This window comes from Python bivittatus, unplaced genomic scaffold, assembly GCF_059951505.1.
Source record: "Python bivittatus isolate LINGU-HERP-01145 unplaced genomic scaffold, Pbiv_v1 ctg000020_np1212, whole genome shotgun sequence".
Lineage (NCBI taxonomy): Eukaryota > Metazoa > Chordata > Lepidosauria > Squamata > Pythonidae > Python > Python bivittatus.
In genome coordinates this window covers 124,381,747-124,525,925 of record NW_028277030.1, presented here as the reverse complement: position 1 = coordinate 124,525,925, position 144,179 = coordinate 124,381,747, and the positions used below count along the sequence as shown (strand labels likewise).

General features: G+C 39.6%; 1 protein-coding gene across 1 annotated transcript; it reads left to right on the top strand.

Annotated features, from left to right (window-relative positions):
* The first annotated feature begins 50,541 nt into the window (after nt 1-50,541).
* FSHR (follicle stimulating hormone receptor) lies at nt 50,542-141,215 on the top strand. The gene is made up of 10 exons (XM_088151484.1): nt 50,542-50,708; nt 87,520-87,591; nt 103,619-103,693; nt 104,660-104,734; nt 115,567-115,638; nt 116,674-116,751; nt 121,758-121,826; nt 122,980-123,054; nt 131,575-131,760; nt 138,260-141,215. Exons 1-10 carry the CDS (start codon nt 50,554-50,556, stop codon nt 139,419-139,421), a joined length of 2,019 nt encoding a protein of 672 aa, XP_088007610.1. The 5' UTR covers nt 50,542-50,553; the 3' UTR covers nt 139,422-141,215.
* Nucleotides 141,216-144,179: the final 2,964 nt, after the last annotated feature.

Sequence of the window (144,179 nt, the reverse complement as noted above, 5' to 3'; positions counted from 1 at the left end):
CTCACAGCCATACATTACTACTGGGAAAACCATAGCTTGGATTATGCGGATCTTTATCGGCAAGGTGACATCTCTGCTTTTTAATATGCTATCTAGGTTTGCCATAGCTTTTCTCCCAAGGAGCAAGTGTCTTTTAATTTCATGGCTGCAGTGAAGACTGATGTAGCCATCTAACTACTGGAAATTAGATATGCCTATTGTAGCTCTATAAATATTAATTACATATTTTTGTAGAGGAGCAACCATACAAAGAAACAAACCTAGTAATTGAGCTGAAAATGACACTTTATTTCAGGGTCTTGTTCATAGTACAAAAAAATCAGAAGGAATCTGGTAGCACTTTTTCCAGCTAACACATTTTTATTTAACAGCATAAGTTTTTGTGAGCTATAGCTCATGTCCTCAGATGCACAGTATTGGGATGAGGCCCATGAGGTGGGCCCCTTCATGGATCACTGCCTTGTCATGGCAAAGGGGCTTGTGTAACTCAGTGAAGCCATGAGCTATACCGTGCAGGGCCACCCAAGACGGACAGGTCATGACAGAGAGTTCTGACAAAATGTGGTCCACTGGAGAAGGAAATGGCAACCCACTCCAGTATCCTTGCCAAGAAAACCCCATGGACAATGTCAAAAGGCTAAAAGATATGACGCCGGAAGATGAGCCCCTCAGGTCGGAAGGTGTCCAATATGCTACTGGGGAAGAGCAGAGGGCAATTCCAAGTAACTCCAGAAAGAGTGAAGCGGCTGGGCCAAAGCCGAAAGGACGTTCAGCTGTGGATGTATCTGGAAGCGAAAAGAAGGTCCGATGCTGTAAAGAACAATATTGTATAGGTACCTGGAATGTAAGATCTATGAACCAAGGCAAGCTGGGTGTGGTCAAACATGAGATGACAAGATTGAACATCGACATCTTGGGAATCAGCGAACTGAAATGGAATGGGTGAATTTAATTCAGGTGACCATTATATCTACTACTGTGGGCAAGAAACCCTTAGAAGAAATGGAGTTGCACTCATAGTCAATAAGAGAGTGGGAAAGGCAGTAATGGGGTACAACCTCAAAAACGACAGAATGATCTCAGTGCGTATCCAAGGCAAACCATTCAATATCACAGTCATCCAAGTCTATGCCCCAACCACTGATGCTGAAGAAGCTGAAGTTGACCGCTTCTATGAAGACCTACAACACCTTCTAGAACTAGCACCAAAAAGATGTCCTTTTCATCATCGGGGATTGGAATGCTAAAGTAGGAAGTCAAGGAGTAATCAGAATAACAGGCAAGCTTGGCCTTGGAGTACAAAATGAAGCAGGGCAAAGGCTAATAAAGTTCTTTCAAGAGAACAAGCTAGTCATAGCAAACACTCTTTTCCAACAACACAAGAGACGACTCTACACATGGACATCACCAGATGGTCAATACCGAAACCAGATTGATTATATACTTTGCAGCCAAAGATGGAGAAGCTCTATACAGACAGCAAAAACAAGACCAGGAGCTGACTGTGGCTCAGATCATGAGCTTCTTACTGCAAAATTTAGGCTTAAATTGAAGAATGTAGGGAAAACCACTAGACCACTCAGGTATGACTTAGATCATATTCCTTGTGAGTACACAGTGAAGGTGATGAATAGATTTAGAGGATTAAATTTGGTAGACAGAGTGCCTGAAGAACTATGGACGGAGGTCCGTAACATTGTACAGGAGGCAGCAACTAAAACCATCCCAAAGAAAAAGAAATGCAAGAAAGCAAAATGGCTGTCTGATGAGGCTTTACAAATAGCTGTGGAAAGAAGGAATGCGAAAAGCAAGGGTGAAAGGGAAAGATATAAGCAACTGAATGCAGATTTCCAGAGAATAGCAAGGAGAGATAAGAAGACCTTCTTAAATGAACAATGCAAAGAAATCGAGGAAAACAAAAGAATGGGGAAGACTAGAGATCTCTTCAAGAAAATTGGAGATATCAAAGGAACGTTTAGTGCAAAGATGGGCATGATAAAGGACAAAAAAGGCAGGGACCTAACAGAAGCAGAAGAGATTAAGAAGAGGTGGCAAGAATACACAGAAGAACTATACAAGAAAGATCTTAATGTCCCTGATGTCCATGCTGGTGTGGTCACTGACCTTGAGCCAGACATCCTAGACAGTGAAGTCAAGTGGGCCGTAGGAAGCATTGCTAACAACAAAGCTAGTGGAGATGATAGTATTCCAGCTGAGTTATTTAAAATACTAAAAGACGATGCTGTTAAAGTGCTGCACTCAATATGCCAGCAAGTTTGGAAAACGCAACAGTGGCCACAGGATTGGAAAAGGTCAGTTTACGTTCCAATTCCAAAGAATGCTCAAACTATCGCACAATTGCACTCATTTCACATGCTAGAAGGTTATGCTCAAAATCCTACAAGCTAGGCTTCAGCAGTACGTGAACCGAGAACTATCGGATGTACAAGCTGGGTTTCGAAGAGGCAGAGGAACTAGAGATCAAATTGCCAACATTCACTGGATCATGGAGAAAGCACAAGAGTTCCAGAAAAACATCTACTTCTGCTTCATTGCCTATGCAAAAGCCTTTGATTGTGTGGATCACAACAAACTGTGGCAAATTCTTAAAGAGATGGGGGTACCAGACCACCTTACCTGTCTCCTGAGAAATCTGTATGCGGGCCAAGAAGCAACAGTTAGAACCGGTCATGGAACAACCGATTGGTTCAAAATAGGGAAAGGAGTACGATAAGGCTGTATACTGTCACCCTGCTTATTTAACCTATATGCAGAGTACATCATGAGAAATGCCAGGCTGGAAGAATCACAAGCAGATTAATTAAGATTGCAGGGAGAAACATCAACAACCTCAGATATGCAGATGATACCACCCTAATGGCAGAAAGTGAAGAAGAACTAAAGAGCCTCTTGATAAGGTGAAAGAGGAGAGTGCAAAAGCTGGCTTGAAACTCAACTTTAAAAAAACTAAGATCATGGCATCTGGACCCATCAATTCCTGGAAAATAGAAGGGGTAGAAATGGAAGCAGTAACAGACTTCATTTATTTGGGCTCCAAGATCACCACAGATGGAGACTGCAGCCATGAAATTAAAAGACGCTTGCTCCTTGGGAGGAAAGCTATGGCAAACCTAGATAGCATATTAAAAAGCAGAGACGTCACCTTGCCGACAAAGATCCGCATAGTCAAAGCTATGGTTTTTCCAGTAGTAATATATGGCTGTGAGAGCTGGACCATAAAGAAGGCTGAGCACCAAAGAATTGATGCCTTTGAACTGTGGTGCTGGAGAAGACTCTTAAGAGTCCCCTGGACTGCTAGGAGGTCAAACCAGTCAATCTTAAAGGAAATCAACCCTGACTGCTCATTGGAAAGATTGATAATGAAGCTCAAGCTCAGATACTTTGGTCACCTAATGCAAAGAGAGGACTCTTTGGAAAAGACCCTGATGCTGAGAAAGATTGAAGGCAAAAGAAGAAGGGGACGGCAGGGGATGAGATGGTTAGATAGCATCACTGAAGCAATGAGCATGAAACTGAGCAAACTGAGGGAGGCAGTGAAGGACAGGAAGGCCTGGCGCAATATGGTTCATGGGGTCACGAAGAGTTGGACACGACTTAACGACTGAACAACAACATGGGGTGGGGGGCAGAGGTAAGGAAGATAGGTTGGTTATGCAGATATAGGTTATGTGTGAGACACATTACAAGTATTTATTAACTGCAATGTGTTAAAACCCCATTGTGTTTGTTGAGACCTTTTGAGATAGCCTGAAACCTTCTGATACAAAGTTTAGCATTCTCTTGCTCAATGATGCTGTTAAAGTCTTGTTCTTCCAAAATAGTCATTTTGAGATCTGAAATAGAGTGCCTTGGGACGTTGAAATGCTCTGATATTTGCCCTTGTTCTAAGTCCTGATGTCAAACTTGTGTCCATTAATTTGTTGGCACAAAGTTTGTCCATTAGTCCTATGTAGAATGCAGAGGGGCATTGCTGGCATATATCACATTAGAGGAAGAGCACATGAAGGCACCTCTAATCCTGTTTGTTTGCTTGTTGGGGCCGTGATGTTGATTTTGGTGAAGATGTGCAAAATAGACATCTGGGTTTGTTGCAGGAACTCATTCGCATGTTAGCGCCATATTTCTGTTGTTTTTTGTTATTTATGAGACCCTGCTTCAGGTTGGGTGATTTTTTATATGCATGTTTGGGCCTGCTACCCAATATCTGAAACATGCAGTATCATTGTCCAGTTTGAGCTCTTTTGCGCCTTCAAATCAGTTTTGACTCCTGGCAACTGCGTGGACAAGTCCCTACAGTTTTTTGGTAACATTTTCAGAAGCAGTTTGCCAGTTCCTTCTTTCTTGGGCTGAGAGAAAGGAACTGGCCCAAAGTTAACCAGCTGGGTACGTGCCTAAGGCAGGACTAGAACTCATAATTTCTGGTTTTTAGCCTGATGGTTTCTAGTTTATTAATAATGTAAGTGGCTTGATCTGTGAGCTATAAGTGACAACCAGTGATGTTCTGTCATTCTATTTCTGTAGTCTTTCTTTTAACAGGTCCTCCCTAGGAATCAATCTGGCTCTATTAATTTGTCTACTGATGGACTTGGGTGAGTAATTCAGTGGATCATAACAAATGCAGTTGTAGTGGAGAGCCTGTCTATACATAATAGAGTTGGCAATGTGTTCTGGGCAGAAGCTGGAAGCATGTAGGTATGTATGGTGCACTGAAGCTTTCCTGTATAATATGGTGTCTATGTGTCCATTATGCGGTTTTACCATGACATCAAGGAAGTAGAATTGTTCTCTAGATAGATTGAGGGTAAAGTTAATGGTGGGGTACAAATTGTTGAAATAATGATAGGATTTGATGAGAGATTGATTTCCATGGGTCCAGATTATGACAATGTCATCAATGAATCTCAAATAAAGGATGGGGTTTCAAGAGGAAGAGTTGAAAGCATTCTAGGTCAGCCATGAAGTTGTTGGCATATTGTGGAGCCATGCATGTACCTGTGACTATGCCATTGATTTGCTGGTACATATTATTGCCAAAGGTGAAGTTATTATCAGTAAGTACAATGTCACACAGACTGGTGGCAAGGCATGCTGTTTGGGCATCAGTGATGATGCTTTGGTGGCTTGAAGTCTATGTTTGTGAGGGCTATTATTTATTATATCTGTAATAGCTGCCTTACTCCAAAAGACTCTGGACAGCTTACAACATCCAGAATTCAATTTAAAACAATTAAAAACATAACTACATAGCATAAAAGCCCAGACAAAAACAGCCATAACAGTAAAAAAGAAAAAAAAACTGCACACACCACAGAGGCTTCATTAATACATTAACTCCAGACCTGGGAACAGAGCCAGGTCTTAAGAGCCTTCCAGAACTCTAAGAGAGTAGATGCCATCCTTATCTCTGGGGTGATGCTATTCCAGGGGACAGGGGGCTGCAACAGAGGGGCATGCTTCCTTGGTCCCACAAGATGACAATGGGGGGATTTGGAGTACACCCACTTTGCCTGAATATACCTGGCAGGCAGAAATGATTGGAGAAAGGTGGTCCTGCAGATAACCAGGCCCTATGCCAGGATGTTGGTGTACAGTGCCTCAACATTCATGCTGGCTAAATTGGTGTTGTTAGGGAGATTGCCCATGGTGTTCAGTCCTTTTAGGAAGTCTGTGGTGTCCCTTATGTACATAGCTGGGAATTCTGGTAGCACAAGGTCTGAGTACAGAGTACAGAGTTCATGAAACCATGAAACTAGATTCTGATAGTTCTAGTGCTTGAGATTGTTGGATTGTCTGGGTTGCCTGGTTTGTGTATTTTGGGAAGTAGATAAAAGATGCTTAGTAGGGGTTCCTGGGCTGTCTTCATGTAGATATGGTCTTGTATGTTCTTAGGATATTCTTCCATCACATTGCATAGTTCTCTCTGATATACAGCTGTGAGATCTGAAAAGTTGGTAGAACACAGTGTTAGAAAGTTGCTTCACAGCTTCCTTGACATATTCCACCTTTTTCGCAATGATAATTGCCCCTCCTTGTTTGATTATGTCATCACTGTTACTGTATTTTTGAGGCCTTGGATGGCATTGACTACACCAGAAGGCATCTGAATGATTTACATAGGGAACAGAAAAGAATAATTCCCTAAAAATTAAGGGAAACTTAATTAAGTGATATCAGATTTTCAGAATCCCACTCTGCCATGTTAATCCAGCCATCATGCATAAGAATTAGGTAATTTTGATTAGATTTGATTAGGGGATGGTGTTGCTGATTAGCTCAGAGGAAACACACATGTAGTGTGTCTCTTTTGGTGAACTGCTATTGGGCATTACTAAATTATTTGTGGAATAATTTGTTGTTGTTTAGTCGTTAAGTCGTGTCCGACTCTTCGTGACCCCATGAACCATATTGCGCCAGGCCTTCCTGTCCTTCACTGCCTCCCTCAGTTTGTTCAGTTTCATGCTCATTGCTTCAGTGATGCTATCTAACCATCTCATCCTCTGCCGTCCTCTTCTCCTTGTGCCTTCAATCTTTCCCAGCATCAGGGTCTTTTCCAAAGAGTCCTCTCTTCGCATTAGGTGACCAAAGTATCTGAACTTGAGCTTCATTATCAATCCTTCCAATGAACAGTCAGGGTTGATTTCCTTTAAGATTGACTGGTTTGACCTCCTAGCAGTCCAGGGGACTCTTAAGAGTCTTCTCCAGCACCACAGTTCAAAGGCATCAATTCTTCGGCGCTCAGCCTTCTTTATGGTCCAGCTCTCACAGCCATACGTTACTACTGGAAAAACCATAGCTTTGACTATGCGGATCTTTGTCGGCAAGGTGACGTCTCTGCTTTTTAATATGCTATCTAGGCTTGCCATAGCTTTTCTCCCAAGGAGCAAGTGTCTTTTAATTTCATGGCTGCAGTCTCCATCTGCGGTGATCTTGGAGCCCAAATAAATGAAGTCTGTTACTGCTTCCATTTCTACCCCTTCTATTTGCTAGGAAAACCATTAATACTTTAGGATTATTAGGGAATTAGGGAAGGTCCACAAATAAATGATCATCTTACCTGTATTTCTTCAGAATCTACCAGTGGTTTATAGAAAAAGCACCTTTGTTGCCTTTTTTTAAAGTCAAGAGTTGTGATGGTGATTTAAAATCAAGAATTGTGATAAGTGGCCAATGCATGGAGAAAAAACTGCCCCAACTCTCCTCAGAAATATTAAATAAACTTTAAAACAAACGGTATGGCAGTAGCAAACTGTGGAGGGGCTCCAGTGGGTGCAAATGGGTACTGCAGGGTTGAGCATGACTTGCAAACTTGATTTATACCAATGTAGAAGGACAAGGAAGGAGACCCTGTTGCACTGCACCTTTGCCCTTTCAGAACCATCAGCAACAGTGGATGAATTGAGATACAGAATGTCTCCAAATTAGGTTCTCTGAGTTTGTTCAATTAAAGTAGAGATCAGAAGACAGAAAGCAATAATTACCACAGAATGTGGTACCAAGAACAGCAAATCTAAGACTGTATATATGCCAGTCCTGACATTGCTATAATCCCATAGTATTGCATTTTATTCAAGCACCTGGAAGTAGTGCTGGATTTTGTTGTGATGTCCCAGAGTTATTGGCAAATTAGGGCTCTTTAGACAACATATAAATTCAAAATGTGTGTTGGGGAAGAAGACATGGGTTTCACTGGAGGCCTAAAGAGAATCTTCAAAGCAGACTTTCCCAATGTGGTTACCCTCCAGATGTGAAGACCTCAGCTCCCTAATAACTCCAAGAATTCTCAGCAATGGCCAAGCTAACTGAGGAATTTCACAGGTCAAGGTCCATATATCTTTAAATCTTAGAAGTATTGGGAGATAGTTTATACCTCTTTGATAAAGCATCTACTCTGCATGCAGCCCCTAAACAGTAGTTAATATTAGGCAAAATAGGACCTAGAAAGTAGCCTTTTGTATCTCCATCTCACTGAGAACCCTGCTTTTTCAGGATTTTGCAGGGAGTGACTCTTGTCTGCATTCAATTGTGCACATAAGGGTTCTCATCAGGTCTTAAGCTAAAAGACATGTAAATTTGGGATGAAGCCTGTCACCAGGATTCCTCTCTCCTCACCTCCCTAATGCATATTCATTGAATGCTTGAAAGGGACTATTAAAAATGTGAGCAAAATTTGCATCCAAGAGACATCCTGTTTGTTCAGCCTTAAGGCTGTAGAATCCACATGGAATGCAATTATAAATGAAGTACACAGAAGTAAAACTATCCAGGGCCTCTTACATAGCAATACTAGTGAAGCCAGTTGTATTTTTAAAATCAGAAAGATTTTCTGCAGAAATCCATTGCTGCGACAGATTCATCCTCAAACACAGGGGAACTCATCCTATATGCAGGGCATTACATACCTCAATTCCCATAAAACTCTATGGTGCTACTCCTGTGTAAAAACAGCTTAGGAGGTTATTATATGTCCTGTCTTGGTGTCTGGAAGATGTGGAGGTTTGGATGGAGAACAATGGAGTTTGGCTCAACCCTGACAAGACTGAGTGGCTTTGAGTCTTGGGGCCCTCAAGTTCTAGAAACTTATCAGCTTTGATGCTGGATGGAGTGGCACTGCCCCAGACAGACCCTGTGTGCAACTTGGGGGTCCTTCTGGACTCACAATTCCTTCTTGATGAATAGGTGACAGTCTCGGCTAGGAGGGCCTTTGCACAAATTCAGGTTGTGCACCTGTTGCACCCATTCCTGAATCAAGAGGCTCTACTCTCGGTCACTCATGCCCTGGTCACTTCCCAAATGGATTTCTGTAATGCACTTTACATGGGTCTGCCCTTGAAGAGCATCTGGAAGCTGAACTGGGGCAAAATGTGGTGGTATAGGCAGTTCTGTATGTTCCTAGATCAGTGCACATTATAGCTCTACTCTGTGAGCTGCACTGGTTGCCAGATTGCTTCCAGATTCAATCCAAGATGCTGGTAATGACCTATAAAGCCCTACATGGCATGGGGCCAAGTTATTTGAGGGACCACCTCTCCTCAGTTACATCTACCTGACCATCAGGTCTGGCAGAAGAGGCGCGTTATGGGTCCTCTCTATTAAAGAATGTCATCTGATGGGAGCCAGGAGGACAGCTTTTTTTGCAATGGTACCCACTCTCTGGAACATCATCCCCACTGAGGTTACATTGGTCCCAACCCTACTGGTCTTTCAGAAGGCCTGGGGATCCCGTGAAGGTATGGAGCCTGCAAGATGGTTGCATCGTTTGTAATGTATGGACTGCATTCTCCCACAGGATCATGTTTTATGGTTTCAATTGTTTTATGTTTAATGGTTTTACTTGTTTTGTTTATTTATATTTGTTTATAGTTTTTTGTTATTCTGACTGTGTGAGCCATCCAGAGTCATGTATGTGAAACAGGTGTCTATAGAAATTGAATAAATTGAATGGGGTGGCACTACCCCAGACAGACCCAGTGCACAATCTGGGGGCTCTGATCACAGTCACTCATGCCCTAGTCACTTCCAGATTAGACTACTGTCTGCAAGCCCCAGATTGCGTGTCAGGTCTGTCTGGGGCAGTGCGACCCCATTCAGTACCAAAGATGGCATAACTCTAGCACCAGAAGGCCCCAAAACCCACAGCCACTCAGTCTTGCCAGGGTTCAGTTGAAGCCTGTTGTTCCCCATCCAGACCTTCACAGCCTCCAGGCACCGGGATAAAACATTCACAGCATCGCTTAATTCGCCAGGGGCAGAGATGTATAATTGGGTATTATCAGCATACTGATGATACCTCACCCCATGGCAACAGATGAGCTCACCTAGCAGCCTCATGTTAAATAGGAGGAGAGAGACAACCGGACCATGTGGCACCCCACATAACAGGGGCCAAGGGTGGGATCTCTCCTCCCCAACCACCACAGACTGGAATCAGCCCTGGAGGAACCAGCACAACACAGTACCACCCACCCCCAATCCTCTGAGCCAATCCAGAAGGATACCATGGTCGATGATACTGAAAGCTGCTGAGAGGTCAAATAGGGCAAGGATGGATGCACAACCTCCATCCTGCCCTTGCCAGAGATCATCCAAAAGATGACCAATGCTGTTTCTGTCCCATACACAGGCCTGAATCCCAACTGAAAGGGATCCAGATAATCCGCTTCATCCAAGGTCTTCTGAAGCTGTTGTGCAACCATCTTCTCAATCACTTTCCCCAAAAAGTGGAGGTTAGATACTGGACAAAAATTGTCCAGTACAGTGGGGTCCAGCGATGGCCTCTTGAGGAGGGGGCGAACCAAGTCCTCCTTAAGAGGTGAGGGAACAACCCCCTCACTCAAAGATGCATTAACCATCGCTAGAACCCACTCGCACGACACCCCCCAGGCTGCTTTCACAAGTCAGGAGGGGCATGGATCTAAAGAGCAGGTAGCTGAGCTCACAGCTCCAAGGACCCTGTCCACTTCCTCAGGTCCAACAGGTTCAAACCGTTCCCAGATAACAGGGCAAGACTCCTCCTTAGGCACCTCCACTGGACCTGCAGTAAAGTCAGTGTCCAACTTAGAACGAATCCGACTGATTTTATCCGACAGATGCTGAGAAAATTCCTCCATATGTCTCTGCAGAAGGTACTCTGAGCCATCCTTATCCAGGAGGGCTCATGTCACCTGAAACAGCTGCAGATGCAATAAGAGCAGAGGAGTAATTTATTTCATTTATTTATTTATTATTAAATTTGTATGCCACCCATCTCCCCCAATCGCCACTAAGTAGGCATGAATAGCCACTCTAACCCATGTTCAGTCGAGTTCGTCCCTCGCCAAGCACCAGCGACGCTCTAGACATCTCTTCTCTCGCTTCCTCTCCCTTAGCTCTTCCATAAACTGTGGAGAGTGCCGGGATCCCCAAGAGGAGGGAGGTCACATGGGACCAATCTGATCCAAAGCCTTAGCTGCCCCTTTATTCCAAGCAGCTACCAAGGCTTCAGATGGACCATGCAGCAGACCAACAGGAACAACCCTCAGCTCCCTCTGGAACCCATCCGGGTCCATTAGTCGCCAAGGGTGGACTGACTAATAGGTCCAGCCTCCCTGCAGTGGATAGTGGTGCTAGGGAATCCCATTGTGATCAGGGCGTGATCTGACCATGACAAGGAGACACCAAACGCTCCCCCAATTTCAGATCACATAGCCACTGCTCCAATAGGAACACCAGATCTGGTGTATGACCACTGTTCCGTGTCGGGCTCTGGATGATTTGGGATAGGCCCATGGCCGTCATGGTGGCCATGAACTCCTGAGCCTCCTCAGACCCCATCCCTAGAGAAGGCAAATTAAAATCCCCCAAGACCATAAGAACTCCACTGCCAACCCAGAAATGGCATCAAGGAGCTCAGGCAGGGAAGTTGCTGTGCAGCAGGGAGGCTGGTACAACAGCAGCAATCCCAACTGATCCCTAGAGCCCAACTTGATGAACAGGGTCTCACATCTGGTGACCTGTGGTGCAGCACCCCTGAAAGCTGTAAGAGATTCCCAGATAACAATTGCCACACCTCCACCCCTGCCCCAAACTCTTGGCTGATGCCACACTGGAAACCCAGCTGGGCATAACTCTGCAAGGGCTCCCCCCCACCGAATCCAGCCAGGTCTCTGTGATTAAATCACTGGTGAGGGATGCCTTATTACAGACTGACCTGGCATTTAGAAGCAGCAGCCGGAGACCAGAGCCTCTGAAGTTCTGCTGACAGGGTTCCAGGGCTCAGACTGAGGGGCTGGAACACGAAACCGGCCATAAACAATGGTCCCTCAATCTCCAGGAATGGCCTGCTCCCCATCTCCCACCATATCTTCCCATGCCTGTCACCACCATAATATTTTGGTCCCCCCAACAGCAGCCTCATCCCTATATTGACACCCCTCAATTCCCAAAACCAGGGAGTATCCCCTGTCCTCACCAGCCATACCTGGGAGGGGAACTGGGCACTCTGAGGCTCTTTAGTTTACTAGCTCTCTGAGCCATCAGAGTCCAGCAACCACCTCCCCCACTTCATTACCACCACCTCACATACACAGGGATCCCTCCTGTGGGCACCCTACCCATTCACCCTTCATCAATTTCCTCCTCCAACTCTCACTCAGAGAGAGGATCAACACATTCAAACCCACTCACGCTCACACACACCCCACTCAGCATCCAGGACCTCCTACTCCACTGCTTCCACCAGCTGTTAAAGGCTCCAACCATTCACCCTCCCACCAAGCCCACCTCTGGCTCTCACCCAGAGAAAGGCAAAGAGGATATTGAATAGCATTCAAAATCCAATGGGAAGCCCACAGTTCAACTCCCAGGCACTTCACCATTAAATGGGAGTGGTGGTGTTTTCTTCTTCTTCTTGAGGCTACCAGAGGGAAACAGAAAGGCCTCTGCAGGGGAGGGGGGTCTACAACTGTCTGCCTCCCCACTGCTACCCCTCCCACCCTGCCTAGCACCTGCCCACACCTCCAGAGCCCCAGCATCCAGATAACGAGCCAGTGATAGCCAGATAGTAAAAGGCTGCAGCACCCCAGAGCTCCAAGACACAGTTGGAGCAGCTCCCCAGTCCACTCCCCAAAGAAACAGCTTGGGCCATTCTCCAAAGCAGCGTGAAGCAGTCCCTCCAGCAGCAGCAGACTCCTCCAGCCAAGCCAGTCCAAGAACGCTGCTCCCAAATTCAAAAAAGGCACAAATGCGGCAAACGCTGCAAGCATAGCAACTCCAGCAGCAACCACGACAGCAGCAGCTGAGCCAGTCCCCAAAAGTATGTGACATACTGTATATAAAGATAATTATGTGTATGTATTTTGATATTATAATGTACTGATTGTGTGATGTGATCAGAATCTTTGTGTGGTGTTCCCTGTGACACTCTATGGAAGCAAAAGTCAGACTTTGAAGAAGCAGGATAGGAAGAGCACTGACACTTTTGAACTTTGGTTTTGGAGAAGACTCCTGAGAATAACATGAATAGCCAAGAAAACAAATCAACCCAGAGTTCTCACTTGAGTCACAAATGTCTGGGCTCAAATTATCTTACTTTGGACACATCATGTGAAGACCTAGCTCCCTAGAGAAGTCTCTAATGCTGGGAAAGGTGGAAGGAAAGAGAAGAGGGCAACCAGCAACAAGGTGGATGGAGTCAGTTACAATGGCAATGGGTACACTGTTTGAAGACCTGAAGGACCAGGTTGGGAACAGATTGCCATGGAGAAAAATCTATCTATGTGGTTGCTAAGAGTCGACAATGATTTGATGGTGCATAATAAATCAATAATCAAATATACTAATTTCTGCATTTATTTATTCATACATATATAGATATATGCACATTTTTTATACTCAAGGGGGTTTGCAATCTCACAAAAGAAAAAGAATCCATATAAATATTCAGCTGACAGAAAAACCAGTGTGAACGAAGAAGCCATATTTTCTGCACGTGGCTCCTTTTTAAGGCTAAATTGTGATTCATGTAAATTCATATGATTTACAGGAGTGCCATTGGCTGTGCTCACAATCTCAGAGCAGATCTGGGGTGACACGTGTTCAAGTCACCTTTCAGACTTGAAGCTCGCTGCCTATCTCCTGAGGGCCAATCTCTTCTTCTCATCCATTAGTAGTCTTCCACTGATAAAATGAGAGGGGAGGTCCACATATGCCAACATGAACTCAGTGAAGGAAAGGTGAGATATAAATAATTACATTAAAGAAATGTAGATTTTTAATTGAAACAACAACATTTTTAGCTTTAATGATTGCACTAATGCTCAGAGTACTGTGATTGTAAAAGGGAGACAGAAACCCTGTCTGTAGTTCTGGTGGAAGAATGTTATAAATTGGGTCTGTCCTCTGAATTTCTCACGCCTCCATCCATCTCACAATATGAACAGATTAAATAAGCAAATGAGTACAAGCTGATTTGCTCTCCCCATGCCAGATGCAGCATTTTTCCTAATTATATACATTTTAGGGAAATTGTCAAAGAGGGAGTTAAATATTAAATAGTTCCCTCAATGCCTGAAGGATAATCCCAGCATAGTTAATGCTAAAATATGATGTGAGGTTTGCTATTTAATATGCAGGATTTAGTGTATATCAATTGCCACTCAATCAGATATCTCTATTCCAGGAAAGGAATCCCAGCAAATCTTAAATGAAGAGCTCATCTGAAACAAATGCTAACCTGACATCACAGGATAACTTTCATTATGGGTTTTTTTTTTAACAGAGAGAGAGAAAAGATGTATTGCAACCAGGCAAGCTAATGGAATTAAGTGATGGGATGAGATTAACAGTAGTAAAAATCAGTCACAAGTGGGATGTTACAATAAAAAGTTCTGCAATCTATTCATCACCATTAATAAGAGAAATTCAAATAAAAAAGAAAGAACCCCATTTGCAGAATCAGTGTGAATATTTATTTGCTCACAAAGTGACCTTCTGATCCATCCATCATTAATTTGATAACAAAGAGCACGATTGCCACCATGTGGTTGCTGCTCAAAATTATACTTTTTATACTTAATGTGAGATCACTTTTAATAATTAAAATGTAATTAACTCTATGTGTTATCAGACATGAGCTCCAATCTACTTGTGGAGAAGAGCGAACTTCTCAATTCGATGTCACTGCCACTGTGTCCAATCTATCACCCTTGGTCCCATTTTCTGCTGCTGCAATCACAAGTTTTGGAAAGATTTTTGCAAGTAGGAAATGTCTATTTATAGCTCTGAATGGCATTGCAGTTGTGGCATAAAGGAAAAGTAGCATTGCTGAATAAAGGCCCCAAAATAGAAGCAAGAAGGCAGATGGAAAATCAACAGCCTCAACTGAGTTGAGCACAGTATAATTCCTGATGACTGCACAGACATATCCATGTTGTTTTCTTGACATAACTAAGGAGTTTGCCATTTTCTTCCAGGATTTTTTTATTATTATTTATTTTCCAGATTAGCCTACAACCTTGGGATTTCCTGATGGTCTAGCATTTAAGTACGAACTTGATCCCACCCTGCCTAGTGTTTTGAGGCCGGTCAAGATCAGTTTAGTACTACCACCTAGCTACACATGGACAGATGAGATACTTCACATTTACTGCTTTTACTGCTTTGCGGAGGGGAGTGGTGGATTTGTTTTTTTGTGCACAAGAAAGGGTCCAGCTAAGCTTCTCAGTCACTGGCCAATATTACTGAACTGATGCGGACTTTGAAATTGTGGGGACATGGAGGTAGATACTATTTCAATGTCTATATTAGTTCAGTAAGCCTCTTCATGATGGTGATGAAATATCACATTTTGGGAAGTACCTAGTCAAGCCTAGGGTCAAGCTTTCAACTTTCAGATGGGGAGAAGGTAACTTCTAGGCTTGTCACCTTTTCCATATTTCAAGGAACTGTTTCTTATTTAGGATTAAAACCTAACATTCCTTGTTAAGTTAACAAAGAAATATTAGTTTGTTCTTTTGGGGGGCCTTGGGAGAGATATATTATAAGTAGAAAGAACAACTTTAATTCACCTGTCATATTTATTTTGCGATAGTATTTCATCTAAGTGAAGCATAAGAAGCACCACTGAAATCAATGAGACTATTTGTTATCGTGACTACCATTAATTCCAATGCGAATTAGTTATGGCTGACTTGTTCTGAATGCCATGAATTCTTGAAACAACTTGCAATATATAATTATATGAAAGGAATACATTTATTACATTGCTGCATTTTCTAATAAAGTAGTATTCATGCTTGGATGCATGTAATATAGCATTTTATTAAAGTCTACCATGGCTTTCTTATTGGGAACTCTTCAGATGGCAGGCCTGTATATTTATGTTGTACATCAAGTGACAAACACATATAAAGTCTTCTGAAAACTGCAAAGGTAAAGCCCAAAATAATCTTTCATTTTCCTCTGCATAGAAAACTTAGAGGAGGGGGCTCTAGCCTAACTTTCTTTGTGATTCAATAATGTCTTGGTTGGAGGAATATATTTTGTTTATAATTTCGGTAGGTGTAAAATTCATCAAGGAAGTCTGTAAGTGAAAGGCTGGCTGGCTGGCTGGCTGGCTGGCTGGCTGGCTGGCTGGCTGGCTGGCTGGCTGGCTGGCTGGCCTGCCAGCCGACCTGCCAGCCAGCCTGCCTGCCTTCCTTCCTTACCATGTAACATTGCATAAGTACATGCTAGGTCAATGGAGAAAAAGGAAGGAGACAAAAGGAACCCCTAGCTCTCTTCTTCTCCAGTCCATCTGTTGTGGTAGCAATATGGCTCCAACCAGTCTTTCACAACTGTGTACTGTCCAGATATGCTGGACTTCAACAGTAGAAATTCTTTAGTAATCACCCACAGCTGGACAGTATGGAATTTGAAGTCCAATCACTCTACATGTTGTAGAGCATGTTGAGTTGTGGAAGGATATCCCAGAAATTGGGTTCCACCCTCCATGAAAATGCCCTAATTTTCCTAGTCATACTCTGACAAATTCTGAAAATGCCACACCAGAATATGGGTTTGTGTGAATGGTGTAAGCTTCCTACTTGGAGGGAAAGCAGGGCATGGCAAGGTAGGGCAGTGGAGGAAGCCACAATGAACCAGCTGGTATTCCTGGAGAAAGGATGATTTTGAACTCAGGAGCTGTGAAGGAAGGAGAATGCCTTTAATCTGCCAATCCCTTAACCTGCTGCTCATGGAAGCTTCTTTGGGCTGCTACAACTTTCCTGCCAGGAACTTCAGATCAGATGTTTGGCTGCATCTTTATAAGATTTTTCCATCATGCCATACCATTCTGCAAAGGACAAGAATAAATGTAACCAGTCACCTCTGAATCCAGATGTGAAGGGAAGACATATAACTGCAGCAGAGTGTTGCCATGGCAACAAAGGCTCTAAAATGACTCTAATTTCCTTATGAATTCCACCTTTGAGATGAACAAAATCAACATTAGAGCAAAGAGAAACTGTTTTTCAAAGACCAGCATATTCTAGGAGCATTTATTCAGTATCTCTAGTTTATAAGGGTAACCAGACAGCAGCTTTGGACATTCTGGAGAGTTGGCAGATAACCTATTAACTGCCTTCACAAAGGGGTTTACTTGTACTCAGTTTCAGTTCACAAATACCATACTTAGTTTTCATTCATCTGATAATAAGGGCTTCTGGTTATGTAAAGTGCATTTGCAGAGGCCCCTCCTTTCAAAGGCAAGGTGGAATAGTCACACCACAAAGCCTCTCTCCTCCCTGTCAAGGCAGAGCAACACATCTCCACAAGGTGAAGTGTCTGGCTGAGATGGTGCCACTGGGATCTGCACACAGGGCTAATAATGAATGAAATCTTCAGAAGCGTGTGTTCTTTTGTGATAAACAAAAGTAAGGGTAAGGAAGGCAGGCAATAGCAGATTCAGATCAATGAGGCCATACAAGAAGAGACAGGGTCTATTTTAGTGGGGCTTGCAAACCCACCAGAATCTATAGTAAATATCTTGTATAACCTTAGGAAAGAGCTTCTCTTTGGGTGATTTAGGTGTCATTAGCTGTGATGACACTCAGAAACTTCTCATTCCAAAATCCTTTCCTATTTCTCAACTAGGGCATTACTAAGGCTACCATATCTGGGCTTCAAAAATCCAGGCAACAGCTAGATACAGAAAACTCCAAGTCTAGTGCTTGCCTGGATTTTTACAGCTCAGATATGGTAACCTTACTGTTGCCTCTAAGTAGTTTGTCAAAGTGGCAAGCTTAAATTGCATCTTGGAGGAACAACATTCCTTTAGAAAGCACCTAGATGTTCTCTGAAATGATGCTTTCTTTCGTTATTGAAGCAGAACGTCCAATGTGACACGTGATAGACTGCAAAAGCTATTTAAAGTTGCAGAACATAAGCCAGAGCTTTTGCTGTGAGCCTGATTCCCATCTCAAACTGTTGCAATCAATTGCAAAAATCCACTGAGATAGAATTCCTCTCTGGGTCAGTTACATACACATCAAAACAGCATAGAGGACTAGCAGACTCTGTGTCTATAAATACTGGATTCATGTAAATAGATACAGGTGGGTGAGCCGATGCAGGGAAATACTGACAAGCCAACAGGTATTAGAAAAAAGATAACCCCCAAAAGTTGTCAGACAAATAATCACAGAAATATAATGGGAGGAAGGAATAACCATGAGGAACAGGAGGAAGAGCTGCAACCAAGACAACGGTGGTCAGATAAAAGAAATTTGACTTCAGGCCAGATCTGTAACCCGAGTAAGCATCTCAGACAAGCCGCTCCCTAGTTCTCACAAAGATAAAGCTAGGGAGGGAGAGGGGAAGCACATTCAGATTTGCAAGATTCTGGTGTGGGTCTTCCGGGCTGTGTGGCCGTGGTCTTGAAGTTTTGTTTCCTAACGTTTCGCCAGCACCTGTGACCGGCATCTTCAGAGTGCAGGAGCACAGATAGGAGCAGACAGGGCACAGAGAGAACTGCTCTTGTCGGTGCTCCTGCACTCTGAAGATGCCGGTCACAGGTGCTGGCGAAACGTTAGGAAACAAAACTTCCAGAACACGGCCACACAGCCCGGAAGACCCACACCAGCCATCGTATGCCGGCTGTGAAAGCCTTCGACAATACATTGCAAGATTCTGTTACTATAACCTTACAATAAAAGTAATATTAGCATGTGTGACTTTGGCTTCCTAATCTGGTCTACCACGGAGGACTGACAAGAAATTACATGGTACAGCATTCCATAAATGCTTGCTTGCTCTTCTTTTCTTTTCTTTTCTTTTCTTTTCTTTTCTTTTCCTTTTTTCTTTTCTTTTTCCTTCCCTCCTTCCCTCCTTCCTTCCTTGGAAATCAAGAGAAGCTTTTTAAAAAATATTAATTTAAAATAAAGATTCCAGCATCTCATTACTAAGGAGAGAATCAATGTAATATTGAACTCCTCTTCATGTCAAGAATTAGGGAAGTTCAAGCACCCCTTCACAGTAAGACAGAGAGCAGCAAAGAGAGAGTGCTTTTTTTGTGTGATCATCTTCCTCTTCTCCTGCCCCCAGCTTTGAATACTTGCCTGAGAGAATCCTGGTAATTTTCTAGCTAATACATCCCTGCACTTTTACACATTTTAAGTAGTCCAAGCATTTCCATTTTCATATTTGGGATAATTTAAGGCTCAAATATTTTTAGTCTCTGCAACATAGATTGGGTGATTGTAAAATTTGTGATCTGAAACTATTTTGCTCCTCTGCTATGTACTTGGGTTTTGGCTATGCTAGATTTATATTGGTTTGTTTGAAGCTTACGGCATTTTACTTGGAGATCAACAATGATCCGGTGTTGTAGATTGTATTATGAAACAGTGATTAGGCCCAAGTCACCCACTGAGTTTTTGGAGCTAAGGATGGACTTGAACCTGGATCCTTCCAGTCCTAGATCAACACCTTAACCATTATGCCACACTGGATTTTTTTTAAAATTTTAACTTATTCATTACAATCTATTGTATTTTTGCAGCTCTAGTTATATTTTAAAGTTTTAATTGGACAATGGCTAACAAATCCATTTATAGATGTGTAACAGAAATTAAAAATAAATAGAAACAATGTACCTGAAAAAATAATCCAGCTGTCTTGGAGGTTTGCATCTTGTTCCTAAGCTTGCAAGACAGACTTTTGTTATTTCGGTACTTGGTAAATGACATTCTGCTTATCGGTAGATTTTTCTTTTTCTTTTTCCTTATAATTTATTATCCTAGGGCTTGGTTCTATGACTAAAGCCAGATTCTTCAGTGTTCTGGAAGAAATATCCATACTGGGCAGGAGATTGGGTTAATGACTTCAATGCCTTCTTTTTCTTAGTTTCTCTAATGTTATGATTCTAAAGTGAAGATTTTAATTTGAATTAGTAGTTTGAACAGTGACGATTTCTTAACTGAGTCCTGAAACAAAGTATGTCCTGATCTTGGGATGGGGAATCAAAAGTCTAAGACAGTGTTGTCCAAACTTGGCCACTTTAAGATGAGTAGACTTCAACTCCCAGAATTCTCCAGCCAGCTGGCTGGAGAATTCTGGGAGTTGAAGTCCGCTCATCTTAAAGTGGCCAAGTTTGGACAACACTGGTCTAAGATGTTTGGGTGGGAGACATATCAGACATGTTTTTATTAGTTTTATTTTAATTACTTATGGAATATTTCTAGGGGGGACGCGGTGGCGCAGCGGCTTAATGACGCCGAAAGTTGCCGGCCAGAAATGGTCGACACTTCAGTGGTTCGAGCCCAGCTTTGCGCAGCAGAGTGAGCTCCTGCTTCCTCCCCAACTCCTGCCAACCCAGCAGCTCGAAAACTTACGTGAGTAGATAAATGGGGACTCTCACCCCAGTGGGAGGAAAAAAGCTGGTGGCACTTGCATGGGAGACGGGAGCAGTTGCCAGTAACATGGTTAACCCTCTCTTCATGAAATTAGAGCAGCCGTCAATATGTAAAACACACAGTGACAAACAGCATTTTACATATCAAAGAGTAAAGTAGCACAGCTGTTGATAGCATCTAAGAGTCAGCCAAGAAGGAAAAGCCAGTCCCTACTTTTGAGAAGAGAAGGCTACCCTAGAAATCAGGCCATAGTATAATTGCGCAGACCAAATATGATTGCAGTCACTACAAACAATCGCAGTATTCAAACCCTTTTGTAGTTCTCATCCCAGCCCTACCTAACAACTAACTAACTTTTTTCATTTGTTTGTTTTGCATAGGAGGGTCATTTTCCACTTGTCTCTTGTTTTTGTCATAGTCAGATTGGCTATCACTGTTTTTCACAGCCTATGTAACCAATAGTTCTCCTATGGTGCTCCATAACCACTGAGCATGTTTAGTCTCATTGGTCATTTAGAGTTTTCTCCCTTAGTAGGATGTTACAGTTTTTGATATGGCTGTTGTTTGTCTATGGATGTTTTTTTTACAGGTGTTACTACTAAGCTTAGAATTCTACATCCTATACTATGTATTTGATTTTTGCTTTGAAGTTTGTCTTTTTCTCTGCCAAATTTCTTTCTGTTATTTTCAGCCTATTTCTCTAACCAGTTTAGATAATTTTGAATTTTATTTCTGTCTTCTGGAGTATATGGTATTTCACCCAGTTCTGTGTCATCTGCAGATCTGATCATCTGATTTCTCCACTTCTTCATCCAAGGTATTAATAAAAAGATAGGAAAAGTAGGAAGTGTAAGACTGAACTTTGTGACACCCTGCTCAAGATTTCTCTCCAGTTTAACCAGGAACCATTAATTAAGTTTTTGGGGATTTTTTCCCCTAAAATTCTGTGAGAGTTGCATACCTCTTTGAGTATGACTTTCATGCTATCTATGTAGATATTTAATTGTCATGCCATCTAGAACCACACTTAATTAAACTCTGTAGTTATAAGCCCATAACTTATAACTGTTGTCTAACAGTTGTCTAACATAGCCATGTCAAGTTAGGATTGTTTGAGAAGGGGGCACATCACCTTTTTCAAGAGAGGAGGCAAATGTTCCTCCTTCAAGAATGTATTCACCAGCACTTGTGCCCAGCCTCCTGGCACCTCCCTGACAGCTTTTGCTGATCATATGCAGAATTCTATTCACTTTTCACTTCCTTTTATTTTGAACATATCTCACAAAGCACTTTTTGTTATTTTTGGCAACCTTTGTCAGCTATAAAACTGGCAATGCTCTATTTCACATAAGTCTTCCTCATAGACCATCTATGGCAGTCTAAAGTATATGAGAAGAAACATAACTGAGTCCATCCATCTACACATTAATGGAATCATATGTGAACATCATTCATGTAAAATAAAATATTTGCAAATAGGTTAGAGCTTGGCTGCTCCTGGAAAACAAAGCTCCTTGATGGATTCTTCAAGATGAGCTACGTCTATAAACTCACCTGACTCTGAATGAGATTATGGGCAGCAATTATCAGTTATCTGTCAAATACCCATTGTGGATATTTGTATAATATAATCACTACGTAAGTTCCCAGTTACTGTCTATAAACTAATTTGTCCATCTGTTCCTGGTGCTCCTTCCACTTTGTGTGAATACACATCAATGAATTTTGACTGAATTCATACATTAAACTAAGCCATACTGCATTTTGTTTGTTTCTGGTTTAGTGCAGTATGCTTACCCAGCCATTGTGATCACTAAAACATGGTTTGAGGCTTGGCATTCTATATCTTGTTCAATCTCCTATAGTTAGTCAAGCCAGAGTTTATCACAAGCTGTTGTTTTGTTATTCCTAGGGATCAATTTCAGGTTTCTGTAAGTGTCCTACAATTGGTCACCCAATCTGGGAACTGGACTATGTGCAAATGACCTTAGATGAAATGATCCTCACCACACTCCAGTTACAATCTTTAAAAATATAAACCTGCCTTTATTCCAAGGATATGAAGCTTAGTAGTGAGCTAGGTGTACCATATTGCAATAATGGTAATCAGTCAATCAATCACTGTTGTGTCTTTTAATTATTTCTATTTTATTTATTACACTTTGAAATTGTCCATCAGCCATAGTGCTCTGGGCATGGGGCATACATATTAAAAAAAAAAACACCAATAAAATACAGAATGAAAATACTGTATCTAAAAGCACAATATTAACTCCGGTATGTAATAAAAAAGCAGCATTACACCAAGCAATAAGAAGCACTGTAATAGCTGTCCTGATGAAATAGCAGAGAAGAGCTCACTAAACCCTGAGCCAGCCCTTGGCCTCTCTGGGCTTGAGGAAGAGCATCAGCCCTTTGGAATAGACCAGATCAGGAGACAGACGCCACCAGAAGAACTGAACTAGCCATTATTGAGACAAGCTAAAATCACTGAATTTTGCAAGTCTGATTGTGCTTTACCTCCCCTCCTTCTTAGAACCCAGTGAGTCAGGAAGGAGCCTGTTTGAATACTAGGAATGTTTCAGCCCTCTTTGCTTATGTAACTGGTTTTGCCTATTTCCCTCAAAGTCATCTCCTTGATTCTCTATAGCAATGTTTTTTAACCTTGGCAACTTTAAGATGCGTGGACTTCAATTCCCAGAATTCCCCAGCCAGCATGCTGACTGGGGAATTCTGGGTGTTGAAGTCCACGCATCTTAAAGTTGCCAAAGTTGAAAAACACTGCTCTACACGGAAGAAGGTTTGTTTTATCCTAAATTAATTGCCAAAGGATTACAAGCTGCCAGTCCACAAGCATCCTCATACGCCCAAAACAGTTCCTTCAGACATATGAGACCCTTTTTCTTTGGTTAAGCTAATTTCTATACAATGATTTTTTCAAAGAGGATGAAAAAAAAAATACGGTGAGACAAAAATGGTGGGAAGGAAAGTGGCAGAAATAGAAAGCCCTCCATGTTTATAACCTTGGGTGCTCAAAACCCTACCCAAACACTGGTGGGAGAGGTTACATCAATTACATGATGCTGGGCAGCAGGGCTATCTGCAGGCTGTGGTTAAAAAATGTCAAATTGGCATTCACAACAGTGTGATCGAAGCTCCATTTGTGTTTGATTTGTGTCGCACATAAAAACAAGCAGGGCTTCAATCTCATTGTCATGGCCACCATCTTGACATGCTGGCTGGGGAATTCTGGGAGTTGAAGTCCACCCATCTTAAAGGCTCTGAGATTGAGAAACACTGTTCTACATTCTCAGGGATTTGTTTGTAGGCCAGCCTTATGCGGATTTTCGGTTTGATAAACCCTCGCAGAACAAGCATTTGGTGATGACTGTCAAAAATCAAATGAAATATAGAGGATGTGGATAAACAAAAGGCCGCCGTGATGAATGATCTTCTCCACCATGGCACAACTGCTAAGTCATTTGAAGTGCTGATTAAATGTATTACTGTACAATAATCACCATCCATTACAGCTTATGTTGGGAACTGACAACGTAGCTAAGGCAGCTGATAATGCTGTCAGGAAAATGATTTGTTGGACTGGGTGTCCAATGGTGATAAATCACATCACTAAATCAATGCACAGTAGCAATAAAACAATACACTTTCAATTTTTAGTGACAGTGAATTAAAAAAACACATATACACTGACTTACTCATAAGTAGTGACCCTATTAAGGAGGGGTTCAGGACTGAACAGCAAGTATCTTTATTTTTTTTTAATCATTTAAGTCACTTGTTTCTTTCTTTCACTCCCTATTATTATATCTGCTTATTTTTAAATGTTATAATATTTCCAGAATAGTGACTGGAGATACTTGCTTCTTTCTGGGGAGTTATTTTCAGGAGCCATCATTAAGACAATTTATAAATAAGGAATATCAAATGTTATTCTTTTAAAATATTTTATCCCATTTTTTTTAAAGCCAAAATGGGCTTGCAAAGCATACACTTAATAGCAAATAATGCAATCCCTGCTTGTGGGTTTGGAAAAACACAAGTAGAGAGGAAAAAACCACGAGGGAAGAGGAAAACAAGAAAATGTAGGCACTCCTTCTTAAAGTTACACAGTAATATAACACATGACCTATCCATACTGTCCAGTTGCCATATTGCCAGAATGGGCCAGCAACCACTTTTGGAGGACAGGGACAAATGTCACTCTGTACTCCTTCCCCTTGCAAATGTAACCTTGGGACAAGTTCCTGTTGCAATTTTAAAATACCCTTTCGCCCTAGGTAGCGTTGAGCACTCTGTGATGGATTTTGGCTGGTGTATTTCTTATAGACTCATCCTGGCACTTCACTGGCTACCTTGCAGGAAGAGGCATGTCCTGGCAACTGAGGTTATTTTGAAGGTGAGTGGGGCCAGTCATTCAGACAACAGGGCAACCAGGCAATGCAACTAAGACTTCAGCCCAACAGAATTTTCTTAAGCCAGTTTAGAGTCCAGCTGGCAGGAGTAGCTTAAGGATGCAGTGCATATATGCCTTAAGTGGAGTCAAATGGATTGGGTTTGTGAACAGCCCAGTTCTGTATTTGTGAGCACAGTTCCAACAGAGCAATCCTATTTCCCCTCTCCAGCATCTATCGTTGGAGAGAGAATGTTTCTTTCTTTATTAATTATTTCAGCAGAACTGATTATTGGATCTGCCTCCCACCTCCACCTCCACTGCAACCAGATCAAGTGGAGCATGACGTTTCCATACTTAACCCCCCGCCCCCCCAAAAAACAAATGGTGGTAGAAGCAAAGGCAGCTGACTCAGCGCTCTGCTAGCACATGATTTCTGACATGTGAGTTGCCTCACGGATTGGCACAGGCTGGCTATTTCAACTAAAAAAGCTACTTATCAGCAAACACATTTGCTTGGTGCAAAGATGTTTCCCCTTTCTACCACTGTCCCAGTCAGTTCTAGCCAGGTCACAATCTCCTCCTTATGATTATCCACTGACAGTAGCAAACAGTTTTTGTGGCAAAACTTGTAACCAGCTGAGACTTAGGAAAATCTCTACTGATCCTATATGGTCGTCTTCTGCAAATCTAGCAAATCACAAGACACAGGTGGTCACTTTGGTACATCTTAGCTTTTATATATGATATAATGTCAATCAGTTATAGACAGTTTGACCTAATTCAGAAAAACAACACACCTTTGTATGAACTCAATTTTACACCCTAGAAGTTGTTACTTTAGAAAGAAAAGGAGGAAAAGACCATGGAGGCAAAGATCAAACCATATCTTTTCACTGAAACATTCTTCTTAGATGATGACAATGATTATGATGATGACGACAACAACTATATTAACTGAGTATATTTTTGCAAGCTGTCCAACTCCACTGAGTCTGGGCAGCATATAAATTTGCTAAATACATAAAGACAGACATTTATAAAATTATGAACGGTGTGGAGGAAAGAAAGTTTTCATTTCTGTTCCCTCATTTGTTTGTATGAGCGTGACAACAGATTTTTGCTAGAGTTCTATAATTCCATAATACCTGCTTTAAAATGGATCGGCAATGGGACCAAAAGAAATATTTCTTCACACAAGCAGTAATTAACTTATGAAATTCACTGCCAGAAGGTGTAGTGATAGCCATTAGCTAGATCAATATGTCCCAGTCTTGGATCCTATTGATGTTATTAGACTACAATTTCCACCCTTCAAAACAAAAGGCCGTGCTGGCTTGGAATAATAGGAGCAGGAATCTATCATCAGGTATTTCAAAATTAGGGTGACCTAGATCATATTCATAAATGACTGATGAGTAATCCTCCATTTGCAGAGGCAGTATACCTATAAAAGCTACCATGCTGGGGAGAATACCTAGGATGTTCATGCCCTGCTTATGAGCTCTCCCGTGCGTTTGGCTAGCTACCCTTAGAAAGAGAATACTGGAGGAGAATGCAGGATATCCAGCAGGAATATTCTAATGGAGTCAATTCCTGGGAAAAATTCTCATTCTGCTGCTGCATGTTGCTGCGCCTGTAGCTGTAGCTTTGGCAGCTCCCTGTTGGCAAGGAGATTACTTTGTACGGAATCGGCACCCAGATTAGTCCTATTCAAGAGTTTCTTAGCTTGTGATGGTCAATCAGAACAGGGAACAGCAGGGCCAATTATCGTCCCCCCACCCACTCATACACACACAGACATATTTCATCGACTGGGGGATAAATCAGCTGAAATGGACTTAGATTGGACATAGGTTTCTCTCTAACTGGAATTTTGATTGCACACAGTTCTTTATCGGTTGCCTTAAGCAGAAAGAGTCCATACCAAGTGGGATCTGTGGTGGGGCCTATGGGTTTCATGAGATTGTTAGTTGTAGGGAAGGGAATGTCTGAATATAGCTATTCTTTCTTCTTAGGAAGGCATTAGATAATTTGTTTAATGGGAGAATATTCTAACAATATTTTTAAGTCCTTCAAATAGCACAGTGATTATCTGCTTTTACAAAAGTTGCCCAGAAAATAAAGATTGATAGGAGCAAACGAATTGCTGCACAGGTTAGCCCTGCCAAAATCTGAACACAGCGCTCCAAATTATCAGTGGAAGTCCAGTGTGCAAACTAAGGTAACCAATCAGAGCCTAAAGGCAAACTACTTTTCTATTTTTTATGAATCTAAAATACAGTGTAGATTCTCTGAGAAATTATACATTATTTTAGGATGTTTTCAATATTCCGAAAGGATAGGGCTTGAACAGTTAAGAATAAAAGGGCTGCTGGTATGAACACTGTGAATTCCTGTTTGATTATTTAGTTTACATGTTACCTTATGAGGTAATTATTAAAGGGACCTTGAAAATCCAGTTTGATGACTGCCAGGCTGATTTCCCATCACCACCACCATTATACTGCCATTTTTTGCCAGGAAAATTCATTTTCTGCAAAAATGGGGAGCAAAATCATCAACATTCAGAAAGGATTAGTGTATTTTTTTTCTTATCTTAATTAGAAATGGGACAACATTCATTTGGTTTGCATTTGAATATGAACCACCTTAATTTCTATTTCCCAGATTAAGATAGGAACTAGGATGCAATTATCCTTCTCTTTTTGTATTTTTCCAAATTCTGCAGCACAGTTCCCAATGATGGTAGATGCATAAAAAAGTATATATTAGAGAAAATTGCATTCAAAATTCAAAATTGCATTAGAGAATTTGCACACAAATATATGGATCTTAGGGGAAAGTGATTGACATATGTTACAGAAAATCAGGTGCAAAAGTGCATACAAATTTTCATAAACTATGAAAGTACACATAAATGCCTATGAATGCTCATTGCAAACTTAAGAAATAAGACATAACAAAGCTATGCTTCCAAAATGTGAATGTTTTAAAATCTAAACAGTCCTCACCTTGCCCTCAAAACAAAAACAGAAACCCTGAATCTGTCTTTGGAGAGTGCTTTCACATATACACCCATTCCTCTCTGAAAAGATTTTGCTGAATACTTTTGGCCCAGTTTTAATTCTATCATAATAAAACAAAGTTTAGATCAGTGTTTTTCAACCTTGACAACTCTAAGATGTATGGACTTCAACTCCTAGAATTCCCCAGCCAGCTATGCTGGCTGGGGAATTCTGGGAGTTGAAGTCCACACATCTTAGAGTTGTCAAGGTTGAGAAACAGTAGTTTAGATGGTGAGGGATAAGAATCCTAAAACTGAATCCAACTGACTCAGAGCTACTTCCATGCATCCCATAAACAAAGCAGTAAAGAAGGTTGTATCTCATCTCTATGTTCATCCACTCTTGTACAGAGAAAAGTTTCCTCCTCCTACAGATCTCCTATTCTCTTTCTCCCATACACCTACTTCCCAGGATTCCATCAGATGCACCTAACATTTGGTGTGACCCCTACCTTGTATCAGGAATTCCAGAGATTTGTTTCTTCCTCAGTCAGCAATTACAACTTTCAGCCATCTGTAATGCAATGCAATGAATACTAACTCTGAATAACTTTAGGTAAATTAGGAGTATTAGTTGCATTTGTGGATGACCTATGGGACATGGACAGGAGGAGTGCAGTCCTCTTGATCCTGCTAGATCTCTTTGTGGCCTTTGATATCCAGACCATTCTGGACTGCCTGTGAGGGTTGGAGGTTGCAGGCCTGGACTCATGGCTCCTTTTGCAGCAGCTGGTGGAAATTATGGCCAGTTTTGACTGGTACAACAGTTGCAGTCAATCCTGGATTGAGATGCATTGGCATTGGTCACTCATATCCTTGTCATCTCATAGCTGGACTACTGTAATCCTCTTTATGTAGGGCTGCCTCTGAAGATTGCTTGGAAGCAATAGCTGGTGTAGAATGTGGCTGCCCACCTGCTAATAGGAGAGAATTCGTACAATTGTGTAACAGCATTGTTGTAGGAGCTGCAATGACTGCCCGTTTGCATTCAACTCCAATTCAAGGTATTGGTGATAACCTATAAAGCCTTACATGTGTGGGTCCTACGTATCTCTGGATAGAATCTACCTGCCCAGAATGGAACACCAGAAAGGGCATGTTGCAAGTCTCCACCATTTGGGAGGTAAGAAAAGTAGGGACCTGCAGGATAGCCTTCTTTGTTATGGTACCCTCCCTCTGAAACAGCTCATACACTAAAGTCAGGATGGCTTCTACCTTATAAATCTTCAGAAGCCTGGTTAAAATGCTGCTTTTCTGCAGAGCCTTTTGGGAATAAATGTTACACTGAGCTGTGGCTGTGCTGTCCAGAAATCTATATGGGAGTGATGATAGTAAATTCTTGAAAATTAAAATATTAATTATTATTCCGGTTTACTGATGTCCTTTAGCATCAGCTGTCTGGAGTCTAGGATTGAGACAACATACAAGATCAATCAATCAATCCACTAGAGATGACATCATAGATACCTAATTGTGATGATAAAGATTTCCTTGAACTCAGCTTGACTCCTGGTGACTACATGGACCCATACATGTAATTTTCTTGACAACAAAATGCAAATGGTTTGACGTCGCCTTCTTGTGGATTTCTTTTTCCAACTTCCTTTCCTGCCAGCCATGATATTCTACTGGTATCGCATTTAAATATTTATCATACCTGACCCCGCTTATTTTTGCAAGATCACCCCAGATCATCTATGTGCTGCTACCTATCCGTGCTTCACTATAATAGTTGCAGTCAATTATATCTAAAGCAAAATTTTAAAGACGAGATTAAAGGCCTCTATTTGAGCAAAATCTTTAAGAATATTTCATTTATTTTTGAGAAGAATATATGTAACCTAAAGTAATGTTTTATGCCTTTTAAGCTTATGCCCTTTAATAAAATTTGTTAGTTGGAAAACCTGCTACCAGATTCCTTTTGATTTTTTGCCACTACAGACTAATATGGCTCTCCTCCTACAAAACAGCCTACAATAATTCAAATCAGACAACAGATTCTATATTTATACCTAATGTAGTTCCATCCCATTCTACAAAAAATGTATAATATTTTGCACTTACGTACATCTTTTGGAATGTATTTTCCAATAAGATAAACATTTACTTCTAAAGTATCATTTGTGTAAGCAATTTTTTGTGTGTTTTTTGAGCTGAAAAGAACAATGCAGCATTCAGATGTGGGAGAAACCCAAAGCATGACTGCATTCTGATCCACCTGTTATTCCAGAAGATACTACATAGATCAGGACATATCAGAAGCCAGAAAGATTGAATTCCTCAAGCATCCCTAATAAAAATTCAATACACAATTTTGCCAGGGGTTGCTGGACATAAATGAAAATGAGATCTAAGTGTTGCACTCAGCCTTACAAGCTCAAAGCCAAGATAGTTGGCAGAAGGAAAATAGAGAGGACTTAGATAATGACAGAACAAACAGATGATCCGAAAACACATCGTCGGGTAAATGCTATGCAACATTTAGGGCCAAAGGCTTTACACAGCATAAATAATTTCATAAAATATAACATAGACACAACTTTTTAAAGAGATTCTGGGGATATTTTGGGGCTATATGTGGCTCTATGTGTTGTGCACTCATCCTTTATACATGGTAGGCTTCATCTCGGATGGAGAAGATAGACCTGACCAGCATATTGGCTCCATCAGTGGGGGAGTCAGGGACTACTCTGATTCCTGTCAGAGGCTGAAGGGCCTGATCTATCAGGTTGTCAACCCCAGGAGGCTGACTCAGCAGAAAATCAGGAGGTGCAGGTGTGGGAGGAATTAGGTGATGAGCAGCCAGATTCTGGCAGGACACCCAGTTCCAGCATATGCAGCAACTTGAGAAGCAAAGACATCAATGCCCATAAATGAGCCACACTTGCATCTGGCCAGATTAAGAACAGCCACCATTGACTGCCCCTCAGTTGGAAACAACTCATCAACTCCAGATCTTCATTCATATGAATTCTTGCTTCCTACTGCGCCTTGACTAACCTCTCTGGCATTTGATTCCTGGAATGTTGTCAACCATGTCTGCCTCTCTGTCACTGCTGTACCTCATTTTTCTTATCTATGTTGTTTGTCCTCTATGGTTTGACTCTGGATTGAACTCTAAACTACGTGCTCTGTACCCAGATATCAGACTTCATTTGCCTGCAGGAGTGTCCTCAGAGTATGGTGAAAAAGTCAGAATGGCAGCCATGACAATACAATTGAACAGCCACCCATTTTTTAATGTATGATACACATAAAAATGGGTGATGCGTCCATTGCACCTGTTTGGGGCGGGGGGAAGCATTTGCTCAGCCAGCTCTCTGCCTGCATTTGTAACTGACTGCAATGCTACTCATCAATAAAGCATTTGTAAAAAAGAGGATGAGTGGATCCTTTGGCTTTTTTTAATGTTTTTTCCCCGCCCACAAACATATTCAGAAGTACAGGAGGGGAAACTCATGATCTAAAAAACTATTCATTAAATCATCTGTATGTATGTGTCTATGTGATTGTGTTTGTGTGTGAACAAGGGATTTGTGACCCCTCTACATAGTCCCTCTGACAAAAGAGGTGGAGTAAATGTTACAGCATAGAGACCAGTGCTTTAAGATTATATTCCTTATATCAAAATAGATGTTTTTTCCCATAGTTTTTATATTGATTTCACTATGTTGCCTTTAACTGAAGCTTCCAATCAGGGCTTTTAAGCAGCATCCTTCTTTCTGTGGTGTGCCTTCATTTCAATCTTAGCTTCCTGCAACCCTAGAAAATTAAAATAAAACATCTACATTTAATGCTTACAAAAACACCTGCAGTTCAGTTGGTACTCATTATATTCTAAACAAGCACACATGGGTTTGTACCTGATGGCTCATTACTTAACCAAGTTGCCAATTGCTGATTCAGCTTGAGTTCACTCAACAGCAGGAGTGAGCACTGACCACGAGATTCAAATCAGACCTCGGCTCTGTGACTCTGGAAACAGCCTGATTCAGACCATCCATAGGCTATCTAATTAGGATAAAATCAAAAGCAGTATTGAAAACCCCTGTAGCTTTGCCTTTAATGCCTATGGGGGAAATCTACAGGCAGCTACCATAAGCTAGATCTTGCTGAGAGAATGAACTGTGCTAAAGATGTAGCTGTAGTCATCTTGGCGATAGGGTCCTAAAATGGTAATTCGGAGAGAAGGAGAACGAACCTATTTCAGACAGATAGGCGATGAGGAATTAAGACAAGATTGAGGTGGTTAAAAAAAACTCAGATCTCTCCAATTATTTGAAATATAATTTCTGTGAAAATTGCAGAGCTGACCAATCGTAGAATGGAGGTTCAAAGGCTTTTATACTAGTGCCATCAATATTCACTTTAGGGTGGGAAGGGAGAAAGCAAGAAGGGATCTCTGCCTCATGTGGCCCTTTGTCAAAGATGGTGGAGAGCAAAGTGGTAGAAATGGAGCCTAACATCAGGTCCTACAGCCTGGATGGCCCACATAACAACACAGAGAGGAACAACACTGCAACATCCTTTTCCTTCTTTTTCAATGATACATTTTTATTTTTTAAATATAGTATTTTCCTTTTTTTTAAAAGTACTTATATCTATATAATATTCATGGGCAATCAAAGGAAGGTATACTTCTATTAATGTCCAATTGTATCTCATTGCACCCACTAGCAGAACATTCACAAGTAATATGAATCCATAAACTATATTGTTTGCCCTGACTTGTTGGACTCGAACAACCTAAATGTTTGGTGGCACTTCAGCCAAATCCATTTTTAATGTCCAAGAATGTCTTGGGTCCATATACAGACCCAAGACACCTTTAATAAATAAATCAAGAAACCCATGAAAACTGTGGCCACAAAGGGATGTGTTGTATTCTCAGACACAACAGGGGGGATCCAGAGATTAGGTAAGTTGATAGCAGGTTCCTTCCCAAGTTTATACATTGTCTGGATGATCCCTAAAACAGGGGTCAGTAGTTTGTGGTTCAGCGCATTGTGGGAACACAGCACAGGGGCTCTCAAAATGCAATATCATGACCCCTAAAGTAATAAAATAATTTATATGATCCTCCTGCATGAAAAAAACCAATGAGATTCATTGTGGTTAGGGCTGGGCAAGGAATAAGTATACCACCAACTTTTAATAATGGATTTTTAATCTGTATAACACAGGGTGTCTCAAACTTTGTGTTACTGCAACTGCCTGTTGTGGGCTTATGCCAACAAAACCTAAGCATTGTCCAAATTTGTCACCCCTTGCCTGAACCAGCCTGCAGATCCCTCGCTTAAGCCAAGCAAGAAGAAAAGCCTAGCAAGAATTTGGACAGGGCTCCCATTTTTACTGCACAAGCCTGATCAAGTCTTTTTTAAAAAATTGTGATTCCCCCAGGCTGCTTATGACTCCATGGAAGACCTAACCACAGTCTGAGAACTCCTGTCTTAGCACATTGTGTCAAGCCATAATATGACTTCTTTGTTTGGGCATAGCAGGGGTGTCCATTGGAGAGGATGTCAAAAAAAATGTCAGGATGGCAGCCATGATCACACAATAACCCTCACCACCACCTTTATTAGCTACGTTGCGCATGACAAGAGGCAGGTCTTCTATTAGACTGTCATAGCCATCATCTTGATTTTTGATCCCCTGCCTCCCCACAGACACACCTAGCATATAGCATATTATGTGAGTAAAGCCATTGTCTGAACCCAGTCACAAAATAAAGAAGTCCAGTTCCATTTTATTGTTTTCATTGTCTTGCTGTTTTTCTGACTCTGAGGTTTTAGCAACTTTTTAAAAATAGAAATAATTATAATATGTACAGAAAGTGAGGAAGAAGGGGGAAGAAGAAAAGCATTCCAGTTCTCTGTACAGAGTTAAGATTCCCTGTCGCTGAGTGGCAAGGGATCCCAGAGGCCACAAATTCTAACTTCCTCCACAGTACAAGCTCCACCAACCACTGGCTGCCTAGCCTTTGTCTGAACACACCCAGTGAGGGGAAACAACCATCTCTCTGAGTTATTGGTTCCTTGCTGCATTGCTCTTCCTGTGAAGAAGGTATTCTCTAACATTCACTTGTAAGATAGGAGGAGATCTCTTGCTCACTAAACAAACTAGTCTTATGTATCTTTATATGCAATTACGTTATTAATGTTAAGTCAAGTTACTTAGCGGTAGGAAAAAGAGGGGAAATTAAGTAGAAAAGCAGCCCAAATTTCTGCATAGGACTTTGGGTGTAAAAATACATGTTCAAATTTAATAAGAGAGGTTAGCTTTTCAGATCATCACAGCAAATGGAGATTCTTCCAACTTTGCAGTTTTTCTTTTATTTGCTTTCCTTTCCTTTTCTGGCTCATACAATCCTGGGAAATGCCCTTGCTTTTTTTGCATACAATATATGCCAAAAATGTTCTTCCATTTATCATGCCCTCTGATTCTTGAGAAACATTTAATATTTAAAGTAATGTTATAACACACCAGAGAAGTTCAGATGGTGGGCAAATTAAAAATATAATGAACAAACAGAGTCAACACATTTAGTCTCCTGGATGGGGCTAGCGTAGGGAGTTTTTTAGGCTGTTCTTTAACATGTTTATTGCTCATTGAGATTTTAAAATCCATTTGCAACTGCTTAATCCAATATCTAGCTAAGGAAATCTGTACATCTTCCATGACCTCCCTTGCTCTCCTGTGGTCTCTTCCTTCCCTTCAGTCCCTATGTCCAGTTAGCTGTGGGGATCTTTATTTTGCTTATGACACTGTATCAATAATAAAAGTGACTCTTTGGAAGGAAGTAATGAATAAGACATTTCCAGTTTTGGGGGCAAGTAAATTGTTTCCAGTCTCAGATTTAAGGGAATGAGTTTCCCTGCTCATACAGCTGATTTATATAAAGGTATCTAACTTCTTACTGAATCTTGTTAATTATTTTCGGTAAACCTAACAGATTCTCCCCAGAAGAGATGCAGGAATATCACAAAAGCCAGAAAAAAACCTCAGGGCTGAAAGAGGAAAACAAGTCAAGAATTATTTGTTTACAGAATGAGATTATTAGCAGAAAGATAACCCTCTAAAAGTAAATTAAATAGAGGATCTGGTCTCCTACAAAACCAAAAGCCGTACAGGAAGAGGAGGGGGAGGGTTTTATTGATGAAATGTAAATTTGTATTTGCAGCGAGTCACAAATAAAATGCTTTTAATAAACTTTTCTCCCCTTAGGGGAAAAATGAGGGGGGAAGGATTTGAGCACCATATGCTGAGCTGACAAAACAGAGGGGGAGAGAATCCCAGTTGATAAACTGCTTGCTTACAAGGACACAGAATGCATGCCGAATGAAAGATTTAAAATATATATATATATACACAACACTCTTGTGGCTTTACTGGGAGACATATTTCATGAATTACGAAGGCCATTTTTTTAAAACATCAGGTCAGATGCAATCCTCAGGGTCACGTCTCTGCTCTGCAGCTCCTCCTGGCTACCCATTAATAGCCAGGAGAAAAACAAAATGGGAAGAATAAAGTCTTTGCAACCACGCAAAGTGGGGCAAACATCTAGCAAGAATAGGGTGGGTAGAAGAACAGACTAATAAAGATCATACATGACTTGGCCTCCAATGGTCCCCATTTTCTGCACTGATTTCCTTTCAGGTCTAAGCTTCAGATTATAGAATTTTAGAGTTGAAAGGGACCATGAAGGTCCTCCAGTCTGACCCAAAGTGCAATCTGCCACTTTGCAATCTCTGTCTGACGGGTATCCAGTTTTGGTTTGTCTTCTAGAGCTTTTATCTCTCCTTTATCTTCAGGCTTTCTACACCCAGCTCTTCAACAGTTTCCCATATGACTCATTCTCCAGGACCCAAAATATCTGATCTGTCCTTCCCTGTGTACAATCCAGTTTGCCAGAGAGAAATAGCACAAACTCAGCCAATAAAACTCAGTCCTGCCTAGGCTAAGCCAGATAATTAACCTCTGCACACCACAGTAGTGTGCTTGTTCCAATTTGTATTTCCTCATTTGTCCAGTCTACTGAAGGAATCCATTTCTTTTCCTTGTTGTTGCTCTCCCATCTATCCCGTATGCTCACTGCCCCAATCCAATCCCACCCGCTCTATATGTGAAGTTTCTAGAAAAAAATCTATTTAAAATGATAAACCAGAAGAATGCCCTTTTAGCACTGACAGTAAAATGGAATAAGCAGGCTGATCTTCATAACCCTCATGGTCTTCACTACATCTGACGGCAAGATAAGATCCATAAATTAATTGTCCGTGGTGTTTAAAAGGCACTTTCTCTGATCTATCTTCATTGTCCTGCAAATTACTCTCACTCAATGACCATAACCAGCTTGCTCTGAGGCCAAACTTTTTTCTTGGTTAAGGAGGACTTTGTTCTGGGTCTACAGAAGTAAGCATGTGCTTTAGTCATGAGTGACTCTTTCATCATCAATGTCCATGAGTATATAGTTATTTTTATTATTTGTTTACAAAATGTTAGAGATCTTAGAGACCTATTAGAGCAACCAGCATTATACTGTCTTCAAATATATTTTAAGCCATTACAGCTTCAAAAGTTTTGTTTAATAAGTCCCATCCCTACCACTTATGGTTCAGTATCTTTATTCCAATCATGTTTTACCATTGGTCAAGGAATAAAGAGAAATCAGCTTTAAAAATACAGTTTTATTGAACTTTTTAATATATAATTGATGGAGACTAATTCATCCCTTTTAAGATTACAAGATTCTACACATAAAAAAGCAGTTGCATCAAAATTTGCTGTAAAATAAAAAGGCTTTCTAGCTAAATGCAGTTTAAATACTTAAACTTTATCAAGAAGCTGCCTACAATCAACTATAGGTATACTTCACTTAACAATTGCCCTGTTTAGTGACCACTCAAAGTTACAACAGCACTGAAAAAGTAACTTGCAACCAATCCTCGCATTTATGACCGTTGCAGCATCCTGCAGTCACATGATCACCATTTGCACACTTCGCAACCATCTTCTGACAAGTAGAGCCAATGGAGAAGCCAGCAGTAAAATCATAAGCTGTGGTCATGTGATGTTTCACTTAACAACCCACAGTGACTCACTTAACAACCAAATGGGAAGTAATGTTGCAAGTTTGTTGTGGTCAGGTGATGTTTCACATAGCAACTGCATTGCTTAGTGATGGAGTTGCTGGTCCCAATTGTGGTCACTAAATGAGGACTATCTGTATATCAAACGCTTTACTGTAGAAACAATGCAGGATGGATAGTACTACTACCAGATGTATTCATAGCCAATATGTGGTGCTTAATGGACCCATGTCTATGTAAAGGAAAGTTTGCAGTGTGGGTACCCCAGGGTTCTGTCCTGGGCCCAGTGCTATTCAACATTTTCATAAATGACTTGAATGGGGAGATAAAAAGGTTGCTGATTAAATCTGCAGACAGCACAAAGCTGGTGGGTGGGATTGGTAACACCTCAGAAAATAGACTCAAGATTTAAAAGATCTTGATAGGCTTGAACATTGGACCTTATCTGACAATATGCAGGAGAGAAATGTGTGATTCTGCACTTAGATAAATCTTGAGATGCACAGGCACAAGATAAGTGGTACCAGGCTTGACAGAAGTACTTGTGAGTAGGATCTGGGCATTCTGGTAGACCACAGGTGAAGCAAAGGCCACAGGGTGTGGCAGCTAACAAAAGAGTCAATGCAATCTTGAGCTGCATCTAGAGAGGTATAATATTGAGATCATGGAAAGTAATAGTTCCACCCCATCCTGCACTGGTCAGACCACACAGTGAGTACTGTGTCAAGTTCTCGTTGCTACAATAAGGAAGAATGCTGAAGAACTGGAGAGAAAGCAGAGAATAATGAGAAATGTAGCAAGGGGCTTGGAAGCTAAATCCTATCAAGAATGATAAAGGAACTAGATATGTTTTCAGCTTGAAGAAAAGAAAGCTAAGGGGAGATTTTATAGTAGACTTCCAATATTGAACGTGGAGGACTGTCACAGGGGAAACAATATGAATTTATTCTCCGTAGCACCAGGAGTAGGACAAGAACCAATAGATAGAAGCTTTACAGAGAGAAATAAGGAGGAAATTCCTGAACATGAGAGCTATAAAGCAGTGGAACGGCCTGCCTTCTGCAGCTGTGGGTGCTCCATCACTGGAGGCCTCCAAACCAAAGCTGGACAGCTGTTTACTGGGAGAACACAGGGATTCCTGCCCTGGAGAAGGGATGAGACTAGAACACCTCTAAAGTCCCTTCCAACTTTATAATACTACAAACTTTACTGCAGACTGCTGCAGTGCAATAGCACAAGAAAAGCATACTTTACAGCAGTTTTGCAAAAGCTAGCATTTCTTTTCTCTCGGATTAAATTATTCACTGTGGGCTTGGTGAATTCCGTTAACAGTTGTTTTTAAAGCTTATCCCTTATCCCAAATCAAAAGAGCAGCAGCAAAGGTATCATGGCAAAAATGTAAGCATTTCCTTCCACATTAAATTACCCCCCACAAGAGGTTATCTCTGATTAAATAATTACTTAAATTCCTGCTCTGATACAATTAAAAGGAGGAGAGATGATCCTTAATTGAGGAAAATTGGATGTGGACACATGAGATAAGCTTCTTCAGAAGAGGCTCAACTTATTACCTGCCTTGGGCTCCAGTCACCTCCCCCCTCCCAAATGTTTATACCAAGGCAAGTCACACTGATAACAGTGGAATTTAGTACAAAGCAAGAATGATTTGGACAGAGTTGCCAACTGTCCCCGTATCTATCTGATTAGGCTCTTTCCAAAGACTTGCTGGTCCTGTGCCCTTACAAAATGCAGTAAAACCGATGGCTAGAGGGGAAGGCTGTTACAGGTGGCCCTGAACACCTCTCCAAATTGATCCTTTGCAGCATCAAGGTCAATTTCTTATTTCTTTTACGTTACCCTTCTGCTTCTGGTTTTATACTGTCCTTAATAATATACTCTTTCCAGTTTTATATTCTATGTGGTTTCATATTTTATGGGAATAAACTGCATTGTTCAGAGAACTTCAGTTATGGGTGATACAAAACTTCAGAAAATAAAAACACAAATATGTAAAGGAGCATTGATGAATATGAAAATGCACTAAATCTTCAGTCATTTCCTCTTATTTTTCTGCTGCTTGTTTCCTGCCTCCCTGCTCTTTAATTCTCTTTCTATAATTGCTTTAATAGCATATCCCCCTTTTTGTTGGCTCTGTGAGAGGATATTAGGAGTTTTTGGGAACTACTTACCCTGACAAATTATCCTACATGGACATGTAAACGATAATATCAGTTGTTCAACCTCCTGCCTTCTTTTAATCAGTACAGCAACGCCCAGTTTCTGTTGAAAATTGAAGTCATGAAACAGGCTTGGTTGTGCACACTAATATAGTGGAATAGTTAGTAATATCAGAAAACTGATGACTTTATTGAAACTACAGAGGCCAGTATTTTCGCAGTCATACGTCATGTCAGCAGAAAAGAGATGGTAAACAAAAGTAGATTGCTGACATGGTTACCAGGTTGGAATCAGACACAAGTTGTTCAGACACTTAAATTTGGAATTGTTTTGATAGTCTACCCACTTTTCCCCAATCAAGGTATCCTTCAGATCTGTAGGATTGAGTTCCAAGAATCCCTGGCCAGCATGACTGTTACTGAGCATTGCGGGGACTGAGGGCCACATATATGGATGGTAGCAGATTAGAGAAGGCTGGTCTATCCACTTGCAACACCATCCTGCTATCATTTTTTGTCAAATTAAATAGTCTGACCTATCACTGTTTTTAATAGTCAATTATAGCTCATTGCATGTTTTTTTTTCCTACCAAACATAGCAGCACACCATGTTACTCATCAAGCTGAATGCAGCTCATTGACTATGTATCATGGCTAGCCTGGAGCTCCATAAATCAGCTACTTTTCTTTCCTGGATGGGAGGTTGCCATTTTTCTGACAGGGCCAAATATACGGCAGCTGGGTTGTGTTCAGCTAAGCAGCTAAACAGCTGCACTGAGCAAAATGTCTTCCCCTCCCCTCCAGCACCCTAGTTTCCTGACTTATTTGCAGATGGAAAATGAAGATGGGTTATTGATCTGGACATTAAATTACCCCGAGAGCTTACCAGATAACAAAACTGAAGGAAGCAGCCGCCCCCCCCACCCTACCCTTAATATTTATTTGTTTTCAAATACCTGCAGTTCCCCTTATATTTGAATTTGTAATCCTAAATGCATGGCTCACAAATTAACACGTAATCCAAGGTACATCTCTTCTGAAATAAACCTCCTTCAGTTCAATAGGTTTTATTCCCCAGATAAATGGGTACGAGACATGGGCTGCAAATGGCACTCCTCTACCTATGTACCTCAGCTTCAATCCTATTAAGCCCAATGGAGCTTCCTTCTCAGGAGAGATTTATGGGATTCTACTGCTCTGCTGATTTAAGTGGCTTATTGTTCTGTGTGCCTCTTGTATAACATACTGCTTCTGCATTGTAGAAGCTCTATTTATTTATTTCATCTAGCATTAACGGATCCATCTTAAATGAATAGAAATAAATCCCATGGGAGGGTAGTATGGATGTATCTAGGAAGACATTACCAATCAATGTAAATGGGAATTATACTCCGGGATCAAGTAAAGCAACTCCTTATATCTGCCTTCTTCAATCTGAGAAGCCCCAGATTGCCCAGCCTTTATAAATTGTGCTCTATATAACTATTCTTGCTTTGAAATTTTTTTTAAACAATATCCTAAGAATGTGCTTTAAAATGCTGTCTTAAAAGGTGCCTAGATGGGATAAGAACTAAGATAACTTTGGGCAAAAAGTGAGTATTGCTTTTCTAATTTAGTTTCTCTTTTTCTAATTATTACTCAGGAACAATAACTTAAAATAAAATAAGATAGCTTTCCTAAATTTGCAGCTGTGCATTCTGTACAATTCCTTTCCCATTCAACCTGCAGGAGTAGAAGGTCAAACAGTCCATTAGTGACAAGCTTGCTAATGACATAGACAATGAGCAACCCCGATGCATTTGCAAAGACTAGTTGCAAAATTATGGGAACATTGAAAAGCCAGGCAAAAGGGAAGCATTTGCCATTATAAATAGAAATGCAAAACTGACCAGAAGCCACTAAATCAGTGGAATAAGCTGGCTTTTGGAAAATAAGTCAGGAAATTAATATTGTGTCTCTAAATTTCATTGCTGTTTTTTCCCCATTATGGAAAATTGTGCATTGCTTTCATTGCATGGGGTTTTTTGTTTTTGTTATTGTTTTGCTGCCTTCAAGTCAGTGTTGAGTCCTGGTGACTGCATGGACTAATCCCTACAGTTTTCCTGGCAAGGTTTTTCAGAAATGGTTTGCCCTTGCCTGCTTCCTAGGGCTGAGAGAGTGGCTGGCTTTGTACCTAAGGCAGGACTAGAACTTACAGTTTCCTGGTTTCTAGCCTGGTGCCTTAACCACTATACCAAACTGGCTTTCATTGCATGTACCTCATATCAAATAATAACAATGAATTATATCAGGGACCATCTTAGCCCATATCAGTCTACACATTCGGTATGGATATCTGGGGACAGCCTGCTGAAGATCCCCCCTCCCTGCAAGAGGAAAGAAGGGCATTGGCCAGAAGGGAGGGCTTCTGTGTGTGGTGGGCCCCACTTTTATAGAATATGAGGCCCCTAATGGGCTCATGGCCTCTAAACCTCTGGCATTCCTCGGAGTTTGAAAACATTACTTTTTAGGTAGGCATTTAATATGTTGGGGTGACTCTAGTGTTTTTAATTAATGATTGATTAGTTAGTTTTACCATTTAGAATAACAGTTTAACTGTTTGTTTCATAGTTGGACACTGCTCTGAGTCTTGTGTGTAGGCTGTATAAAAATCTCGCTATAGGAAACGACAAAAACAATTATGGCATAGAATTGTGGTTTTCGGTGTTCTTTCTTTCAGGAAATCTTACCCATATAGATTTTTAAGCTAAGAAACATGATGGGGGTAATCACAGTACAATGATTACATTCCAACACACACGTTAGGCCAAGAAGGGGAGATGAGGCCAGTTCATACTGGACTTCACAAAGACTGATTTCTCAAAAATCCTAGGACTAATTGGGCTTATTTCCCATTTTTGAATTCTGTGTAGGCTGCCCTAGAAAAGAAATGTTGGATGCGGTACCTAACCTGATTAGCAAAACTCTGTGAATTTTTTAAGAGCTAAAGATAGGCCATATTTAGAATTACAAGTGAAACTCTGTAACAGATCATGGAAAACAAGAAAGCAAAAATCAATCAATGCCACCTTTGTTTTTTCCTTGTACTTCTAGTCATGTAAGCAAGACCACATCATAACCAGGCCAATAAAAAGACCACTTGAAGAAGTCAATGTGCAGTAAGAAATAGTTTGCTATATAATCTGAAATAAGTTTTGCATCTATAAGGTAAATTAAAACACAAATCCAAATCAAAAGCCAGCTTAAGAAGACTCTTTTGCCCTGTTGGAAAATTCCTGTGGGTAATTTCCTGTTTAGTTTGCATCCAGCACACTCCCAGCCGATCTCTATATCCAGAATAAAAAAAGCAACCACACCACTCAGTTCAGCTAGCAAAAATGTATAGCTTGTTGTTTATATATTAAATATCAACAAATATCAAAAATAGCTAATTGGCAAAAATGGGATAAAAGGCAGCCAAAAGCAGGGAAAGTGAGAGACATGAACAACAGGCAAGAATCTACATTATCTACATATCTTATATATTTATATACCAAGAGGCAAAGAACTTTCCTGAGTCACAGGGAACAATTGTCTGGATAATTAGTATGAAAAGTCCCCAAGGGAGTGGCATTTGGTTATTCTAATCTTAACCTTTTAATGAACATAGCAGCAGCAGAAGAAAAATGGGAAGTATGACACCAGGTGATCCCTCCTTTATTCTGCACCATGAAAGAAACATATTGGTGGATGGGGAGGATATATCCAATATACTTTACAACAGTTGGTTGGATAACAGTAAAAACAAAAATATGAAAAAGAAAAGAAAAGAAACACTAATTTATCAAAACGAATGTGACTTTAACAAATGAACAATTAAAGTAATGTAATTCTAAGAGATTAAAAATAATACTATATGTATAAAGTTGTGATTTATGCATTTATCTGATTTGTAACCTACTATGATCTAGCAGGACCAACAGGGTTACAGGCAAATATACATTACATAAAATGTCTGCGGTAAGTATCAATAAGAAAATCATAATTAAATGATATCCCAAACCGAAAGTGAAAACAAAACCAACAACAGATCAAAACCCCATATGGCAGCAGGTCATGACACAAAAGCTCTTTGGAAGAGCCACGTCTTCAGTATCTCTCTGAAATAGACACCCCCAGAGGGAACCAGCCTGACCTCAGCTAGGAGGCTGTTCCAAAGAGCAGACACTGCCAATGAAAAGAAGAGACCCTGTACTCCAGGAGCCCTCATTTTGTGAAAGTGGGGTACCAACAACAGCTATTCCTGGTACAATCAAGTCAGCCAGATTGATTCTGGTTTAGGAATATAGTCTGGAGCTATCTAGTCCCAAGCCATAAAGGGCTGTATAGGCCAAAAGCAACACTTTGAATTGCCCTCAGATGTCACTGGAAACCAACAACCTGCAGCTTCCAGATGGTCTTCACAGGCAGCTCCTTGTAGACTGTATTGCAGTAATCCAAGCAAGTGGTGATGACAGGATGAATTACTGTGGCTAATTTTTCCACTCCAGGTAGGACCACAAGTGGTACACACCCATAGTTCAGCAAAGTCACTCCTAGTGTCAGCCTTCACCCACCCAGGTAACAGTAGCTGTGAGTCTAGGACAACCCATAAGTTGTAGACCTGCTCCTTCAAGGGACAGTGTTACCCTGTCTAGAGACAACACTGGGACAAACAGCAACCCTGTTTTATAAAAATGAACAGGCTAAAATAGCATATAAAAGCATTGACAAGTACTATGCTTTGTCTTCACCATTTTCAAAAGCAAAACGCTGAGTTAGATCCATTAAAAAAAAATAGCTTATTTATTTCAATGGGTCTACTTTCAGTTAGAGTAAGTCTGATTCCAACCCACTGACTTTATGTTTCAGGCATACAATAACTATGGGATCAAAGTAGGTTTAGTAGACCACCACTTGTGCGATCACATTGGAAGAGGAGATAAAAATGCCTGAACTCCCCCCAATCCTGAGAGCATGCCAGAGCTCCGGGTGTGGAAAAAAATAGATCATGGATCATGTTCTTCCTGCTGTATCTTCTTTCTAGTTTTTTCCTGGTAAATAAAGTCAATGACCTGAGTCATCTCAGCTTATTCTCCTCAAAACAGTGCTGGAACTTTGTATCCCATTTTGAAACTTCAGTAGATGTTATATTTCTTTCCCATTTCCCCCTTATGTTTTCCTGTTTTAATGAACCATCCAGATTGGCTACATTTCCCAGAAGGATTCTCTGAATATTTTATGTCTTGGTTCATTTGGAGCAGTTCTTTTTCATATGCAGATCTGGTTTGTCTAAAGCCATGCAAGGTCAAGTACAGAGGAGATGTATGTTATTTTTAGACAGTACAGAGTGCATGGCAAGTGAATGCAGGGAGCACAAACATACAGCAAGATATCAGGAGAAATGATGTGCTTCTCCATGCATACCTCCTTTACATGACACAGTGGAAGGGACTGGCTTTATTGCTTCCTTCTTTCTGACCATGTCCCCTCACAATGTTCTGCAAATACCTCAGAGCAAGCTACAGTGGAGCAAAAGAATCCAGATCACCCGAGGCTGTGTTGAAGAAGCACTGCCATTTTGCTGCAATGTAAAATTCTACTAATGGTTGGTCATGTTTGTGATTGTACTAAAAGTAATGACAGAAGCAATCCTATGGCTGGATCCAATTAGAACACTTAAATGTCCATTCCATAAGGTCTTTGTTTGAGGAAGGCACATCCTGTATGTTGAGGTAGAGCCAGGTACAGACTGCAACCCCAATTGTCAGGCCCAATCCAAGAACAGCAAGGAAACAGTTCATCCAAATCCAGTTCTTTTATTGCTTATACCATATAGACAGAATCTTGCCAGACTAAATCTATACTACTGCAACTAGTGGATATACCCTGGAAGATTCTAGGGAGCGGCTATCCTGAACCTCCCATGCTGCACCTCTGGACTGTGTTGTCTTTTGTCTCCTTTCCCTTCCTGGAATGCACCCCTTCCTTCCTGATAGCCTTGCTTTCTGTTGCTATCCACCACATCACCCTTCTTTTCATAGATACATTCCATCACACCAATACAGGTGGACAGCCTCTGGTTGGAGACAGATGTCATAAGTGTACTTACTCAGTGTGAAGTATCATAGAGTGAGGCTTAATAGAGGACAATCAGGATCAACCATGGGAACATCACCATCACTTTGCTAGTAACAATCTGGTTCTACCTTGTGGAGTAAGGGGTTCCATTTATATTGTCATTCATTTGTATATTTGGTTAGCAAGATACAATCAAAAGCAAATTTTAGAAGGTACAAAAAGTAGATTGGTAACTACACAAAATCCAGATAATATCATAGAAGAAAATCAGATTTGTTTATGTTTGCTTAATTCAGTTTTAAAAACTGTGAGGTAAAAAAAAAAACTCATTGGAAATGGTCCAATCCTCACTTAAATTGGCCAGATTGTTTCTAACTCTGTGGAATTTCCTACCATGGTTTTCCTACAAAGTCAAATGGTTTCCTTCTAATCCTAGGTTACATGGACAAAGTGAAGCTTGAATTTAGGCAGGCCACTTTGTAAAGTAGGTTCACTTCTTCATAGAATAATAGTTTGATCAGCTAAAGTGTCTTCTTTACTTCATGACTGCTGGTAGCAACACTTAGCTAAATTCATTGATCTTGAAGAAGCTAAGCATGAACAGGCTTGGTTAGTACTTGTATGGGAGACCAGCATAAATCTTGGGACTGTAGAATAATTTGAAAAAGTAAGAAAAAGAAACATCCCAGGAGAAGACAATGGCAAACTACTTCTATGTTGTTGCCAAGGAAATTACACAGATAAATTCAACTCCAAGAAGTCTTTCTCTTTGGCTCATATTTGCTAGACCAGAGTTTATTCTTTTGGTCTCCTCAGGATTTGGTCCCAGTTCGATCTCCAAACACACTGCTTCCCATCCTTCCTCCTGTTTGTGCTTTGACTTCAAGGTTTTCTCTGATTTTTGCTTCTCCTTTCTTCCACCGTTGCTGGTGGTATCAGTGCTTTGAAGTACTGTAGACCAGGTTAGGAAACACACCACTACAACTTCTGGAATTCTATTTTATTGTTATAGGGTATAATAACAGAGTCTTGAAAGTATGACAGAGATTCTCTTCCTCTCTTTTATACTATATTTTCTTTCTTACCCCCTCTTATCCTTTCAGATCTCAGCACTTTAAGATATACCAGATAGGGAACCAGAGTTATGAATGCTAACATTTTTATTATAAGGTTACAGTAACAAAATCTTGCAAGTCTGAATGCACTTCCCCCCTCCCTTCCTCTTTATCTTCATGAGAACTAGGGAGGGTCATGTCTGAAACATTTTCTCAAATTACATTTATGCCCAGATTTCTTTTATCTGACTGTTGTCTTGGTTCCAGCTCTTCCTCCTGTTCCTCAAGGTTACTCCTACTGTCCAATACACCAGGCTAAGCTCATATTTTCATAATGGTTGTTGCATTCCTTCTTCAAGGCCATCTTCTCTACAAGTGGTCTGTCTTCCTCAATTGCTGCTTCTTGTTGTTTGAATTTTCCTATCAAACTAATAGTCAGCTGATTGGTGGCACAAGCTTGGGACTCTGCTACTAAATTTAAAAGACACTTACACAGCCATTTAACTGGCTCTTAAGCTGTCCAAGAGACCATACTATCTTAGTTTTCTAGAGCATCATTCCATTAGCTAAAAACATTAGGTTTTCAATTATCTGAATTTGTATACAAAGGTTAGTGTGAGGTTAGTTAGTACATAGCCAATGCAGCATTTCTCACTGAAGCAGACTAAGGACCAATGTAGTCCAGCATTTTCAGTTAGACAATGGGCAGCTGGATATCTTTGGGAAATTCAGAAGCATGGGCAGGAGGTTGAATATATTCTTATGACATTTAATTCAAGGTTGTATCTTACTTATCTGACATTTCCTCTCACAGACCTTTAAAAAAAAAATAATGTAATGCAATGCCAGTATTAACGATAAATGCCCAAAACATAAATAAACAAATAACAACATTAACAATATCTTGTTAATGACCCTCAGCTGATATTTCCATTTTTCCCATAAGCTTGCAGATCGACTCATATCCCAACTATTCTCTCACAATGGATAGCTGACTCTAATTTCTGTTTTTTATTTCCCATTTTAGCCAACATTGAAGCTTCCTACTTCAACTGCCCTCACTAGATTCTTCTAATTCTTGCCAAGTAATTAGGCTTCTTTCACTGCCTTCCATCAACAGAAATAGTCTTCAGTAATCCCACAACACTTTCATTTTTCCTTCTTTTTCATCAGCTCACTATTGGGATTCCTAATTTACATAGTTTTGAGGAGAATTTAGCAAATGTTTATTTGCCATTTGTATTTATTTATTTTATTAAGCTTTAGAGGAAGAAACAATTCAAGGAAAATTGTTTGAGTCTCCCTCAATGCCATATTTATCAATCTTTAATAGGCCAGGTGGAGTGCCACAGAAGGATCAGGTATGGGAAAAAAAATTAGAAGTCATGGTCAAGTGGTAGGTGGGAAGAATCTGTTTCTGCAGATAAGGTAGAGTGGTTGGCTTGACTTTTTTTTTTCTTCCTCAGTTGCTGGTACAGACGGCATGTTTTGACCATACCATGTTCAGAAAATCCCTATTAGATCAAACTAAAAGCTTAACTAGTAAAACATCCTGTGTTCCTCAGTAACCGGCTAGATACCTGAAGGAACTGCGCATGAGAGCAATAATTTGCCTGTTCTTTATTCACTGTCAGAAGCAGGCAATCTATGGTCCTAGGACAGCAAGTGATCCTTACTAAAGATTACAAAGATTCATTCTTTCCAAGAAAAAAAATCTGTAGCGGGAGCAGACAGAATGACAATACATTTAGAATATATGAGGTGTTTCTTTGGCTTGCTTATACTAACACTGGATTCTTTGAGAACAAGAAGCTACGTGAATGGTCACATAGCCATCCCAGGAAGTTCTCAGGAAGAAACTTCTAATCTTGAAGGAGTCCTGTGTTGTTGTAAACATGCCAAGCTTTTTAAAAATTAGGCAGTGATAGAGGCAATAATTAGGCAGTAATCTGCCACCCAGGCCTTGAGTTAGGCTGGTTGGAGCCCCTTGTTTTTATTTTGAACAACCAGATCCCCCATTTGTTTTGTATTGTGTTTTTATTGCTTCTTATATTGTGAGCCACCAATTCAGTTTGAAGTCAGGTGGCACCTAAACTGAATGAAATGAATAAAATAAATAAGTATATATTTTAAAAGTAAATGCAACCTTCATCTGCCCCCCCCATTTGATCTCATAAACGTTTTACAACTTTTAATTTAAAAATTAGAATTAAAAATTGATGAATCAAAAATCTGTTTGATTTTTAAAAAGTGTACTTTCCCTGTTCCATTACCCCAACTTCTAATTGTATACACCTGTAGCCTACCTGCCATTCGGCCTCCAAGTGATTTAACTAGAAACAATGCAGAATCTAAATTGCTCCCTGTCTGAATAAAAAAGGAGAATTAAAATGATCTCAAAGGTCCAAGATGACCTTCAAACCTATGCCCCAACAATTGCATTTCAACCTTGGGGAATTATTTCCTGATTTAATATCTGTTCATCACCGTTGCATCATAGCTCTATGGAGTTTCCCACTCCCTCCCCCTCCCTCCCTTCAGCCTGAAGTTTCCTTGAATACCACTATGTATTAAGTCTTAACTAAATAACTCTTCTTAGCACCTAAGTAACATGGAAGGTACTTTTGCCAGGAGTGATCTTTCTTTGTTTAAGAGCAACTAGATCACTTTCAGGTCAGAGAAAACAAAAGAGTTTATTATGTGCCTACACATTGTTTGCTTATACACATTGCCAAAATACTTGGCAAACTTTGAAATGAATGGCTTACCACATTATGTCAAAGAATATTTATGGAGCATTTTTCATTAAGTATGACCTGAAAGCTGATCCTCAGCAAGGGACTTCACACAAATGCAAGATGAGATGATAAACCAGTATGTGTTTGGACTGAGTGACTTAAATATGAGCGGAGGTGATAAAGAGATGCTTCACGTAATGTTTACTTATCTTACTTTAAAAAAAAAAAAAGTAGATTCCGAGGAGAAGAGTTTGAACCTAGTCCTCACCATCACATGCTAGTTTTCTACTTGAATGAATGTTTATTTAATTTCCTTGCTTGGTTCAGAAAAACCCTCTCCAAAGTGGAACAATCCCCAAGCTGCTCCCTTATCCTGATATGTTTATAAGAGGCCTAAATCAACAAGGGCCTCTGGTTCAGATGCTTGGTTTTAGGAATCTGTATCTCCTGATTAAAAAGTTTTTCTGAGGATGGTAACAAGAAAAATCTCTGCATGAGACTTGGGGGAGCTTCTGCAAATCAGTACATAAAATATTGAAATAGATCAGCCTTCCCCAGCCCAGATGAGTTGGATTACAACTCCCATAATTCCTGGCTGGCTAGATGGACCACATACTTGTAAAGAAGTTTCCTAAATTCCCATGAAAAGTGGTTGTTATTGGCAATTTCCCTTCCTCAGAGGTTTTGCTTTGCTTTCTCTTTCACTGTGCTTCTGAGTCCCTCGTCTGTGTTATCATGTCCATAAATTTTCCTCAGGCTCCTTTTTATTTCCTCTCCTGACATTAATTTCCTATGTTAGGTTCTAAAAACATGAGAAAAACAGAGCTGCTTCCATATTCTTTTACCGAACAGAAACCCCTGGTCAGGAAATGTGGTGATCCCATAAAGCAGAGGAGTACATCCTGAGGTCCCAGGGCAACATGTGGCCCCTTGATGGCTTGGAGGCTCCAAGCCATGAGCATCATCAAAGGTTCCCGCTGAATTGTAATTGGCAATGTGACAGCAGGGCTCTAGATTTAACTCCATGGGGAATAATCAAATGTACTGCAATTAATTAAACTTGGATTTAAATTTAATCAAATTTAATTTTTAGTCAGGCCCTACCCACTTTGGAAAATACACCTGTGGCACTCCACCTGGCCTAAGAACTGTTGCCCAGCCCTGCCATAAAGAAACTCAGTCTACTCTGGGTTACAGGGAGCAAGTACAAATGCATGTCAGCAAAGAAAACTACTCTGAATATATTCAGCATGCTAAGTTTTGTCACTGACACTGAACATCCAGAACTAGAGTACAAAAGGTACATGATGACCACATGAAGCAGAGGCAGACACATGGTAACCCCACCTTTCCTGAGACTCTGATGAACTGAAAACCCTGATGCAGAGAGATGTCCTTCCTTGGGCATCACATGACTCACCACGAATCTTGAAGGCGGATCCTCAGGGAAAGGAGTGATGGTGGGAGGCAGGAGGAGCTTATCTTCCAGTTGCTTAGGGAGGTTAGGGCAACATAGAAGCAAGCATGGCTCTGTTTTTTCTCAGCGTGTGGCTCCTCTTGGGGGCTTGCTCGGGGTGCCAGCATCCCCTCTGTCAGTGCTCGGACAGAATGGCATTCATCTGTCAGGAGAGTGAGGTGACCTATGTACCACGGGACATCCCCAGGAATTCCACTGAACTGTGAGTAAAAAAAGAGAAGCAGACAAAAAGCAGCCAAGTCAACAGCAGCTTTTGTTCTTGTTTCTGGGTCAGCTTCTCATTTGATAGGTCTGATGAACATTTTCAATGTCTTTGTGTGGGGTGGAGGCATTTGGGCGACTGCTGATTCTTCCAGGAGCACTGCAACCCTTGAAGTTCATTCCCATGGCATTTTGCAGCTGCAGAGCAAAGATAAGCCACCTCAGGCAGAAGTTTTAAACAAAGTTTCCCTTGATAGCAGTGGATGCTTTCAAAATAATTTATATTAAAACACCCAGCACTTCCTCTCCAAAGCTTGTACTTCAGTGCAATTGAAACTGAACAGATCACATCTGCTTGCTAAGAAGCTAGAGATCTGGCAATGGTCACTACTGCAGGAAGAAGTTATAGGTTTCTTGGCATGAACCTGGTGGTTTGTGTTAGGATCACACAGTACTTTGTGGAGTTTCATAAAAAGGCGGGGTGACTCTTAAGTAAAGTCAGTGGAGCAAATGGTCCTTGTGAAGAACAGCTAATGAGAATAAATGAGACAGTTCATCGGCTTGGATTTCTCCACAGCAGGAGAGTTTCTTAAAGTTCTCATTCATTTTGCACAGACATGAAGCAATTTACAAATTGCTCCCACTCACTCCTGGAGCACCAGTGCTTAACTGTGTTGTTGCTACATTAAAAACAATGATATTTCTTCCATCTCAAAAATAAAAGTTTCTCAGTCTGCCTACTAAAGATGCAGAGAACAAATATGTGCCCGTATCTGTGAAGGTACAAAAAGAGTTAATACCATTCAAATTTGCTTGACACAGTTCAAGCCATTAGAGTGGGGCTTAGTCCCAAGTAAGTGGGTCTAACATGACAGTCTTAACAAACCACATGATGTAGTTGTAATTGCAGAAGAGTTGCCATACATCAGTGAAATTTTACAGGATTATTGGGATCTTTACAAAGAAGAGACCTTGTAAGTGAATTTGTGGATTCTTCCTCTGGGAAAAGATCAAAGCAACCATGTACCACAAAGTAGAAAGCACAAAATTTAGACATGAAGATTTCTTCCTTAAACAAAGATATAATAAAAATATCATACTTCCATGAAAGTAAGGGCAAAAGCAAATAACAGCCTGTGAGAGAACTGAAGGTAAACTGGTAGAGAGATCATATCTTAGTAAATTTGTGTCCGGCTGCGCTACTTCAGTGTGCAAGTTAGACTCACCCCTCAGAATGAAATTCCATCAGTTATAAAACTAGTAGAATCATCTTTATTACGGTCACAGACCAGAACCACAACCAGAAAGTACATTGAAAAATTCCTTAAAATGAATTAAAATGCATTAAAATGAAATAAAGCTAAACATAATGATATCTTTGCAAATTGGTGGGATCATCAGTGGGGAGTCAACATCTGCCTAATTTTACAATTTTACAAACAGTGTAACAAAATTTAGCTACATTCAAGGAAACTAGATTATTCTAGTATAAACTAGTATATTAAGGCAAAGGTTAGATGCTAGATGCTGTCTGTCATATATGTCTTTCTATGTGATCAGATGGCATTTATGGAGAAATGTGATACAGGGCAGCTCAAATATTCTTTCAGGGGCTTTCCTCACTTCTGCCTAACCATGGCACCAACACTCCATAGTAACTTCTTTTTCTGCTGTGTCCTCATAATATTGCCTTTATCTTATCCCACCCCCCATTCTCCATAACTGAGGCAGCTTACAGTCAAACATTTATATCTTTAATTGTCCATCTCACATGAAGTGATTCTGGGTGGCATACAATAAAATCACCAATTAAAACATTGTGTGAAACCAGTTAAAAATAATAAACACAAATAAAACAAGATCACGAGAGGGAATGCATCAACTGGTTATTGGGGACCCTAGTTAAGCACTGTCCCAGAACAGGACTAAGCCCCTGCCCAAAATAAGCCCAACCATCAGCTAATATTGACTGAAAGACAAGCTCCCTTTTAAAGTAGCATTGACTGTTGTGGGGGCTGTGAAAAAAGCAGAAAAGTGGTTGGAATATCCTGGGAAAGGACAGGGCTCATGAGTTGATTGAAACCCTTAACAGGAGTTCCCCATATTTCAGAGTTTTGTTTCAGATCCCATCTGTATCCATTAACTGTTATTTTGCTTTTATGTCACTCTTTCAGACTGTTAGGCAGGAACATTGAAAAAATATCTGGGAGGAAGGCACTGCCAAATACCTTGTACAGTTGCCAAAAAAACTGCCTGGTTGTGTTCGTGTAAACACTGGGAGTCAAGCTTGACTCAAGGGCATCTTTACCTTTTCATTTTTTGGCAGTAAACCAATGCTCTAGTTCTATCATTCAAAAAAAATTTTTTTTTGAGGAAGAACCTGAAAATTCATTTCACATTCTGCTTCAGGCAAAATCTTGGTCATACTGTAGAAATGGGCAAAACATCCTCCTCATTTCTGTCCTTGTAAAAATTATGCTAGCAATTCCATTTTTGGTCTTCCTAGGTCTTTTTACCTGAGGAATAATCACAAATCTGCTTTAGATTTTGTTTGAGACTAAACTTCAGCAGCAGCATGCACTCTGTCTCTTTTGTAACATTTATTCTTCTCATCTGTTCCTCTCAGCTGTTCTTATGTGAAACTATTCAGTCAAGAATCCAAAATTGGAAAAAAAGCAGATGGATGAAAGAAAAAGATAAAAAGTGCCCATTAATCAAACTCCTAATAGGCAGAAAACCTGCGTAAACGTGCCAAAATATTTAGGCAAAAACCTTTTGAGGAGCTTTATAAGCATTGATTCAGTGTCTTCTGAGAGTTCAAGAACATTGTGGAATGCCATACCCACAATGCCTGGACAGGTATGTTAGACCCTAGGGCAGTGTTTCTCAGCTCTAGGAGTTGAAGTCCACACATCTTAAAGTTGCCAAGGTTGAGAAACACTGCCCTAGGGATTTAATAGAATGATAGGCCATATTCAACATAGAATCATGGGGTTCAAAAAGGGTGTTTAATTCAATTAAATCCAATCCCCTGCTCAATGAAGGAATCAAATAATCATGCAGGAAGGGAATAGGATTTCCTTTCCCTCTTCTCTCTTGAATCACCCCATATGCCCCATAAACATTTTCTAGTTGAGCTCCTTAGCCTGCTGAACAGAGTTGGACGGTTAAGAAGGGCTGCAGCAGGAATCATTCCTACCTTCAGTGTCTGCTCCATTTGTGCATGAATATTGTTGAAAGCAATTCTTTGGCTGGGTTTGCATATCAGTGAAAGGCCTAGCACGTCCACTTGTTTAACACACTAAGCTTGGTTAGGTGTAACTGAGGTGAAGGTTTTATGTATATGTATGTGTGGCTTATAAAATGGGTTAATTTAGTAAACAAGTGTACTACCCAAATTAAGTAAATCCAACCATCAGATGCTGGGAAAAAATCCCACTGAAGACAATACTTAAATCTGAGTTCACAGGCTTGCCTCACACATCAAAGTGTTTAGGTACTCAGAGAATAATGTGGAGATGTAGCAAAAATCTTCCCAGCATTTTGCTCCGATTATTAAATAAGATTTTAACAAATCAATTACTTCTATAAAAAATCAGTAGTGAAGATACTGGTCAAAATGTGTGTGTCACAAATGGTATAATTAAACCAACCAGTTTGTGCAGTGACTTTGAGCAGAGAATGACAGAGAATAACTGAAAAGGGCAATAGCTTATTACAAAATGGATAGATTATTTTACAGAATAGCGTTGTCTTTTTCAGTGACTGAGTTCATACATTTTGCTAAAACATGATGTAGTTTGACTTTGGCTTACAGGTTTCAGTTCTGCTATAATCAGATACATCTATGCTCTCATGTGCTTTTATAGGTCTCATATCTCAGATATTCAGATACAAGAATAATTTCTGGTACAAAAACAAGTTCATTCCAAATCCTTGCTAACTTATTGCTATCTAGTGTGCTATAAAATAAAACTTAGAAGACCTAGCATTATTATTGCAAAGATATCACCTGAGAACAGGAAACTGACTATGTACCACATGTATGCTGTAAATATGAGGAGAATATGCATGCAGGAGAGAGAATATAATCAATATAATAGAGTGGTATAATGGTAGATGCCAGATGTTGAATATGAGAAATGCAGGAATGCCTTTTGAGCCAAGAAGCTTACTGGATAATCTAAGGTCAGGCACTATTCTCACTATAGTGAGGATATAATGAAATAGGAGATCCAAAGAACATGGGTCTTTCTTTAAGAAAAAATGGGTGAAACATAGAGAGAAGATAAAATAGAGCATATATTAATTTTCCCCAACATGGTGCACTGCAAAGGTCTAAGGACAGTAATTCCTCACATTCTTTGCTGTGAAGCAAGGGAAGCAAGTGATCCCCAGGAAAGAAAATTGACTAATCTTAAATAGAAAATGTTAACCTTTCATGCAGCCCCCAGAAGTGCTTTGTACCTTTTTGCCTGCTCCCCCACACCCCCAATACCATTAGTTTGTTTTCATTGCTAATAACAAGTCCATATGTTAGATCCCTCCTTTTTGGCCAAGTTTTACAAGACAGCCTGAGCTAAGAACGCTGTTTTCACCCTGGAAAAAATAATGATAGAGATTACAGAAGTTTCCTGCCCTCACTGGTTTGAAATATTCTTATGAATTTCACAAGCAATCAAGGTTGCAGAAGATTGTTGGCGCTCTTTGTCTGGTAACTATTGAGTCTAGACAGGGGTGATGGGAAGCCTAAACAAAAAGTTGGAATATAGACATCCAATGTTGATTTGCTCACTCAGTTTTACCTTTGAGAAACAATTCTTTAAAAATTACTGTCTTTCTGATGACACATCCTTAAAGTAGATTGCACACTGAAAGATCTAAATTTATCTGCCAGGAATTTTTACAGGCAGTTTGGTTCAATCATTTCTGCTGTCTGATCTATGAAACATTAAAAATTGGGAGGGGGTATATTTCATGTAATTATATTCATCATAAGACTGATTCATCAACACAGACTTCTCTACCAACCAAGGTCTTGTAATCCATTGCAGACATCAACAGAGAAGCCTTCAGATTAAACAAATGCATGTCATTTTGAACCCAGGACATTCGGCAAATAAATCTACTTAAGAGGTCAGCTTCCTAGCCTGTTGCTTGAAATAGCAGAGTCTGGTAGTCACTTATAAGGAGATTTATTACTGGGAAGTTATGCCAGCTGCCTCTGCAAAGTGCAGGTTGGGACATTTCCTTCCAAAAGACTGGCCCTGTGAGGAATCCAGTACTTCTTTGATGAAAGTTGGAAGCCAGTCTTGGGTTCTCCTTCAAAAAACTTTGCTTCCTGATTTTTTTTTTCCCTCCCACACTGGGAGCCATTGATAATTGTGGTTGGTCTTACAGTATCTGCACTTACAGTATCTGTAAATGTCACCATTTGCCTCTACCTAATGGTAGCAGGATTATTTACAGACAAAGCTAGTTTGCCACTCACTTAGCACCTGCTTACTATTATTCAATCCAAAACAGAGCAACTATATGCAGAAACAATATCTGCTAGAATGCACTGCCTGAGCCAGCTGCCTCTCTGTCCAGCCTCTTAATCAGGACTATTTCTATTATCATTGGGGCAGTCATTCCAGGTTACCAGGAAACCTCCTGTTACTGTCAGGATATCATCGCAGGTGGATTTTTTATTTATTATTGAATTTATAGGCCACCTTTCTGTTTATGCCAACACTCAAGTCAATTTGCAACAATAACAAAATCATAGATTCTTTCCCACATACCTGATGGTCTGGTTTCTAAGGGTAGAGGACTCTTCAGAAAGATCTTTTCTGTTGACTCATAGTGGACAGGCTCATAGCAGGAGAGGTAAGCCATTTGGGGCTTTAAAGGTCAACAATTTTAAATTGTGCCCAGTAGACAGTTGTTATCAGCTAGTGCAGATTTTTCATTTAGGCACAGATCATCCCTGTATCTTGTACCAGTAAATAGCATGGTTGCTCCATTTTCACTAATGAATTTTCAAATACTTTTAAAGGGTAGCCTCATGCAAAGTGCATTGCAATAGTCAAAGTAGGTTGTAAATAAGGTGTGAATAACTGTTCGTAAGTCTGACCAGCTCAGGTAGGTCACAGTTGGCATAATAGCCATGTTGTCTTAGGGGAATGTAACCCAATCCAGAGCAAGCTTCACCTCAATCCCAGAATTCATTTTTTTTCCTAACTAGTAGCACCTCCATTTTCTCTGGATTGAATTTCAGCTTGTTCTCCCTCACTCAGCTCACTGTCAAGTAGGCAACATTCAAGGGTACTGATTTTTCCTTAGAAAGTACAGAGCAGAAGAGCTGGGTATCATCAGCATGCTGACTACATCCCAAACCAAACTCCAAATCGTCATTGGTTTCATGTAGATGTTAAACAGCATAAGGGATAACACAGAGCTCTGTGAGACACCACATGTCATTGATTTAAGTGTCAAATAATCCCCTAGGACCATTTTCTAGGCACATTCTGACAAAAAAGACTAGAACCACTGCAAAACCATGTCTTCAGTGCCTAATTCTGCCAGAGACCTCAGAAGGATACCACAGCTGATAGTATCAAAAGCCACCAGGAAGTCCAAGAGAACTGGCAGGATCAGACTCCACCCATTTAGTTTCCAACATAGGTCATCTTCCAAGGAGAACAAAGAGCTGCAGAACTGTATCCCATATGACATCCTGATTGAAGTGGCTCCAGAAAATCAGTCATCCAGGCATAACTGGAATTGTGAAGCCACCACTTTTCCAGTCACCTTACCACAAAATTGAATATTTGAAACTGGCTTAGAAAGATCCTCTAGGTCAAGAGAGGGTTTTTCAAAAAATGTTTTACAGCTGCCTCCTTTAAGCATGCAGAGACACATTCTGCATTCAAGGACGCATTAATCATCTCAATAACAATGGGGCCAGTCCCACACTGGCCAGTCTAATCATCCAAGAAAGGCAAAGGTTGAGTGAGAAATGGTTGCCCTCAATTCTCTATATCCTGTCCACTATATCCTCTATATGCTGAAGATCTACAAACTGAGATGAATCCATATGAACCTGAGAAGTGTGTAACAAATTATCTCCTATGACCTGTCCCAATACTGGGATCCAAACTGAGTCAAATCTGATTGACTTTGTTTGCAAAGAACCATGAGCATTGTTCACAGCAAGCTTCCATCCCTCCCCCAACATCTTAATGGAGAAGATGCTGTATAATACAGGAAGCACTGCTGGGCTATTCTGTGCAAACACAATGCAGGCAGAGAAGCAAGCCTTCTTTACTACAAAATAGGATTCCACATGGGTCTGAAAGAGATCCATTTTCTTTGTTTGGTCTCATTTATCACAAGAGTTTCTGTATTTGCACTACAATCCTCTACTTGTCCACTTCATTATTTTCAGCTCCCTGGTAAATCAAAGTGCTGATAAAGAGATCTGCTAGAGGAAGAGGTGCCTAGAAGTGATTGTGTCAACAGCCTGACCCATCTCCATATTCCACAGATCATCCAGGGCTTTGATAGTATCCCTGACGCACAAGGCAGGAAATTCCTGAAGCCCATTCAGAAAACCATCCAGATCCATCAGGCTCTTGGGTTGGATCATTTTAACCATGCCTTTATCCTAAAAAAGATTTATAGGGCTGCCTGTCTAAAACTGACAAGAGAATGATGTCCATGGCAACAGAGTAACAGAAAACTCCACTTTCAGATCACCAGCACCAAATAAACAGAACAACACATCCAGTGTGTGCTTTGCTACATGTATGAGGCCAGGTTCATGGTCATCATGGCAGACATGAAATCCTGAGTGATTCTGGACTGGGCAAACTCAGCAATGGGCTCTGAAATCCTCCAAGACAAGAAGTCTAAGACTTAGTACTATGGCAAAAATCTCCTGGCTAGTACAACAAGAGAAATTATTGTACTGTGTTGTAGATGGTACACTAATCCTGCAAGGACAACTGGAAGCAGGAAGCATGTATTGTTGTAAGCCGCCCAGAGTCCCCCATTGTGGGGAGATGGGCAGGGACAAGTCTATTAAATAAATAAAAAATAAATAAAAAATTCTCTTCTGCAACATCTCCCCCAGTGGGTGCTGGAATGGGACTTGCCAAGGAAAGAAAGTGATCTGCTGGTACTGCTTCCTAACATCTGCTGCCTAAGGTAGCTTCTCACTAAATTGGTCCTTTGGTAAATTGGTCCTTTGCTAAAGTTGCCAGGAGACAAACCCCAAAACAATTTTTTGTGGCTTGAAGACCACCAGAATGGTCAAAGAGGGAGGACAGCTTGAAGGGGAAAAGGGGATTTCAAGTGAAGTCCATAAAACCTGAGAACTCATTGAATGCAAGTATCTCATTGCAGTCACTCCATTCTCATTTTCATCATCTCTCCTTACCACCTTTTTCATATGAGAAGCCACAGAATGACTCAAAGTCCTCCAGAGCATTATGGAACATTTGAAAAGGTATCTAGTTCCCAAGGCAGTTGTTATCACTGGTAAAGCCATCAAAAAAGTTTTACTGCCAGTATGTCCCTGAAGAATATAGAAGATTTATTCCTATTCCTAGAGAAACTTGGTAATATGTTTTGCCAGGGAAATAACTTGCCAGGGAAATAATTTCAAGAGGTCATTTGTGTACAGCTTTAATAAACCTTATATAAGCTAGTCATTACCACTATCCACAAGGACTATTATCCCTTGCATAAATGGAATCCATAATACCATAAGCTGCCTACATATTGGGAGAGAAATATATGTTTTTGTTTGTTTTGAGTCTTTAATTCTACTTGTAAGGCAGGTTTAATGTGGAAGTGTCTTCCAATACAGTGAATGAATGCCACTCAACTTCAGCAACTCCTGAAATAGCACAATTCCATCCTATCATCGCTCTTATCATAATGAAACACAGGGCTTCTTGAGTTTGTGTCTCTCATGGGTAAGTGAACAAGGACTCGGTGTACTTCTTGGAAGTTCCTTGAAACAAATGCTCAAGACAAATGGCAAAAAAAGGAACAAACAGTTATTAAAACACAGATAGAAAATGCCTCTACAAATAGAAGACTGTGTTTTCATCCTCAGGAATGAAGGGCAATGTTTATTTATTTACATAGTTATTTTTCTTTAAAGTCTTTGTTAAACACTTAAAATCAGTGATTTGGAGATTAGAAAATGTTTTGACACTTATTTGTTGTTTCAGTAAGCCAGCCATGTTCTCCTTCATTATAAGCTGCACTATGCCTCCTCCCAAGTGATTTTCAGGACTCCCCTACACAAGCATTTTCCATTGATTTTATTGATTTATTTAAAGCATTTTTATGGCCACCCAACTCAGACAACATGGCAATGGATTTTGATAGGCAGTTCCTTCTTTCAATCCAGTGGACACTGAAAAATCACTTCTCATTCTGGGAATCAAGAACTTATACATCCAGATGATAAGTGGTTGTCTCGCTTTCTCTCCCTTTATTTATTTACTTGAGTAGTGTTACAGGCTTTTTATATGATCAATAAATTGTCTTGGTTCTCTTTCTAGAGAGAAAGAAAGAGAGATTGAGAAAAAGACACGTACAAATCCCTGTATATTTCTTCATCACTCCATCAACTCCATGATGTTCATTTTCCCATGCTCAGTCCTCCTGCAGTTGTTTGGGTCCCCCTAAAACCTTTTATTCTTCTATTGAATTTATTGATGTGACTCTCAGGGTTCTTGGTTTGTCAGTGCATAGATGGACATAGATGTTGCTGTTTTGGCTACTTAAACACAGACACTGAAGATCAGAAATAGAATATAAGATAATAGCATAGGTAGGGATAAGTGAGTTTCCTCTTTTATATTCCTTTAGAATGCTGCCTTTCATTCCTTTAGAATTATCTCTGCCTTTCATTCCATTTCTGGTTTAACCAGAAAAGAAATCTGGAATTAATTTCAGGGTTAGAATTAATCCCATCCTAAATTGATCACAGTTCCATTGAACCTTGGGAGGGTTTACTTTCAAGTAGCCTGTATAAGATTTCACTGCTAATTAGTGGCAGCTTTGAAAGCCTTCAGTATCTATATCTATATTGCAAAAGAGCAGCCTTCATATGATCACACTGAGTTTCTTCATATGTATAATCACATCATGATAATACTCATAGATGATCCTGTACAATGGCAAAACATATCAAGAAGTTCCTGTTATCTTGGTCTATAATTGATCATATAATCACTGCAGTGTCATCTCCTTACACAAAACAGTATGCATATCAATAGGAGAAAAAAAATCTTAATGAAGCATTCTGTCTGATTTCATCAAATTGTGATCAAGAGGATCCTTAGTAAAAAGAAAAATGCAAATGAGCTGGAGAACTCTCTGCACAACAGTTAGAAATAAAAGACAAAATAAGAAAGGATTTCTAATGCATTACCTGATTCTTCTTCAAAAGTGAAATCAGGTAATTTGGAACTCAAAATTTCAAGTGAACTGTAGGACAAGAGCATTCATTAGGATAGTTTCAGCTGCCAGAAGAAAAGGAAAGCTAAGCTGTATTCTTCTTGATTACTTAAGTACAAAAAGTCAGTGCACTGTTTATCTTCCTTCCCTGACCAAGCTTACATCATCATCAGCTAGACCAGGTAGGCAACATTTGAAGAGCTGAGAGCTGCAACTCAACCTTCTGATCTTCTGGAAGGCTGCAGGACATCACCAGAAGGGACATGAACTATTTTGGGGGGCAATTTTAAAAAAACTGTTAGAAGGATTAAGAGTGGTGATGGTAATAGGAAGTCCACCAGTGTTAAACCATTCCCATTCTGCAGATTCCAGACAGCAGGCAGAAATAACATATCCAAAGTTTGGCCATTTTTCACCGAATTTCAGTGGTATAATTTTGAGTTGCTAAGGATGCTGTGTACTGTCTGCAAGTCGTTATCTTTGAGCTCCACTATCTGTAAACTAGATCCAAGGTAAAAAGAAAAACAAACAGCAATATAGAACAATTATATGTAATGAAACTGCAGTTTGAGAGTATAATCAAAGTTGGATGGAAATGAATGGCATCAAATTCTGACAAACAAACAAAAATCCTTCTTCACTGAATTCATAATTGGCAGATTAAATTCTGCTGCTGTATGATGAGATGATGGTCACTGGCTTAGGTGGTTTGAAAAAGAAGTAAGAAATTAATGGAGGTCTACAAAAAGCTATTAGCTAGCTAAATAAATGGTTCACCTCCTGAATGCAATTACATATTAACTGATGCAGGGCAAAGAGGCATTTGCTTCATCACAATTAGACCCAGGAATAGAGGATTAGATAAGGGCGGATTATATCCCATGGATAGAAATTGTAAGACAGTGTATTTCAGGTAATCTTTCGGAGTAACTTTTTAATGGTAAGTGCTATTCAAAAGGGGATGTCTTGAGAAATGCTGGTGTGTCTTTTATTCATACATGGACATATACCCAGCATGCTACTCCCTTTTGGAGTAAGCAATCTTATGCAAAGTCAGAAGAAGTAACAAATATTATTAAATTTGAAATATAAATAAATAAATAAGGAAATATAACTAAATGCAGTTACACCAACACCAGTCTTCATAACATTCCATATTTTTCTATTCTTCCTTTAAACTTCTCACCAATCTCTTTTTGAGGATCCAGTCAACTTCATGCAATCATGACTTTCTTGGACATTCCCTTCTTCTTGATCCATTCATACTTCCTTCATATATTTATTTTATTTGTTCCTCGTTCATAATCTCTGTATGAACAAACTACCTCAATGTATTGATTTTATACTGGTCACTTGCTTTAGTATTCAGTCCATATATATTCATTCAGCACTCATTCATTCTTGATTCTATTGCTTCTTATTTTACCATATACACTTCCCACTTCATTCAAGCTACTTTTATGTTTCTCCTGAGATATCCACCTCTCACTTCCACACAATATAACAAAGTGGGTAGAAGCTCACTTTTATTCACAGCCATTTTTGCTTCTGTCAGCAAACATTCATTACTCTCAACAGACTACACACTGCCCAGGACCACTCTACTAGTATCTGCACATCTTAAAATTTGGCCTTCCATTGTCCAATCTATAGTAAACATTATATGAAGATACACAAATTCATCTATGGCTTCAGCTTTTTACTATTTATGTATTACTTGCAATTGTTCACTCCATGTTTACTGACACACACAGCTATTTTGGTCTTTGGTACATTTATTTTCATATTCATACTCCTTATTACATCGTACATTCAGTCTAACGTTTCATTGCAAATCAGTTGCATATGCAGCCAACAATATGGGACCATTTGCCTATAAACACACACATACATGCTTTACTTTCATTATATAACTACTCTTTCATGGTACCTGGAGGCTGTGGGGGTCTGGATGGGGCTAACAGGCTTCAGCTGAACCCTGGTAAGACAGAGTGGCTGTGGGTTGGGGGTTCCTCTGTATCCAGAAGTTTACCATCTTTGGTTCTGGATGGGGTGGCACTACCCAGACAGACCCAGTGCGTAATCTGGGGGTCCTCCTGGACTCACGACTCCTGCTCAAAGAGCAGGTGGCAGTCCTGGCCAGGAGGCCCTTTGCTCAACTACATGTTGTGCACCAGTTATGCTCTTTCCTGGATCAGGAAGCCCTCCAGTCAGTCACTCATGCCCTAGTCATCTCCCATATAGACTATTGCAATGCACTGTACATAGGGTTACCCTTGAAAAGTATCCAGAAGCTACAGCTGGTTCAAAATGCAGCTGCGCAGGCAATTTTGGGTGCCCCAAAGATGGCAGATGTTACACCTTTGCTTCATGAGCTGCATTGGGTCCCAGTTTGCTTCTGGGTTCAATTCAACCATCACCTTTAAAGCCCTACATGGCATGGGACCGGGTTACCTGAGGGACCATCTCACCCCCATTATATCAACCTGTCCCACCTGGTCAATCAGAGAGGGTATGCTGCAGACCCTGTCAATGAAAGAATCTTGACTGGCAGGGCCCAGAAGGAAAGCCTTCTCTGCTGTGGCCCCTGCCCTATGGAATACCTTCCCCCAGAGGTGAGGCAGGCCCCTACTCTCTTGAGCTTCCAGAAAGCAGTCAAGACCTGGCTCTGCCAACTTGTATGGAGTGAGAAAAGGGGCAACGAACCCTGGGAGTGGCTAGCACCTTGAAGATGCTCCCATATGTTAATATCTTTTCAATCACCAGCATCTTGGAAGATATTATTATTTATGTATGTATTTGGTTTCATTGTATTTTTATACTGTTTTTATTGTATTTTAACTAATATTTATTTGTTGTTTTTATTGTAAACCGCCCAGAGTCATTTCCTCATGAGATGGGCGGTGTCTAAATTCAAAATATAAATAAATAAATATACCATTCTTATTGCATTCATGAACCATCAATTCCATATTCCCTCCTCCTGGGGACCTTTATCACTTATGAGCCAAACTATCAAGATAGTTCCAACTTTAATGTTTCTTGATCACATTATACAGTGACAAGTATGAATAAGTGAATTAAAGCTCATCAGTAAATAAAGCTTTAATCACCTCCATTATGTAACAAGGGCCATTTTTCTCCATATTGATGCCATTTCTCCATTTTCTATCCTTTAACCTGAATCATCTAGAACCTCTCATTTTCTGTTCTGTCTCTTTCTATGTACCTTTCTTCCACTAGTTCTTGCTACTGTGTTAAGAGAATTTCACAGCTGAACCACAGTCAGCAAATTTAAAGATAGCTGAGGCCATAGGGTGTTTTTTTTATTTCTGTATTTCAATTACAGATAAATGTTAAATCTATTATAGTCTCTGGGGACTGCACAAATGGCATACTCATTTGAAACTTACAACAGCAGATGGGAGGTGGTTCTATATTGGTATTGCTTGTCCCTCCATTGCTGTCTCAAAGCAAAATGGGCTTCTACAAATATATTTCCAGATTACAATCTCACAAAAGGGAATGAGCTGGAATTCTGCAATGATTTTTACCAAATGCTTTTGAAGAGTGTTCTCTGAGGAAATGTAATTTATTTCCTAAAGCCAGAAGCAACTTTTTCTTTTCCATAATGTCTCTAAGCTGCATGAGGAGCTGGTAATTTTTTAAAATGTATTTATTACTAACATTTCTACGCCACCATACTCCCAACAGCTCAGAGCAGCATACATAAAAAAACCTAGAGGATTAAAAACAATATGACAGTAATAAATAATGTAAATTCTTGTGATGCTGACCAACAGGAGTATATAAGAAAGTCTAACATTCCCCAAATGATCTCTCCCAGAACCATGGTTGTACTTCTTTACAGAAACTCATTAGGGAGAAAGTAGTTTTAATATAAGAAAACAACCTGACTTGTAAGAGGGGTACCATCATTGAGCAGGTCCTGCTATGGAGTCCCTGTACATGGAACTCTTTCAGAGTTGGACCCTCAGCATGGCCTCTCTCTCAGATCTTACTGGAGGGGCAGATTCACTTCAGAGTAGGCAATCTTGCAGATAAATCTTATGGGAGCAGAGCATCTTTTCTTTGGGGGAGGGGGCCTTTTGTCCTAGGAGTCTTAGGTTCTCCCTCCTCCCCTATTTTATTTTTTGTGGTGTAACTTATATAGAAATAAGATTGGATGAGAGTCAGTGCTACTAGTCAGCAGTTTAGGGGAAAGCAAGAATTGGATTTTGCTTTTGCTTTTCTCACTAAATTGCTAATCAGTTTGATGCTTTTCACAGAGTCTCTGCTGAAAAGGGGGTACTTGGATTGGGGAAAAATATGCTTTCAGTTGATAACATTTTTCAAAACAGGTTTGGATTATAAGTCCAGAGACTTACTATTTTTCCCAATTTTTATTTTAACATGAAGTATCAGTAAACAAAATTTATACCGAGGGAAAGATTTGCAGATTTCTGGGGCTGTTGATTCCTGTCTTTTGTTTGAAAATCATATACTGTACTCTCACACACAAACCTGATTTTCCATTCACTTAACCAGAACTGTATGGAAGAAGGTGGCCTATTTTAGCTCCTTTGTGAAAAAAGAAGTAGCTTAGGGTAAGGAAGTAGGGAAATTGTTTATGAACTCTACATACTGTCTCTCCTTCTCCCCCTGCTGATTCCACTTTATAATCTGAATCCCCTCTTACAATTTTAGGGTTTTTTTAAACATATATATCATGGCGAAAGAATCAGGGAACTACATGTCACATGTATTTTGCTAGTTTTAGAAGTTTATAGAATTTAGAATGAAATTTATTTGTATGGCTTTTCTTCATGAAATATTCAGGATATCTAGATGGAGAAAAATAAGACTGCCTAATTTAAAACATATTTCTCCAAATAGGAAGACTGATCCTGTCCCTCTGAAAACTTGTAGAGAATCTTAAATAAAGTCTTTGCAGGTGCTGAAATAAGCCCTGGCTTCATTCCTTATTTTTGCCGATAACCCAGGTGGCTGCATTCTTTCAGCCTGGAGGACATCAAACAGCCCAATCTCTTCCTAAAATGAAGGCTGAAGAAATGGCATCAGCCTGCAGCTGGAGAAAGGGAGATGGAAAGAAGTCATGTTGAGAGAGCTTCCAAAACCTTGAAAAAAAGAATATGAACTAAGTCTGAAAAGAAACAATTCAGTCAGAGATGTAATTGACCCAATAATTTAAGAAAGAACAGATTTGCAAGGCATGCCCTCCTCCCTTCACTTGGTTTCGCTGAACGTTCAAAAACTGGCAGGCCTTGGGATCTGTCCTTGAATAAAGCTTGAACTGGCTATGAAGAGACAAAAGAGAGGCATTGCTCAGTTTGGGGATTCTCTCCTTTTCCAGTTATGGTTGGCACAAAGCCTTTTCTGTTTCCAGCATCGGGCTCATCCAGGTTTTTGGTAACGCTGCTGCTGCACTGCCCCTTCTGGTGTTGCCTGGCCTGGTTATCCTATGTTTGAGAATGTTTAAAGTTATGTAAACTTTGTAAATATTAATAACAACCATTCATTTTTCATTAACTGTAGCTTACTTTGGAATTATTTTAATTATATAAACATAGGATAGAAATTTTATAAATAAATCAAATTTGTGCCTTTGCAAAAAAAATACTTACAATAAAGCAATCTAACCACAGAACAGTATGACAATTGGTTTGCATGATATGGCACACGACAGCTCTGTGTGTCTATATACATACATGCTTATATACATATACCTGCTTTAATATTCTTTAAATATTTCTTAAATATTTCTTAATATTCTATTCTTTAATATTCTTAAAAAGTATTGAATAATACTGCACCTCCCAAATGAAATGTTCGAGGAACAGTCCACTCACTGTGTAAAAGAGTGCAGTTTCTCTGAAGATGATTCAGTTCTTGTCTACTATAATGATAGGCCTCTGTGGCAAATGCATACTTTCGTTAATAATGGCAGCTTTACATTTCTCTCCATTCAAAAAGCACCTGAAAAAGTTGGAAGGGGTGGCATTTCCACTTACTGTTCTCCCCTCCCCCAGCAAAAAGAATTTCCCCTTATCCCTGAAACAGAAGTAAAAAAACAAACAAACCGTAATTTCAAGGTAGATGCTTGTAAAGGTTGAGAAATTGTACTTTTCAATTCAGTAAATGTTAGTAAATCTCCATACAATTTGGGACTTTCAATTACCTCTAAAGCAGAATATGTAAAAGCATACAGAAGATCAGAAACGGAACATGAACCAGCAATGGGACGCAGCTGCTAAAAAAGCTATAGTACTTCAGTTTTTGACTGATTGATTGATTGATTATGTGCCATCAAGTCATTTTCGACTCCTAGTGCCCACATAGATAGATTTTCTCCATAATCAGTCTTTGACTACAGTCAGAAAAACTGAGCATACAGATCATGAGAATAGTAGTTAGATCTACTCTATTCTGTGTTTATCATGTTGCATCTGTATTTATTGTTTCCACTTCTGGTTATCACATTTTAAGGACATTGACAAAACTGCACTTTTCTGAATTTTGTGATAAAGTTTGCAGTTCAAAACAAAAATGTGCACACTGATTATTTATTATGGAAGAGAATACACCAGGCACAAACCAGTAGGAAAACTAAGCATATCAGCTGATTAAAAAAGAAAGAGAGAAATCAGTACTAATCATAATTTGCCATTTCAGAAAAAAATAAAAGAATAGCATTTTCCTCACTTATTTCCATGGTGGATCACCATCCACCACTGGCAACTAGGCTGGGCTTGCTTTGCATTTCAAACTCTGGTTGCGCTATTGTTATACAACTTTTGGGAAGCTTAAAGAGCCTCAATCCATGTAAGATTCTGTGATCTATTTTCATTTGTCCTGCTGTTTTAATAAAGGTGGGATGTTTTTCAGTCCAGTTCTTAGCTGTTGTGAATATTGTGAGACTAGTAGAAAGTCAAAGGGCAAAAGCTTCACATCTGTTTTTTATCTTTTTTTTTTTCAAAATCTTGCTTTGAAGGAAAATTGTCAAGATAAACTGCTACATATCCCAACTAATTGTCTTTTATTTGCTGCATTTTACAAAGTTCTCCACATATAATATGAAATTTTAATATAATGTAATAATCATGCCATATGTAGGCAACTTGGTGCCCTTCAGATTTTCAAACTATATCTCCCAATTTGGCTGGAACTCACATGAGCTGGAACCAGAAACATGGTGGAGAGGGAGAAGTTCATATGCTAAAACACGGGCTACATAAAATTCTCCATTGCCCCTAGCAATGGCATAAGGATGGGAGAGAATTTGGTACTCTTTGTAAAGGGAACTGGCCTCCTGGATCAACATGAAGATTAAATATATTTATCTTTTGGTCAATGCACTTTGAATTTTGTAGTGTAGGCTCCAAATAATTTGAAAAAAATCACACACATACATGTGTAAATATGAAAACTGCATGGAAAATGCTCATTTTAGGGGAATAAATGGAAATAAATGTATGTACATGTGTGTGTGTGCGTGCATGCATGTGTGTGTGTCTGTCTGTCTATCTATCTATCTATCTATCTATCTATCTATCTATCTATCTATCTATCTTTCTATCTGACTGGTGTGGAAAAAGGATTAAACTGACCTGCGTGTTTGGTTTAAGTGCATCGTTTCTGACCACTACTGGGCAAATCAGCTCTTCTGGGCTGAAATTAAAGTCACTTTTTATACTCTGCTTGAATTACTGAATTGACATTTTGACCAGGATCCTGTATGACATTTCTACCAAAGGAAACGGAATTGTATTTCTATTGGTTGGGATGTTAGTTTGTCTTGAAACGTTACAGGACATACTCCAAAATCGATGGAGTGAACAAAATTCTGAGTTGGAGTAATTTTAATTGTCTGTCAAGGGTTCAATGCTGTGTTCTTGAAATTAAGCATAGGGCAGGGAGGCAGGAGAGAAATGCTCGCTAGAAGCGGAAAGATAAAGACAATCTGTTGAAATGAAGGCTGTTCTCTCCCCCTTACCTTGCCTGCTTATCTACATGTCAGCCACAACACTGATAATAACACTTGTGTACTGTATACAGTGCAGGCCAGTAATTTCTAAGCTCTATTCGACAAGCATTTACCATGAGAAATGCATTGATTCAATAATAAGTGGCTCCAGTGAGTCCAAGATATACAAGTGTAAGTGTATATGTAGACCAAGTGCCACATAACAGCATGATTTCTTGTATGACCTTGTCTCCCAATATGTACTGGGCTGACCTACCATTAGACCAGTGTTTTTCAAACTTAGCAACTTTAAGATGTGTGGACCTAGAATTCCCCAGCCAGCATGCATTAGACAAATCAATCAGAAAGCAGGTTCAGGCCATTCTGAAAGGGCAGCAAATGATTAGGTACTTGATTTATTGCAATTAAATATTACTGATATATGTATATCAATAAATATATTGTTATACTATTTCTTCATGGGGAGAGACACTTTTATGATTTTTTTTCCTGTCAGTTATCAAAAATAACAAGGCCAATATTGATTATTATGTATTTGGATTTCAGGACCAGTCTGAATGGTCTACCCTGGAGGTTCTTGGCCCCAAGTAGTTTTTTGATGGCACCGAGGGACTGTTCTGCTTAAATATAATTATGTGATGCTTTGCGTGGTCTTTGAAAATGAAAGATGGCTTATAAAATTGACACAATCACTTCTAGATGCTTCTTTTAGATTACTGGAAAATGTGTGGCTCTGAAGCAGTGGAAACATACAGCTAATACCAGAGGAAGACTTGTTACAAAGTCACCGAGTTGGGAATTCTGGGAATTGTAATCCAACACACTTAACTTGAGGAAATACAGTTGGGGATGGCAGTTGTAGAGAGGGAGGGGGAGAGCTTTGCTCATGACCAAAGTATTTAATTTGAATTGGCCATTTGGTAATTGTAAGAGATTGACCAAGGACTTTAACTCAAGCATGTTAATCTTTAATAGCCTTTTTCTGGTGTTCTAATTTCCTATAGCAGGGATCAGACACTCCAGAAGAACTATAGTTCCCAGCATCCTTCACCATTGGCCATGATGGCTGGGGTTAGTAGGAGTTGTAGGAAAACAAGCAGGTTCCCTATTATTGCCCTATATGGATGATGTTATATGAAGGAGTTGTTCTGATTGATTGATTGATTGATTGATTGATTGATTGATTGATTATGTGCCATCAAGTGGTTTTCGACTCCTTATGACCACATAGATAGATTTTTTCTCCATGACAATCCATCCCTAACCAATTATTTCAGGATTCCCAAGGGTGCACCCATCACCAGTGTATCTTAAGTCCATCCACCTTGTGCTGGTCAGCCTCTTCTCTTTCCTTCCACTTTTCCCAACATTAGAGCCTTCTCCAGAGAGCTAGGTCTTCACATAATGTGTATGAAGTAGGATAATTTGAACCTGGTCATTTGTGCCTCAAATGAGAACTCTGGGTGGATTTGTTTGATGATCCATTGGTTTGTTTTCTTGACTGTCCACAGTATTCTCAGGAGTCTTCTCCAAAACCAAAGTTCAAAGGCATCAATACTCTTCCAATCTTACTTCTTCAAAATCCAACTTTCACTTCCATAGAATGTCACAGGGAATACCATGGTTGCACATTTCTGATCTGTGTAGGTATAGACACTTTGTGGCATTTGAATATCTTTTCCAAGGCCTTCATTGCTGCTCTACCAAATGCTAATCTGTGGTGTTATTTCTTGATTGCTTGTTCCTTTACGGTTGATGGTTGATCCTAGAAGGCAGAAGCTATCCACCACTTCATTGCCAATTCTAAGGCTGGCTGTTCTACCTGATGTCATTAGTTTGGTCTTCTTTATATTTAATTTTAGTCCCATTTTTTTCACTGTGCTCTTTGATTTTTAGCACTATGGCTTGCAGGTCATTTGCCTTTTTGGATATCAGGGTAGTTTCAACAATATAGTACAGGTTGTTGATGTTTTTTTCCTCCAGTTTTACAACCATGCTCATCATCTTCCAATCCAGTATCCCTTAATATATATTCAGCATATAGGTTGAATAAATAAGGGGAGAGTATACAGCCTTGTCCACTCCTTTGCCATTCAGTCCAGAAGCACCCTGAATTCCAGAGGACCAGAATGATGTAGTTAAAGACCAGCCAGTTGCCACTTCTGAAGGAGGTAAGGGAAGGTAAAAGATTGACCATCTGCCTGATAAGCCAGTGTGCTCAGACTGAAGGATATGATGGCTGTAAAGACATATGTGTCCCTATTAAGGGTGAGGTCATCAGTACTGGAGCTGGAAGATGGGGGAGAATTTACATAGGGACATAAAAAGAGCCTTGTCAGAACTGACCAATAGTCTACCTAGTCTTAATGAAACTACAAGTTCTAAATTAATTTATCTGACATCTCACTCAGAAATGAGATGGCCATATCTTGCAAGGAATGTGAGGGAAGATAACAATCTCCAGCTCAATGCTGGGGTCTTGCTGACTGGAGATGCTGGGAGTTGTAATTTAGCAACAACTGGAGGATCCCTGGTTTAACTACTAAAGAGTGATCAAGATAAACAGATAATTTTGAAGAAAGGTAGGCAAAAGTGAGAGTGAATGAAAGCCATGAGGTTGCTGAAAAAAATTCTTGAGGGTAGATTTGCTCTCCTTGTGGAATTGTGCTGTGTTATGCTTCCTAACAATGCTTTCTGCTCCCCTTTGTTAGAAAATAAACTCCAATATTAAAAGCATATAATCTCCAGTTCTAATTCTTAATGTAATGAAGCTGAGCTCCTAGAACCTCTTTTTTTGAGGAGAAGCAGATTATTAACTTTTCCACTAATCACCTGTCCTAAGTGATTTTTGGCTAATATTCTGAGTCTTTAAACTAGCAGAAAAGACAAAATTTAAGTATTTTATTGGGACAGGAAAAATAAGGTTTGAACTATAATGTATTTCTTCCCTGAATTTGAGAAAAATGAAGATTTAGGACATCGACAATCAGAAAAAAGGCTGCTGAGCTGGAAGTACTGATATTCTCATTAATGCCATCTTTCTTGATAGGATCAGCAAGGGACACTGAAAATGAATTCAGTATAAATAAAATAAAAATAAAACCAAATCTAGCAGTAGTTTTTAGAACCTCCTTTTCTCAGCATGGAAGGGATTCATTTTTGTTAACTCGTTACACAGCACTGGAATCATGGAGTGACAGCAGATGGATCTCAAGAAGATGAAAGATCACTTGCCAAGGTCAATTATCAAGAAAAATGTTCTAGCCTCAAACACCCTGAATCTCTAAATTACAGCCAAGAAGAAGACTTTATTGCTTGCTGCTTTGTTATTAAAGAGGCGTACCCTAGGTACTGGGTTTAATGTACCAATCAGTGTATGGCTGTGGATTTGTCCATAGTAGAGTATGAATTTTAGGAGGTCTACCACAAGTGGGAGTACCTAGCTGACCTTGGCATGTGTTAAAAAACTAACCAGGCTCAGATGCGGTTAGTACTTGATAGAAGATCACTAAAAAAAATCCTATAAGCTAAGTTGGAAATTGAAAAAAAAATCCTTGCAAAAAGCAGTGACAAACTATTTCTATGGTGTTGCCAAGAAAACTCCATATCCATGAAGTCACCAGGAGGTGAACTCAGCTTGCAGGAGACCTTCTTTACCTTACAGGTTTTCCAAAATAGAATCCAGGCATCAGAAAAATATGTTGCCACCCATTAATTAGGCTGCATGATAAGTTTGGCATAATTTTGATAAGCTTCTTGATTATGGAACATATGCACTGGCATACCACAGTGCATTGAAAGCTGCATATTTCTATGTTGCATGCATGCCATGTTCAAATTAAAAAGGGGAGATATAACATTAGAGCAGCCCTCTCCAAATACATGCTCCCCAGATGTTTGGTTTACATATCCCATCAGCCCTATCCATCATTGGAGCACCTGGAAGGTACCAGGTTGGAGACATTTGCAATGAAGTATAGAAAAGGCCTGTTTCTTTCAGTTAAAAAACTGACTGTCCTTATGTATGAATTTATGGGTATATTTAAAAACAAACTTTGATTTAAAAATAGAACTGTAAGTACTTGACATCACTGAAATATTTAATTAAGGCAAATACATTTTAGGTTTTACCTCTTGTCGTCAAGGAAATTGAGTTAAGCTATTCTGGAAAAAGCTTAGAGTATTTTGTCCTGAGAAGAGCTGTGTGTGTGTGTGTGTGTGCATGTGTGTGTGTTGTTGTTATCATTATTTTCAGCCTAAATCAATACACTGCAGGATGAAGGCTGCTTCATTGAAAGTTATGGACAGTAATCCACTGTGCTGGCCCAGGGTAGGTTGGTAGATAGATGTGTTTTGACGTTCCAGTCTAGTCTACGGTTGAGAGAGCATGACTGGCCCACTCAGCCAACTTCCAGGCATAAAGGAGCACTAGAACTCACAGTCTTCTGGGTTCTAGTCAAACCCCAAATAACCACTACACCAAATAAGATATTGAAATATTTAAAAGCCCAGTAATTTTGGGCCAGTCACTCTCTCTCAACCCTACAATGAAAAGTCAAAAAATCTATCTACTATCCTGCACTGGATCAGCATGGTAGCTTATGGTCTTAAGATCCATAGCCTTCAATAAAAAAGCCTTCATCCTGCAGGGAGTCAATTATTGATTTGGAATAATAATAATAATAATGACAACTATATGAATGTCTATGTATGTATGTATGTGAAAGACACAATAAAAATTGGCTTTAACTTCCTTTTCCTGCAAGTATGGTGCCTTCCAAGTGGGTCATCACTATGTTGGCTCTGGATTATGGAAACTGTTAGTTTAATGCTTAGAGAAGACAGATTTAAAATATGTCCAGAGTCACCATAAACATGTCATTTAGTAGTATTTCGTACATTAACATAATGCCCAGACTAAATTTTCTGTCCTGGCTGACTCAGAAACTAAATGGGGTTAAGTCCGGCTATTACTTCAGTGGAAGACCAGCAGGGAATACCAGGCTGTAGAGGAGACTGGGAAGTCAAAATCACATTCTGGTAAAAGGCCATGGCAAACCCCTTCCATACTGTTGCCAGGAAAACTGCATGAATGTATCCGTGAAGTCACAAGGAGTCAAGCTCGACTCAAGGGAAAGGAAAGAGCAGAGCAGTGGCTTGGCTGTTTGTCTGGAGCACCTGACCCTCTACCTCTCTTTGAGGGCATAGTTGCCTATGCCATACAACCCCTTCTAGTCCCAAAGGATTCTCCCCCAAGTGGCTCTAACTTAGAGGAGAAGATGCTATTGCATCACTGGGCAACCCAGAGAGTTTCTATAAGTGATGTGGAGAAAGAGGAAGCATTTCATTCTTTTTCTCAGGCAATGTTGGCCTTGCCTCCTCTAACTAGGATCCCTTATCCTGAACCAAGCAAAACCATTACCATCTTCAAGGCTGGTCCCATCCTGCTGTCACTATGCAGCAGACCAGCAAGAGATTCAATGCCACAGTTGTTAAAGGACATTATGCTAAAGCTGGGAAACTGTAAAATCTCAGTAGGTACATTTACAAGTGTCCCAAAATATAAATTTCCAGATATGATGATTTAATAGCTTAAGAATTATTTAAAATAAGTGTACGCATTAGCCCTTAATTTTTTCCAGTCGCCTTTCTTTTCCTTGAGGGAAGTTAAAAACAAATTCTTCAGTGCACAAGTTAAATTCTGAGTGGTAGTGCATGAAAAACTATTTCCATCTTCATTTTTAACTGCTTGCATTTGCGGCCTTGAGCATAGGATTACACAGATGAAGTAGTTCTGCATGGTGAATGATTAAAACAAACAGTGAATTCTTCGTCCTGATAGCCCTTTTTTAAAGGGTATCAGTGTTGAGGCTGAGGGCATCATGTTTTCATGACTAAATCTACTTGCTGAAGGGCAAGTTTCTTAAGTATTTTGTGATGTCCCAGATTTTAGCAGAAGTACCAATAGAATATTCTGTTTTTACTTCTGTCCATCTTTCTTCTTTCTTTCACCCTAATTATCTAACAAAATGTTCTATTATTATGAAGAATAGAATGTGTGTGGAAAATGATCTTGTACATTAGTCCCATGGATGCTTTTGTACAGGCAATCTGTAATGACTGAGACAGCTGACAGCTTTTTTATCAGACTTAGTGACACAGAACAGATTTCTATACTCACTGCAAGAAGCATTTCTCCTCAAGATTTTTTTTTAAGAGAAAGCAAAATGGGGCACTTGGGCAATATGTTTATCGTATATTTATAGAAGCCACAATTGGCCCTATATATTTAATATAGGGAATGGGTTTCAAACTTTCCCCCCATTTATTCACCATTTGAATACCATTTTATTTTCACTGCATGTCTAACCCGCACAGTAGAACTGTAAAGTTGGAAGGGATCTTGAAGGTTGTCTAATAGCTCGCTGACTGCAGAATCTACAGTGCAGGATACAAGTACAATTCCCGGATAAATAGTTAGTGGAGGTTATTGTTGTAGTACTATCAAACTGTTCTGTTTTTCTGAATGTTGAGTGAATTTTGGTTCTTTGCAATTGCTACACATTGGAGCAACAGAGAGTAGTTCCATTTCCATTTCTGCATGAGACCCTTTCAGATATTTGAAATATTCTCCCCATAATCATCACTTCTGTTTCCATAACTTCTTATGGTATTTGCTATCCTGGTATCTCTCCTTTGGACACAATCCAATTTGCCAATTGCCTTCATAAAGGTGGCATTCAGAACTGAACACACGCACTCCAGATTCTCCAGACCAGTGTAAAATTGAGTAAAAATATTACTTATCGTCTGGATCATCTGGATTCTCTGCTTCTTTTAATGGACTTTAAGATCACATGAGCTTTCTTCAAGGACCTGCATCACAGTGTTGGCTCTTAATTTAACTTGAGATCCATTAACACAAGGATGAAAAAAGTGCAGCCCAGGGGCCTCCTACATCCTGCCAACATCTCTGTGTGACTCCCACAGCACCCTAGAGACAGTGGGACCAAATGTTTGAACTCTACCTTTGCAATGGGGGGGGGGGGGAATGTTAAAGGGACCACAACTCCATTTAAGCAGATGATTAAGACATTCATTTCACCAGTTAAACTTTCCAAAAATCTCTCCCAAATGCCTACACACTGGGAGAGCTTCCTTCTATCCTGGATGAAAGAAGTTTCATGTAAGTTTAAGGATTAAAAAGAAAAGTTTTAATTTTTGGAAAACAGCAAAAGAAGGACTAGAATGTTGATTTTGGAAAGTTGAGGGGCCAGATGGACTTGAAAGAATAGTTCCTGTGGGCTGTTTAAAATTTTATAAAAGTATATATGAAGATTTTGAAATTAACTGTAAGAAATCCTCCCTTGGGAAAGTTTTGCTGATTGGAAAACTGACTGAGGACTTTGAAGGTTGACTAGAGGGAACCAGAGACAACTAAGGATTACAATTAAAAGAGAAGAGATACAATAATTAATACAATAGAGCAATATTATCTGACTATAGAAGAAATTAAAGCTATCTGGGAACAATGTACTCAGAAGATTTCAGGATTGTCTGCCACTATGAAAATGGATGTCATGGGGCTACAGAAGAGGAACAGATTTTACTGGACAAAATAGAAACTGAGGCTGACTTGAATGTGGATTTGAAAATGGATTTTTTTTAAAAAATGTCAGACTGTGATATGGAAAAAGATGCCACAACGAATTTACAAATGGAACTGGCTAATGTTTTAATAACTAAAGGGGACATTCAAATAATAAATCAAAAGAGTGCCTTGGATAGCCTTCTTATCTTGGGTTTACAAAAGAAACATGTTAAACTACTGAAGCTGTTCCCAAGAGGAAACAAACAGAAAATGATAAGAAATCAATTGTGGGATATTACTTGATGGGATTAAAGACAAAGCTTTTAAAAAGTAAACGGAATGACTATAAAGTGAATTTATTTGATCAGGGTTAAAATATATATGCTGTGGTTTCTATCTATTAATGGAATTCTTTCTTGACCAGGACTGAATGATGAGGCTTTGAAGATCTGTTTACAAATGGGGAGACATTTCTTTTGCTTTGTTCCTCACCTAGAAAGTGATGTTGGAGTACAAAATAGATTTATTTGATTAAGGTTAAAATAGACATATTATTTCTGGTAGCTTTTAATGGACTTTTGCTGAATAGGATTGAATGATGAGTTTTTACATTTGTTTATTGATTAGAGATGAGATATGGGCAGAAGTGACCTATTTTTTATTACTGAATATTAGAGGGGGTGTTATCTTACTGAAGTTGTTTATACTTGTCTGGAGGAAGGGGACAGTCGTTTTTTTATATTTCTCCTTTTCTCCTTTTCTTATTTGTTTTTCTTTTTTTTTCTTTTTTCTCTTTGCACCTTTTCTTTTTCTTCACTTTACTTTTTATATTTCTCTTAGTTTGTATTAGTCTTTTATCTTTGCATTTGTAAACTTTAATAAAATTATTACAAAAAAAAGAGAGAGCTGTTGAGTGATTTATGAAATTTATAAAATATGAGAAGCATATATAATAACCAGTTCAATGAAGAAAGAATATATTAAATTTGCAGATTGGAATGTAGGATTTGGGGCACAGTATTAGTGACATATTTGAAAACTATGTTCATTATACAGGTAGTCCTCAACTTATGACCGTTCATTCAGTGATCGTTCAAAATTATAATGGTGCTGAAAAAATGGACTTATGACTGGTCCCCAAAGTCACATCATCAAAATTCAGGTACTTGGCAGCCTGCCTGCACTTATGACTGCACAGGCACTTCAACTCCCCCACCCACCTATCTCCCCCCCCATCTCTGCCCTTTTGGCCACCCTGCACCCTGCCATGCAAGGCGGCAAGCAGCCCCAGAACTATTCAGCTCTTGGTATGCTGTGGCTCTGGGGCTGCAAGAAGCCCCTGAGCCACAGTGCAGCATGAAGCCGCCCCTGGAAGCCTCAACCACCCTATCCCAGTCCCAGCCACAGTCACCCTCACCACTCTGTACTTTTGAGACCCCTGCCACCCTGCACTCTGCCGCCCCAGCTGACCTTTGCCATCTTCCTGCTCCCGCTGCTGACGAGGCATGCCCAGCCTGGCCCTTGGTGCCAAGAAGCCCTTTTGCACTGTGCTGCTGAGCTAGGCTGGGGCTAGGCTTCCGCAGCACACCAAGAAGCCCCTTTGCACATGACTTAATGCCTTGGCTGTGCCATTCTGCTAGCTATCCTTCTTTTTCTAACACCTTGAACACAAGAACAGAAAGCAAACGTGCTCGGAGTTCGTTTTGTTAGCCCTTGAGTAAAGCTTCGCTCCCCTTCATTTGTTCACCCAGCTGCTTTCTCTCCCAAGTTCCCTGCACCAACCTTTCACCTTTTGCACCCAGCCACTGTGGCTGAAGCAGAAGGGCCTCACTGCCTTTGCTGTCTCCTTTTCAGACCTGTGGCTGCCATGCTACCCCAGGCGCTCCAGCTTCTCTGGCAAATGCTTCCTACACATGGCTCCCCAGCCCAGCCCAGCCCAGCCCAGGAGCACTTCACAAATAAGAATGCCATTTTGCCCAGTGGGAAAGTGCTGGGGGTTGGCTGAGGGAACCATGTGTAGGGAGCATTCACCAGAGAAGCTGGTGGCCATGGGTCCATAAATGAGATAGCAAAGGCAGCGAGGTGAGACATCCCTTATTAAAGAAACATGCTTTGATTTCTGCCTTCTTCAGCTTCTCTGACTAAAAAAACAGCTGCTGCTTACAGTGGAGGAATTGAAAAACATGAAAACTAAAACATTAGTCTTCCAGTTTTGATATTTCTGTTTTCTTAATCATTGTTATAAATATGTAGTATATGCCATTAAATGACATTCCCTTTCTCTCTGATGCACACACTTGTGTTGTAAATCATATTTGTATTCTGCCCTTGAGTTTGGCTTGGCGTGATGTGCAGATACGTTGGCATGGGGGGAAGCGGAAGAAGTCCCGGGTAAGGAGCACAGGGATGCCGCAGGGGGCTGGGGAGGCCCTGGCAGGCTGCGCGCAAGTTGGCGGAGGAAGGTGCTGTGGTGCAAGCAGGGAAAGAGGACGCAGGGCGCATGCAAACACGGGAAGACTGGCAAGGAGGCTGCTGGTGAGTGTGTGCGAGGGCAGAGAGGCCCAGGAAGAAGGGTGCTGGTGGGTGTTTGTGTGTTTGTGAGTGCAGGAAGGCCTGGGAAGGAAGGCGTGGGGTGCGTGCATATGTGAGAGTGCAGGAAAGTGTGGGAAGGAGGGGGGGTGTAAGCGCAGGGAGGCCCAGGAAGGAAGGTGCTGGTGGGTGTGTGCATGTTTGTGAGTGCAGGGAGACCCAGGAAGGAGGGCACGAGGTGCATGTGTGTATGAGACTAGAGTCATTCTCTCTTTGGCCAACCTACTTCCCTACTTCCCAATGTTTTTCTGAGAGAAAGTGATGGAAAAACCACAGGGAAACTACTGTGAGCTCCTGAGAAATAGGGGAAAAGGTAACGAATAAATATAGATTTCTCAGTGTACTCCAATACATTTTAAAAAGCATATATACTTCATGGACATCTATTTCCTGTTTTTTGGCAATGTGCACATGCTGTGTCACTCATTGCTCTGAAACCCATGCAATTAGATGAGAAGAAAAGTCATTTAAAGAGAACTGGAGATTATTAAAAACAGAGATATGGCTCTCAGAAATGACTCAGTTGCTAAAAGATTAAGAAATATCATCAGTCTTAAAAATTTAACTTGAATTTTGACCAGTGAAAATACTGTTAATCAAAATTCATTTCTCCTGTAATAACCTGGATGAGAAATTCCAGAATAAAATGAAGCCTGCCTCCAGACCTCTGCAACTCCATTAGGAACAGAGATTTGGGGGTTGAGGGGAGAGGCAGTTGTAGATACACTGATAAATATTTATTATCAGTTCATAAAGTAGCTTTGCAGTTTAAGCCATGCACTCTTTGTAATAAATAAATCTGAAAGTTAAGTAATAACATTGGTTTGTATACAGCTCTTGCTATAAATTACCCCAGATGTCATAAAGAAACTGGTAATATGCAATATTATTTCTTTCATGGGAAATGAAAGCAGCACTCATATAAAGAAAAGATTTGTTCAACAATCAAAAATAGTTTTGGGAATCCCAGTCCTGTCAAAAGGTTATAAACTAGACAAAAAAACCTCACCTGACCCTGATCAGAACCTTCCCCTGTCGGAATTCTTGCATGGATGGATTTATTTTTCTTGAATGAGATTGCTATCCAGGGTTTGCCATGATACTGGGCAGAGCAATTGGGGGGAAAGATGGGGAAGGTAACAGAGAACAGCGGGCAGTGGAAGGATTAACTGTGCACTCCGTCTGCTTTTCCAGACAAGTATTTCACTACACAGTATCCTCATGATACTCAGCTCACTGTTGTTACTATTTATCTGAATTAATCTCAACTTTCTATCCAAAGAGCATTCAGGATATCTCTGAACCTTTGATTTAGGGCCCTTTAGTCACCACTGATTCAAGATCCAGAACTTTTCCACTGACTTCACGGGCAGTTTTCCCATAATGTTTTAATGGGTATATTTCCCTGCCATGTTGCCACTTCTGCTGTTTTCACACTGGGGCAAAGCTCCACATTTCATTCCCGTCGTGCATAGGCTGCAGGTACTTTTATTTTGGAACGGCCAATAATGCAGGTGGGATGCAGAAGGTCTGACTGACTAAGGGAATCTTAGATCTTTTAAAAATCAATATCTGTTGGCAGGAATCGTATTTTACCCCCTTGCTCTCAGAACAACAGTCATTTCTCAGCACTCTCCCTGATTGCTCTCTGTATTGGCAGAAAGCAGCAATATACCTCTTTGACCTCAGTGCAACCGATATGCCTGAAATCACAGTTTGCTTGGGAGCAGCCAAAGGTCCCTGGGCCACTAAGCACACAGAAGCAGCTAAGTGACTGATTTTGCAAAACTAAGTGAGGTCAGACCTGGGTAGCAGTTAGGCAGGAAACCTCTGGGGAATACCAAGCTAAACTAAGAGGCTGAAAAAATATCCCTGAAGAAGGGAAGGACCAACCGCTTTTGTACTGTTGCCAAGGAAACTACATGGAGATGTCAAAAGTCTCCAGAAACGAGGGTTGAATCAGGATACTCTTTACCTAACTGGGGGAAGGGATCAAAATTTACCCACCTCCTTGTGACCCTGCTTTCCTTTTGAGTGAGGAGGTCTGTTTAAATTCCTGCAAAGAACCAAAGGGTGTTATCTACCCATTCAATGAGAACTTGTGGTTAAACTGTCCCACACATTAGAGCTAAACCAAAACCTCGTCTTTCCCTGCTGACCCAGAGCGGGAAGAAAAGCCCAGAGATGTCTGGCAGGTGTTGGACTTTGCATGCACAGACAAAGCCAGAGCCCCAATCCTTACAGGATCACACTCTGCCAGGCAGAACAAGGAAAAATATGAATTGATGTCTTAGCTCTAAAAAACACCAACACTAACAAAGAATTTAATTTCTACTGATTCCTTTTTGATAGCGCTTGCTCTGCATAATTGTAGTTTATAGATTAAAAACAATCTTCCAATTTATATGTCTATTTAGTTCAGTAGGGCTTTGGGCACAAAATTGTATCACATCAACCCAGTTTTAAGCAGAAATGGGACCAGTGGGTTTAGGACTGCAGGTCATACTTCTTAATTAGTTAATGCCTTTAAAATTGTTTTAATTATCTGTGTACTACATCAGCAATATTTTGAATGGCTGGCAACTGAAAAGAGAGTAGAAAAAGTTAAAGGCAAAAAATACCTTTTAAGCATTCATATTTTCCCCAATATCCACACTCTTGATGGATGTCAAACTGTTTCTCCTTGTTTTCAGTTCTGTAAGGACCAAATTTTCTAACTTTTTATTATCAACAAATGCTACCTCAAGGGGCATTCTTTATATGGAAGAATCTTACATTTCAGAACTACTGCATTTCTCAAGAGTTTCAAATTAACTTTAGTTAAATTTGATTAGTTAAAGCAGATGCCTGAATTTATGATACCATGGTGATAAGAAGGGACATCTATATACTACTAAAACTCTCCTGTCTGTAACATTCAATTGGGTGAAACAGTGCATCATAGGTCAACAATTTTTGAACCAAGGTACCTCAAATGGTCTAACTTACAGAATGCATCCAAAATATGGGACCCATTACTCCTGTGGGATTGAAATTTGGGAAATTTGTGGCTGCTTCAGCACTGCTGTGCTGCTGCATCACGTGGTCAGCCCAGGTCACATGATTACATGTGCTTATCCCAGACCTCTTTCCCACCCCTCTCTGTCCCCTGCACCCAATCAACTGGTGGCAAGGCCCAACAGATGAGCAGTGATTGCCTGCTTTGGAAATGAGGCAGAAATGTGAAATCTCTTAACAGCAGTGGGCATTGAGGGGAGGATAAGGGAGTGACTTGGATACCTGCTGGTGAGGTAGGGCTAGCTGTGGGTGCTGGTGGTCAATGGGTAAGCCCTCTTCCTCCCTTAAGGGAAAAGGCCCTTGGGGACTTGCCGGAATGGGGAGCAGGGGTGCAGTTTTCCTCATGGTCTGCAGCTCCCTTTGTTCCACCTCCCCCCAGCAAAGTGGCAGGCAGTTCCACAGGTCAGCCAAGGAGGAGGAGGAGGCAGAGGAGGCTTCAGGGAAGGGAAGGGAAGGGAAGGGAAGGGAAGGGAAGGGAAGGGAAGGGAAGGGAAGGGAAGGGAAGGGAAGGGAAGGGAAGGGAAGGGAAGGGAAGGGAAGGGAGGAAGAAGAAGATGGGAGGAAGGGAGGGAGTTAGTTTTGTGATGCTCCCTGCCAGCTTCCCACAAGCAAAGTCAATGGGGAAGCCAGCAGCAAGTCGTAAGTTGCTCACACTCCCACTGCTTTTTTGCCCTTGGTCATTCTATTTCTCTATTTAGGTAAGGAAATATCTCTGAAATGATGACTCAACAGGTCATGGGTTTCTAGTTTCTATTAAAATTTTAGTATTTCATAGCACTGCAAAGTTTGAGAACGCCTGTTTTGTGGGCATTGTTGAGACCCAACATGCTTTTATTTTTTAAAATCATACAGCTTTTTTAAAAGACATGTTAGCACATCCTGATTATTTATTATACTCTTTCTCATTTTGAAGGGCTTATATGACTAACTATTGCTGGAGTTAATTGTTGCCTAATTTAGATAACAGCCCTGAAATTACCTTAACAACTTCCTGCTCAAATGGGTCCACTTGCTCAGAGGTAATGAGAAAGAGACTTACAAAGAGAAAATAGAACATAGAGGAGATTGGTCAAGTTTAATCATCCAGAATCCCTGCAAGCTCTTCCTATCAATCCAAACGGAGCATGTTGGGTGCATGATGGAGCCCGTTTCCCAGTTGTGTTAACTGATGTTTTTGTGAAACATCAATTCATCCCGACTGCTGTGCATTTTTTATTTTGTATATTTATATATTTTACCTATTTTTAGTATTTAGTATTGTTAGCCACCCAGATTCATGTATCTGAGATGGGTAGCCATACAAACCTAGTAAATACATACATACATACATACATACATACATACATACATACTACTGAAAATGTGCTTGTACATTGCACAAAGAACTGGGGGACTTCACCAGTGCCATCTTGAAGGCTTTGTTTTCTTTCAATTGCAAGCCATTTCTTTTTGCTTCAATTTTGCAAATATTTGGCATCAGCCCAGCTCCTGGTCTCTGAAATAATCCCCACCACCACCACCACCAGACGTACAGTTGGCCCCAACCCTACAGGCTTTTAGGAAGGTCAGTAAGACCTGTCTTACTCCCCAGGCCTTTGGGCTAGGATGAGTACAGTCCTCACTTTGAGGAGTTAGAATGTATTTCAGTCCCAATTGTCATTTTATTGTTTACTAATTTTCAATGATACATGCCATTTTTGTATTCGTTGGTTTTGGTTTTTTACTTTCTTTCTTTTGTATGCCACCCAGAGTCGCATTTTCTGAATTGGGCAATCATGAAAATGCTTTAAATAAACAAAACAAACAAACAAACAAACAATATACCTTGAATCAAGGTAGGGAACTGGTTTATGAACTCACTCAATAATAAATCTATTACTACAGGGAACTTCAAGCTTAAGTCAACGGCTTCCTTTTAATAATAAATATCTCTTGGGGATATTTAATTTAATATGGATTGAGAAAATATCTTTATCATAGAACTAGAGTGTGACAAAGCACCAGTATATGATATGCGGATATACAACTTCCAGCCATCCGGACATTCCCCAGAAGAATGCCACTGCTGCAGAGCCGTGAATTCTAGAGATTTTGACTCAGAGGCTGCAGGCGTGATAGGTAACATTATGCAGCAGATAGAATCAAGTCAAGAGTCATTCACCCTATCCAGAGCTAAGTGAGAAATGGATGGAGTAGAAGAAGAAAAAAGATTTTAAAACAATATTGCAAAGAAAATTTGATTCACAGTTGCTATTAGAAAAGAAATCTTTGCTCTGAAGAGATAAAAGTGAAGATGCATCTATCAAAGCAAGATTGCTGAGGCAAGAACTGCAGTAATTCAAGAAACAATTAGCTGTCAACCCTAAGGGGAAGCAGACTGTGAAAAGTAGTTAGCCGATGATATCATCTTTATATTATGAGTGGCTTCAGTGGAGAATTCTCACTTCTATGGACCAAAAAATGATGCTGAAACCTGGAGAAGTGGGCTAATCAACTGCCTATTCACAGTTGTCAGAATCAACTTCTTTTCATTTTAAACCCTGTCTGTTTCTTTCAGTCTGCTCTAGTCAATGGCTGAGTTCACTTACTATATTAAGGTATTAGAATATAAGAACAGCCCCGCTGGATCAGGTGAAGGCCCCTCCCAGTTTGGTATTTTGGTTCTCACAGTAGCCACGTAAATGCCTGTGGAGTGCTTGTGTGGCAGGGGACAGAGACATATTTCTCACACAGTTATTCCCCTGCAATTATTATTTGGAAGCACACAGCCCCCAACCCAGTGATAACAGACTAACAGCCCATAATAGACTTGTCCAACATGAATTTATCCAATTCTCCTTTAAAGTCATCCAAGGTGGTGTCCGGCACCACATTTTGGACAGGTTAATTATGTGCTATGCGAAAAAGAGCTTTCTTGTGTCTGTTCTAAATCTCCTTTCAATCAGCTTGACCAGATGACTGGTGGTCCTAGTGTTAAGAGAAAGGGAAGAAGCTTCTTCCTATCCATCTTCTCCATGCCGTGAATGATTTCATACACCTCAGCCATGCCCTTTCTCGCTTATCTTTTTTCCAAGTTAAAGAATTACAAATATTGTAGCTAATTTCTTGCAAGTAAAATGTTCAAGCTCTCCTGGTAATTTTGGTTGCCCTCTGCAGCACTTTTTCCATCTCTATTTTATCCTTTTTCAAATGTGGTATCCTGAAATACACACCGTACATCCGATACAGATATACTATAGATTTGTATGAGGACATTACAGTGGTGATATTTTAATTTTCCATCCCCTTTAACCAAGATCTGTTGAATCAGCCCCAGTGTTCTGATTCATACATATTTGAACCCTGTCTTTCAAAGTCACAAAGGCCAGGTTCTCTTTATTTCAGTACACCAAACCAAGCAAAGCACATTTCAGGCTTAGTAAACCTAGCTATTGCATTTCTAAACTTCCTTAGAAACATGATGGTTATGTTTAGATGTAACACTTAGTCATCCCAGAGGAAGTCTTAAGACCTGTATTTGTTCCTCCCCTCTTCTTCTGTCCCAGTCTATGCTTTCAATTAACCATTTATCCAAACTGAGAATTCTTGTTGGTATTAATTATGGCTTAATTAAACTCAGGATTATAAATCATTTTTAATGGTTTCTCTCTTATACTCTGGTTAGCATTAAAAGCTGTTTGGTTTGAATGAGACAATTTTCAATAAATTGAAACAAAAGCTTCTGATTTCCTAGAAAAATTTACTAAATTTTTAGTAAATTTAAAATTTACTAAAGGAAGAAAGGAAATGATAGAACCCTAAGGTTCATGCAAGTAACATTAAACAATAGCCCCATATTTTGAGACTGATAATCTGTGTTTTAAAACACAGATCCATATTCTCAAAATTAACATTTTCAAATTAGTGAACAATCAGCATATTAGAATATTGATACCAGCTTATGAATGAATTATTTTGATGAATCAGACAAAAATTTCATTGTGTTCATCATTCTGTTTCAAGGATTGGTCAGTCAAATCCCCTGGAAGTTCATGAGAAGAAGTGGCTCTGGAAAGGCCATCTAACAGTGTTTCTCTGCATCATCTGATAGTTAAAAATATAATGCCTTTAAAAGATTATGACTTATTGTAGCTGGAATCATTGAGAATCCCATCTTCCATTTAATTGCCTAAAAGTATTTTGCAGTTGACTAGGCTTTAAAATTTAAATAGACTTTAGACATGTGCTATTTACTTTTGTTTTGGTTTTTTGTTGTTGTTTGCTTGTTGTTTGTTTATAGAATACCCAAGATCTCTAAACTGAGCAATGGTCAAAGTCTCAAAATTGGCCAAGTAGATTTGCATGAAGACATAGCCCAAAACAAGCAATTAATATTCCTTTTTATACTGACACAAAAAAATATATAAGCAGCTGGCACAAAGCCAATCAGGTTTTTGAACTTTCAGTTTTGAATGCTGTTGTTGAACTTTTTGGAATCATAGATCCTTATCAGCTACTGCAGATCTTTCAGATAAGTATATTCCAGCCTGTCAACTCACTGTTTTTGCTTTAAAGTCATCACAACAACCTGATAAGCATCTAAGACAATATCCTGTGAATTTTGCTTGTTGATTACAGGCTGCATTTTGTACAAAATGTTTTCTTTTCTTTATGTTTCTCTGTAAAGTGCTATCATAATGGTGCTATATTAATAACTTGCTAAGTATTTCACTTGTATTCTGGTTTATTATTATGTTTTTATCCCACCGATTCTCTAAGGTTCATGGCTGTGCAGTCTTTTACTCATGGCTTTCCAATTCTTCCAAACTCTGCATTCTAATAGCTACATCACAGTGGAGCTACTGTATGTGCTACTAGCCATATTCCTTCTGCCTGTGATTCATTTATCTTACTCTGTTGCTATTACCAAGGGAAAAAATGTGTACATTTTTCAGAATCTCCACTATCAAATTTAGGAGAAAGCCCAAACTGAAGCAATTTTATAGCATCTCAATAAAGAGTATTTTTGGCATGTAGTTTTAGTTGCTTTTTTAACTAAAAAGTGAAACAAAATTAATTCTTATGCAGTACTTAATAAATAAAATATGCATCTTCTTATGCTTTCAGGATATTTTTCCTCACCAAAATAAGAATCATACCGAAAGGAGCTTTCGCAGGATTTGGTGAAGTTGAAAAAATGTATGTATTTTCAAATATGCTTAGTGTGTCTAGTTTATATATCTTCGTATCTTGGTCCCTCATATCCTTTCTCTTTCCTAGGCCCACAATGTTTTAATTAAGCCAGCCTAGAGCAACTTCATGCCTTCTAGATATGCTCAACATCAGTTCCTATTATTCCCAGTCAACATACATAGCAGACGCTTATAAGAGCGGCAGTCCAGTTATAAGGGGCATCAAATTGGTACAGATTGAATTAAACTGGAATACTGATGTCCATTTAGTAAAGGATCTGCAAAGACAGCAAAATAGAAGTACCCTTCCAAAGCAGTGCTATCTACCAACTATATATACATTTCATAGTATGAAATTCCATAGTATGAAAAGGTGACTAAGCACCAGATCCATAGAAGCAGGAGTCTACCACATTAGACAGGATCCAAGATGCAGACTGTACAGAGAGGCCTCGGAGACAGTCCAACACACAGTGGCAGGGTGTAAGATGCAAACAGGAACAGCATACACTGAACAACACAACCAAGTAGCTGGCATTGTGTACAGGAACATCTGCACAGTGTATGGGCTAGACACTCCCAAATCCAGATGGGAGATTCCACAGAAGGTCATGGAGAATAACAGGGCTAAGATCCTCTGGGACTTCCAGATCCAGACAGACAGGCAGGTACTGCCCATACAACCAGATATTGTGGTAGTAGACAAGGACCAGAAGACAGTGGAGGTGATAGATGTAGTGGTGCCAAGTAGCAGCAACATCAGGAAGAAGGAATATGAGAAGCTGGAGAAATACCTGGGCTTAAAGGAGGACCTAGAGAGGATGTGGAAAGGAAAGGCCAAAGTGGTCCCAGTGGTGGTAGGAGCACTTGGGGCTGTGACTCCTAAGCTGGGAGAGTGGCTCCAACAGATCCCAGGAACAACATCAGAGCTCTCTGTCCAGAAGAGTGCAATGCTAGGAACTGCTAAGATACTGTGCTGAACCCTCAAACTCCCAGGCTTCTGTTAGAGGACCCGAGATTGAGGAAGACACATACCACCCATAAGGGGTGAGAGGGGATTTTTTATATACATACATACATACATACGGGTTTTTTTTTTATTAGAACTCAGTTAAGCACCCAAACCAATGACAGAACAGACATTTGCAATGTTAGCTCATGACTAAGCAGCAGCATGCCCCAGAGGTCAAAACCCTATGCACAAAAGGGTTGGAGGTTGCATTACAACATCGTACCTGACATCTTGCAGATTGGGACATCCCCCTCCAGACACCCCTGGAACTAAGGTTTGGCTCACTTCAGCTGGACTCTTTCATTTACATTTAAGGCAGTCTCCAACTTAAAAGCGTGCTAGGTAAATTGCTGTCTGATGAATCACTTCAGGCCCATATGTCAGTCATCATACTAGTGGTACTTTAATGGGTGACTTGCAATAGATTGGCAGTGATTGCTGACACTCAACAGTTTACCAAGAGCCCTACTATAATTAGCTAATTTTAATCTTCAGATTTAATGACTTTATGGGAACCCCTACTTAGATGACAATAGGTGTTTATTCATTTCCAAATACAATAAGCCAGCCCTGCTCTTACTTGGGGGCTTCTTTCTGAGTGGAGCTCTGAACTTCTGCCCTAGAGTCCTGCCTGACAGCTCTGCTGAGCAACTGCACAATAATTGCCCTCCCTTCTATAAAATATGTGTTACCAATAGAGGAATATTCTCAAGAAGGATGCACCCAAAACAAAATAACTATATGGTTGAAGTCTTTATATCTGCTTTTTGATTTTACACAATATACTAAGCCAAAGCCAAACAAAGTAAATTACAGTTCAACCAATTCCCATTTATTCAGTAAACCATAATTAAGCAAACCATGGCTTAGTTTATTTTGTGAGCATAGCTTACATGTACAAATCGAGCTGAACATCATGAATACACCATATGGCTAATACAAAAAATTGTGCAACCAATAGCCCCATTTAATGCCAATAGAACTTCTTGCAATCCAAAACATCCCTTCAGCCACCAACAATCTACACGTTTGAGAGCTGCTCCTCGTAGATAACTTTAACCCCCAATCCCTGCAACAACAGCACAAATGGCAGACATGGAAATTGCAGCTTGAAGGTCATATCCATCAAGCAATTTGATAAGAGCCCTTATTTATTATTTACTTCTCTAGCAGAGAAAAAAAAAACCCTGACTCCTTCCCCTCCTGGTTTTCCCATGTGATCCCAACTCAGCAAAGCTCAATCAACCATTTCAGGGACTTACACAACGGCTTAATGCTTCTCCTAGGACACCTGTCCTTGCAATATGCAAGTTATCTCCACCAACCTCCTCATTCCCACATGCATTTTCACTACCCGCAGACACTTTGGAGGGATCGGCTTGAATCTAGCGTGAAAACTTTGTGCCTTATGGAAGCTATTTTTACTTGGGGAATTTAGTACACTGAAATTTTCTGACTCGTTTCCTGCAAATAAGCCTTGAGAGCCTATTTGAAGCCATCCTTCCCTCTGAAAGAAATGACCTTTTTAATTCACGAAATCTCTGCGGCAAATATATATTCATTGTGGGATTGATTTATTTATTTGAAGCGGTTCGGCAGTCTGCTAGCACGCCATATGCGTATTGAAGTATCTAATTTGTATACTCTAGGCAAAATGAATTTTACCACATAGAAGCATTACATTATTAATAGTTGTTTCCTTCAAACAGCATACCATCCGCTTTAATGTTGGTATGCAGGTGCGTGTGTGTGTGCACATGTACACGCATGATGTTACAGAAGGGAGGGAAGAAGCTCACACAAGGGGCCTCTCGTTTCATAGGCAAACATATCACTTGATTATATAGTTTGTGTCCCACCATTATCACAAATACTGCCAATGAATGTTTTAAGGCTTATATTTTTTATCTGTGAGCTCTTTCACATTTCATTACTACTTCTCGTCTGCAGATGCTGCTGAGGCTGATTGGTCTCATTTGCATATTCATTACACACCCCTGAATTCAGAGCGGTTTCCCCACAGAGTTGCCATGGCACATTGGTGCATTTTCCAGAGAAAGTCACTCTTCAGCATTTAGGGTTTTGTCTTTCGATTAACAGTATTTGTCCCTTGTATCACCTCCCCAATCAACGCTCTTTCACATATGATACAAGGTGGGCAGCTTGTTTCCAGGTAATGAAAGGCAATGTAAACATTTTATGGATGGGCTCAGCAGTTGTCTCTACCCTCTAAGGAGTCTTGGTAATTTGCATAAAGTGCCCACTTCAAGTCAGCTTACATAGAGCCTGCCTTATTTTCTGCCTTAGTTCCCTCTCAAGCTCAGAAGAGACACCAAGTGGGAGAATGTAGCATCTCAAGGAATTATCAGCCCCACATCTTAAGTTCCCACCCTAGAAGATGCCACTTTATTGTCTCTTTAAACTCAAAATGTATATTCTCAGTGCAGTCCCCTTGCATTCATGTCATAGAAGCCAATAACTCCAAAGAAGCCTTATGAAGCTTTATGTCACTGAACCAGACGTTTCCGTTTATTGAAGGAGAACACTCCATCCCTCATCTTCCATGCTATCCCCTTGAAGGTTCAGAAAAATTCTGCCCGGCCTGAGAACAACAATGAACTTGTTCCACCCCATGTGACATTTGCCCTAGCAAGAAGACATCTGTTCCAGTCAGCTTCTCCAATGAACCTTGATGAGGTTGGACATCATCCAAGTCTAGCTAAATTGGTTTGGCAACTAAGGCAGAAAAGCCCATAGCCATTTCTTGCCCTTCCTGATAGTAAAAAAGCACCAGTTATAAATATAAGGTACTTATTTGCCCTTTCATGATATCCAAAATCAGTTGCCTAAAACAGCTGCCCAACTCTAATAGAAATGCCAGACCAGCTTTATTAGACTACTTATCCCATTGTTGGTCAAAGTATGAAAAAATGCACCTCCATATCCACCCGAATTCATGTCTAGCTTTTCCTTTAGCCTTCTGGGCTGAAAAGCAGGGAGTAGCATAATATGGCAGATACTATAAGCAGACTTCAGACTTCGGTATTTTCCAGTACCATCATTCATAGGCAGTAAACCTAGAAATACAGGCATGGGTTTTGTGGCATGGGTTTCCCTTAAGAAATCTTACACTTACTTGGAGAAAATGAGGAAATTACTTCAAGGACTCTAGCAATTAGAAGTTTTATTTTAACATAAAAATATTTACACTTAGCAAGGATTAGCATACTAATCCACAGCACTAAACTATCTGATTATTTGTTACGGCTATGATAGAGCAAGAATGGAAGAATGGTAGGATTTCTTAAATAAAGAATGAGAATACCACAGAAGTGGTGAGACAAAATTTGAAGAGCTGGCTTTCAGAACACCTGGTAGACAATATGAGGGTCAGATGAGAACTTTCAAAGAAAAATTAATAAAACCAAAGTTAACCCTATTTCACAGGAAGAGAACATAAAGGATCCTAATCACAGGGCAATGCAGTGGGCACATACTAATGCTAGTCTCCCACCAGCCACAATTTGCTTTGATCCATATGAAACTGAAAATCACAGTGGGCTGCCATCTGCTATCATATATTACTAGATAATTAGAATCTTTCCAAAAAGGCAATAATGGGACATCCAAAGAATTGGTCAAGCCATAACTAGGGAGTCCCACAAAATGGGTGAAACCAGTTCCAAAATCGAATTTGGAACATACAGCCTGCAAAAAACATTTATTTTTAGATCTTGATTACTCCAAGAACAATAACAAAAATGAAGAGCCAATAACTTGGAAAAAGGCAAACTAAGGAGGCTAATTCTTCATTTCACTCAAAGTCCACAAGAGAAAAAAGTTGACATGTTATACAAGAGCTACAAGATCGCTGAGCAAATGAACAGCTAGTTCCATGAGATTATGTGTTTACCTGGAAGAGGAAAGAAACCTATGAAGCTGCCTTTTTGGGGGATTGGTTGAGAATCAGGAATGGGCTGATTCCAACATAGGATATCAGTCTAAAGCAAGCCTTTTCTGAAACAACAACTCCTTTCAGATTCTCTGACATGGGACCCCAGTTAGCTGACTTTTGGGCTTGCACTTACAAAGCTCTTCAGAACTTTGGAAACAGATTCTGGCCAAGTGGCATCTGTGCTTCCATCAGTTGCTACTAATCTTGCTCTGAACCCATTAACTTTCACCTCCTAGGTTACCAGACACCTCAAAAATTATGCTTACGGAAGATGGGATAAACATAAATTGGAAGAAAGGTCCTGTTCTTCACAGATTTGGACTGAAGCCTCCGGCTTCAGAGTAATGAAAAGACATGCAACAAAAAACAACCCCAATGGTAACATTCAAAAACACCACCAAGAGAAATTTGAAAGACATTCTCAAGTATTCTGAGAAGCCCCCTGTTTATGACAAATGGGAAGGCAGATTTTTGTACAACTTTTGTCATTATTTCAGCTATTTCTGTGTGGTTTTTAAAAGCTCTTTCAGCTGGCCCAGGTATCTTAATTAAATTACAATTCATAAAATGCTTCCTCTTGAATAGCATACATATGACTTAAATATTGAAATGCACAGTGAAGCCCATGTAGATTAGGTGGTCTATAGTGTCCAGGGTACACTCTCAAGGAGCAACAATGTAGCTGTTATACTCTTAATTTACATTAATAGAGATTATGCATAACTCCCTCTTTGTCCTAAGGCCAGTGTGCATACTGCTGAATTTTCATAATCATATGCATTTCCTCTCAAGCACTAGAGAACAGCCTTTTAATATGCTTTTCTTGTTTTTAAAAAATTGGCATAAACGTGGAAAAAAAATCACATGCCAGAAACTAGATAATATATGCCACAAATAGTTTGGATGTTCATCTCATTTGGATGTTCATCTCATTTGGATGTTTGTGGGCTATATTTCACAAATAAAGTACTTTTAGATGAGCCTACAGCACTGTTATGGCATGTGTAAATCTATATTCTGTTGCCACTTGCATGATCAGAATCCAGCAGCAAGGCTGCATATACCCTACCCAGCCATAGCAGATTATTGCTTAGAAGAAGGGTGTGCAATCCCCAACCCAGAGGCTGCAACCAAATAACTGATTGTAAAAGATAAAATCAGTTAATTGTTGCTGAGTATCTGCAACCTCCAAAGCACGGAAAGATCACATTACAGATACTCAGGAGCAAATAACTGATCTTCAGTGGTGTGATCTGAAGGTTAAAATAAAGTGGCAATTATCAAATCTGTTTTCCATTTTGATCCTCCACCTCAGACAGCCCAAAAAGCAAAAAAGATACTGGCTTCCTCACTCCACCAGCTCCCTCCCTCTGGTTTGTTTTGTTCCATCCACCTTACAAGGAGAGCACCTGGAAGACTGCTGTTTACCACCAAGGCCTATCAATGGGAGTGACCTTGACCATCATGTTATGCTTTCAGTTCCTTGAAGAACTAACAAAAAGGAGTCGTTCATTTGTGTTATTCCTGCCAATAACCTACAATTGCTATCAAAGAGCAGGACTTTTCCTACACATATTTCAAAACTTTTGGAGTGAATGGGCCAAGAGCAATGCTCTTTAAAACCAGACTTTGTGAGTTAACCAGGGTGCTACGTATTTCTAAGCTCAGGCTATATACCCAGGCCAATCATTGGGCAGAGAAAATGGCTGCTGTCATGAAAAGACAGCAGATGGAAATAACAAGTATTTAGTTAACAGGGTTTTGTTTTTGTTTTTTACTTAGCTGTCAAAATAATGTAACTTGACTTGAGAGGGTTAATAATATCATTTTCTACTCATATAACATACATTAGGCCAGCCCTGTCAAAAGAAGTGTTCAAAAGTTCACAGAAATAGTTGCTATTTTCAGATTTGGTAAGTTTAAAATGGTACGTACAGATTCACTTGAAAATAATCATAGCTGAGTTGAGATCTTTGAAAAAATAATCTAAAACCCACAATACAGTCAACTAAAATAATACAAAAAATGTGTACAAGCTTTTTAGTTTTCCAGAATTCGTCATCAAACAAAATGTTACAAAAAATGGGTTGGGGAAGAAGCAGGAAAGTCCAGAAAGTAAGCCATCAGGTTTGTAGTCCAAAGTCCATCTTGATATGAGGGTGGTAGATGGAATGCATTTGTTGGAAGTAAGAATAATCCATTTATCAAAATGATGAATATCTCAGCTTGTAATTGTCATTTAAGTAAATTTCATTGGAATTCTGTTTCTTAGAAAAAGAAGTTCAGAGCAACAGCACATAGTTAGACATGTTGCATATAATAAACTTTCACTTATACATAAAACTCAAAACATGAATAATCCATAAAGGCAAAAATGTTGTAACTAAATGCATAGAACTTTACAAGCATATCCAGCCTCAGTGGGAATATAGAGACCACAGCTGATGCACTTCAGAACCTTCTAGCTCAGTGTTTCTCCACCTTGGGAACTTTAAGATGTCTGAACTTCATCTCCCAGAATTCCCCAGCCAGCATGCCATGATCATTTCTTACTGAATGTCTGTTTCCTCAAGTAGCTTTAGTATTTCTTTAGAATTTACTTTTGCATTAACATTGAGCTTCCTTTATTGTTGCAAAGTGGCCAAGTAGTACGGAGTTTATCTCATTATCATTCTGCAGCCTCATTGGTGATTAGAAAAAGGAACAAGGAAGGAATTTTCCATCTAATGATGTCACGCTTGATAGAAAAAAGGCAGTTCAGTTATAATCTCATATTAAGATACTTGAAGAACCCTTACCTCATTCATGAGAAATGGGCCAAAAATGTTATTCCCCCTGGGGAGACAAGTTAAATAAAAGCAATATGTTTCCCAAAACATTGTGAAACATTCAAAAGAAATATTTTGCACATACTGGTGCAATATATATACATACCATTACATGGGCGAAAATAAACTGGTGCACAGAGGAAAAGCGGTATACCAAATTGTAGCCATTGATTTATCTGCAGAACTCAGTGGGGCTATTTGCAGCCTGGACAATGCTTTCTCAAAAATTGCTGAAGCCTTGGAACTAGGCCACTATAAAGAGATGACTCAAAATGATGGCATTGATTTCAGCAACCTAATTTAGTTTACAATGCAGAGAAACAATGATAAAGTTCTGCCATTTTTACGAGTGTGCGACACATTTTTCCCTTGTATGTAGCAATTACATCCTGTTGTACATTATTATTATTATCTTTTGCTTTTATTTCTCTACAGTACAAGATGTGTACGCTTTTGCATTTTACACTTCAATTTATAGCAACTTCCTGTGCCAAAAGCTTAAAACATGGATGAGTTTAGGACTTTGCTTCTTAACTGGCAATCTGCAGCTATTCTGCCATTTCTGTATAATCAGAAAATGCAAAAAGAAATGTTATAATGCACTGATTTTAAAGTTGTAGGGTAATGTGTAACGGGGGAAGCTCTGATTGTTAAAAAAAAATCATGTTCATGCCTAAGAGGAAAAATAAAATTACATCTGTTCCTTATTGCTGCTATTCTTTGCCATTGCTTTGAAGCTGACCTTACTTAATCATATTGATTGTGAGAAGCTGAAGGCTAATTGGAAGACAAGTTGCTATGGTAATTCCTGGGTCACAAACCAAAAGAGAGAATACTGGGTAGTTTTACCCAGAATTTTTTGTAGAGAGTGGCTTAAAATATGTTGAAGCTTTCAAAATTAAAAGATAATTCATTCAAATTAATTCTGGAACACACGTATGTGACCTACCACAAGGAGTATTTTACTGCTGTTTATTTTCTGTTCACAATTTCTAAATTATATGCCACTTTAAAATCAGAGAAATGGTCAAGAAATAATAGTGTCTGTGGGTATCTATCTATCTATACACACACATGTGTATGTGTGTGTATAGATAGATAGGCAGACAGATGGACAGACTGGCAAGGTGGACAGCAATTTTCTGTGGGATTGAGACAGGGGTAGAGTAGCTGAAAATTCCTGTTTAAGAAGCAAGAACCAGAACCAAAACCAAAGCTTTGGCAGGGAAAATGGCAATATATTGGAGTATAAGCAGAATAAGCATGTCTATGTTGCTAAAGGGAGTTGTCAGGGTTATAGGCTGGGCGAAGAGAGATGAAAGGGAATCAGAGACTCCATCTACAGCAGCAGATGGCAAGCTGTAACTGGATACTACTGTGCCTACAGATACCTCAGCTATATCTACAAAGACCACCATCTACTGTTTCTCTATATTCTTTTAATTTTTTAAAAAATGAGAACCGATCCACCTATGATTACTAGCCTCCAATACCTTTATTTTTAAGACTACCGCTGTGGTCTATAATCATTCTTACGAAGTAAGAGTTGTAGGTGGCTGCTTAATATATCCCACTGCCCAGAAAAAATGCACAGGTAAGCTAGGATGGTACAGAACAACCTGGAGGGTTATAGGGGATGGTAGAGAACATTCATGAAAGTTTGCTTTCCAGTAAATGAAGGCATTGTGACTGGCCACATCCATCATAGTTGATACTTTCTGGGAGCATCCACAACAAAGTTGCAACATTCCAAACATGCTCATCAGCACAAAAATACTGATTATTCCTGGTCAACAATCAAGCACTAATACTTCATTAAGTGAACCTTAAAAACAGTGTAAGCGGTAACCACATATAATGGGTGTTATTTATATAACAGCTAACATATGATAAAAAAGAAATAATGTATAACAAAAACAAGACAAATAAAGATTAAAATGTCCTTAAAATTTGCTTCTCCTATTTTCATTGACAGATGAATACTTAGAAAGAATTACTTTGATTTGAATACAGTAGAATTTCATACATCTCACCACAAAAGGGAAGGCTAAGAATAAAATGCACTTCTTGTTCTCTACTTGGATGTTAACTATGGAGCAATTTCTAAAATCCTGATTTTGATCTTAATAACTAACTTGGACCAGAGAGCCTTTAAATAAAGAACAGCTTAAGGCAACTTTAAGAATAGCATCTATGGTCATGGCACTTTACAGAGTACTACATTTGCAGGTCTCTTCCAGGAGAGGCTTGCAAAATACAACAAACAGAGGGGAACACAGAGTATGACGAGGTGGAGGCAAGTATAAACAAGAGATCAACTTGTGACGATGACATTCATTGGAGACGTGCTACTTATGGTTGTTTCGGTGACAGACAGCTGTCAGTTGGTTAATTCTACTGGAAATCTCCATCCAAGATAGAATAAGACAACATAGAAAATACAGGAATGGAAGAGCTGCAGTACTGTAGTCATTTGGGGATGTTGCTTATCTAATCATTACAAATTGCAGTGAAGAGGGTTTGAGAAATGGAGTCACAAAAATGAGGCAAAGTAGTGGAAGGCTAGCAAGATCTACTCTCCTAAATCAGGAGGACCAAAAATGAGGATGGTTGATTTAGGTCTTCTTGGGACTCAAACCCACCTGAATAATTGTCTGCCAGAACATGTTTTGGGAGAGGGGGAGGAGGAAGAGGGGGAGAAGGCAGCAGCAAAGCTTAAAATTTAAAAGCGCAAGCCTATTGTTTTCCCTGTGCTTCACTTCTGAATTGCTAGACCTGTCAAAATAGTACTTTCCTCCTCTGCTCCTTTCTGCCTGCTATATAAATTAGAAGATAAATATTATAATTATTTTAAACCTAGTGTGTTCTGAAATAAAAACAATCCCTTTAAGAGGGGGTTGCTATTCAAGGAGGTGGGAGCTGCATCTAGTTGTTCAGCTTGGCTGAATTGCAAGAGACAGCTTATAAACTTAAAAGACACATTTTTATAGAAGATGGGTTGTTTTGTTTAATTTACCATTTGATTTTTTTCTACAGTGAAATATACTGTGTCACTATAAAGCACCTGCTGTTCCCAGCTTCATCATAATGTGTAATGTAGTGGAATTAGCAACAGAAATGCAGGTAATGGCATTTCTTGGTATGAGTGGATAATTTATATAAGGCTGGATATAAATTTTGGTGTTTGTGTTTTCTAAGGTTAATTAAATATGTCCTTTCTCTATTGTCTCCCTCCTGGGGGAGAAAATAATGCTTACCAGCCCAATTCATTGTAAGAACTTTGTCAAATGCCCCGAGTGCATGCAAAGAAGGGGTAAAGAAAGGAAGACATTGCCATTTATAGTACAAATCCCAGCTCTGACCTCCAAAAGTTCACCTGAAGACCTGAACTGACTCGCCATATTTGCATATTGTCCAGTCTGCCTTTAATATCACACTGATTGTCAGTCAGATCAGTAGAAAATTGGCCTTTTCTGTGAAGACTCCATATTTAATGGAACTCCCTTCTTATGGGAGATGTACTTAGATCCATCAACCAATCTTTTAATCAGGCCTTAAAAAGTTATCCCTTTTTAGTTGTTTTTAGCAAAGTTGCTAAAGGGATTTCATAAAAACAATTTCTTCATTCTTAAAGCTGCTGGTTTTAAATTCTGTTAATTTATGGTTTTAAATTCTATTCAATTCAAATTCTATTCAATTCAAATTCTATTCTATTCAAATTCAAATTATGGTTTTAAATTCTGTTAATTTATGATTGTGTTGCTAGTCAGTGAAACTCTCAGACTGCTAATTTAAATTATTGTATTTTATTAATGTGAAGTGATTCAGGTTCTAGTAAACTGTATATACATTGTAAGCCTGTAGATACAATCAAGGATCCTTTTCTGTATATGAATGAAGATACACACACACACAATACACACACGTGTGTGTGTGTGTGTTATTAGAAATGCCAGATCTGAGCTGCAAAATTCTAGATAACTACTAGATAGTATGAAAGGGTTAATATTTTCTTTAACATTTTTCTATGATTTAGTGGTCCAGATTTTTGAAGGCCAAATCTGGTAGTTCTGTGTACATATACATGCACATACATGTACAGTAAAACCTCAAATTAAAGAATGATTGGAAGGAAGAATGTCCTTTAAATCTGAATCTACATAATGGACAATATTTATGTCATTTTTGTAATTACATAATTGATACTTTAATACCATTTGCATCAATGGGATAAGTTGATGCAAATGATGTCAATTATGTCAGTTGTCCAGAGACTGCTTCAGAAAGAATGGAACTCCAGGCTTCCAGGTGAGGATCTATGGCAGACTAGATCTCCCTGAAGGAGCGGGGATGGCATTGCAGTGGAGATCGGCAGCCAGACAGTGAATTCTGGCTGGCACTGTCTTTCTGGATAAAGGAGAGATCGTGAGATCACCTGCTTGCACTTTGGACAGCTGCTCCTTGTAAGTAGACTGCAGGAACTGAGGGTTTTGCAGTTGGCTTGTAAGTTGAGCTGCTGGGAGTTGAGGGATTTCAATCAATCTCATAGCCGTGATGCAGCCTATATGGACACAAGGTTCACACAAGCCTTGCTTTCTTAAACACATTCAGATGTAATTTGTTTACAGCTAAAGAGAGATTTTCTGAGCGGCAGGATAAGAGAATTCCGCCTGGTGAGTCAACATTCTTTCTACATTAAAAAAAGGGGGGGGGGTGTTAAAGATTTTTAAAAATTGGCAAAAAGCTTAACAAGAAGTTGATGTAAAATAAGTTTAAATGATGTAAGAAAGTTTAAAACAGATAGGTTTTTTTGACAGATTTTTTTGGGTGAAAGTGCTTTTGAATACATTGGAATTAAAATAGACAAATGAACCAGATCTTCGTGGGAAAGTTTTTTGTTCACTACTAAAGAGTGCAGACTATTGGTGGATTTTACAAAACAAAAGATAAAAGTAATATGAGCCAGACTATGAAGCTGACTGTAACTACTGTGATGGATGGCATGAGCGGGGAAGATTCTGGAATGGAACTCCAAGGTTGTCAGGAGGGGGGAGAGGCATTCCAGGGCAAGCGCCTCCTCAGCCCACAACAAGACTGTGAGAAAATGAAGAAGCTGAGGCTGGCTGCTCTCTAGAGTCTCACAGGTTATAGCCACTAGTTGCTTCAGCATAGGTTTAGTCTGGCAAGATTCTTCTGTTAGGTACAAGCCAATAAAGGATCTGAACTGTACTGGATGACCTCATTGTAGTTCTTGGGCTGAGCCTGACATCAATCTCACCAGACTAAACCTATGCTAACCTATGCTATGCTATGCACCAGACTAAACCTATGCTGAAGCAACTAGTGGCTATAACTTGTGAGACTCTAGGGAGGGCCTCAGCCTCTTCGCTTTCCCACGGTCTTGTTGTGGGCTGAGGAGGCGCTTGCCCTGGAATGCCTCTCCCCCCTCCTGACAACCTTGAAGTTCCATTCCAGAATCTTCCCCGCTCATGCCGTCCATCACACTATGGAGTGCAATTTGAGACAAAGTATTAAGGACACAGGAAGATAAAACAGAAAAAAAGGCGGGGACAGAGCTTGCCTTTTACTCCATCCCTTGTAACTGAAACACTTTCACTTTTGGATTACAATATTGGAACAAGACAGGGATGCCCACTATCTCCTCTCTTATTTATTTTGGTTCTTGAAATACTGCATAGAGATATGACAAGATGAGAGAATCGTGGCAGTAAAGATTAAAAAAGAAACTTATAAGTTAAGGGCTTTTGCAGGTGACTTGGTGTTGGTTTTGGAAGATCCTTTAAAGGGAATTGAAACATTAATGGGAAAACTAAAAGAATTTGGTGCACTAGCAGGTTTTAAAATCAACAATCAGAAGATGAAGATGTTAACAAAAAACATGAAAAGGGAAGATCAAACAGAATTGATGAATAAAACAAATTTTAAGATTGAGAAGAAAGTAAAATATCTGTGTATCACTATGGCAAATATGAATTGTGTGTTATTTTAAAATAACTATGTTAAGACATGGAATGAATTGAATAATTGCTAAAATGTATAAACTTCTACTGAAATTTGAAACAAAAGAAGAACAAGTGAAAGAATGTAAAATAAAGTGGGCTAAAAATTTGATTATAATACACAGATGAAACAATGGGAAAATATGTGGTTTAAAGGATTGAAATTTACACTATGTTGTAATCTTAAAGAGAATTTTTACAGAATGATGTACTGTTGGTATATGTCACAAGAGAAATTGTCTAGAATGTATAAAGGCACTTCAAATACATGTTGGAAATGTGAACAAGAAGGAACATTTTATCATGCTTGGTGGACATGTAAAAGAGCTAGAGAATTTTGGATTCAGACACAATGGGTCTCCAAAATAAAATTTTGACCATTGATCTGAAGTCTGCCCAATGGAAATCCAGAAAATCAGGGTTTTACTGTATGTACATATGTATGTAGACATCATGCCATACCATTTCAAGATGAGTACATTATGCAGAGCACAAAAAAGGAGTAAGAAATAGTAATCCAAAGAAATCAAAGGCATGAAATTAAAGAACAGAACCCTAACCTATATCTGATGAAAAGTATTTCCAAGAAGAGGAAGATTGTAGATTATCTTTGTAATTTTTAACTAGATATTTGTTATTTAATCTTATTTCTATGTATTGATTTATAATGAGCTGTTTTATGAAGATGTCAGCCTTGAAAATCATGATTAAAGTAACATTTTTGGAAGAAAAAGAAATGTTATATGATCCCTTGTTTTTATTCCGCTTTAACATGGGAAGATCTCTGAAGTAAGTCCCACTATTTTTGAACACACAACAGTTCAGTCATGCTAACACCCATATAAGTATGGACCACAGCAGACTTTTTTTTTTTTTAATCTGCCCTCAATCATGACCGATTCTGCGGTGACTGCCTGGATGAGTCCTTTGCAGTTTTCAAGGCAAGGTGTTTCGGAAGTGGTTTGCCATTGCCTCCTTCCTAGAGCAGAGCCCAGGTGGTGGGCGCAGGAAGGCGGGGTTTCCGTTGCTTCATGTCTTTTTCGGACGTACGTGACTTCCATGTTACTGGCAACTGGTCCCGTCTCCCGTGCAAGGTGCCGCCAGCGTTTTTCCTCCCACCGGGGTGAAAGTCCCCATTTATCTACTCGCGGATGCTTTTGAGCTCCTGGGTTGGCAGAAGCTAGGGATGAGACAGGAGCTCACTCTGCTGCACGGAGCTGGACTCGAACCGCTGAAGTGTCGACCATTTTTGGCTGGCAACTTCCAACATCATTAAGCCACTGTGCCACCACATCCCATTACAGCAGACTAGGTTAATACATCATGCTGAGACATACTGGTTTACTTGACTGTGCTTTGTGTATCTATAGCTATATATATATTGGATAAACTTAGCCAACTCTGTGCTCTTCAACCATCCATGATTAAGTAAACATGTTTATTGCTGTGATATTTGCACATACTTGTAAATACAGAAAGTTGTTGTTTATGATAGTAATGCCAGTATGAACAAGTGAGGTTACATGGACAGCAGAATAACTTGTATTACTTTAGCTTCCAGACAGTCATGTCAATACAATTGGTGAAGGTATAAACAAACTCCTGAAAATCAAGAAGAACATTTTTTAAGCAAGTCTCTTTCTTGTTGTGATGCTTGATTACAAGTACAGTACTATATTTATCTGAAAGGAAAACTAGATTCTTTCTCCCAAACATTAACCTTTCAATTGAGAAAATTATCTTTCATTTCCTGAGAATAAAATAAGGAGGAAGAACATTATTTTTTTCAATTTAATCTTTCTTTATGGAGCCAGGGGAAGTGTTCTTCAAATCTGAGATTGCATTGTTGCAGATAGATTTGGTAGATTTTAATGTAGGGAGATATACCAAAATATTACAACCCACCTGCAGTGATTTAAATTGGTGCAGTCCATTTTATAACTGAATATCTAAGCTACAGTATCTCACGCTTTAACATTAATTTAACAGATTTCCATTTCTTGAGCATACCCCTAAGTTTGATGCTAAAAATCTCTTAGAAATATGATTTAATTTTAAAAGCAACATTGTGTTTTAATGGAGTCTAGTTTACAGTTATTTAATCCTTTTAAGTTATCAAATTTCTGAGTTTTTCATTTTTATATACAGTATATTTGTCCTATTGACATTTTCAGTCATTAGCAAGGCCATATAAGCTTCTGTTTCCGTTTTCTTGCCAGTGAGATCTCTCAGAATGATGCCCTGGAAACTATAGAATCAGATGTTTTCTCCCACCTGCCCAAGCTTTATGAAATGTAAGTAATAAATGGAACTGAAAATGGAAAGTTTCATAAAACCGCGATGAACTAATTGGTAAAACAACATAAATGTTATTTTTATTTATCAAAAGAAAAAGAGGCAAAAAGTCTACCTCCGTCCCACCATTGATCACTACCATGTCCCCTTTTCCCTTGGAGCCTGAAAAAATGTACTAATATTTTATAAAAAATAGAAAGTAGCCCTTGGTTACCATTTCTTCAGTTCTGGGCTAAGTAAAATCACTATAGGCATCGTCCACCAAACATTCCTGTGAAGGGCATTACAAATATGTGGTACCATCACTGAAAAGGCTGCCTCTTTTTTACCGCTTGGCTGATATTGAAAGTGGTGGCACTTGGGGGAAACTTCAAATAATAAACTAGGGAAATAAACAGCTTCAAAAGGGAAATATTGGAGCCCTAATTTACTCAGTAAGTGGTAAGAAATGATGCACTTGGAATAAGGGAAGGAATTGCCAGATGGATCATAATCTTTGAACAGATACGTCTTCAAGTTAAGCTCTGACCAAAATCAATTTCATAAAGTCAGCTAAGGTAATAGCACTCAAGAGATAAGTTAGTCCTTTGACAAGAACAGATCAATCGACAGATACTGTGGTAGTAAGCCTTTGTCTCTAACAGTTGATTTACAACAAGCTTGTATGTTGGCTATAGTTATCACATTGCAAATGTAGATGTATACACTGACTATAATGGCACTAGAAAAATATTTTATGTCGGGCAGTGGTCCTCAGGAGAGGGTGGGCACTTCACTAGTGTGCCTTTCTGCAAACATATGACTTGATATCAAGATTACAGAGACAGAGTTGAAATTTATATTTGACAGGCTACATACAGCTTGGTAGATAATATTGCTTACCCCACTCTCTTTACTATTACAGAGCAAGACTTGAGTCTTCACAATGCGCATTCTTACAGACATTTCTCTTTTTTCCCCCACAGAAGAATTGAGAAAGCAAGCAATCTTATGTATATTGATAGACATGCGTTCCAGAATCTTCCCAGTCTCAGATATTTGTAAGTCTGCGATTTATTTAACTGTTTCAAAGCAAAGGTTACTCTCTTTTTATTTTGTTTTGTCTACACAATAACCATCCAGTTAATTTCTTGCACGTATTTCTTAACAACTGCCCCTGTTGTGAAGACTGTTCATATTCCCAGTTCAAAAATGAAAGTTGTTGACGGCAACATTATTTTCTTTCAGATTCTGCAGCTTATGCATTCATTGCCATATTTTTTTAGTGTTTGTGGAATGTAGTTGTGGGGGAAAAAATGGAATTGTTTCTTGGTAGTGTGGCAGCTTCTTCCCTTTCTCCTTCCCATACATGAAACTTGTAGTGAGCTTCAAAAGCTTTACTCTGGGAAGAAGTAAACTGCATGATTCTAAGAACTGCAAGTTGCTATCAGAAATATATGTCTAATTCTGTTATTTTTAAGGAGCAGAATGCAATTCTGCACTTCCCTTTACTGCAACAATTATCCACTATTGAAAAAACGTTCTGGTTTTAAGAGATTTTTTTTTTAATGCACTTCATTGAGTTAATGGAAGCCATAGTGCTCTTCTGTCTTGGGTGGATATTTGCAGTGAAGGGATAGTCAACAGGAAAAAGTCTACTAGCCCTCCCCTTCGCTATCTTCTTCCCATGTTCCACTCAATGATTCCAGTCCAGATGTTGGAATGGGAATTAGTGCTTTCCATGTGCATCAAAGATTCATTCATGCAGCACTGTCTACAACAGATGTATTCTAGAAAATCTTTTTTCCCAAGTAGCTCATATATTCTTTGTATATTATATTAAGCTTGGAAACTGGTAAACGTTCATTATTGAAAACAAAGGCAAACAAACTTCAAGACCTTATGGTTGAAGAAAGTTTGAGAATATAATGGCTTTTTATTGTTGTTGTTGCACTTTTCACGACCAAAGGCCTTTTTCTTCTTTTCTTTTCTTTTTTACTCCTTGCCTTAATTTGTGATGGAGATACAGGAAGTCAGGCTCAGTTTGGTTTGGGGAAATTGTGACACAGTCAATACCAAGCAGCCATTCCTTATTTGAACTCCTAAAAGCTGTGGCCTATACCTGATGCCAATTCTGCAATCTGTATTGGATTATTATTATTATTACTATTATTAGCAAGGTAATCTATTTATAAATGCCACGCCAGACCAGTTCTTTCCCAGTTTTATTTCACACTGATCAGTTGATGGAATATAATGGAAAGGCAAGGGAATGACAACATTTCATAACAGCATTGCACACTCCACTGAGAAATCTTGAGTGGCTTTTTAAAAACTTCATGAATAAAGAAAAGGGACAGAGCTGCAGAAATAAGTGTAAATTTAATTTTCCATTTCTTTCAAGGCACCACATTATTTATTATGCACCATACCATAGCTTCAGACCTTTCATGTTAGTAGGAGAGGTGCCAAAAAAGGGATTATCTGCTGATTGCTTCTTGAAGAGTCAGACAATAGCCTCTTCCTATAGTTTGCAGGAGCTGCAAATCAAACCAATATTTTTCATATTATCTATTTATACTTTAAACCAACGTTTTTCAAACTTGACAACTTTAAGATGTGTGGACTTCAACTCCCAGAATCCTCCAGCATGTTTGCTGGGAAATTCTGGGAGTTGAGGTCCACACATCTTAAATTTGCCAAGTTTGAAAAACACTGCTGTAAAACATTGTCCAGTTGCAGCAATTCTTTTTGGGTCTTTCTAGCAATCCTAACCTCTTGCTGGTTGCAATATTCCAGTTCTAATTTGCCAGGTTTTAACTTTCTTTATTCAGTTAATGTTAGTTAATCTAACTTCTCTAATTTATAGAAGTTCCAGGGCAATGGAAAAGGTGAATATCCACATCCAGTTCTGCTTCACTTTCTTATAAAGTTCAGAGAGATCAGCCATTCCTGGAACTCTACCTATTTTCAGGGTTTTGAGCATGTCCTTATCATGTGGTTTTTACAAACTGTGAGATTGTGATCGTGGTTATGTTTTTATTTATTTTATTTACAAATTGATATGCCCATTCCTCATAAAAAATTATATAGGCAATTCACAAATAAAAGGTACAAATCCATGAAATATAAAAACAAAACATCCACATCAAATTATGAGCAGTTTAAAAAAGAGAACAGCAATATAAATCAGCAACAGCAAACACAAATGCAAAGAATTTGAAAAACACTAAAACTAAAGTATCTGGAAATTAAAAAAGGCTTCACTGGGACTGAAAAGATCCCCACATTAGCACTAGGAAGTCCTTTCTGGAGCAGGCACCGCAGCTGGAATGCCATCATGGAAAGGGATTCTACCTTACCTCTTTTGGCAGTAACCAGTCAGGTGTATCTGGATGGAAAGAGTCCTTTAATTACCATGCTCTGAAGTCATGTGAAATTTTTAATAACAACTCATTCAGAGTGGTCTTTTGGAAATCCGTCTTGATACAATCCAAAAGTAGACATGGTACAACTGTAAAGTATGCATGTATGTATGCATGCATGTATTTTTCCATTTTATGTATCCAATCATCTCAATATAAGACTCTGGGCAGCTCACAAACAATAAAAAAAAGTATAAAAACACCAAAACAATACAACAATTTAAAACAATATATAAAACCATATAAAAACTATATAAAATTCATAGCCAAAGTAGTCAGCATCCATCAGCAACAATCAATACAGACACCACACACGCTCAACCACACTTCCAGGTCCCCACACCTGTTGGCAAAATCATGTTTTCATGGCCCTACAAAAAGCCAGGAAGGTTGGACCCAATCTGACCTCCGGGGGATGATGCTGTACAGGGCAGGAGCCATGACAGAAAAGGCTGTCTTCCTGGGCCTCACCAGACAACACTTCCTGGCTGATGGGACCCAGAGCATACTCTTCCTACTGGACCCAATGGGATGGGAAGGTATGATTGGAGAAGGTAGTCGCTCAAATAACTCGGTCTCATGCCATAAAGGGCACCTTGAATTGAACCCAGGAGGAAATTGGCAGTCAATGCAGCTTGCAGAGATTGGAAGCACACTTCCAGAAGTGTAATATGCACCAATCAAGGGGTGCACATAACTGCTGTATTTTGCACCAGCTGAAACTTTTGAAGCTTCACGGGCAACCCCATGTAGAGCGCACTGCAGGAATCCATATGAGAGGTGACCAAGGCATGAGTGACCATCGGTCCAGGAATGGGCACAACTGACGCATAACACGTAATTGTGCAAAGGCCCTCCTGGCTATGGCTGCCACCTGTTCTTCAAACGAGCCATGAGTCCAAAAGGACCTCCAGAGTTTGTAATCACAGAACTTTTAACTTCTCTGGAACAATGTAGGATTGGTTCACATGAGATCAGAAAAACATTTTGGGGGTGGGACACCTTGGAATGAATAGATCTCATCAAAACTATCCATGCAACAAACCCGAATTCTGCCAAACTCTGTAAGAAACTTTTTCTTAACAAAACATTTCAGTATGTTAAACATTACTAGAGGATGATATTTTCTTGTGCAGCTATTTCATCTCCATATAGCCGCACAGAGATTCTTATTTTAGCTCTTCTAAGTACAGGGAAATGTAGGCAAGCACATTAATAAAACAGGCCTTGTATTCTCAGTGGTGATCACTCTGCACTAACAATCTCTGGGCCTTACAGTTATTTTAAGTGACCTATCAAGGATAGTATTAGCAGATTGTGGGCAAATGCCGATTACTGTGCTGACTTCAACAACACCTAGGCACTTCTTTATATCTGAGCAATCTTCACTGAAAAATCATGTATTTAGCTTAAATAAGGCAACATGAAAATATTGCCCATTGCAATGGTTCCTATCACACAGTTATTAGGTGCTGCCACCCACAAGTAAATACACATTCAGAGAAGCAGTCTAGAGATGCAGGAGTCGTAATTGCCCTAACTGCATCTTCCTACTGTTTGTGATGCAGTTTGAACCACAGTGATGAGGCCTGGGTCCTGGAGCATGTTGTCAATGCAGGCTCCCTGATAGCACATGACAGTAGAGCAGTGTGCTTCCAATCCTACGCGTAGTAATATTCTAACTTCTCAGTACTGATAAATCACACCCAGACTCTATATACCGAGTCATGTATGCCATGTATACACATACGCAGTTAGGAAACTAGGTTTTCCCTGCCAGATGGTATGATTTCCAAGCAAATAATACTATTGACATCTCTCATTTGGAAAAGAAACCCTGCACTTTTATATACACCTCTGAACTACTGCAATAACTTCTGAATAAACATAAATAGAATTTAGCTTCGTGTCAGACTTTATTTCTATTAATATCTGTTTCAACTGGGAAAGGGAAATTGCAATTACTTGGTGTTCCTCCTGCACATGTTAATTTTTAAATTCTCTACTTAACTTTAAAAACTTAATCAGGCATCCATGTAGATTAATAAAGTATTTCAAACTAAAATGCTGGCCAATAGCTCCTTTATGCATCCGTGGTTGAGTTAGAAAAGAGAACGAACGTGATTAGAGCCCGATTAAATTTGTTAAGGGCTCTCTCATTCATTCTCTCTCTCACCCCCTACCCTTTTTTTTTTTAAGGAAAGTGTGCCCTTGACTTGCTTCCAAAGATTTTTCAAACAGAGAATGAAATTGTTAATCGCTTCTCTCGAGCGCAGGCCAAATGGACAATCTGTTTCCAAATGGTAACTTGTTGCCCTTTTCAACAGATATAAGCTTCATTAAAAGGAAAGAGTAAGGAGAAGCATTGTCTATGTGATAATGCCTTTGCTTTTTAAATCACACCATTGGGTTCTTTTGTTTCCAGAGTTGTTTTTCAATTGTAACCTGGATTCTAGAATGCTGTATCATATCAAGGGATGGGAAAGAAATCCATCATAAATTCCTTTTTCAGGTGTAATGGCATGAGACAACAACATGAAATCCATCAGAACAGATGAGAATACAATTTGCTGAGTTTGCTAGCTTAGATCTGAATGATTCTTCCACTGGAATGAACATTTGGGAAAGCTGCATGAAGAAAAGCATTATCTTGGATAGCAGAAAAAGCAATAAAATGTGTATATTATAAGTTTATGTACCAAAAAAAGTGTATGTTGTGGAAAATGGGGCACAAATATATATTTATTAGGAAAAGAAACATGTTAAAGAAAATTATATGACAGTTCAGGAGGTTATTTTAAAAAATATTTGCAGAAAATTTGATACAATGGAGCAGTACTTGAAAACATGTCATATTGATTTTATTTATATATTTATTTAATTAATTGCTCAAGCTTATATGCTGCTTCAGTTACAAACCAACCAAGTCTAAGTGACAGTAATGCCATCCACACATTTTTAGCCTTGATAGATATAACAATTTTCCCACTGGGTATTGATTCCCTCCTCTGGATGAAAGCCGGGGGGGAGGGGGGATTGGTTAAGTTGGGTGCATGGAAGAGAACCCTTAACAGCAGGTGAGAGCAGCAAGGAAGGATTCCTCTGAGTGTATGTTTGTGTGTGTCTTTGTGGGTGGAGTGGGGGAGGTGGGTACTGGACTCCCTGGTGGTGCTGAGAGCCAATGAAGCTGAAGTGCCTTGGGTGCCTGGCTCCCCCTCCCTGGGATGGATGAGATTGTGTGCTATGAGAGGTCCCTGGCCTTGGGAATTGAGGGGCCTGGATTGGGGGATGGTGCAGCCTTTGGGGGGATGCAGGTGGGCCAAAATATTATGATGTAATGAGCATGGGGAGATATGGTGGGAGATGGGGAGTGGGCCATTCTTGGGGAACGCAGGACCAATGTCTTATACCAGTTTCATGTTCCAGCTCCTTGATCTCAGCCCCTGAACCTGGTCAGCAGAACTTCAGAGGCCCTGGCTTTCGGCTGCTGCTTCTAAATGCCAGGTCAGTCTGCAATAAGGCCTCCCTCATCTGTGATTTAATCGTTGATGAGAGGGCTGACCTGGCATGTTATTACTGAGATCTGCCTGGGCCCAGAAGGAGGAGTGGCCTTTTCTGACATATGCCCAGCTGGGTTTTGGGTGTGGCGTCAGCCAAGACCCTGGAGCAGGGGTGGAGGTGTGGCAATTGTCAGCTGGGAATAACATACAGCTTTCAGGAGTACTGCACCACAGGTCACTGGATGTGAGACCCTGTTCATTAAGTTGGGCTCTAGGGATCAGTTGGGATTGTTGCTGTTGTACCAGCCTCCCTGCTGCATAACAACCTCTCTCCCTGAGCTCCTAAACTTCATCTCTGGGTTGGCAATGGAATTCCCCAGACTTATGGTCTTGGGGGACTTCAATTGCCTTCTCTGGGAGTGGAGACTGAGGTGGTTCAGGAGTTCATGGCCACCATGATGGCCATGTGTCTATCCCAGGTCATACAGAGCTCAACACGGGATAGTGGTCACACACCAGATCTGGTATTCCTGTTGGAGCACTGGCTATGTGATCTGAAATTGGGGGAGCTTTTGGTGTCCCCTTTGTCATGGTCAGATCATGCCCTCATTACCATGGGATTCTCTGGTGCTGCCATCCACTGCATGGAGGCTGGACCCATTAGATCAGACCACCCCTGGCAATTGATGGACCCTGATGGGTTTCAGAGGGAGCTGGGAGTTGTTCCTGCTGGTCTGCTGCATGGTCCATCTGAAGCCTTGGTTGCCACTTGGAATAAGGGGGCAGCTGAGGCTTGGATCAGATCAGACCCATGCACCCTCTCCCCTCTCATGGAACCCAACACTCCCCATGTTCACAGAGGAGTTAAGGGAATTGAAATGAGAAGAGACGTCTAGAGCATTGCTGGCATCCTACAGGGGACAAACTCAACCAGACATGGTTTAGAGCTGCTATTAAGGCCTACCTAGTGGCAGTAAGGGTGTCAAATTTCACCTGTTTCAGATGACACGTGCCCTCTTGGGTAGAGGGGGCTCTGGGAACCCTCTGCAGGGGTGTGCATGAGAATTTGTTCAGCAATTGTCAGACAAAGTTGCTTGAATTCACTCACAGTTGGAGCTGGCCTTGTTGCAAGTCCAGAGGAGATGCCTGGGGAGGAGTCTTGCCTGGTTATCTGGGAACGGTATGAACACGTTGGGCTTGATGAAGTGCACAGGGTCCTTAGGACTGTGAGCTCAGCCACCTGCTCTTTAGATCCATGCCCCTCCTGGCTTGTTGAGGCAGCCCAGGGAGTGTCACGTGAGTGAGTTCTAGTGGTGATAAATTCTTCTTTGAGTGGTGTGGTAAATTCTTCTTTGAGTCTTTCTTAAGGAGGCCTTGGTTCTCCCCCTCCTCAAGAAGCCATGACTAGACCCCACTATACACATTTTTGTCCAGTACCTAACTTCTCCTTTCTGGGGAAGGTTGTTGAGAAGATGGTTATGCAACAGCTTCAGAGGACCTTGGATGAAGTGGATTATCTGGATCCTTTTCAGTCAGGATTCAGACCCAGGTTTGGGATGGAAACAGCATTGGTCATGCTTTTGGATGATCTCTGGCATGGGTGGGATGGATGTTGTGCATCCATTCTCGCCCTACCTGATCTCTCGGCGGCTTTTCATACCATTGACCACAATATCCTTCTGGATCTACTCAGAGGATTGGGGGTAGGCGGCACAGTGCTATGCTGGTTCACCTCCTTTCTCCCAGGTCAATTCCAGTCAGTGGTGATTGGAGGAGAGAGATCCTGCCCTCAGCCCCTACTGTGTGGAGTGCCACAGGGTTGATGCTCTCTCCACTCCTATTCAACATCTACATGAGGCCATTGGGTGAACTCCTCCATCACCATGGGGTGAGGTATCATCAGGACACTGATTATACCCAATTATACATCTCTGCCCCTGGTGAATTAAGTGATACTCTGAACATCTCATCCTAGTGCCTGGAGGCTGTGAGGGTCTGGATGGGGAACAACAGGCTTCAACTGAACCCTGGCAAGTCTGAGTGGCTGTGGGCTTTGGGGCCCACTGGTTCTAGGACTATGCCATCTTTGGTGCTGGATGGGGTTGCACTGCCCCAAACAGACCCCGTGCACAATCTGGGGGTCCTCCTAGACTCAAGACTCCTGCTCAGGTGGCAGTCATGACTAGGAGAGCCTTCGGTTAACTTCATAAAGTGCATCAGTTGCACCTGTTCCTAGATCAAGGGGCTCTACTCATGGCATCATTCATGCCCTAGTCATTTCCCAGTTGGATTACTATAATGTGCTCTAAATGGGGCTGCCCTTGAAGGGTATCTGGAGGCTTTAGCTGGTGCAGAATGCAGCTTCGCAGACAGTTATGTGTCTTTCTAGAAGTTATACCTCTGCTCTGCAAGCGGCATTGACTACCAATCTGTTTCCAGGTCCAATTCAAGGTGCTGGTTTTGACTTTTAAAGCCCTACATGGTATGGGACTGGGTTATTAGAGAGACCACCTCTCCCTAATTACATCTGCCCATCCCACCAGATCCAGCAGAGAGGGCATGCTACAGGTCCTGTCAGCTAGGGAGCTCCACTTGGTGGGTCCTAGGCAGCAGGCCTTTTCTGCTCCGGCCTGTGCTTTATGGAACATTCTTCCCCCCAAAGTGAGGCTGGCTTCATCCCCTTTAACTTTCCAGAAGTCCCTCAAGGCCTGGTTGTGTCATCAGGTCTGGGGACCCCAGGGGACTGGTGAAATATTGAAATGGCTCCAGTGTAATTAACACCTGCTCTTCACCTAATATTTTTTATTTTTTGGTTTTATGCCTTTTATAACTTTAATGTTTTTAATAATACTTTAATGAATACAACTATTCATTAATACTTGTTTGTATATTGTTTTTAGCTTTGTTGTATTCCGCCTAGAGTCAGTAGTCTGAGAGGTGGACGGCCATATAAATATGACGAATAAATAAATAAGTAAATAAATAATAGTTCCTGTCCTAACTTATGTATAGTTCGAATTCGGAAGGGAATGGGATTTCACTGGCATTGAAATCCATGTTGGGTTTGGTTTATGAGCCTAACATCCTAAGGGGTTGAAGAGGTGGCAAGATCCTAGCACCAGTGGAGAAGCACTGGCAGGGTTTAAGCCTGACAATTCTTGCTGCAGTAAAAGTGTACCCTTTGGCTCCACTTCAGAATTAAAAAAAAAAAAAAAACCTTGCTGCGACATGGCCCTGTACCACAGTGTTGTGCAAATATGCAGTTACATCTCTGAAACATGTAAGGTAGAGAACCGTATTCCTGCAGAAAATCTATCTATGTGATTGCTAAGAGTCAACACTGTCTTGATGGCACCTAAACATCAGAGAGCCGTATATATGTAATTTTGCAGTAAATAATCCACTCTTTCCTAATAGATTAAAGTATCTCCCTTATCCTTGTTGTGCAAAACAAAACAGGTGCATATGAGCACCTATTTTATTTTTACCTGAAGAGACAATTGCACTTCAGGAGTGTGATTCTAATCAGGAAAAGAGCAGTCAAAAAGTTGAGTCATTTTTGCTTTGGGATTATTTAAATGTTCCTCCACCCACTTCCTGTCTATAGGGTGCTGTTTTTGTTAACAACTGAAAGGTATTTATGCATTGTTTACTTAATTTATAACGCATCTTCCTGTTTACAATTAACAATTTTACAAGCTTACAATTTGAAATAGCCCATGTACAGAAAACTATATGTACAAAAGAAAAGACAAGTAAAACATGAATAATAAAATAATTGCCTATTCAAGGTCTAGTGTTTGCAGATTTTCTAAAGCCAGAGAACAGGGGAGAGGTGTGATTCCTGAAGGAGGGTGCTGCGTAGCGTGGGAGCAATACAGGAGAAGTCTCTACCCCATGTGCCTGAGCCACACAAGTCATAATAGGAGAGATAGAGTAGGGATTTAAATGCCAGTATCAGAACCTTAAATTGCATCCAAAAAGTAATTGTTAATTTTATTCTGAATTGTTTACTTCACAAAAAAATGTAATCGCATCACTTGCATGTAACACTAGTCATTCAGTCCATGGACCTATTAAACTGTATGTGAAATATGGAGAGGTGCTCTCTTCTCTCACTAAAGTGCTCTGTGTCCACCAGTCTGAAAAACCTAAAAGAAATACAAGCAACTGTATCACTGGACAGCCATTCTCAGGAACAGTCAATCAGCCAAGCCACATTTTGGCCTACTGAGTAAGATGAGAACAGGTTTGCCACCTCTCCTTCTGAGATACAAAGAGCAGAAAGTCATCAGTGTTCATAGGCTCTTGGCTGTAATACTTAAAAGCCTTCCTTTGCATGCTGTTTTGCTATCAAGCAAATGCTGTGAGGATATGAAATGAGCCAGATAATAAACCGTTATTAGACTGTGAATGGCCGGAATGATGGAGACTGTGCATAACATTTTGATACTTATTTGAAAGCTTGTTTTGGAATGGAAATAGCTGTTCCCTTCTTCCTGGTGTTGGGTATGTGACTGCTTGCCTCACGCTCATTAGTCCCACTAGGGCACAAGTTCTTCATTACTTTTTTTCATATTTCAGAATCCCTTCAGAATCCTCACAAGAGTGAGGACAAAACTTGTTTTTCCCCTATTTGTGCCAAGTATTGTAGCTGAGAACTATGCGGCACGCCTGTACAAGGTAGCTTACTAGACTCAGGAATAAGGTCAGGGACAGGATCACAGTCAAGATCATCCTAGGAGAGCCTTCCCCAGTCTGACACCTTCTGGTTCTGTGGGATTATAAATTAATTGATTATTGTTCCTAATAATTCTTGCTATCCTCCAAATATAGTGGATTAACAGTGAATGTTCTGGTTTACAGTGATGCAGCTGGAGGGCACCCATGTTGAGAAGGCATTTCTCATGATTCTCTCCTTCCTCCCATAGCTAATTATGTCTATATATTTATTTCCTCTTCTTTTAGGTTAATATCAAACACTGCCATCAGGTTTTTGCCTGCCGTTAACCAGGTACACACTTTGCAGAAAGTTGTGCTGTAAGTTTTTTCCTGGATTCTTTTGATATTTTGGTTTTATGAGCATATACTGTGTATGTGTGTGTGTGAGAGAGAGAGTGAAAGAGGAAAAATAACGGAAAGAGAAATAGGGGACATAAATTAAAATGGATTTCATCCAAATTGTAGCTCATACAAATCTTCAACAAAGAAAAATCTCAGATTTTAAATTCGTAGTGCAAACGCGAATACAGAAATTAATACTGGATACTACATATTTGATTTCTGGGAACTCTGAGTATATCTATATCAATTACAAAAGTTTGAAAGTGAATATAGCTTCAAAAGTAAACAATAAATCAAATGAAAATGATCTGACCATGTAAAATTCTTTCTAGTAAGATATGGGTAACAATCAACATCATATGAACATACTTCCAGTTACACAGAGACACTTCCCCTCCATCTCTTTCTCACGTACCTAATGCCCTTCCCCAGATCTGCTTCAGAGAGCCCCTAGCCTTCCCCAGAGCAAGCTTTGGGACAAGACAAGGGGCTGCAGAGGGAAAGAGCAATTAATTCTCCTCATATCTGTTGCAGCAACAGATGCACGCCACTGGAATTCATCCATAAAATATTCCTGAAGACAATAAAACCATTTTTTGCATAGAGACAATGTACCATTGGGATTTTACACAGGAATGGGTTCCCAGAAGAAAATAGGATTTACATTCAAACTTCTCTCCCTTTAAAATCAGACTTTGAAGTTATCTTGTTAATTTCAACTTCTGTTATGCTGGTGGTGATCACAGCAGAGAGAGCTTTATGTGTGGTGACCTCAGGTTGGAGGATCAGCCACCATGAGGGAAAACTTTGGTGAAAACAGGAACCTGGCCTTCGATAAAATATGATTAGTTGTTATATACTGTACTTATTATATACTTGTACTTTGGTATGATTGTAATTATGCTTTAGCTAAAGTTTAAAGAAAGGGAGAAAGAGAGGTGTTGCCTTGCACCCCAACAACACAGTATAAAAATGCATATTTGTACCCCCCCCCTTTTCTTTTAATCGCAGAGATATTCAAGACAACATAAATATACGCAAAATTGAAAGAAATTCTTTTCTGGGTCTAAGTTCTGATCGTGTTGATATGTAAGTTACATCTTGACTTTTTTTTACATCTGATAATATATATATTATTTATTTTTGGCCTATCTGTATGTATGTCTAGCTTTAGCTATCACAGAAGTTTTAAAATTCAGATATATGAACTGCTATCAAATGTATTATACCTAAAATAATACAGTACTGAAAAAAGGAACAAGAAAGCACAAATTTCCCTGGCAAATAAGGACAGATTGGAACCTGAGCCATAAAAATTACCTTCATTTTTATGATGGCTGATTTATCCAGCTCAATCTCTTTTCCCACAGGATTTCCAGTATCTGTTTTCAGCATGTCCTATATAGTGCTGCCTTTTACACATCCTTATTTCCCCAAGTTTATGCTGCTTAACCTACATTTTTTAAAAATACAGATGCTGTAGTGGGCCTTGGATTTACTACAGCTTTCCAATTGATTAAATTTCATGGATGTGAAAATAGGCCTCAGCACTGAGAGAATTGAATTGCTTTACTCCTTTTTCATTCAGTGTCTCCCCCCCCCCCGCCACCATCTCTCTCTCTCTCTCTTTCTCAACATGGAGCACATTTAAAAATTAATGATGCTCCCATTACTTCCCCTTTTCACATGCCAAGACACTCTCATATCATTCAAGTGCCACTCAGAGTCAGCAGGATGACTTCTTATTTCCTGTCAGCTCCCAGCATTCCCTTCCTCCATTAAACAATGGGGAGAGCAGCTGATTATTTGATACACTTGTACATAATGTTAATATATCATTACTGGCTACTTAGAACCCTTTGCATTATGCAGGAACAGTCATGCCTTTTAGTAAATCAGCATGTAGCCTTGACACTTATCTGTGTGTGTTGGGCATTACTGAATATATGTGGTAAAGTAGATGTTTGCTTTCTCTCGCTATCATTATGAGAATGGCCAACATTTCCTTGTGTTATTTCCAGAAGATTCATTCGAAGATGCTTTCTGACCAAGGAAAAGTTATACAGAGTTCAGTCTAGGTGGTTTGGACTCTTCTCTGTCCATCTTTTCCAACAAAACGTTATGTGATCCTAGCTTTGTTTTATATGTACTTGCAGTGGAAGGGGGGTGGGTGGGATTCCTTTGTGGCTGTACTCTAAACTGCTAAAATAATGTATTTTTCTGAGTTGGCCAGGATGACCCCCCCCCCCCGCAAGATCCTGTCCAACTCCATAATACCGAACTGTAAGATTTCGGTAAGGTATTGCTGTGAGCAGTGCCTCTTAAAACCAGGCAAAAGGCAGTTGATTGAAGGCAAATTCAAGTGTGTGGTCTAATAAGGCCCACGTGATGAGCAGGGATAAATCTTGCATCTTTCCTCACTGAAAGGAAGGAAGATTTAAAAAGGCCCATGTGTGTAGCAAGAAGTTAATTTGCACTGCAACTGGTTATAAAAACAAGTCTAACAACTTACCTGAATCACTGCAAGAAATCCTATGACCCTGTGGATTTCTCGAAATCTTGTGAGAGGCATGAATTAAGTGTTAATGCTGTGACTTGACTCCCATCTTAATTAGTCACTTCATTTATTTATTCGTTTTATATACTGTCTTTTCATTCTCTGAACACTCAGTGCATCTAACAGTACAGAAACACAAGATGAAAATAATGTAATCATGAGGCAATTAAAACCACAAGTACTAACATCGTTTACATTTGATGGACTGGGCTGAAGAGAGATATTTTCACTGCTCTTCTAAAGGTGAAGCATGTCTGTCAAATACAATTCCTGAATGCCGTCACAAGCAGCATTCCAAGCAAAGGTCCTCTCCCATGTGCTCATAATACCTTCCTGGGCATCACCCAGCTCCCCTGCCCTACCTAAATATTTTTTAAAGTTATTTTAATTAAAATTAAATGCTTCCAATAAACATTTTTAGAAAATAAAATAATGGGTGGCTGAGCATAAGTGTGACCTCCTGCCCAGGAAAAGAAAAAAAAACCAAAACCCTGAGTGAAGCATAAAGCAATAAAGAGCGTCCTGGGGGCTAGAAGAGATGGTTGGCCTTACTTTACAACCTTCTCATTTTGAAGGCCCCTGGCAGCCATCAATAGGATCTCAAAATTTCAAATGTGCCTACCAACATTAGGAAGGCAGTACAATGTAAGTCATGCTGTAACTATAGAGTAAGCGGTTAATTTACATCTGTACTTATTACTGCTGTAAAGAAAATTGAAAGCTACTTCTTTATATTATCTTTCTTCCATTCTTTTTTCCTGCACTGTTGGCTTTCTCTTTTTCTTCTCTCTTTTCTTTATTCTAAATATTAGTTCTTGTTAGTTTTTCTCTTTCTTTTTAAAATTTTTAATAAAGTTATATATACTAAAAAAAGGAAGGCAGTATAGGAACACAATCTAAAGCCATGTTCACATTTTTAGCTGTCACACTTCAGACTAAATGAGCATCTTCTGTCTTCGTCCATAATATTTATAAAGATGTTAAACAAGAAGGCCCAGGAGAAAAATCTGCAGTAGCACCACTTTCCCTAATCTCTAGCCTAATGAGGAACTGCCAATGAGCATTATTCTAGCCTCTGTGAGAGCTTCCTGTCAGGAAGTAATTAGCTGTTGAATGACTTCTCAATCTGAAGAGCAGATTTGTTCTTTGGAGGTCCACCTCATGATTAGGTCTTCTCTCCACTGCCACAAGAGCTCATGTCAGGGCACTTGACGGTGAAGCTATATCTCTCTGGTTTGTCACCTCTAAAGGCATTATGGAAGGTTTTTTGGTAAGCTGTGATAGGTTCTGACATGTATTGAAGATGTGACACCAAAGGGTGCGTGCCTTTCACTGTCAAAAGGGTAATCTCCCCAACCAAGACCATAATTGATTTCCACATCAACCTTCACACACCCTCTCGGACCTTAGATAAGTGTATTGCTTGAATGGGCAGCTTTCGCTCTGGATTAGAGGCCAAGTGTGGAGGATTTCTGACAGTTTAATTAAATGATTCATTGTTAACCCATCACTCAGGCCTGCCACTTTGGGTTAAGAGTGAATGAGCCTTGCCAAGTCACAATAGGAGCAGTGAAGAAGGCAAATTATGCGGGAGGAATGATAAATATAGCTGACTGTAGTAGACTGTTTGGGACTAAGCAAGAAGCAAAGAGAGGGAAAGGCATATTAACTTCATTGTATCCTGAGGGACAAATTTGCAGCAGGCTTTGAGATCCCATGGGCAGACTTCCCAGGTTTTACTATCATTTCGTCATTTCGCTAGCACATTCCATGTCCAAAGAAATGGTACACCCTAACATATTAAATGCTTCCATAGAGGAGTGGTTAGGGAAGGAGAATTGAGATTGCAAAATGGTGTTTTCAGATGACCAAGAGCTAATTTGAATGGCAGGGACTGAGAACAGGGCTCACTAATAACAGTTTAATCATCTTTGAATGCCCTTATTGTAAATGATAAGCTACTGAAATATAAAGAGAATAGATCCCTGTCCCAATAGGTTTACAATCTAAAATTTGCCTCAGGAAAGAGAGACTAAGAGGAAAGTGGGGTAAACAGGTGAACAATGCATGCTCATTCATTTATACCTATTCATACTGTATCTATATCCTACTATAAGGAAGCATGAGTAGGTATAAATACATTATTTCAGCATACATTCTACCTCCATTTATCCTTGTTTCCATTTCTTTCTTCCTCCTCTGTGACAACATGTAGGTTTTTAATTCCTCTGGTAAGCAACTATCCTGTTTGTATTATGTAATATACTGATGGCAGATGGTGGTGATTATGCTGAACAGAACGCACACATTTGAAATTAGGCAAAATGGTAAGATTTGACTATACAATCAGATTTTACTCTAGGATACATCTGAAATTTTTAAGTTAGTATTCTTACTTGATGAATTGCAAGTTAATAATGTTACTTGCCAAAGTAATAAAACTGGTACTTTTACACTGAGAAAACAAAACAAATCCAACAATAGAAACAGAATGTTAGAAAAAAGCAAGTTAAAAGATAGTAGGAAATAGGAATAAATAGCAAATAGTTAGGAAATTCTCTCATAGTTTGCAACAGACAGAGCTCAACCATACGTCCCTCTAACCATAGCATGGACATATCTCACAAAAAGTTTTTAAGGGATATATCCTCAAGCAACAACAATGTTGCTTTTGTCTCATCTCTAGCCTGCCACGTAGGCAGCCTAAAGTTACATTTAGCTATTCCAGTTTTAAACTACCATTCTCCTTCTTTGATTGACACGGTTTTTGTCATGAATGTGATCTTCAGTACTTTCTTGAATATGTGCTGAAGGCATGTCCTCTCCCCTCCATCACTGGTCATTGCCCTCCATGGCCATTTTCCTTGAGCTGCTGGAGAAACAAGACACCTAATTTCTCCAGTGCTATCTGCTGTAGTAACTAATTGGTGCTTACGAAAGTGCTGGTTAGACATTGCATGTACTTCTTGTATTCATGGGTTTAGTGCTCTTTTAAAAGAGAGCCCGATCTGATTTTTTAAATCAGTTTAATGCTGTTTTGAAAGAGCAGTCAATTTTGTTTAAAAATCAGGGCTAGAGCCCTTTGGAGATCTTAAAAATAGACATTTAAACTAGAAGAACACTAGGCCTCTGTTCAAAAATAGCCTGACTGAAGGACACAAACACAGAGCATGTCTTTGCCTCTTACCTGTCACTCAGGAGACTTGAAAGGCAGCTGCATTCTCTGCCCCAGGCACCATCTATGCTCTTAAATGCTTTACCACAGATTAAGGAGAGCGATTGGTAGCTGTTTTTCCCCACCACTAGGCAGTGCTCAGTGGGAAAGCCTGGAAATCTGCCAATCTTTCTCTTGAACCTGGCCCTCTTTAAAGATAGGGGGGAAAGCGGGGGGGGGGAGAGGAGGAAGAATTCATCAAATTGATACAATTGTGCCAGGAAGTATATTGTTATTTAACAAACTGTTTGAAAAATAGGGGTTTGTATTAAAAGCCTTTTAGAGATTAAAAAAAATTAGGCATCATTTTTTTCTTTCTTGCAGAAGGCTGAATAAAAATGGAATCTGTGAGATTGAAAACCACGCCTTCAATGGGACTATCTTGTCTGAGCTGTGCGTATGTTATACTGTACTGTACTATAGTGAACATACTATATTATGTTCACTAATCTCTGGTTACAGTTGCAGTGTGTGGGGCAGGGAAATATTTTAGGCATATGTCAGTGGCATAGGAAAGAGGAAGCATGGGGAGCTTTGTACTTCTATATATCATATCTGCCAAATATTTGGAATGGAGCCTATATTTATACTTTCTTGAAGGACTGGCATGTTAATTTGTTGCAGCAAAGCTTGTGCCAGGCTCTCTAAACCTAGGTCTCTATTGTAATGCATCTAGAAGGCACCAGTATAAAAAAAAATGTAACCATGAATAAATAAATAATTTAAAAGTGATACTCTTTCGAATGGAGAGTGATTCCAAAGACAAAATCCCAAAGTTCTTATGTTTTGAAATATTCCACAAGTGTATAAATGCTACCTGTATCCCTGAATTGATGGCATATTGGAATCAGCTGACAATATTCCAAATGGGAGGTCATCTCTTGGTTTTTGAGGATGGCCTGTAGCTTGTAGAATATCCTTTGACTTGAAAGAGCATTCCCCAAACTGGTATCTTCAGATGCATGGAAATTGCTGTACCAGAATTCCCAGTGAACATGACCAAGAGAAAATTAAATTCAGTGACAAAATTTAAGCAATGCAGTTAGTTGAGTGAAGGTATGGAATTAAACCAGAGTTTTCCAAGCTTGTAAGCTGGAGCTTTCAAACCTTTCTGAAACCATATATTGCTGTCATGAAATGGCTCTTATGATAGATATGGCCAATCCCAAAATAGTCATTTACCAAATGCAAACTGATAAAGATCTTCCCCTTGTCTCTAGCCCTCCCAGAATATTCCCCTGCATAGCGCTATCTATTATAGGGACTGATCCAATCCACAGTTCCAAGCAACACACAGCATTGCAGCAATGTTTATTTTTTGAAGGAAGCTTGTGAACCTGTATGGAGCCCATTTTTTTCTTGGGAAAAAATGTTGTTGGATGGCCCTTTGTTTTACAGAAGGCCATCATAAAGTAATCTTGTCAAATGTCACAGGGAGCCTATCAGGGATTAGGGAGTTCTTTACACATACATTAATGCCTATAGATACCTTCTTGAAGTGCCTAGCATTAAACAATTATTGTTTATTTTTTAATTTTTGTAACAGAAATCTGAGTGGCAATTATAACCTAGAAAAGTTACCTAATGAAGTTTTCCAAGGAGCCTATGGACCAGGTTATTTGTAAGTAATAATTCTCATTATATATTTGCTGATGCTGGTAGAATCTCAGATAAGTAGATGTTAAGATACCATCTCAGCTCACATCAAAGAAGGATGCATGTGGCTGGATGAATTTTAAGAAGCATTTAAATTTCATCATTGCATGAATCTCTTTGCTCTGCACTATATATTTACTTTTGATGCTTTGCTCCCCTAAAGAGCACAAAATAATTAACACATAATTCCCAATTTATGATTCATTTAAAGAACTTTGGCTTTATCAAAACTAAGGAATATATTTCCTTGTGAAGTGGCAATGGATTCCAACTTAGATAATCTAAAAGAGAATGAGACAAATTCATAGTCAATCGAATTATAGACTGTAGGAGTTGGAAGGAATCTTAGAGGTCATCGAGTCCAAACCCCTGTTCATTGCAAGAATTGGCCAGAATCTCCACTGCTGGAAGCCATTCAGCCTCCTTTCAAAAACATCTGTCAAGATAGAGTCCCCACTTTTCTAAGCAGACTGTTTCACTACTTAATTGTAGTTAGGAAAATCCTCCCAATATTCCACCTGATTCTTCTTCCTTTTAGTTTCAAACCATTGGTTCTGTCCTGATCTGCCAGGCTTGTAGGCATTTGTAGAATGTTGTTATACCTTACCTTAGGATTCTCTTTTGTAAATTAAACCTGCCCACCTCCTTTAACTATTCCTCATACAGCTTGGCCTCTGAACCCTTTAATGTGTGGGTAGCTACTCCAACCTCTCCATATCCCTTTGAAGCTGCAGTGCCCAGAATGGGACCCAATACTTCAATACAGTCTAACCAGTACAGAGTATAATGGAGCTATTATCTCCTATAAACTAAATGAAAACTCCATATTCAGAGGTGAAAACAGGGAAGTGTTTTGGAATTTTACGTTTTTGCTTGTCTGCTATCTGAAGCCATCTGGTCCAGCACACTTGGTAACTTGTTATTGGACAGATGGACCAATGATGTGATCTTGTTACATTCATATCATCCTTATCACTTTGGAATTATTATGATTCTGATTATAATTAGTAATAGTAGTAGTAGTATCCCTCAAATCAAAAACAGTGGAATAGGTAAGGGGAGTCCCCAAAAAGTTCTGTCTTTAGATTCTGTTTTCAAGGTCAAGGGTTGCACTTCATGCAAATCCAGAGGGAGGGACAAGGAGCAGGAAACTATGTCACTGGTACCATGATGGCAAACTGCAAATAATATAATTTTCACAGTGAAAAGACATGGCACGCATGACATCATTGTGGCTTGTATCAGATGCTATGCTGGACTTAGACATTGATAGAAAGAACAATAAAATAAATATTCCCCCTTCCCAAAATAAAAAAAGGCATTTTTAATGAATTTCAGCATTGCAGTAAGATGGCACTCTGGCCAAATGAGAGCAACATGTGGTTGCCTACACTCAAAGAGCTGGGTCTGGCCCATCCTTAAGATAGAAATATTCAAATTCCAATATCTTCATCCTATGAAAATAAATAAGTTCCTGACATCTTAGAACCAAGTTGTCATTTGATCTCTATTGTAATGATGGACAGAATTTACTAATGTCTCTCTCTCATTCCCAGCTCAAAATATGTATATATGGGAAAGGTGTGTACCAAGAAAAATATGTATTAGGAAAAGTTAGGTTAAATATGTTATATATTAGAAAAATCTGCAGTTTCCTTCCAGCTGCAGTTCAAGATGCTGGTTTTCACCCTTAAAGCCCTACATGGCATGGTACCAGGTTATCTGCAGGGCTGCCTTTCCCTGACAGTATCTGCCTGTCCCACCAGAGCAGATAGGGTAGGGACGCTCCAGGTCCCTTTCCTTAAACATTGCCATCTTGTGGGTCCTCAGAAGCATTGCGGCCCTTGCCCTTTTTTGTTGCAGCCCTTGCCCTATAGAACATCCTCCCCCTTGAGATCTGGCAGGTCCACAACCTTTTAACCTTCTGGAGAGCACTTAAGGCCTGGCTCTTCCCCAAGCACTGGGATAGGGTGAAGTCAGAGCAAGATGAAAATGCTGTGGGTTGCATCAGGGAAGTGCAGTTGTGGCCCCAGATTTTTCTGTTTTGGGGTTTGGTTTCTTTTTGTTTTTATGGTTGTATATATTGTTTTTATTGGTTGTAAGCCACTCTGAGTTCTGTTTTAAGATGGGTGGTTATACAAATGTTTTAAATAAATTAAATAAATACATTTGAAAATTAATTTATTATTGAAGTTGCATGGGATTACAAATGCATAAGTTCCATTTTTTAACCACAAAAGATTTAATGGGAAACGGTAAGTTATTTGATTTGCTGAGAGGGACCACACATAATCCCCACTTACCCATAAAGTCATGGTCACTGGGCGACCATAGTCCAACCACGCTTTTTCAGCCTAATTTATTTCAGAAGGGTTTTGTGAGAATAAAATGGGAAATCACATAGACCAAACTGCAGATAGAGTCTATCTAATAATGCTCTTCAAAATACAGAGTAATAAAGTTCAGGATTCTCACTGGCATATGGTTATTTGGATCTGCAGGATAATAGTTTTATAGTTCTGTCTAAATTAATCTGATTCCCTTTTAAATTCATCTGTTACTAGGTGCACATCACCTTAGAGCAGCACATTTATAATTATATGTTATGTAGAAAAGTGTTTCTTTACTTTTTCATGAATTGGCTGAACCTCAATTTAGATATTTTAAGAGAGGATAAAAACTTCAGTCATGATGGAAGTGTAAAGATAAGATCAAGTGGAGAAAACAGTTCTGTAACTATAAGGAAAATCAAGCATTAACACACACATACTTAACTATATACACATAATACTTTTCCCTTTTGGAGTAAGCAAAGTTATACAAATTCAAAAAAAGAGGTAGGAAATAGTATGCTGAAGAAGATAAGATGTGCAATTTAAAAAAAAAGGAAATAGCAAAATCTAATTTACACAAATACCATTTATTATACCTCCCCAAATTTTTCTGTCTTGCAAACCATCCTGCTTCCACCACATGCAAGAATCTTTTTTATATATTGCCTTTTCTTCTCTAAATGTCTCTATTTTTTATTATCTCATCAACTCCATCCAGCTACAAGAATTCCAGTCTTCCTCTTCCTGTCAACCTATTCATTTTTCCTTCGTGTATTTCTTTTGTGATTCAATCCTCATTCATCATCTCTATACAATTAAACCATCTCAACATACTTCCTTCATACTGGTACTACATTTTGTATTCAATTCACATTCATTCAGCACCCATTCATTCTTGACCCTAACCGGTTTTTGTTTTACCACAGACACACTTCCTATACAGTATATCCCATTCTCACTGCATTCAACTTACATTTATGGATCTTATACATAGACATTTTACTTCTTTTGATAAACGTTTATTCCTCACAACAAACCACATATCATCTATCATCTTTGTGCCAGCATTTGCATGCCTTAAAATAACTCCATGCATTTTCCCATTTTTAGTAAACATTCTACACAAATTCTTCTACTTGCTTTAGTTTTTTGGTATTTAAGTATAACTTGAATTCATTTATTGCATTTTCCCCATCAAACACCACTATCATGGTCTCTGATGCATTAATATTTACATCCATGCTTCTTGTCCTATCATACAGTCTATGTAACATTTGCTGAAATCATTCAAGTGAACAATATTGCACTGGCTACATACAATAGTATGTTCATGTTTACCTCCTCAGTCAACATACCTCTAAAATCACCACAAGCATTCTTTATACATTTATCCATAAATACATTAAATAACCAGTGGGGCATCATATATTCTTTATCTGCACAGTGGTAAATCATTCATTAAGCATTTCATTCATTCTCACACATGCTTTACTTCCAATATATACTACATTCAGCAATGAGCCTTCAACTACATACTCACACAAAGCTGAATTCCATAATTCAACCCTATTCACTTTCTCATATAATTCCACTAAACCAGTGTTTCTCAACCTTGGCAACTTTAAGATGTGTGGACTTCAACTCCCAGAATTCCCCAGCCAGCATGCTGGCCAAACTAATCCCTCTATAGTTTTTTGCATTCAGTCTTTCTATCTTCCCCTTATGTAAGGGAACAATAACAGGATTCTTCCAATTGCCCAAGTATGAATGCACAGGCTCAATATATGTAAAACAAGCTGTACAACCAATCCATAAGAAAACCACATAATTTGTTTTAACATTTCTCTAAGTACACCATCTGTATCTGCAATCTTACTATGTTTCAACATTCCCTTATATTTATGATTTCCTTTTGATCACTGAGTGGGTGTTCACATTGATAGCATTTGCTTCAATTCCTTTCTTCAACATATAAATTGTCATTCCAATACAAATCCCTAAAATACTCCTTCTAGCATTCCCTCACTTCAGTTTCATCCCAAATCATTTCATCATTTTAATTCCTTTCACTCTGCTGGAGGCACCTTTTTAGTCATCTTCACCCATTTCCAAAATAATGTTATTTCCATCAAAATCACTCTGCATGTTCTCTGCCTCTTTTAATCTTAATTGTTCCTTGTTTTTACTCTTTACAGGCATTATACAATATTTTTTTCTCTCATCTTTGTTTTTTGCAGTAATCATTCTTTGATATGCATTTTTATCCAGATCTACATTTCATCGTTCTCCAAAATATCCTTCTTACTTTCTTTCAAAGTATAAAATATACAGCATTTTAATTGCAATCTGAATTCAGAATTTGAGACTTAAGAGAGTCAGCCATGCTATTTAATAAAGTGTTATTCATTATTGTGGAAAAAAAGAACAAGAGCAAAAAATTGATTTATCTGGCAATTCTGTTTTTACCAAGCAAAGATGTTATTACAAGCCAATCACTCTTGTAATTGAAAGTATATTTGGTATAAACTCGGGTGACAGATGTCTAGAAGAACTCTGTTCCATGAACTTGGCCAGGATCAAAAAAGGCAATTTACCATCTATAGTACAATGTAATATAACAGAATAATTCTCATAAAAATAACTCAATGTTTGAATTTAAACTATTGGATTAATCTGAATCGCAATGAAATCAATTTAATAATCCTTCAGAATGTGTTTGTGTTTGGCTCCTGCTTACAAAGGTATTGCATTAACATTTCACTACAGGAAATGTATGTCTCCCCTGTCCCTCCACATCTCACCTCAAACGAAACATTTTTTGTCTGATTTTGAAAATGCAGCTTTTTTTATTTAGAAATTTGAAGGTCTTATGAGAAGAACAGTGTTGTGACAAGTACAGGGCCTCTTACCCATGAAACAGCAGGAAACGAACTAAAATAAAACTCCTATTCTTGACTGCATGATTAGATTTAAGCATCTGGGTGTAGATAGTACTTTTAAATAACAGACTGAGGAATAATTGTTTTGAATTCTTTTCCATACTAATTAAAATATTATTTAAAAAAAGAATTCTTTTCCATATAAGAATGAAATAGAAATCTTACTTTCTTTGGAAACTTGGAGAACTGCTGGAATTTCACATTGTTTTTCTATGGGTTTTTTTCCCTTTAACAAAATTATTCATATTTAATTTGGGATTTAGGTCATGGCGGAGAAATGGTTCCAGTTTTGTTTTTGTTTTTGTTTTTTATCATAGGCTGTACTTTGAAATCATGTCACTGCCCCAACTACTTTGACTTCAGAATAGACAAGGCTTAGAGGAAATTTTTAAAAACATTTTTTTTAGGAAATGTAAACAAATATAAAAGGAACATACACACCCCAAAACCATCAGGTTTCAAGACATGTTTTGGATATAATTTCAGCAGTACATTTTTCATTTTAAATCTGAATGACATGAAATTTGCTAGTTGTTAGTATGCCTTCCATGTTTCAAAGAGACTGGGCAACTGGGCCCCGTTTTAAGGGTAATGAAAACAGTTGACTTTCATTGAACTTTCCTACAAATGCAGCAGAGACTTGACCTGACTTCTGTGACCTATGAATTTCACATTTTTGGAGTGAAATTTTGCTCCCAGCAATATCCTATTAAATGCTTGCAGCTATGGAGCAACAGCAAGAATGGGCCTTTGCCTTCCTGAGTGCTTGTGGGCTAGAAAAGACCTCTGGTTGGCTGTGGTATAAAACAGGATGCTGGACCACATGAATCTTTGTTCTTACTTCAGAAGCATGTCCTGGCAGGCTGTTAGTAGTCCAGCATTATCAATTAGCAAAAGCTCTCACAGGTGAAGACAGAAAGCAGAGCCATAGTTGCTACCTAATCCAAGATAAGCAAAGGTTTTGTCAAGTACAGGCAAAGAAGGGTCCAAAGAAAAAGCAGTCAAACACCTTAAGTTTGGAGTTACAAACCTCCTGATGAACACCATCAGAGAAATTGTTCCAGTTTCAAACTGCACAAAAATAGACCCTTAAATGCTGGAAACTTTGCCCAGAGGCAGGTGGCACTTATCAATTCTGATCACAACCTACTGTACCATCCTGCTGCCCCATACAACATGTTCTGGCTTCCCTCTTACAGACATGATATTGAGAATCTAGTGCAGGATATGAGTCTTCAGAGGCAAAGTCTGAAGAAGAGGGATTTGATTCTGCCCCATCACCAGCTAGTACTGGTCCCTCAGTATCAGGTTTATCTGGTGTTATGTCCTGTTTCATTGTTCTCTCAACAATGGCTTATATGCCAGAAGCTTATAAAGGATCCTTCCTATGATGAGAGTCAGAGCAGACTACAAGGCTTCCAACCTGTCAAGATTTGTATTTATTCCAATGTAAGCCCTGTACCATTATATGTTCTCTGGAGTATTGTATGTTCACAAAGCATCTTACCAGACAATTGGAAGCCTACGGAGGAAAATCAAAATGGTAAGACTGCAATATTTAACCAGTGTTAAAAATCCAATGGTACATTTAATTACTACCTTAAAATCTGATTCCAAAGTTGGTTACTTCAATCTATACATAGAGTCAGCCCTATCAATAGCCAATTTGACTTGAGATCAAATCTCCTCCTTCAAATAAATTAGTTGAGCTGTTGGCCCTTGAACACGAGCAAGTTCTATCCAGTTTCCTTCCAATTTGGAGTACAGTGTGCCTATGTACTCACAACCCAGTAGCACACAAGATAATAATGACAGAATGAAAACTTCATTTCCAGCAATAGGTATTGTTAACAAACTACATTTTTCCTAATATTATTAATTTTTTGTATTTCTTAGATAATTCTTGGCCCAAATTCCTCAAAGCAACCATGCTGTGAGCCAGAGATGGCCTTCTTGATCCTCAGAAGTACTCTGTAGTCATATTTTTCTTTTCTCTTAGTGGTCATATTGATTCTGTCCTAATTGTCAATTTTCTGCAATGAACACAAACTATTCCCTCCAATCCCTTTTCAGCCACTGCTTCTCCCTTCAATGGTTTTTTCTCACTTCATCAGTTTTCTGTTATCATCCAACCCTCGCTCTTTTGGGTTTCTTTTCTCCTTCAGGCCACTGATGTAAAAAGAAAAGGAGTTCTGCCCCAACTGCTAATCTTGCATTATATTTTCCTCATCTACTGATTTAAATCTATTGTCATCTTTCAGCTGTACTGATTCTTTCTGAAGCATCCACACAGAACTTCTGCGTCAATCCCAGATTGCTATTTCTGCAAGGACTTCCTTTCTTTTTCTAGCATAGAGTTCAATGAGATTGCTTGCTTCTTGGTATCCTTATTTCTATACAAGTTTCTTCGGAAAACTAAAAGTTAATTATTCTCTATTCCTACAGGCCAGCTATTCATATGCTAATCTGTGATAACATGGGACGGTCATGAACATTTGCCACCCAGAGTCACTGGTTTGAGATGGGCGGCTATACAAATTGAATAAATAAATAAATAAATAAATTCTAATTTCTCAAGAAAATATGTCAGCACAAGCAGAACTTTGGCAAACCCTGAGAATTCTGAGAAGGAATGAAACATTTTCTTTTAAGCAGAAGAAAAAAATCAGCCCAGATCTAACATCAAACATCTAACATCTACAGTATCAGCAAAAAAATAGCCAGTAGGTAAATGGGTTTTGGAGACACTCAGTCCTGAGGGTCAGGGGGAAAAAACAAGGGGTAATGGGAGAAAGATTATAATTAGGGCAAGGAAAGGAAATTTCAGCACCTGTGCCTTTAACAATGTGTGACAACTTTAATTTTGTAATTAGCAAAAGTGAAAAGGCTGCTCATGATGAAATCCTGCCTTCATAAAAAATAATAAAAGTATGAGTCTTGTCTGTCTTTCTAGTGTTTTAGCCCAAAGACAACATTTTTAAAGAGAAAGTATGCATTCAGCTCAAGAATGTTTGCTACAGGTAAGACCCAGTGATTTCACAGAAAAGTACTTCTAATTTTTGCATAGGATTGTACAATTTGTTGTATTTTTATATTTCTTTCCCACTTTATTTTAAACTGCTAACCAAGGTGATGTTGAAGTATTTCCAGCATTCCAGATAAGTCATCAGTGAGACTGTTCAGCATCTGAAATCCTCATATCTCCTCTTACAGGGATATATCTGAGACAAAGATCAGCCAGCTGCCCAGCATTGGTCTAGAGAACATTAACAAGTTGATAGCGAAATCTACCTACAACTTAAAAAAGCTCCCTCCCTTGGACAAGTTCCATGCTTTGATTGAGGCAAACCTCACATATCCAAGCCACTGCTGTGCATTTGAAAACTGGACTAAACAAAAGTGAGTACCTAATTTGTTTACGATGTATAGGTAGTTCTCTCTTAATGACCACAACTGGGACTGGAATCTCAATTGTTGAGTGAAGTGATCATTAAGCAAGATGCCCATGTGACTGCTTCACTCAACAACTGCAATCCAGGCACTCCCAGTTGTGGTTGTTAAGTGATCTCCCAGGTCATTAAGTAGACAGAGTGAAAGAGCTGCCTGCTGAAGGATTTCAGCTCTGCACAGAGCTGAAATCCTCCCGGCAGGCAGCCCTTTCACTTTCAAACATTCCTGCAGCCAACTGAAGGGCTCCCCCTCCCTTCTGTGCACAGAGGGGAAATCCTTCAGCAGGCTGCAGGAAAAGAGCTCAAATCCTGAAGATTTCGACTCCATTCCTGCAGCCCGCAGAAGAATTTCAGCTCCCCTCCATCCCCTCCACTTGCAACCTTCCCTGCCAGCTTCCCCACTGACTTTCTGGGGAAGCCAGCAGAGAAGATTGCAAATGGTAATCACATGATCACGGGGTGCTTGGCAAGCAGTCGTAAATGTGAGCCAGTTGCCAAGCGCCCGAAATGCAGTCATGTTACCACTGGGGGGCAACATTTTATGATGGCCAGAAGTGCTTTACGGGCCATAAAGCACCCTTTCCAAGGCCATCGTAACTTTGAACAGTTGTTAAACGACCAGTCATAAGTAGAGGACTATCTGTAGGGTTTTGATGCATTTGTGAATGCCAAAGTCTGCTTTGATTTTCATGACTAGTCTGACTAACATGTAGTTTGTCTAATCTGCCAGACAGGAAAAAAAAAATGCAGTCAGCCCTTAGATTTCTTTTAAGGTCCTCAGCCCCGCAAGAAACATAAACGTTATACACCTTCTTTTCTCAACATGTTGGGTACTAATTGCAGTGGCCAAATTTCTTCCTGACTAACCAGGTCACTGGGGATCGACAACATGTGGCCCTCCAAAATATGGTTAAATTCTAATTTTTATCAGTCCTAACTAGAGCGTCCAATAATATCTGGAGGATAACGCATTGTTTACTTATGCATTAGATATTGCAAATAAGAGGAAGATAGGATTTAAGAGAAACTCCACTCTTTTCTGGCTTTTGGGGGGGTGGGGGCAGGGAGTTCAAATGGTGGCCATATTGACAAGGATTATTTATAAGAATTAGGATTAGGAGCTAAATATTTATTATTTATTTATTTATTTAATATAGCTGCCCATCTCACAAAAAAGTGACTCTGGGTGGCGTACAAAAAGACTATAAAACAGTTAACATATACAAAACAATTATTAAAAAGTTTAACTCTGAGAATCATCAAGGTAAAGCAACAAGCGTTTCCTTTCAAATGTATAGAAGGAACTGGATGAAAAGGCCAAATAAAGCACATGGTATTTAAAACTCAGATATTTTGTTGAGACTGATCTTGGATATTTGGTATATATAATAACTCTTAAATTTATTAAAATATAATAAAAAGCCCTCTAGGTCTGAACAAAATTGGTTTCTTGGTCCCATTTATGCCTAGTAGCTACTAGCTCTTCCACACATTCCTATCAGGAGCTCAAAGAAATAATTGGACTATTTTGACTGTCACCAAGAAAGCTCAAGGAGTCTTGAATTTTTGACAGCAACTGAAGACAAACAGGCTTTGGATAGAAGAATAACATTTGATGGGGAGAGATTAATATACTTTTAAAACTAACATTCTCTGTTTGAATGCCTACCTGCCCCTCCTGGATTCAGTAGCTATGTAAAGAATTCCCTTTCTCCCCCAAAGGATCATCATCTCTAATCCTCTTCTCAGAAAAATTGACCCTGTAGGAAACTACTTCTGCAACTTTCTTTCATTTAGAAACGCAAGGAGAATAAAGCAGGCCTAGGCATTTGGACAGCCTTGGGACTGCAGAAAAATAAAAACAGTGAAATAGATATCACCACTGTGTTCATTTTAATAAATCTGATTTTCAGAAAGAATCATTAGCACAACCCCCCATGGAGTTTCACTGGTGCTAATCATCAGGTCTTCTCATCCTCTTAAATCAGACTTCCTTCAAGCTGATTTGCCATCCATGTGATGGCTTAGGCCTTCAAGCATCAAGAGACCTCCTCATTTATTTCCGCCTTTTCAAGTATTCTTTGAGATGTGCACAATGACTGGTTTAATTAACCCTTAAGCTCTTTCAGTTGCTTTGCTGGTTATGTTTCTAACTCCTCTACAAATGAATGTTTCATATCAGAAGTGGGCTGATCTCAGTCTTTGATATTCTACTTTTCTTTATGAACTCCCATAAAAAATCTGCAGTGTTTGAGATTTGTAAACCAGGACTCCATACATGAATCTCTTGATGACTGAAGCAGGGGTGTACAATCTTTTCAAGCCAAGGATCACAGCCAGCTTGTGAATACTATGGTGTGAGACAGGTCTACCCCAAAAGTAGGCAGACACGGGTCAATAATTCAGTTGATTTAATTTAATTTAAATAAATGAATAGTTTATATGATTATAAGCTATATATTTAATAATTTTGATAATGTTCACCATATTTTAAATTAATTTTAAGCAATTTTACCATAGCTTTAGAAATTACCATTTGCTGGAAATTTTTGAAAGGCCTTTGTGGGAACTTACAAAAGGGCTTCTGGAAATGTATGCAACACTAGCTACTGATCCCCCCATCATTGGCATGTATGGGTTATGTCAGAAGCAAAAGTTTATTTTCTGTAAGCAAAAATTATTATTGCTTTCTCCTGCATATTTATAATCTTCATTATAATCTTCTCACTATCACCCCTTCCACAGCAGCTAGTGAGATGTCAGTACCACTGTGGTTATTTTATGATTTAGGATAAATTAACCTCCAGAGTTACTTGAAGGTTACAGATGTACATAAATAAGAGAGCCAGGAGTATATTTACAGACAGTCTAGATCAAGGTCATGTCCACATCAGTGATTTGCTTTAATTAAGGAATGGCTCCAGATTTCATTGATATAACCACATTGTTTGTCTTGGGGAGCTGAGATGATTTATTGTAGAATTCTGCTATAGTTTCTTTGAAACAGTGGCAATGTTGGTATTTTCTTCTGGATTACTACGAACCACGTAGAAGGTCTGTTTTCCCATTGGCAGGCTCTTGCCTCAGCCTCCCTTCCATTCCTATTCTTAAGTTAGCCATTACTGTTTCCACACCACCACCATAGCAGCTCAGCGTTTTGTTTCTGAAGCTTAACTTTTCCAGTATGTATTTTTAAGAACTTATTTCCTCTCTCCCCCAGTCCAGCCACACGCAACCATGGATTCAAATATTGGGGACAGCACTTCACTGCAAAATTCTCCAAATGTGATCATATCGTTTTACAATTCATAAGGGCTTTTAGATACAGCTGAGGAATGGTGGCAATTGAAGGATTCTGTTTGGAGGATTCTAATGCTTTTGTTTTTCATTTTTTAGAGTTAAATTTCCTTTGCATTATAACTGCCAGATCTGGGCTGCAAGATTCTGGACAATCCCTATGTATATGGTAGCAAACAGGATTCTCTGCCACTCTTTACTACCATCTAGAAGTCATCCAGATTTTTGCAGCCCAGATATGTTACCCCTAATCATAACAACATCTCAGTTCTGTATTTGTGTGTATGTGTACTAGGAAGCATTTTCTGCAAATGCAGGCTGAAAACACTAGCATTGCTCAAGTAGGTGGCTGCTGGCATCTGGCTCTTCTTTTTCTGCTTGGCATGCAAACATGTCTGTATTTCAATCCGTACTGCAGACCTCCTGACTTCTTTCCTGTTAAACATATCAGACAAAAAAAAAAGGGGGGGGGTCTTTTATTTCACTTACTAGGACTAGAGAGACTCCACTCAGCTTCTGAATTCAATCTAGGTTTCTCTACCCATCCACTCTACCCTCAAGAAAAAAGAGCAGAAGTCAGGGTTATTCTCAATGATGTTGATGATGATTACAGGGGCCCTATACCATTTTGGTCATACAAGGCCCCTGTAAAAGCCATAGCAGAGAAGCAGCATGGAATGAAGCAGGGAGGGAGGACCCACTGCCACTGCTGCCACCCCACCTCCCTCCTCTGCTGCCACTCCTGAGTTAGCTGTTGCCTCAGTCAGCAGCAGCACGGACATTAGACTCCTCTTCCTCCTCTCTTCAGGTGGCGAAGGGATGCATTGCAATAGCTGAGGAGGTAGAGGAGATTCTTCTGCTACTATGGCCATGTGACTTTCACCATCTTTTTTTGCCACCCATTTTAAATTCCTGCAGCCTAGGTAAGCTTAGTCTCTCACTTTCACCATTCGCAGTCTCTTCTCTGGCCTTGGGGGTCAGAGAACTCTATTGATGCCCCTGGAGTCTGCAAATTCCATCTCTAATTTTCTTACCTCTGTTACTCATCACTCTTCATTTTACAATCTCGGCTACTGCTGAAGGAACCACCTGCTTAAGCATTCCCTACAACTTAAAAAAAATGCCTACCCATACTGCCAGGTGTCCCTCAAAATTGGTAGCCATTTATGGGAGACGTTTTCTCTGTCTTTCAAATAGTCTTTCATTTGCTTTCCTAACACATGTGAGCCTGTACAAGCCTATGTGGTTATTTCAAAAGGTTTTTAATGGCTTGCAAATCATTTTCTCACCTTGCTTTGATGCCTGCTGGATCAAGGGTTCCACATGGAAAATCGCAAAGAATTTTTTCCGCCATCTCAAAAAAGTACTGAGATTCCTCACCTGCATCATTTATTATTCTGTAAGCCTTTTTTAAGTTATTTCAGATTCAGGAAGAAAAATGAACATTTTCAGGCAAACTACCTGCGTTTAGCCTGAAACTCTCCAAAGTGACCAAAGGAAAGATCTAGATTCACCTTGCCTAGATTAATTTTGCTTCTCAGCACCATTAGTTCCTTGGTATATTTTTCCATGTTAAACAATACTCAAGGGCCTGGAGGAAAAGTATTATCTGGGCCCTTTTCAATTGGTTTTCAGACTGAGATATAGAATGAGACAGCATTGATTGCACTTGTATATTGTGGTCCTGATTGTGGCAAGACCAGGATAAGAGTGGTGCATCCATTCTGGCCCCTGATCTTTCAGCAGATAGCATCCATTATGGTATCCTCCTTGATTGGCTTTGGGTGTCAGCAGTAGGATGGTATGATGATGCAGTGGTTCTCTTCCTTCCTCTAAGGCTGGTTTTATTCATTGTTGGGGGGGAGATCCTGCTTTGTGGGGTTCCTCAGGCTCTACATTTTCTCTGTTCCTATTTAATATTTCTGTGAAGCTGCTGGATGAGGTCATCCATTGACACAAGTATCATCAGTACACAATTTTACATCTCTACCCCAGGACAACCAAGTACTGCTGTCAAGGCTCTTTCCCAGTGTTTTGAGACTGGGGGGTTCTGGATGGGGAGGAACAGTCTCAACTCAACCCAAGCAAGACCAAGAGGTTGTAGGTTTTATCATCCACCCAGATCTTTAGTTCTGGATGATGATGCATTCCCCCAAACAGAACCGGTACGCAGTTTGGGGTTCTCTTGGATTCACATCTCCTGCTCGAAGAACAGGTGGCAGCCATGGCCAACAGGGCCTTTGCACCAGTTGCATCCGTTCTTGGATTAGGAGACCCTGCTCATAATCATTCATGCCTTGATCACATCCTGCTTGGACTGTTACAATATGTTCAATGTGGGGCTGCCCTTTAAGATCAGGCAGAAGGTCTAATTGGTCCAGAATGCAGTGGCACACATAGTATGCCCATGTAACACCACTACTTCATGAGCTTCACTGGCTGTCTGGGTGCAATTCAAGGTGCTAGTTACCACTCATAAAGTCCTTCATGACACAGAGCTGAGTTATTTGTAGGACTGCCTATCTCCAACTGCCCATCCCAGAACATTTGACAGAATGGCCATGCTTTGGGTTCTCTCCACAAAACAATGGGACTTATGCCAGCTAAAGAGGCATGCCTACTTTGTCACAGCTCTTTGGAACAGTATATCCCCCACCTACCCACTTAAGGTTCAGATGCTCCAACCCTATTAGCCTGCCATAAGTTTTAGAAACATGGTTTTTCCCCAGACTCTGAGCCAGGATATTTGATGAGCCCCACTGCAAAATGGTTTGGGACCATGAATATGGTGTGGTTTTGGTCTCGATTTGTTTTCTTTTATGTTATGCTGTGTGTGTGTGTGTGTGTGTGTGTGTGTGTGTTTTATGTTACTACTTACCTTGTTTTCTTTTTAATCTTATGTTAACCACCCAGAGTTGCCATTTGTGAGTTGGGCAGCCATATGAATCAAATAAATCAGGAAGGAAAGAAGGAAGGAAGGCCATCAGAATCTTTCTGATCCTTATCAGTTATGATGTCTTCTGAAGTAATCTACTTTTTAAAAATGAAAATTGGCATTGTTGGTATTTTCCCAGAATACACATATTAGGATTTTGGTTAATATTGGTACTATATTTTCCAGGTTCTGACTATATTATTTTCATCTTTTTCAGTTCTATGATGCACCCTATATGCAATAAGTCTTCGATCTCTGAAGAGCCTGATTTTTTTGAGCTGGATGAAAATGATTACTATCACACTCTATGTAGAGAAGAGTTTAAAGTAGCTTGCTTCCCAGAGCCTGATGCCTTCAACCCATGTGAAGACATAATGGGCCACATAATTCTCCGAGTCCTGATATGGTTCATCAATATCTTGGCCATCATGGGGAACCTTGTTGTGTTCATCATTTTAGTTAGCAGCCAGTACAAGCTCACTGTCCCTCGGTTCCTTATGTGCAATCTTGCATTTGCTGACCTCTGCACAGGCATTTATTTACTATTGATTGCCATCAAAGACATGCAGAGTAGAAGTCAGTATTATAACTATGCTATTGACTGGCAAACTGGGGCTGGTTGTAATACAGCTGGTTTTTTCACAGTATTTGCAAGTGAACTCTCCATATATACTTTAACTGTCATCACATTAGAACGATGGCATACCATCACCTATGCTATGGAACTAGACCGCAAAGTCCGCTTCCGGCATGCAGTGGTAATTATGCTGGTAGGATGGGTCTTTGCCTTCACAGTGGCCCTCCTTCCCATATTTGAAGTCAGCAGCTACATGAAAGTTAGCATCTGCCTACCTATGGATATAGAAACTCTGCTTGCCCAAGCCTACATCATGTTTTTGTTGGTATTAAATATTCTTGCATTTGTTATCATCTGTACCTGCTACATCAGCATCTACTTCACTGTGAGGAATCCCAATGTTTTCTCATCCAACAGTGACACCAAAATTGCCAAACGCATGGCTATACTGATCTTCACAGACTTCCTTTGCATGGCACCAATCTCCTTTTTTGCCATTTCAGCATCACTCAAGGTCCCTCTGATCACTGTATCCAATTCAAAGATCCTCCTTGTTTTGTTCTACCCCATTAATTCATGTGCCAATCCATTTCTTTATGCCATCTTCACCAAGACTTTTCGCAGGGATTTTTTCATCTTACTAAGTAAGTTTGGCTGCTGTGAAATGTATGCTCAGATCTATAGAACGGAAACCTCCTCTTCTGTTCATACCTCCCATATGAAAAATGGGCATTATACACCAGCTTCCAAAACCAGCGATGGAACAATCTATTCATTAGTCCCTCTGAATCATGCAAACTGAAGCAGAATGGCCATAGATTTATGTCAAAGGTTATCAAAGAGTGATCCTTGCTTCCCTGGCAAGATGAAGGTGAATTACAAAATATGATAAAATGTTTTCCATAATCTCAAATTGCTATACAGCTATTTAGTTCTCAGGCATACCACACTGATATATATAATTCAACTGATGGGGTTAAATGTACCTACCAATGTATGATATTATTGCTGAAATATCTTGATTTAGCCAATTGATAAAGCACATAAGGTCAGCTGCAAACTTAGCCATATTCAAAATAGATTTATTGAGATCAATGAGAACTATATATATCATCAGTAACTTTCAAAAGTTGTCTACTTACTAAACTATCTGACAATGTGCTTTCCAAACTAAACTGATTGTTTTCATGATAGAGATCAAAATTGTAATCTACTTTTGCTTACCTGCTGTTCATCCCTGTAGACTATGGGCTTCTTTAATGAGCAGACGAAACAGATTTATACCAAGTTGACACTGGTCTATCTAGATCAGAACCATCTACCACAACTGGCATCACCTCTCCAAAATCTTGGGCAAGTTGATTTCCCAGTTGTTTTTCTACCTGAGATCCCATTAGAGAATCTGAAAGGCCAGAAACCAAACCTGAAGCTTTTGGTGTACAAAATACATGTTGTGCCACTCTCTTAGGTCTTTCTATGTTTACCTTGGCAATAAGTGCCAGATTTTATGAGACTTAATACAGTTGGTCAGGCAATATACACTGTTGGGACCGTAGATCCTTGCTTCCCTTTTTTTAATGTATGGGTTCCCATTCTTCAGATCAAAGAAACATGAATGCAATCCAATCTATATAATGTAAAGGTGAGGAATCTCCAACTCAAAATCAGAAATCTCAATCCAGATCTTTGTGTATTGTCAAAAGTATATCCCTTTTACCAGTCCACTGTAGGTTATTGATACTACTCTGTTCCTTAAGTACAAAGCTGACGGAAGAAACTTCACAACTTATGAAAGAGAGATTTCTGGCTACGGATGCTTATTTTGCAACGATCTACTATGGGTTCTAACTTCACCCACCTCTGGAACAAGGACCTTGGCTAATTTTGAGCAAATCTCACCAGAAGGAAGGTTTCCTTCCATGTCTTCATTCTGTTTGCAAAGAAGCAGGTCACCCTTTAATGAATATGAAGAAGATTTGTGTTTAGCATAGCCCCCATTTTTAAAAGTTGAAACATGCACAGGAATGGATTGGATTGAGGCCACAATCCTGGGTGAAAAGGTCAGATTAACTCTTCCTATTCCTATGCTATTTTCCCTATTTAAATCCCCCAAATTCCTGTTTGCCCACAAGGATAGCAAAGGAGCACCACTTAGCTAACTATATGTTAGCTAAGTGGTGTTATATGCTAACTATATGTTAAGACAAAAGGAGGAGAGAGGATAGATTACAATTAGAAAAATGACATAATAAACAGTTACCTTCCCCCTTCCTCCACTGTTATGGGATTGGGTTCAGTAAACACGATATATGTATTGCTATGCCCAGTTGAAATGTTGAATAACCTGTTAAGGCTTAACCAAATAATTATAGCTTATAATTATGGCTTAATGTGATGGTTCTCATAACAAGCTAAGATAATGGCTGGGTCCCAAATTACCCACCTCTGTTCCACTTAGTCTAGAATGGACTAGACAACAACCACAGCTACTTTTTAAGTCAGATTCCCCATGTCTTATCTATTTGCACTTTCAAGTTGTAGTCTTTGTCTGGCAGATTTGTTAAGACAATGTTTGCAAATTATTAAATTAATCTGATGGTGGTGGAATTGTCAGTGGTGAACTTGTAAACTAACTTCAGTGAGAAGAGTCAGATCTATGTACTGGACTTCAGAAGAGCAGATTTGGGGAAAATGTAGGCAAGATCTAGCGGCTTGAAATTCTGAAGGAGAAAAGTCTTAAGGAAGAATGAAAAATCCTTTGAAATGACCATTCTTACAAGAGGAATGAAAAATGGAAGAAATCTAAAGAGACCAGTCTGGACTGGATATACTGTATGCAGAATTTTCTATAGTGCTAGAGATTTTTTTAAAAAGGGCATAAATAGGAACTGGAAAGAACACCTAACCACAGAACAATACAAGGTAATTTCCAGAAACTCTAGGAATTATGCCAGAAAATCTAAAATTAGCTAAGACTTGTGGGAGATACCAAAAACAACTCAAACAGATTATTTGTGATGGTTACAAAGGAGAAGTCAAAGACATAGGCCCATTGCAAGGGAAAGCAATGAACTGGTAATAGCTGTTGGTAAGAAAGCAGAACCTCTTAACTCCTATTTTGCATCTGTCTTCTCTCAGAATGGAAATGGATCATAGTTAAGCCACTGAGGGAAGAACGGATGATCAAGGGGAGATGTAATAGGATGGAGGTTTTTTTCTCTTGCTCCAGAGGGCACAACCATAAGCAGTGAATTAAAGCTACAAGGAAGGAGTAGAACAGGCTGCTACATGAAGTGGTGAGTTGTCCTTCAGACAAAGACTGAAAGGCTATCTGTCAGAGATGCTGTAATGGGTCCTGCAGTGGATTGATCAGTGTTTCTCAACGTCAGCAACTTTAAGATGCGTGGACTTCAACTCCCAGAATTGTGCAAGTTGAAGTCCACACATCTTAAAGTTGATAAGGGTGAGAAACAACTGGACTAAATGATTTTAAGGTCCCTTACAACCCTATGATTTAGGAAGGAGGATTTTATTATTATGGATGGTCAGCATGATTCCAAAATGGCTTTTGATATCTTCTGGTCACAAGAGTTTGGTCTGAATAGGCCAGAAAACTCTCTTCTCTGCAATAATAATAGATAGAAATTCCAAAAATGTTGCTAAGCCTCAACTCTGATGAGTTTCTTTTGAATGATAAAGATCCGGAATTAAATTTATGATGTAAGAACGTCTTGCCCAACTCCCTCACCCGTGCAAACAAAAACACACAGAAAATTTACTAAGCCAACACCATTTTGTAGATAACACAAAAAGCCTTCAGTAAGATCAGTATAAAATATTGCACAAAAAGAAAGAATCAAATAGCCAAATCTAAGCTGAAGACTAATGAGCTAATGAGAAACACTCCCAATAAAGATTTAGGGGTTATGATAGAGAACAGATTGAGTAGTTCAGTACAGATTATTTTTAAATTCTTTCTCCCAAACGTTTCTTGCATTTGGAGTTCCAAATTCTCTTGTCTTGTTTCCAGATTGAACCAATTATAATTATTGTTTTATTGCACAGTGATAATAATTAGATCTGAGCTAAACTTTCCCAAACCATTTTAAGGGCGGCGGGGGGGGGACTGATTCTTTTTCTTTCTCTTTCTTTCTTTGTTAAATGTATGCCTTTTTTTTAGAAAGTGCCCAGTACACACTGGACTCCTTCATCCAGTTTTTCTCTACAACAACCCTGTGAAGTAGGTTGAGCTGAGAGTAAGTGACCGGCCCAAGTCATCCAGTGGGATTCCATAGCTCATTTTACCCCATCTCAAGAAAAAGAAAACAGGCCCACCATTTTTAAATGCAAAATAGGGACCAGCTTGCTAGCACAGTTGCTGCTGCCAACACTAGCACAGGCAAATAAAGGTAGGGAATGGGGAATAGAGAGGGAGGGAGGAAAAAAATGCCATAAATCACTGCTGGGGTTAGGCCTCTGCCCTGAGAATCTGTTGGGGAATTTCGCCTTTCCCTAGAGAAATTTTGATGGAAGAGTCTGCAGTTTTCCTACTAGGTGACTTAGAGCAGACGACTGCTGTAAGAATAACTTAACCCCACCACCACCACCACCAGCAATACATTTACTAAGAAAGTAAATATTTTTGAAGCTTCCACCTGAATATCATTCTCTGCCACACTAACAAATGAGAAGGTGGAACAAACCTACAAGTTGTAGATAGTATATGCTCTGAAACACACTTGAAGCTTCAGTAACAGTCAGGCTCGGCTTGTTTCAAGAACATTTCGTGGTACAATAACTCTGCAAGGCAGGCTACTGTTATAATCGCTGTATTTCAGATGTGCTGTGCCAATGCAAACTAGAGGTTTGCTTATAGTAATGTTTATTCTGAATGCTGACCCAAGACTTCTCACTTCCCAGCCTCACTTTGGGAGGGTTCTCAGGCATTTAAATATTTGCATGGCTTAAGGCACATATTTTGCCCTTTAAAACCTCTCCCTGTCCTCCCCCCGCCCCCCAATACATCCAAAGAAGCCAAAATATTTGCCCCACCGTTAAGGTAGGAGCCCTTGCACAGAAAGAATAAAAGCAGGCCACAATTTTCGCACTCCTGCACACTCTGTATCATCTGAATGCCCCATTCAGCTCAAAAGTAGCTTCCCATAACTCCCCCCTTTCCATATGTGTTAGTGGAAGCCAATGGAGAAGTCTTTGTGTCAGCAGGAGATGTTTGACCGAGTGAGAGCATTCCTCCCACCTTCCAGGCCCAAGGATTTTTTTCCCTTCAAACCACCTGCAGGTTTGGACAGTTGATAGAGTGATCTCAGTCTTCTCATATAGGCGGAATGTTGGCCAGTTATAGAAAATTCTAACCCAAAACTTTCATTCACAGATAAAACAAAATATACCCACATATTTTCTCTGAAGCCACTGATAGCAGTGGCAAATGAACTGCACTATCAAAAGCCTTATTGATACCCACTGCCTTTCAATTATACTACTTTCAGACTTTCCCAATTTGTTTCTGCCCAAACTAATATCAGAGAAGTAATAAATAACC

Bases quoted from the DNA above. Each gene is read 5' to 3' on its own strand.
- FSHR (XM_088151484.1), top strand. From the start codon at position 50,554: ATGGCTCTGTTTTTTCTCAGCGTGTGGCTCCTCTTGGGGGCTTGCTCG. The intron at 87,592-103,618 runs GTATGTATTTTC...TTTTCTTGCCAG, and splicing joins TTTGGTGAAGTTGAAAAAAT to TGAGATCTCTCAGAATGATG. The intron at 131,761-138,259 runs GTGAGTACCTAA...CATCTTTTTCAG, and splicing joins GAAAACTGGACTAAACAAAA to TTCTATGATGCACCCTATAT.